Below are 144,179 nucleotides of genomic sequence, written 5' to 3'. Positions count from 1 at the left end.
GATGGAGATAACAAAGGCTTGGGTTTAAATGGTAGCTGTGGAAATGGATCTGCTCTCAGCTTCTTAACTGTGTCCTATGTCCTTTTACACATTTTCTGTGAGAACTGGTTTGATTGAGAGTCTTTACAATCCTTTTAAAGGTCTCTCTGGTGTTTTTTACAATGAGCTGAATGCTTTGGGATAATCTCTCTGATTTATCTAAGCTTAGTAAAATGTTCAATAAAAGTGGACTATTTGAATTCAGTGAAAGAGCACAGTCTGCTGCTAGGGTTTTGGAATGCTTTCTGATTTCTACATATAAACGGATAACAAATTAAACATTCAAGGGAAAGAATATGCTCTACACATTTCATTCCTTTGTAAAACAATGAAGTTTGAGGTTTGGCCAGAAGGCTCTGTTTGCAATCTCCTATGTTTCAATTCCACATTTCTTCTCCTTGCTTTGGATTATATATATGTGACAAGTCAGACTGTACTTAGGTGAGTATTTCCTAACGGATTATAATGTTTACTTGTGCATGGTGGAGAGCAGAAGGCACTAATCAAGAAATCACAAGAATGGTGTGCTAAAACAGACTTTTATCTTTCCTTAGGTCATATTGACGTAGGTTAAATTATTTATCCTCAGGGCCTCAGTGCCCTCAAAAATGGAGATTCGAATTTTTATACTCATTTCCTTTTCCTACAGAAGCATTTAATAATATCAAGGAAACAAGTAAAAACTAAATCAATTATTTAAATACTTCATAAATGATAAATCAGAGCATTATTACCTGTATGTTATTTATGTCTAAAAATATATGGTGCCTGGTATGAAGTTATGTTTAAAGTTTGAAGATTAATGGATTATAGGCAGGCTAATATGTAAATAAATAATCATATAACCATGTGGTATTTTGGCTCACCAAATATTATTTCCAATCCCCTGCTCTATGTTCATTTCTTCTATTGAAGTCAGACAAATAAAAGTACATTTTCTGGATTCCTTTGTAGCTAGATATTTTGCATGTAATCTGGGATGTTTTCAGTAGACAAACACATATGAGAAATACCTGAGGTGAGCACTGTGAGATGGCAGGTACAATTACTATGGTAGTCAGAGTTCTACAGTAGAAAAGAACATTATTATCCTCTGTGTCATGCATATGATAACATTAAGTAGATCAATAATAGATAAAGAGATGTATGTGTTTATGTGATTCTGTTAAGTAGTTGGCTCACACAACATTGGATGCTAGAAAGTATGACCTATGTCCAGAGATTCAGGACTCAGTGTACTAGGAGGAGCAGTGGGGAGTTTATCTGTTTGCTTTGTTAGTTGGCTGATATCTATTAGAAGAAGACTGTCTTGAATGAGTATTAGATAACAAAACCTTCTTGAAGAAAAATTCAGGAAGGCATAAAATGACTTAGGGATATTTGGATATTGGAGAGAACTCATTGCATCCTACTTATTTACTTTTCAATGCAATACTCTGGACATCCCAAATGATTCAGATATCTAAGGCACCCAGAAAGCACCAACATCTTTGAAAAGTAGTATAGCAGCTGTTCTTTGTAGCCTGGGATGAAGGTGGGAGATGTTCCCAATCAAGTGAAAAGCTTTCTGTTTCATAGATGAAGAAGCTAAGTATCAGTGTTCCAATACCAAATAAGATAGCATGGTGAAAATCATAGGCAGAAAGGAAAGAATAATGATCAGAATATTTTAGATCTCCAAGATCTTTGTTGATATTGATATCCAAATTATCATGGTGTCTTTGGTACCAAAATAAATCGAAGGGCTCCTAAGGTCCCTCCTGATTTTTTAAGTAGGTCTTTCAAAACAGAGATTTAAACAAAGGTAAAATTTAAGTCTAGCAAACAGAAGCCTAAATTGAACTGCAAAATGATCAATTTTATTACCTCCTCCATTGTCTGACACAAATAAGTTTAGAGACTCACCATTAATTTAAAATAAAATACAAAGCTAAGTCTGTTGTTTGAAACATCACAAGTATATTAAATAATATTTCTTTCTAGCCTTCCTCAAAAGAACCTATGACCATTTACCAATGTAATTATACAGTGGAAAGGGGATATAATCAGATTGGCTTCGGATTATTGGACAATGGGTTCATTATTTGGGTACTGTTAAAACTATTTTTCCCTTAGTCTGAGAAAGCTAATGACTGTAAGGTAATAAAGTTGAGGACTGATTTAAAAGATACAGGAATTTTGACCTATTCCTCTCAATTCAAGTCACCTGCTTGCCTATATAGAAGATAGATTGTTCTTAGAGAATCATGGTAGTGTACAGTAGAACTAATGCTTTTAATATCATGTGTTATATCACTTAGCGAAACAAATAAGCACCATAATGGTATCATTGCACTTGATATACAGTTATCAATTTAGCTAACTTTCTATTTCATTAAGTTGAGAACACTAGTTGGAAATTATTTATTTTGACTGGACAAATATTATACCCTCAGCATTTAACTTACAGATGAATCATTTATCCACCTCTGGGCCATAATGCATCTGCAGAGGACCTTATCATTTCAACATCTCCCAGAATATTATACCAGTCTTTTTAACTGATGACACATGTGAATAGGATCTGGGGAACAAGTAATAGCAGATATGTAGATGCTTTAATAAGAAACAGACAAGTTAGAGGGTAGGAGATAAACTACAGAAATTCACAGTCCCATAAAAATAGCAAATTTTCGAAGGATATATTAGTCTTCAGCTCATTGGCATGTTGCTTTCAAAGTAACAACATTCTGCATTAAGCTCCATATAAAATTAGAAAAAATAATTTGCATTTTGAAGACAATATATGTAACATTTGGTATATATGTGTTCTCAAACTATTATTGGATAATTAGGCTTTCAGCTTTTAACTGGACTCTAAAAGAAAAGGAATTTAGTGTATTAAAACTGCAGTAGCAGTTCTGTACTTAACCCATATGAACCATCAGATTTAGTGATGTGTGACCAACTGAGATGCTAAAAGGAACCCATGAAAAACACCAATAAGAGAATTTTAGTACCAGCCCCTCTCAGTTTTGAAGCACAGCTCTATCCAATTGTAAATACACTTTTGAAGCATAGCTCTTACCTCTCTTAGGTACTCTAAAGCCATTCATGAGATACAAGTTTATCATGTATCCTCAGCTTCCCAACATAATCTGAGCTATTTAATTCATGGAAAATGTAATTTGGGGAAAACTGGAAATGGCATAGCTGAGAACAAAGTCAATAATATATTGAAGTTATGAGAAAGGCAAATGAGCAAGTGGTCACTTGTTCCATATGCTCATTCCTGTGCATTTTCACCTCTTCTTCTCCTACTCTTATAACTTCAGGGAGTTCTCTGTGTTAAACGATTGGAGATGACACACTTGAAACCTATCTGTGGATACCTCTAGTTTGATGTTCTGGCATCAACCAGGAATAGAATACTCCAGAAATACAATCTGGCTGGGCCCAAACAACAGTGCAGTGAATAACTCCTCAAAGTAGGCAAAACTTTGAGGGCTGAGATTTTTTTTTCTACTTTGATTAGAAGGAGAGATGAGTAGGAAATGAGCAGGGTGTGACTCATTTAAACTTATGAGCTATAGCTAGTTTTGGGCCAGGTGATCAAGGATTTGGATGGATAAGTTTAGAAGATTAATGACAAGGTTTGAGGGAATATTATGTAAATGGGTCCCACACACAAAATATCTGTGTCCCATGTGAGTGATCAGCAGATGGTTCTGTCTGCAGAGGAATCCCTCAACTCTCAATAATAATCAGAAAGATTTCTTTTTTCTTTTTCTTTTGTTGAGTCAGGCAGTCTCTTCATGTATTCATTCCAGCTCTTATTTTATGTGATCCTAAGATGACCAGGGAAATGTATACAAATAGGCTTATGAACACAAAGCTCCCAACCTGCCCAAACTAGAGATATACACAGAATTCCTGATACAGTACCACAATTTGGAGAGGGCAATCAAGAATGTGGAAAAATGTTAAGTGTATTAGACCTGGGGAAGCAGGAGGAGGTCAGTGTATTGTTTGCTGTGACCAAAATACCTGACAAGACCAACTTAGAGGCAGAAGAGTTTATTTTGTGCTCACAGTTTCAAATGTTCAGTTCATGGTCAGCCATCTCCATTGTTTTGAGTCTGAGGTGAGGCCAAACACATGGCGGAAGGGCAGCTGCAGAAAATAGTTGCTCACCTCATGGTAGTCAGGAAGCAATGAAAAAGAGAGAGTGAACAACAAGATTTAGAGAGAAAATACATAATCTCCAAGGCATGCCTTCAGTGACTCACTTTATCCAACTGTGCTCTACCTGCCTACAGTTACCACCCAGGAGTCCATACAGACTAGAATGGATTGATTAAGTTGTAGCTCTCATATCCATTTCACCTCTGAATATTCCTGCATTAACAGGAGATTTGGGGGGACTACTCATAACAGTTATTTTGAACTTTTTTATTTCAAAAGGGTAGTGGCTTACCCTCATTGTAAGTGATTCTTATTCTAGATGTGGATTTTTCCTTTCCTCCTATTTCTTCCAGGAATATTATTCATAAATAAAAAATTTCTTATTTTCTGTCACCAAAAACAAAACATGGCCTCTGACCAAGGAATTTATTTTGCTACAGAAATAATTCATATTTAAGACTAAGTAACAAGCCATATGGGATATAAAGCATTAAAGAGTATTGGTCCTTGCCTACAGAGTGTGCGAAAGGTTCTTAAATAGCATACAAGGTATATTGACATTTTCCTAGAGCCAGATTGCATGGGTCTGGGAGCCAGGAGGTGGAAGAGAGAGTGCCACTTTTTGTTTGCTTCCCATTCTTGGGACTTTTTACAAAGCTGGTTTAGAAGTCTTAGAGGTCAGGGAATCAATATTTCCAACGATGGATGTGTTGTTGCCATTGAAGAAGAATTTGCGACAAACAACTTTTCTTGCTTTTCTACCTCTTGTTGGTTGGACCAACCAACTAAATACTTGACTCAGTTAACAAGTGATGTGTGCTGCTATAGAATAAGGATAGGGAGAAGCATGCTTGCAACACTGTCAGTGGTAAAGTGTAATTAAGTACTATGTCTATCCCATATGGACAGGACTGCACAGTAGGAAGTCTTTCATTTTCTTACCAAAGAGCTATCACCAATTAAGCTGCTGCCTGAGAGTAAATGGAATATGAAGTGAATACAGTACTAGATGGAGGAAGGTATAAGTGCAAACCATAGCCTAATGAATAATTCAGAAATGAGAGCTATAATAGCCACCCATAATGTCTTCTCTCAGTTATGTATACTTAGGTATAAGGTTCATTTAAATCTAATTTAATACATAGGTTAGATGTCATCAGCCCCAAATCATGATTGAACTGTGTACAGAAACAAACAACAACAAAACAACAACAACAAAACAAAACAAAAACATTTCTGAGTATTTTTGTGGTTGTCTGTTAGAACATGGATCTCTTCAGAAGTCAGCACACTTCATTTGTGTGATGAATTGTTAAAATCAGGATCACATAGTAGGTGCTAGAGTTATTCTTTTGCTTTTGAATTTGGGAATATGGAAATGTTTAGAAGAAGAGTAATCTGGGATTTGGTTTTTGGTCAATAGTGCAGATAGACAGTCAGTTTTCTATTAGAAAAATTCCAGGAAAGCAGCTAAGTTTAGTTAATGGAATTTTGTTCTTGTTATGTGGCCTCTAATTTTATTTTTATCAATGTTCTGGAAATTCTCTGAGTTATCTAATTCTCTGTGGCAGATTTCATTTTGTTAATGTAAATTCTGAGGACTTAGCAGGATGACTGATCATTCATTCACTGGTGCACAGGACAGATATTTATTGCCTATAGTGAGGTTGTTGAATAGAAAATTTCCTCTTTCCCCCCAAAATGGAGAGTAATACTTACATTTGGGGAACTCTTTGACAAACAGTTCTGTATTTTTGAAATCAGGAAGAAGCTTTCCTAAGAATTCTGCTCTTCACACAATTATTCTTCTATTCTCTTCTTGAACTTGTCTGTCTCTATCTACTTCAACCAGAATACCTAAGGGAATTATAAACATTAGAAGGCAGTGTAGGGGTGCTGAGTTATTGAACTGAGTAAGAGTTACTAGTTTGAAGTGTAGAGAGGGCTATTTTTTTTTTCTCCTAGCAAAACCAGTAAAGAATGTGTAGGATAATGATGTGTCAGGATTACATGTTGTACACAAATGTGAGATTGGGATTTCAGACCCTATTTGACATGTAGCAGATGAGATGAAAATACTCTGAACCTATATAAACATTACCACACCACAGGAACCAATTAGTTGAGAAGAAAGGTGGTTGTAGAGAGGGAAGTTTATTATGTTGAAATAGCTAATTGGAAAATGGCCAGACTGTCATCCTAAATGGGCCACCTTAGCTGACAACTGCAAGCAAAAAGCTTACATAGAAAACTTAAGGAAGTTTATTTTTAGTGAGAGAATGCTGTGAATGCTAGAGTGATCATTGATCCTGCAGTGGTGTATTTCTTTGATGCACGTTCTGATGTCCTCTGAAGGTCACCAAATATTCTGGATTCTATAAATCTAAAGAAAAATTACTGATTAGAGGTTTCATGAGCAAACTTTTTTCTTGTTCCTTTCTCCTGGAATGGGTGACTCTAGTAGTTAATATCTTCATCATTTGGGTGCAGCATTTCTTTAGAATTTAGAATGCTTGTGAAGGGAAAGAGAACAAAAAGCAAATATGGAAAGAGCCAGTTGACCCATTTATGCAATTTCATAAACATTGAAAGAAGAACCAGCAAGAAAACTGACGAGGAGAAAGGGAGGGCAGAAGAGAGCAGAGACCTGTTCTCCATTTTTACCCCATCATTTTGGCATAACAGGGCCATATGCTTCCCTGTGAAAAGTCTTGGGCTAGGCCAGTGCCCCATTCAAGTGACTTAGTACCTAGGACAGAGGAAAGGACATGAGAAGTTAAGTCAGAAGGGAAAATTTCACTTATCAGATCCTGCTAAAAGACACAGGAGGAACCAGCAAATGACTCTAATCCACTCTTATGTTAACTAAATAAATAGAGGTATAGCATTTTTTCCCCCATTCTTCTGACCAAATCTACATCACCATAGAACTCCATCTAATCGATTTGGATTCAGTTTATTGTGTTTTGTAGGGCAGGACAGTGGGTGCATTCTCCTTCCTTTTTTCCTCTTTTCTGTCTTTTCTTCCTTCTTCCCTTTCTATTCCCACCCCTCTCTCTTGCATATTTCAATCTTTCTGTTTGCATTTTATTCTCCAACTTATCTCAAAACCAGAATTGGCAGTGGCTAATAGTTACTGTTTTTCTCTTTGTGTATTCCAGCATTTCTAATACTAGATTCTTTACATGGAAGGAAAAGAAAATTATAAAACAACAGATAATACTCTGTACCTCCCTGAAGTTCCCTTTACCAAAATCTGGTTAGCAACAGAGAGAGGCGTGCAGATGGCTGCTAAACCGCATGTGAGTTTAAGGAACTGAATAAGAATACAAGGAATTTTTAATTACCGAACATAACCAGGAAAGTGTGACATGTGTCTGAGATGTTATGAAGAGACAAGAAAAGAAGATGTGACATGCAGTTATCAAAATTCAGTTTAAAAAGCAATTTGTGTTTATAATCCCTTCAAATTCTTACTGTTCAACAATCTAGTTACATTTGGCAAATAGTGGGAAAACATATTAGTAGAATGGACAATGTGATTTTTTTAGGTGCAAAAGAATGATTTTTCTGGGTGAGGCCAAGAAGAGCCTCTCAGGAAACAGTGAATCTAAGTGTTGAAGGAAAACTGGAAAAATGCACAGAAAAGAAGAATATGGTCCAGGGTCCCCATCAGATGGTATAGAAAATGCAGTAGGACTGAAATTTTGTGGTTTAATTAAAAGACATAAGACAAAGGAGGGAGGAATGAAGACGGAATTGTCTAAGCCTTCTGGTCTGATAAATACCATGATCAGTTGCCTATTTGTGAGAGATGACTCTGGCGGCAGGATAAAAATTATCTTAACAAGGAACACACAAGAGAAGAACAGATCATTTAGGAGTAAACAGTGGTAGAGTTTAAAAAGAGTTGTTAAAACATGGAAGAAGGGCAGTTACACAAGATTTTCGGTAAGAGATGCATTAGGATTTGAAGACAAATAGATTGCATTTAAAGAGGGGTGTTCATGATAATGAGGATTAAGTTTATGGTGCTTGGGTGTTTTGTAGGACAGTACAGTGGGTGCATTCTCCTTCCTTTTACTCCCTTTTCTGTCTTTTCTTCCTCCTTCCCTTTGAACTCCCGCCCCCCTCTCTTGCATATTTCAATCTTTCTGTTTGCATTTTATTCTCCAACTTATCTCAAAACCAGAATTGGAAGTGGCTAATAGTTACTGTTTTTCTCTTTGTGGTGTTCTCACATTTCTAATGCTAGATTCTTATCTTCTCATGGTTTTGGAACTCTGTTAAATTGTCCTGGGGGGAACTGTGTTTATTATCTTGATTTTGTTCTACACTCATAAACAATAACATTCTCATAGGCATGTTGATGAAATTGTGATTAATTAATCATATTGAGCAGTAGCCAATAATCAGTTTATGTGCTTTCCAATACTTGACATTAGAATATCTCATTTCCAACTACCCTATTAAAAGCCGTGTATAACAAAAATTTATATTCATGGATGATGTTAGATATAATCAAATATTTTAATTCATGATATGCACAGAAAAAAAAAACAAGTAAAAACAGAAATCATACTAGGAGCAGTTATTTGATAAACAAAAACTTGATTTATTTTGTGCTTTAAAATCATCGATGAAAAAACAAAAACAGACCAATGCAAACAATAACAGCAACAAGCCCACAAACCCAAATAGGACAATCTTGGTCAGTTCTTGCTTAAGTTTATCTAAAATGTGATTTAGTCTTCTCCTCTGCTAATATTAAAAGTAAAATTAGATTTGATGTAGCCTAATGTCATGTGAAAGAGAGAGATGCTAATAATCTAACTTATTTGACAGATGCATCATATTTAAAATAGAAGAAAAACATCAACTTGTTTATTTTACATCAAGTGAAGGTCAGTAGAAATTTTTCTATGTAATATAATATATCATCATGGAATGTCATCTTGAGAAGGTCAATTTAAATAGGAAAGAAAAAGTTTGAGCCTAGATCAAAACCACAAGCAAGCCTCCAAACACAAAACTGTAAGTTACGCTCAGATGCAGGAATCCTTCATTTGGTTCGTTAGGTAAATTCTGGGACATGGCATCTCTAGGCTATTTTTTTTTTAGGCGGGGGTAATGTGCCTGCGTCTGCATAAAAGCAATGCCAGTTTCCCACCAAGAGAAAAGCCCAATTAAAGAGACAATCCATGTTCTCTTATGTGCTCCTGGAACATGAAACCTTTACTTAGCATAACCTTACCACTCATAACCACAAAAGGACTAGACTTGCTTAGAGAAATACTGGAAAATTTCCAGGGAACTTTTAGGTAGTTGGTCCTCCTATGGGACAAGAAGCAGAGGAAGTAAAAATGGTTCCCTGATGTTCTTGCAAAGTCTTAAGAATATGGCATAATGGGAATTTGCCTACTTGTATCTTCTTATTAAGCTTCATAGAATGATCTGGATTCTTCCAATGTCCAAATAATGCCATAATATAAATTGAGTACCAGAAGAAACAGATATTTTCTTCTCTAGGCAATGTAATCCAATGCTTAAACCAATTAACATCCTCAGAGCAGAAAGCTGAATAAAGCACCCTTTACAATGTGCTTTCAATGTAAAACACTAAGAAAAATTTATGCAACATAATTTACACTTGTTATGTAGCATAATTTAAGGAAACCATTCAGTGTTAATATGAAGCATTAAAATTCTGTGGTGTCAATAAAATGTTACAAGCAAAATCTTTTATTAATACCTTTTTCTAAAGCAGGTGTTGTAAAGAAATAGAGGTGTTAAAAATAAAAAATAAAATAGTGCACTGCACAGGCGTTTTATGAAATAAATGTGTTTTGTTTATAAAAGATTTTTCATCTTTCAAGATTTTAATAGTCACAGTGGGGTACGAAGTGATAGCTCTTTCATGCAAATATCTTCTTGTAATTTAGAGATTTTTTTTCCAAAAATATTTAAATAGCAGTGCAGGGAATGCAGGGATGTAGCTCAGTGGTAGAGTAGTTGCCTAGCATATACAAGGTCCTGGGATTGACCCCCAGCATTGCAAATAAATATGTCTTTTGATATTATCCTTAAAGATTTGAGTAATTTCAGCTAAATGTCTCCAGTTGGTTTGCAGAGTTATTCACAAAGCAAATATCCCTAAATATTTATAAAGATATCTTTCAAGAACTATTCACTGAGCAGCTATTAAGAGAAGGCTCTAGAGAGACAAAGGTAAAGAAAATCTTTGTAATGGAGATACTCATTCAATTCAAGCCTTGTGATACAGACTTTTAGCAAATCCTGGTCTCATAGTCCCAATTGTGTACAACAATGTACCAGACATTTTCATCAGGATATCTTATGTTAATTCACATTCCAATTTCTAAAAGAAAACTACTCACTTCCTTCAGCTCTGCCCCAAATAACAAACCCTGCTCCCAATGTACATAATTTTAAAGAAAAATCTAACTTAAACCTTGAAAACTTTACTCTTGTTTGATTTCTATTCTTCTTCTTTATCCCTTTATCTAGTTGTTTGATTTATTTTCCTATCCTTTTTTGTTTAATCATTCAAAAGTCCTGACATTTGTTTATAAATTATTCATTTGTATTTCTACATTTTTATTCCCAGAGAAGCAATTTTGTAAACAGAAGTCTGTTTCAATCTCTGTTAAACCACTTCCTAGACTTGTCTTTAAGAAAGTTATGTAATATTTCTTTAAGCCCAAGTTTGCTCAGCCAATTATTGTGAGGATTAAGAAGACAACACATATATAATGAAGAACAGAAAAACCATCAAGTGTAGGGACATGACGCATACTGGCTTTTATGATTCTTTCCCATTCCTGCACATTTGCATATGAGCATTTTATTGTTCTTCCTGTAGGATTTTTTTTTTTTTTAAATCATGCCACCTTTCTGCTCCAAATGGTGTCATGATTTCCCCTTTCTTTTAGGATAAAGAATCTTTCAAATCTGACCTTTCTCTGTGATTTATTTTTACTAGGACTCCTCACTCCATCTGGGTCAATTTCTCTATTGTGTTTCTATGAATACACTAGGCATATTTCTGTGTTTTGCTGGATCATAGCTTCCTTCTTGACCTCTGTTGCTTCAACATTTGAGTGATGGAGCTAAAGCATGAGATATGTGACCGTGTGTGTGTGTGTGTGTGTGTGTGTGTGTGTAATTCATAATTGCATATCCTTTTAAAATGATAATGTTCATTCATCTGAATAAGCATATTCAGTTTTTCTAGTACCATTTTAAAAATATTTTTAGTTGTTGATGGAGCCCTTTGTTTGTTTATTAATTTATATGTGGTGCTGAGAATTAAACCCTGTGCCTCACACATGCTAGGCAAGCGCTCTACCACTGAGCCATAACCTCAGTCCTTCCCAGTACCATTTATTGAAAAGAGGATTCTTTGTCCAATATTTGTTCTTGGTGCTTTTGTTGAAAATAATTTGGCTTCACAGTTAATTTCTGGGCTCATTTCCCTTTCCATTGGTCTGTGTGTCTGTTTTTATGTAAGCACCAGGCTGTTTAGAATACTATAACTTTGTATTGTAGTTGAAGTCAGGAACTGTTTGTTCTTTTTGTACAGGATTGCTTTAACTACAGGGATATTTTTACTGTATTCGAAAAACAACTCAAACTAGAACAAAGATCTAAATATTTGAAACTATGAGCTACTAGAAGAAAACACAGGAGAACTATTTTAAGACATTGGCATAGGCCAAGATATTCTGGATGCCTAAAAACAAAGCCACAAGTAACAAAAGCAAAAACAAACAAATGGCATTATATCAAACCAAGAAACTTTTGCACTCCCAAAGCAAAAATCAACAGAAAGGTCATTATGACCTGATACCCAAATCAGCTATGTCATGAAGATATACTGTTTTCTTTGTGTGCTGTCATGTAGTATAATGGTTTTTGTTGTTGTTCTTTGCTCTTTTGATATTCTGTGAGGTTATTTTTATTTTGTCTTCTTTCATTCTTTCTTTTTTAACCAAGTGGATGTGCAGTTGATCAAAGACTATTTTGAAAAAAAAAAAACTGTCATTTGATATTTTTTTTTGTTCTTTGTAAAAAATCCATTGACCATCATTTTGAGTTGTTTTGGTGAAATCTCTATTCTGTCCTGTGTCTGTGTTTATTCTTTCATCAACACTACAGTGTCTTAAGTAATATATATTTATAGTGTATTTTAAAATGGGACACTGGGTGTTCTCCAAACTTGTGGAGTTTCTTCTAAGTTTTCGTCTGTTCAGTTCCTTGATCTTTGTATATATAATGTAAAATCAGCCCTTTTGTGTATCTTCAAAAGGCTAGCGTTTTGATTGGAGTTTACAAAATTTGTGTGTTGATTTTAGAAAAAAGTCTGTCATTATTATTATATTAGGTTTTCCAGTCTTTAAATAGTTTATCTTTCTCCATTTATTTACCTAGGTTTTAATTTACTAATTATTCATTTATTTATTTTAGCATTGTGGATTGACCCCAGGGGTACTTTACTACTGAGCTACAATCCCAGCCTCTTCCCACCCTGTATTTTTTTTTAACAGGGTCTCACTAAGTTGTCCAGGTTGGCCTCCAGGCTGAGATGCTTATGCCTGAGCCTCCTGAGTCTGTGAGATTATATGTGTTTGCCAACACATAAGCTTTTGTTTGCCCTTTCTCAGATTTATTCTGCCAGTTTTTTTCTTTGCAGTAAACAGATCCTAAACAAAGATATTTAGAATTCTCTGGGAATATTTAAGTTTTTAAAAGTTATAAATGATATGGCATTTTTGAAACTTTCTTTCCTTTTGTTTGATGTTAGTGTATAGAATTATACTGAATTTGTATGTTGATCATTTATTTCACCAAACTGATTTACTTCTAGAAAACTTTTGAAAAATGTTTTGCAATTTTCTGTAAAAGCAACTCTGTCACCAGAGAACAATTTTCTTTGTTTTTCCAGTGTGAATGTCAGTCTTTTCCTTGTCTTATTGTGCTAGTTATGACTTTCAGAACTCGATTGAATCACTGTGGTGAGTATTTAATTGCATACTTCCCAATCTTACGCCTATTCAGCTTTCACTGTGAAGTCCCATATGATTGTAGGGTTTTGTAGATGTTCTTTCTCAGATTGAGGGTCTTCTTCTATTTCTATTTTTCTAGCTTGTTGTTTCTTTTTAAATCCAAGATAGGTATGGAATTTTGTCAATTATATTCCTGCATGTATTGATTTATTATGAAGTTTTTCTTGTTTGCTCTGTTAATATGGTAAGTTACATATTCCAAGTGATGAACCAGTTTATCGTCACTGGAATAAAACCAGCTTACTCCTGACAAAAATTTTCTTTTTATATAGTGATGGATTTAATTTTCTAATATTTTGTTGAACACTTTTTTCTCTATAGACTCATATTTTCTTGTAACTTATTTTTCTGGCTTGCTATCAGGGTAATATTGACCTTACCAAATGAATCCGAAAATTTCAGTTTTGTTTTCTGGAAAAAGCTTTTGTGGGACTGATGATTTTACCTTTGATTGTTTGGCACAAATTGCCAATTACATAACCTGAGCCTAGACTTATTTTTTAGGAAGATGTTCAAGTATGGATTTAAAACAAAACAAAACAAAACTATTTTGCCTTCCTAGTTAGGTTATCTGCTTCTAGCCTGAGCTTTGATAGTTTGTGTCTCTTAATGAACTGGTACATTTTGTCTAAGTTGCTGAATTTATACGGATGAAGTTGTCCATATTATCCATTTATTATCCTTTGGATGTTCATTAGATATGTAATGTATTATACTTTCTTTCTTTAATTTTTAAAGATAAATTATACTTTCTTTAGATTTTACTTGTGGTCAATCTGAAATTTTTTACCAATAGAGATAATTTTACTAATTTTTCAAAGAGACAACTTTTGGTTTAATTATTTCTGTTATCTTTCTTTCTGAAATTTATTGATTTCTACTTTTATTTTTCCTTTCCTTTTGTTTGTTGAGGTTAATTTGCTTTTCTTTTTCTTTCCTTTTGTTAAAGAATCAAATGAAATGTAATGCTGAAGTTTTTTTTCCTAATCATCACAAAGCTTTGTTATAAATATGAAGTCATATTAATTTTACAAATAAATGAGCTTCATTGTGATGATTTTCTCTTCCTTGTATAATATCTTGATTTGGGACTCTGTTTCATTTCTGATATGTGCACATAAGGGTACACATTTTCCTGTAGGTTCATCTTCAGCCATCTCTCTTTGTAATTTATTTTTCATATCCTTTACCTTTTGATATGTTGTATTTAATATTTGTAATAAATTATTTAGTCATGTGGGATTTAATTTGCAAACATTTAGGGAATGATTCCCCCTTTACTTTTGTTATGTTGTTGATTTCTAGTTTAATTTTTTAGTAAAAAACATGATTTGAGAATTTGTATTTATGTTTAACTTAATAAATCTTGCTCTGTTACTCACAAATGTAGTCCAATTTGGAGAATGTATCCCTTGTCCTTGAGAGTAATATGACTGTTCTATTGGATGCACTGCTCTATATGATATGATTCAAATATTTTATATCCTTATATCTTTCTACTTCTTTTTTTCAGTTAATGAGAGAAGTATGCTAAAGCCTCTTAGTTCAGCCTGTCTTCTTTTTTATAAATTTTGATCTGATTTGTTTTACATATTCAGAGACTCTTCTATTTGGTGCATACATACTTAGAATTGTTATGTTTTCTTGAAATATTATACCTGTTATCCTCATGTAATATCTTTATTCCCAGTGATTTGATTGTGATCTGAATTTTGTTTGTCTTCTGCTTTAAAAAAAAAAACAGTTTTTGCATTTATTTTTTGCATATATCTGTTTCCACCTTTTTAAAAATTTATTCATGTATTTGCTTTTGTTGCTTCAGATTGAACTAGGTTTCACACATCTTTTATTTTAAACCTTTGTTTATCATTCTGTTTACTATGGGTTTCTTATAGAGTATGTTGTTGTTGGATTTATTTTTTTAATAGGATATAAAACATCTCTCTTTTATTTAGTATGTTTAGACCATTTACATTTAAGGCTTATGTCTAACATTTTATTACTAGTCCTGTTTGTACTTTTGTTGGTTTTCATTTACTGCCTTCTTTTGAATTATATGAATACTTTTAGAATTTAAGTAATTTACTGATATTTTGATTATACTTCTTGCTCTGTGTGTGTACATGTTTGTACTCTCTAGATATTATCAAGCATAATTTGGGGAGCCTATCACAGGCACAGAAAATATGAATATATTATTTATCAGAATTTTGTATCTGATATAACTAAACAATTATTTGATGACCACTTCTTCCTTATGGTAGTTAAGTATGCATGAATTTGAAACACATTACATATGTCCACTTATATTTTACACAAAGCCTACGTTTAAGTTTTATTGATGATATTTATAAGTATTATTTATTATTTATTTATTTATTTATTTATTTTTTAAAGAGAGAGAGTGAGAGAGGAGAGAGAGAGAGAGAGAGAGAGAGAGAGAGAGAGAGAGAGAGTTTTTTTTTAATATTTATTTTTTAGTTCTCGGCGGACACAACATCTTTGTTGGTATGCGGTGCTGAGGATGGAACCCGGGCCGCACGCATGCCAGGCGAGCGCGCTACCGCTTGAGCCACATCCCTAGCCCAGTATTATTTATTTTTAAAGGTACTTTGGAATGTATATTTTCAACAACTTTAAAATTAATTGACTTGAATCTTTATGCAAGTAATTTTTTACATTTAGTTTATAACTTTAAAAAATCCTAAAATCTCATTAAATCATGCAGCTAAACAATTTTGTATCACCTGTTTATTCCATACTTTGAAATGTGATCTCTATTTGGTGAGCACGTTTTTAAGATTTTATTTGTAAGATTTTGATTAAATTATGGAGGAATACGCATATTGAGTTTATTCCTTACAAAACCCCATTCTAGAAACAGAAAAGCACCTCAGAAAAATGAAAAGAAATAAATTTTAGAAACAAACTTTGGTCAAAACTCAAAACCATGTTATAGTTCACAGGCTTATTTATTTATTGTTAATACATAAATTAGGGAGTCTAGGTGCTTTCGTTTCAAGAGAAGTAACATTATTAGTGATCAATGGGTAGAAAAAATGAATATCCAAACTAAATATTAATTACTAAACCTAGTGATGCTGCAACACCAGGACAGTATAGTAGTACTAGATCAAAAGTTGACATATATTATAGCAGGAATACATATAGCATAAATATCCAACAATGATTATCCTATTAACTCTATATACAAAGTAGCACTATGGTAACATAATAACAACAGTTAAGTATATAGAATTTTGATATTTCCTGTTAACTTTTTTAAAAAGGTAAAATAATGTGTTATAAAAATGTGAACATGATTAAATACAAAAAAAAGCAAATTAGATTTCCAAAAGATATTTAAAAAGAGATTTTACTCTTTCTAAAACCCTTTAGTACATTCCAATAATCCATTCTCATCTGTGTAAGAATTCATCTATTAATATGTGTTGAAAATAAATAATGATTTACATTAGTTAATGATACATCAATAAGCAATAAGGTCTTATTATAGGAAGAAATCTTTAAGTTTTTTCAGAAAATTGTTTATGCTTTAAAATGTTTTCATATGCATTCGAACTAGTAGTTTAACTGATGGAGTTTATTGTTCTTTAATGCATTGCTGAGAATAAGCCTGTAATATCTAAAAAGAAATTGGTTCTTTCCATCAATCTGTTTAGTTTAGGTATATCTGTGATTTTACTTTCAAGATCATGTCAGATCTTGATTGGAATGACCACTTGTATTACTGAGAACAGAACATTATGGCTCCACATGAAACACCCAAGAAAACAATAATCTGAATAACAAAATTGCCATTGTAAGCTGAATATCTTTTCCTTTTTAACAGCTTTATTGTGAAGTCTCCTGTTTAATGGCACACCGACAGGGACTTAAGAGTACACTTCCTTCTCCTGTTGCTCTTTGTTCTGTGTGAATTGTCCTTTTTTCCCTGATTCACTGTTAACAGCTCAGAACCAAGAAGAATTAGCTCCTTGGGAATGCTGTTCTTCTTCCTTCCACTGTAAAACAAGAAGGACATCTACTGCTGACAGAGTGATTTTAGTTGAATTCAGGACTCACTTGAGGATCCTGGGTATAGAGAAAAACGGGGACTGAGATTTTGTTATACCTTGGTATTTGAAGAGGCATGTTGCCATGGGCCTGAGCTGCCCCGCTTATTCTTGTTGGGTCTACCAAGTCTGCAAAATCCTCTCCATGACTACCCAGATCTGAGCATTTCTCAGGGTTAGGTTTGTAGTGCACATCCCTGCAGGATGGGATTCCTATATTTAGGCCCGAGCAAGCTTCCTTCTATTCACTATGAATGAAATCGACAAGATCCATAATCAGTGATTATTTCCAACAATGCCTCTGTGGGAATCCATTATGGGTCTGGCTGCGGATTGAACGGTGATTCCCAAAATTCATGTTGAAATCCTTGTACCTGATGTGACTATATCTGGATACAGGGTGTTTAGAGTTTAATTAAAGGTACATTAGGTGACAAAGGTGAGGTCCTCGTCAAAAGAGGAAGAAAGAGATATTTCTCTCCATCTTCCACCATGTGAGGGCGCAGGGAGAAGGAGATCATCTGCAAGACAGGAAGAGAGTCCTCACTAGCTACTGACCCTGCTGGTACATTAATCTTTGATTTCTCAGACTTTAAAACTGTGCTAACATAATTTTCTGCTACTGATGCCACTGCAGCTTGTTGGATTTTGTTATGGCAGCCTGATTGGGCTAATACAGGCCCTTTGTTTGATCCTCTGCCTTGAAGCCAGAAAAGATACAGGGAATTTATACACTTGCTGTTTAAAAAAAGATTTTGTGGTACCGGGGATTTAATGCAAGGGAGCTTTACCACTAGCTTTACCACCCTAGTTTTCAAAAATTTTGATTGTATTATTGTCTTTTGAGACAGAGTCTTGCTAAATTGCTAAGACTAACCTTGAACTTGAGATCTTCCTGCCTCAGCCTCCCAAGTTGCTGGTATTATAGGCACATAATACTGTGCCTTTTGTCTCTTGCCCCCAAATCTCATGTCTTGTTCCAGTATGCTTAAAACAGGCTATTTAGCTTACAAGTAGGGTAAGATATTGGATCCTGCACATTGCTTGATACTAGTTGTTAGAGTTTGGATGTAAGGCAGCCCCCCAAAAGCTCCTGTTAAGACAGAACATTAAGGGATGAAATGAGTGGATCATGAGAGCAGCTATCTAGTCAGTTCATCTTTGTTTGAATGGACTGAGTGGTAACTGTAGGCAGATAGGCTGTGGCTGGAGGAATTGGGTCACTGAGGACCTGTCCTGAGGATTCATCTTCCCTGTGGCCTCTTTCCCTCTTCTCTTTCTGCTTCTTTTTTTTTTCCAGTTTTTTTTTTTTTTTTTTTTTTTTTTTTTTTTTTTTTTTTTAGCTACACATGACATTACTCTTTCTGCTTCTTGGCTGCCATGAATAGAGCAGTGCTCCTCTACCCTACCCTTCCACCATGATGTTTTACCTTACACTGGGTCCAGAGCAATGAAGTCTGCCAACCAGGTACGAAACCTCAGGAATTATGAGCCAAAATAAGCTATCCCTCCTCTAAGTTGTTCTTGTCAGGTAATTGTGGTCACAGAGATAAACGTAGTAGGGTATCCACTCTCAGAGTAAAATGACCAGCAGCTAGTCAATACTAGGAATAATGCTGATGATAATGATGATGGCAATGATCATGATGATACTGGTGGTACCTCTTGCAGCCCCTGTTGCTATGACCATGACCTTGTTCATGTAGTAGGCAACTTGTTGAGCACTTCTTATGTATTATTACAACTGATCTTTACTACATTCCTGTGAACTAAAAGAAATAAAGGGTATTAATTGATCTTATTTGTATTTTATGAATTTATTCTAAATGCCATATACACAATGGGGTCATTGTAAATTCCTACAAACCCTTGCTTGTTATAAAAAGCTCAGATATTCAATATCAAAGTTATTTGTCACAGTTTTCATTGTAAAGTTAGTAAGTACTGGAATAGTCCATGCAAGGTACAATGGAAACTCCAACTTGTGCTATGCTTATGATAAATACTATAGTTCATCTCTATTAATGGTTTTTCTTTATCTACTAAATGTTTTTCAGATGCATATCTTGTAGAAATACCAAGGAATTTAACTCATTATTATTCTGCTCTATTTTATGGTTGAGGTTTCATAATTTATTGCTCCTTCTTGAATCACTTGGATTAATTCCACACAAACCAAATGAACTTAAGAACTTAACATTGATATCAAAGCTCAAATTGGTATTCTTTAGCACTATTAAAAAGGATATCTATATGAGATTGTACATGTTTCTGTTGAATGGAATTTAAATTCTCAACAATCTTTATTATGAAGACCCACACTCTGTCAATAACTGTGATAAAAATCATTAAAATATATCATTATATTATTATATTAATGTATTTTCAGCCCTTTAAAAATGTTCTCATAAGGATTTATTCATTTCCCATTGTAGTTAGAATGGGTTATTGGACTAGACTAGGTTTATGTAGAAAATGCGTTTAATTTCTGGTCTCTCTCCAGGAATCACAGCAATAGCCAAACTCTGGCTCTTTCCTCTAGAATGGCTATATTTTCCCCTGTTGTCACATTGTTCTCATGGAGGCTTTAAAAAATGGATGAATCTCTGGCTGTTGGTTCACCAGACTTCATTTAAAGGGTAATGCTAATCTCCATTTATAAATGACTCTTTTCTTTTCTATGACCAGGAGAAGGCAGTGACAGATACTTACAGAGTCACCTGCTCAGGAGTTTTTGACTACACCTTGAAAATTCTATCCTGTAGTTTTCTAGAAGCCTCTCTTCTCTGTTCCCACATTTTCTTCTTATTTCAGTACTGCATAGTTTATTACTCAAGTGTAAGGCTCTTTGAATCAACCACCTGCTCCTTATGACTCGTACAACAAATTTTGCAAAGAACATTCCGTCTCTGCACTGTTTTGTTTTCTTCTGAATCACTTTTTAGGGAGATGTATTTGCAGTACTGTAAGAAATCTGTAGAAAATTTAGCAGAGCACAGAGAGTAGAACAAACTATTCATTCTGTTATTGTTCTGAAACATGTCACCAAATACTGACTAATAAATACCAAGAAAGCAAACCTAAAATTTTAAATGAAAAAAATAGTGTTTTCTTGAAAGCTGAGCCAAAATCTGGAAAAAAAATATTTACTGATTACTTTTTATATTTTTATGTATGTTATGTGGATTAAAATGCCACAATATTTCTATTGAAAATTACTATGAAAAATTGTTTGAAAAATATTTGAAGCTAATGTTGTCAAAAGACTGTGGCTTTACTTATATCTTGTCTTTACTTATGTTTTAAGCTGACTCAGGACACTCATCATATTTTCTTATGGTCTGCTGCTTGATAGGGTTCAAGTCACTTTGAGTATTTATTAGTTATTGATTCATCATGATCTGATAACGAATTCCAATTCAGCTCCTTTCTTTTGCACTTCTTTTCATTATTCTCTTTGGTGGAAGTCTAACTAACAACCAGATTTGAAGTCTTTATTCATAAGAGGCCAATCTCTAATCTCTGATCATTTGCATTAGATCAATAGGACATGGCCCCAGGATGTCAACTTCACTATTTCCCTAATTTAGATTCAAGACAAGAGAATAGTAATAATATGTCCTAGCTAATAGATTTATTGGGAAAATGAATTAGTTGATAAATACCTATAGAGACAATTTAAATAGTCTGATTATTTTCCATATAAATGCACACATCAAAAAGGAAATGTGAGCATTCCTACAAACCCTTGCTTGTTATAAAAAGCTCAGATATTCAATATCAAAGTTATTTGTCACAGTTTTCTTTAATGAATAATTCAACATTTAATCCATTAATATTAACCTTTTCATTTTAAATATAGACTGATGTCAAACCCATGCGCATATGTGTGTGTGTGTGTGTGTGTGTGTGTGTGTGTGTGTTTAAATGTCTTTGTATGTTTATTTGGAATATGAGGGGACTATTCATAAATCTAATCTTTTATGATTTTACATATTTTAAAAAATTCTACAGGCAAAATTCTTCAAGTTTAAGATCAGAAAAAGTTAATAGTTATTATAAAACATAAAACTTGGAAAACTTTTGTTGTATTTCTCTAGTATATATAAAATTTACATGTGAAAATCTTTAGCTATTATCTGAATAATTAGAGATTGTTGAATTTATGTGTAATAAAGGATTTTAATAAATAATCCTTTCAGGAATTTGTGAATACGTTTCATTGATTGGGGAATCAATATGCTATTTCTAATGAATCTGGCATGTTAATGAATGATGGTTTGATCCAAATATCACATGCAGAGCAGTGAAGCATTTATATTCCAGCAGGCAGGATCATTTAAACCCTGATTAGTTAACAGACTGTATTCATGAGAAAGGCATATTGATTTCAATGGCTTTATTGATTTTAGGTCTGTTGAACCTAGGCACCTTGCAAATTTATGGGCTAGCTTTATTGACTGTTTTGATGTAATATATAGTTGTTTTTAGAAAGTGCTATAAAATTTTTCTGGCATCTGACCTTTCTATATAGGATTATTAACCTGCAAATTTTTATTATTTTCAAATGCCTTTCATAGAGGAATAGCTAGATCATTAAATTTAGCCTCCACTATGTACAAAAGAAAAGACTAAAGGTTAGGTACATAGATACATTCAAATGTTTCAAAAATTATCTAAAAGAATTAGTTTTTTTTTTTTGCAATACAACTTTATATATGAGACTTGATTAAAATAAATTTATTTGAGCTTGTTTTTCCACACTGCTATCTTATGCCCAGTGGCATCAGATAAATTTTTATTTGACAAAAGCCAATTAAACGTTACAATAACATGGATCTGATTACTGTTTTTCTTTCACAGCATTTCTTAATTATTAATGTCTGATATAATCATTTCCAATTTCTCAAATCAAATTTTTTTGAGTTTTCTGCAGAGATTTGTTTCTGAATCTTTTGATAATACAAATTCAATTTAAATTTCCTACATAGTTGAACAAAAAAGAAACTATTCTATGTGTATTTTATACTATACTGTGATTAACATAAAATCTTCAGAAAATGGAAAAAATGTTTCACTTACAAAATCATATCATTACCATTATATAATTAATGCAGATTATTTAAATTTCCTTTTTAGTTTTCACATTATTCTTTTTTGCCTAAGATGTATGAATAAAATTGAAATAAGTTTTTAGTGACCTTGGGTATATTTATATGTGTTCAAATTCAAACCTATGACTTCTTACCAAAATCTTAGATCTACTTCCACTCATAACATGACTCATTGGTTATCTCAGCAATATTTTATGTATCATTCAAATAAGCTTCTTTCATGTCTTTGGTATCTTTCAGTAAAATTAACTGCCTTCCTTTCTGTGCTCTTGAGCAAGTGTTAAATTGTTAAATTGGGTAGTACTGTGATTTGCTGATAGATTTCCTTTTCTAGATTGACATTGATCCATGAATCAATTCAATCATGAAATAAAGATAGAACAAACAAACAAACAAACAAACATCTATTGACAGTCTCGAATATGCTGTGGGCTTCCTAGATGATTAGCTTAGTAGCTGACGGGTTCACTGTTGGATTTTACTGCTTTGATTAAAATTATTTGTTAGTTACCAGTTGTTTGTCTTTGATCAATGATTTAACTTTTCTATCCTTTGTTTCACTTAAAACTGAAGTGGTTAACTCCCAGATTCTAGTAACCACATTTAGGATTGCTTTTATGGTTACACGAATTACCTTATCTGAATCAGTAGAATAGTATTGAGGTCTGGGGTTGTAGCTCAGTGGTAAAGCACTTCCCTAGCACATATGAAGCACTAGCTTCTATCATCAGCACCATATAAAAATAAATAAATAAAATAAAGGAAAAATATTTTAAAAACTAAAAATATTTCAAAAAAGAAAAGCATTTATCACAGTAAACCTTGGTAAATATTAGCTATATTATTTTTATCAGAATTTATAGTGTCATTTTGATATTTAGCTATTATATAGCTTATTATTTTAAAAATTATTTTTTATTTCTCATATGTGGTCAAAGAATAATACAAAAAAGGAATGCAATGAAAAAAGAGGCTCACTCTTACTTCATATCTATAGTACTACGCCTCCAGAGATGATATGAGTTTATAGTTTCATCGGCATAGTTCTATTCCTGTTCATGTATATATTTCCTCTTTTCTTTCTAATGCAGATTACATAATACTAACAGAGAATGGCTTATCTCTTATTCTTATTTTACTTACCATATCTTGACAGTTTTATTTTACAAATGTAGGATATACTCATTTTATTATGTGTTTAAGTAAATGTAACCAGTCTCTTAATTCATGGATTCATAAGATAATTTTATAAATGTATTTTTATTTTTTATTGATTTTTAAAAAAAAACAAATGACAGCGGAATGCATTACAATTCTTATTACACATATATAGCACAATTTTTCATATCTCTGGTTGTATAAAAAGTATGTTGACACCAATTCATGTCTTCATACATGTACTTTGGATAATGACATCTGTCACATTCCACCATCCTTGCTAATCCCCTGTCCCCTCCCTACCCTTCCCACCCCTCTGCCCCATCTAGAATTCATCTGTTCCTCCCATGCTCCTGCTCCTTACCCCACTATGAATCAGCCTCCTTATATCAGAGAAAACATTTGACATTTGGTTTTTTGGGATTGGCTAACTTCACTTAGATGTTTTTAAGTCATTTGGGTATAGATCGAGGAGAGGGATAGCTGGGTCAAATGGTGGTTTCATTCCCAGATTTCCAAAGAATCTCCATACTGCTTTCCATAATAGCTGTACCAATTTGCAGTCCCACCAGCAATGTATAAGTGTACCTTTTTCCCCCACATCCTTGCCAACACTTATTGTTGTTTATCTTCATAATAGCTGCCATTCTGACTGAAGTGAGATGATATCTTAGAGTAGTTTTGATTTGCATTTCTCTAATTGCTAGAGATGATGGACATTTTTTCTTATATTTGTTGATTGATTGTATATCCTCTTCTGAGAAGTGTCTGTTCAGGTCCTTGGACCATTTGTTGATTTGGTTATTTGATTTTTTTTTGTGCTTATCTTTTTGAGTTCTTTATATACCTTAGAGATTAATGCTTTATCTGATGTGTGAGGGGTAAAAATTTTCTCCCAGAATGTAGACTCTCTGTTCACCTCAAAGATTGTTTATTTTGCTGAGAAGAAACTTTATAAAAGTATTTTAAAGTAATTAATAAAATGTTTTAGTCTAATGTATAGAAAGCATAATGAAGTAACAACTTATTTTTAGTTTTACATTCAGAGGTTTACTTTTATATGTTAATTTCATAAGAAGCCATCCTTTTAGACTTACTGTGGTTTCTATTGCTTTTAAAAGCTAATTTGAAAGTATTTTTCAGATATTGAAATAGTCCTTTTCATGTCACTGTAACAAAATTATTTTAAATTTCTCATATGTGGTCAAAGAATAATACCAAAAGGAATGCAAGGAAAAAAGAGGCTCATTCTCATCTCATGTTCATAGTACTAAATCTCCAGAGATGATATGTGTTTACAGTTTTATGTGCATAGTCTCACGTGTATGTGGAATAGGCTAATTGTGAAGTAACAAGATTTATTTTGGCTTATAGTTCTAGAGGTTCAGGTCCAAGATTGGGCTACCCCATTGGTTTGGTCCTCTAGTAAGGGTGGTGCATTAGAGTAGAAGCCTGTGTTGCAGTCTGTATGTACATCTTGAGCCAGAAAGTAGAAGGGAGGGCAGGAGGGAGAGAGAGCAAGAGAGCGAGAGAGAAAAAGATATGGGATTGACTTTTAGTCCTTTGAGGATCATCCCTAGTGATCTAAGGCCATACCACTGTTAGGCCTCACCTCATAAAGGTCCATAGTTCTGGGGCCAAACATTTACAGATGGACCTTTGGGGACACGCATTTAATTAATAGCAGAGACATAAGCATATGATCTTTAAAAATTAAAACATTGCTCCCGCCCAATTTTCCACTTATTTGTAATTCTATTCTCCAGCTAAATTGTCTAACATTTTTATTATGATGTGAAACTGCTGTAACTCTAAAGTCTTCTTTGTATAGTTTCTGATTTTAATGCCATTTGCTCACCTAAATAATCTGCAAACTTTTGTATATAACAACTCAGATTTCTAAATCTGTAGATGTGGGATACAACAAAGTAATTTGTATTTCTACCAAGTTGCCAGGTGCCTCTAATGCTGCTGGTTTAGGATTCACTGTACCTGAGAACTATCTTGTATTATCATGCTATTAAGTATGATCTTAACTTTATTTTGAAATATACATGTACTCTTGATAACGTTAAAAGTTGCTTATTCCTTTTTATTCAGAGGTTTGTTTGGACTGGATGTGGGAGTTTTTCAAATGTCTTTTGGTAACTCGAATTACTAGAAATTATATTTTATTTCCTCTTCACTTCTAATATAATGAATTTCAATAATAGATGTTCCAATACTGATACACCTTAGCAGGCAACCAACTTGATAAAGGTATTGTACTTTTCATTATGTTACTACCACATTATAATTAACATGTGATTTAGGAATATTCTTTAAGTTTCATCTAGTTTTTATTCTTTTTTGCATTGGATATCAGTGATAAATTCATCCAGAAATATATTTTGATAGATTTTCTTATATATATTATCTGAAAATAAAAATTACTATGGCAAAATGATTGTTGGTTTCTTGATGTTTTGGTATATTCACTGAAAATTTCTTCTGGGCCTGGCATTATTTTTGTGGAGTTCTTGAAAGTTTCGCTCAATTTTGTCTATTATTTCTTATTTTTTTTAGGCAAATATTGATAATTTAATTTTTCCAGAAAAAAATAAGGAAATTTAGTACCATACCTCTAAATAAAATGTGGAGCAAAGAGATATGAAAAAAAATTTAAAAATATACTGAACTAAACTAGAATGAAAATAATATCAAAATTAGTACAATGCAAGAAAAGCAGTCAGGAGAATAAAATTATAATATTGAACCCATGCATTAGGTAAGAGGAAACATTTAAAATCAATATCTATGCATTTGCCTTAGAAAACTGGAGAAAGAAGAACAATATATGTCTAAAGCAAGCAGAGTAAAGCAATAATAAATATTAGAGTAAAAGTCAATAAAATTTAAAACAGAATATTAATAGAGAAAATCAACAAAACCCAATCCTGGTTCTTTGAAAGGTTAAAATTGATAAACCTCTACCTGGATTAACTAAGAATAAAAGAGAGGAAATTAGTGTTGTCAGATATGAGAAAGGGGCCATAAATCCTGACACCATGAACAATGAAAGGATGATAAAGGAATCTCATAAGCAACTCTTAAGAATTTGATAATCTAAATGAAATGGGAAAATTCTTTCATATGCACAAATGCTAAAATTTATATAAGGAGAAAAGACTATCTGAGTAATCCCATAGCAAAGAAATGGAATCATCAAGTAATAGCTTTTCAGAAAAGAAAACTTCAGCTCCAGTTGGTTTGACTGGTGAATTCTTCACAAACTTAGAGTATCATTTCTTCCTTTAAATTTGGAAAGAATTCACCAGTCAAACCAACTGAATGATACTCATTCTTTTGGTTTCTTCCAAAAACTAGAAGCAGAGGGAATCCTTCCTAATTCATTCTGTAAAACAGGCATTACCTTAGTACTAAATAAAAGTATAGACCAATATCTCTCATAAATACTTGTGTAAAAATACACAACAAAATAGTAGCAAATCAAATACAGTATGCTATAAAGACATTTTTACACCACAACCAAATGAGGTATATTGCAGATATGTCAGTTTGTTACAACCTTTAAAAATAAGATGACATACACTATCCTATTATAAGGGAAAGAAGAAAAATCAGAATTTGTGTGATGCAGGTAAAGCTGTCCATAGGATAAAATTATTAAATCCATCATAATTGAAATTCAAATAATATAAGCTATTCTATCAATAGGCAAAAACAGAGTAATATTAATAGAGGCTGAAAGGCATTGGTAATATCCAAGGTAATTCATGATAAAAGTTGTCTGCAAACTAGAAATAGACTGGAACTTCCTCATGTTTATAATGAACGTCTACAAAACCCATAAGGTTAATATCATATGCAATGTTGGTAATTTTGTGCAGCATAGAGAGCAAAGCTTTTCTAGCTATCCTTTATTCTTACTCTATTCAGAATGATAGTGGAAGTGCTGTCTCATGCAAGGAGATATATTAAATTCATATAACCTGGAAATGATTAAATAAAACTTCCTTTTTTATACCCAAAATGTCTGTGTGTATAGAAAATACAAAAGAATCAACAAAAAATTCTTAAGTCAAAGCCAGAAAAATATGTACAAGATTGACATAAGAAAAACTACAAACGATGAAAAATCAGACTATCTAAATAAATAAATATTTCATGTTCCTAAGTAGAGAGATTCAATACTGTTAAACCATTGATTCTTTCCCTAAACATCTATAGAGTCAACAAATTCTTAATCAATATCTCAGCAGTTATTTTGTGGGTACTGAGAAACTCATTTTAAGTTTATATGAAAAGACAATGACCCACAATAGCCAACAATATAATGAAGAAGAATTAAATCAGAAGACAGACATTACAATATTTCAAGACTTATAATAAAGGTATATTTATGAAGATAGTCTGCTACTTTTAAAAATATTGACAAATAAATTACTAACACAGAATAGATGGTCCAGAAACAGACCCAGAAAAAAAATACACAATTGATCTTTGATGATAAAGAAAACAGAGTTCAATGGAGAAAATAGTCCTTCCAAGAAAAGATGCTAGAGAAACACAAACTAGGAGAAAATATCTGCAAAAGACACATCTGGTAAAGAATCCAAAATACACAAAGAACTCTTAAAACAATAATAAGAAAACAAACAATGAAATTGTAAAATGGGCAAAAAAAATCTGGATACCTTGTTAAAGAAGATACACAGGTATCAAATAAACATATGAAAACATGCTCAACCTCATATATATACACGAGATTTCTAATTCAAAGAACAGAAAGATACAATTACATACCTGTTAGAATGGTTATAAGGTGTAGAACTGACATCATCTCCTGGCAAAGTTGCAGAGGGACAGGAATGCTCATTCAATGCTGATAGGATGCAAATAGAACAATCACTTTGGAAGAGAGGAAGTTTGTTGCAAAGTTGTGCAGTCTTACTGTACTAACCAGTAATCAAACTCATAGCCTTTTTTCTCACACAAACATATGGATACAGATGTTTATAGCAGCTTTGTTCATAAATTGTCCAAATCTGATACAAAACATAGCGAATGGATAAATAAACCATGGTTACAACATGATAATGTAATATTATATAATGATAAAGGGAAATTAGATATCAAGCCATGATAAGACACGGAGGAAATTTAAATGAAATAGCTAAGTAAAATAAGCAAATCAGAAATGTTGCTAACTATAAAATTGAAATTATTTAACATTCTGGGGAAAGCAGAACTGTAGAGACATTTTTAAATGTGGTTGCTCAAGGTTTGGGGGAAGAATTGAAGGATGGATATGAAGAATATAGAGATTTTTAGGCTGATAAATGTATCCTGTATGATTTTGTAACTGTGGATATATGGTACAGATTTGTCAAAAATCAGAAAACTGTACAGTACAAAGAGTGAAACCTCATGTGGCCTGTAGACTTCCATTTATTTTTAAAATTGCATGGAATTAAATTCCCATATGAACAAAATAGAATAGGTAATTTATGTAAAAGTTTATGTGTATTCGTATGTATATTAAAAGTTATGAAAATATGGGTCACCAAAACTTTGTAATAAAGAGACTTGGAATTAATAATTGCCCTTTCCTTATACTCTTCTATGTGGCTTTTTAAAAATTATATTTGATTTTTGTTATTATAAAGATAAACTTATTAAACTCTCAAGAGTGTTGATTTAAGGGTCTCTAATAAAATTTTCTAGGTATACAGTCTAATTTAAGTGACAGTTTAATCCTGGACACCTAACAGAGGATTTGTTATACACTAATTTAAAATGTATGTTGTGCCTGCATTATTTTTGGAGATAAATTTTGTTCTATTAGTAGATAAATTTGTTCCTAAGGTCATGACTTAAAAGGTAATCAAAAGGTACACTTCCATAACATTTTCTCACTTTGAATGTTATGTTGTTTCTGTGAATAGTTTTCACTTCACTTTCATGTAGTAGTTTAGGTGAGGTTAGTAGGATAGCATTTCACTTCTTAATCATTATTTAGTGGTGTATGTAATCTGTTTAGGTGACAAACTGTTCTAGTATTTTCTTAATTTCTTTTAGAATGTGAAATATTTCTGTATAATTCTTATGACCTATCACCAGAAAGTGACTTGTTCTAAGACAGTCAATACTACCTATTTGCTTTATGCCTCTGTGCTTAAAAATTAATAGCTTTGTGCTATTTTTACCTCACTAAACATCTTTTGTTTCTATCACCTTTATGATAAAATACAGATAAGTAATCATTGATTTTAGTGTTACTTAATTTCTAACAATAGTAAAATCAAACAGTCTCATCCGCAGGTGTATTTGCTTTTCACATTTGCATCAAATCTGAGGGAAGAATAAAAGTAAGTCTTGCAAAATTTCCACAGCACGTTATTTATACTCTTTTGGGTGACATTTGTCCTATCTCAGTTCCAGTCAACTACCTTATAATACATTTAGATAGCTTCATCATTGTATTCTTATATTATTTAGTATAATTGTTTGATTACATGCAGATAATTTTAGGTCTGGTGTTTAGGATAAAACCAAATATTAATTTTGAAAACTAAAATACATGTTTTAATTATTTAATGTGCTTTATATAATTCTTAATTCATATAACAATTAACTGTTTTCAAATAGGGTATTTCCACTTTTTGGCTGATAAATATTTAGTAAGTAGCTATCTTACAGGAAAATAAAAGAGGTCCTTTGGGTAACATTGATGATTTCATGGTAAGCATATTCTCATCCTGCTATTATGTAAGTTATAGGTTTCTTTTTTTTCTCAAAAACATGAGTTGGAACATAATCTCCATATATTATTTCGTATTTTGGCCCATAAAAAATTGCATGGGTGTTATATTCTTAGAAAATAATTTAAATTTATATACCAAGATTGATCCTTTGCAATCAAAATAATGAATTAGAATTTTTCCCCTATATTTTATTATTATACCTCAATTGTTCTTCTTTTTCTGAAACATAAGCAAAAATGATTATTTTAGCTTCCCACATTTTCAGAATGTTATCCTTTTGCAAGTTTATTTCAGATTAGAAACATTTGTTCAACTAAGAATTTTCAGATCCAGGCCTAATTTTTCCAGGTGCCATAAGGCAGAATGAAGCTCATGTTTTGGAATGGAGGAGACAGTAGTTAGACACTGAATTCATAAATAGAATCTTTAAGGAGTAAGTTAAGAAAATTCCTGGTTTTGCTGGGGGAGATGAGTGCTTCTCTTGGCATTGCCTATTTTATACAAATTTTGGCTGAGAACATTACTGTAATCACTCAAGCACTTTCTGTCTGACTTTTGTTTTCTATTTCAAAATTTCTATTTCTTAAAGCAATGATGTTGAGGCATCCATTTAATATAAATCTACATGTTTGAGAACTCAGAAACCAAAAATAATTTGGAGAGTGTTCCACTGGTTTCAAGTCACTTATATTTATTTCTGCATCTGGGTTCACACTATCATTCCCTCTGCTCTGTTTGGCAATTCTACTGCATGACAGAGATCTGCTTGAGTATGACACTAAACTTAGATGGCAGCAATTATCAAATAGCCATGTGGAATCTGGGCAAATTCTGTATTTCTAAATATAGTGTTTTACCAAACACACTTACTAACATTTATATGACCTCTTGTGATAACAGAAAGTTACAGCATAACAATGATATAAACATAGGAAAAATGTGTCCCCAGGGAGGTATGATCTCAATCTATAAGACTGTAAACTATATTTTCTGAGGTGATCAGGACAACAAAAATTCATTCACCATAGTTACCAGGGAAGAACAGCAAAATGGTCAGTTCAAAAGTAAGAAGCAATTGTCATGTTAAATGTCAGCACTGAAAATGGCAGATCTTTCAGATATTGGAAAGGTATTTTTTGGAAGATCAAGTATCCACTATTTTTAATTCAATTTGAAGGACACAGCCACTCTTTTTCTTTCTTCAATCTCAAGAAGATTCTAGCTCTGTGTCCTCCCTAGGGAATTAAAATAAAAGAAAGCCTTGATTTTCCCTTGAACCCATGTTCTTACAACAATGTTAGAATAACATAGCAGCTGCTCTCTCAAATCAGGCAAATCCCAGGAGAATTGGTTGTACTTGGTGATTGTAGCTACCTCAGCTGCTCTGGGGCTAGAGTTGCTTTCCCCTCTTCCTGTGTCCACAAATATTTTTAAATGATGTGCTGGGAGAAGACACAGCAAGGATCTACAGCTGTGCTGGTAACCTCATCCCTTTGCGGTTTAGGATTAACAAATATCCTCTGAGCTCCCTCCCATAAAGGAACGACACTTCTTTGCCACACATGATATTTCCTTTCATTTTTGTAACAGCTCTGGATTTTCCTAGGAGGGAAGTGGGACTTAACTTTGTTAAGTTTGGGAGATAAATAATACACGGGTAGTTTAGTCTCTTTCTCCCTTCATCAGCTCAAATAACAACTTTGGTGCTGCTCATGCCTTAATTTTAATATTTCATACACAAAGGGATTAGGAAGGAGCTTTCAACTTTTTCTGTGAAGAGATTTCAGTGGGGAAAAAGATCATCCAATTATGACATTTATTATTGGGAAGGCCACTGTTACAACATGTGCCTTTTCTATGTCCTATAACCTAGCTTTCACTGGCAATTGGCATGATATTTTGACTTATATCAACTTTAATTCTTTTTATTGCTTTAACAAACAGTTCAGAACTCAGATTGAAAATACACAGTTTGTTATTTTGGGAGCTAAGTATTCCTTGGAATGAAAGGAAAATTTTTGGAAAGTTGAACAAAGTATTCTTATGCCCCCACCAAGTACATAGCACCATCCCAGATGGATATTATCCAACTATATCATAAACTGTTGAAGATATAAATGATCCTTTTACCTCAACTTTATTTGATTCTTTTAAAAAGTAATTTCCAAGACCATTAGGGCCCAGAAATATTTGAAGGAATAATTTGGCATCACAATGTATATCTTACAAACACTAAAACTAAATCTAACAATTAGGGATAAAGAATAGAAAAATAAGGTAATTTTCTAAGTGATTGTTGGTAGGTGTGTGTGTTTAAGAGTACGCAAAAGAGCATGCATAGTGTCTGCCATCACTATATTCCTTCTCTCTACCACTCAGACATTGAAGGACTGTGTTTGGACTCTGGATAATGCTACCTGGACCCTTGGACCATCCCTCTCTACCTGTTGCTCTTTGTGTATCCTGGATGTCTGATAATGCAATGCTAATCTTTTATAAGGTTACCATGTGAATATCCCTTGATACTTTCTAAATTAGGGATTCTGAACTTCTTTCAGAAGAATGAAAAATCTTCCTTAAAGAAAACAAAGACAGACAGACAGACAGACACACACACACACACACACACACACACACAAACACACATAAACATGCACAAAGCAAAAAGACATTTTACATGCAATTTCAGGGAGTTCACGATCCTTAAGAAATCCATGGGCTTAATCCCCAAATTAATAATCAGGCACCTAGAAATTCAGTAATATGTATCTTGGATTAGTATCTATTTGGTTTAAGTGTGACAATTCAAGCCACACAAACTCTTAAAGTAATCTAGAAGACTAATAGAGAACTAATTGATATAATATTTTCTCCTGGACCTCTTTCATTTGACCCTCCCATGTTACTGCAACTTGCCTTCTGGAACAGCTGTTCCATGGAAAACATCTTCTTTGTATCTCTATGTGATATATGGGAAATACCTTTAAATATATGCAGGTGCATGTTTCACGTTGAGAGGTAAGATAAACAAAAGAATGTGTTTACTATGTAAGGAGATTTTCTAAAAAATATTCGTATGATTATCTCACTAGGGAAAGGAGGCAGAGAGGCATAATTAAAGTGTTTATGTTTAGCAATAGTTTATACTTGTGGTATTCTGTATATAATCACAAATTATTTTGTATAACTTACTGACTTTTCCCTATAAAAGTATCTTAATTTCCATGTTTTAGCTAGGGATTTTTCCATCAATATTGCATGAAACCCCTGCTTTTCTCAGCAGATCTAAGGAGAAACAAAATTTCTTCTTCAGATATGAAAGTTTTAGTCCTTTAACATAGTGATGACCATTATGGAAGAAGTCACAGGATAATAGGGTTTCAGTGGAATCAAATTATGTTTCAAGAAGGATCATTAATGATACACCTAACCCTTGAAATAATGAGGAAGGTTCTGGTAGTGGCACATTCTCTATCTTTCTTTCCTCCCACCTCTTTCCTCTATTTAAAGCACTTGTTAAGGTCAAGTCTTTATTTCAGCTACATAAGAATGACACAGATGACTTTGTTTCATTGTGTTGTAATTTACATGTAGTAAAATTTAACCTTTTAGTGTCTATTTCTGCAATTTTTGACAAATCAAAAAATAGAATATTCCCATTACTCCCAAACAGTCTCCTCTGCTTCTTTGTAGTCAAATTCTCTTTCTTCTGTACACCACACCACTGATTTTTCTGTTTCTATAATTTAGTCTTCACAAGTATGTCATTAATATGAAGTCAATATAGCCTTGTTATTCTCACTTCTTTCACTTATCATAATTTATTTGGAATTCTTCCATGTTGTTGGGTGCCTCAGAAGTTTGTTTCTTTTTTATAATTCAGCTACAGTCCATTGTATGGATATATTATGTACAGATCATTTTATATTTTCCACTTTGAAAGGCATTTTTTGTATTGCTTCCAGTTTGGGCAATTATAAACAAAGCCAATACAATATTTATTTTCATAAATGTTTTTATACAAATAGATTTTCTATGCATTTATTCATTCATTCATTTTTGTAAGTTTATTTCTCACTTACCTGAACAGTTAAGAATAGTAATGCTGGCTCATATGGTGACTGTTTATTTTATTTTATAAAACAAACAAACAAACAAACAAAAAACCCCACAAACATTTTTCCAAAGCAGCTATGCCCTTTTATAGTTACACCAATAATATCTGAGTGCCTCATGACCTTTTGATATTGTCAGTTTTATTTTAAGTCATTCTTACAGGTGTGCCATGGTATGTTATTGCTATTGTTTAAAATATTATATTAGTTGTCAATGGACCTTTATTTTGCCTATTTATAGGCTGGGCTGAGAGTCGAATCCAGTGCCTCACACATGCTAGGCAAGAACTCTACCACTGAGCTGCAACCTCAGCTGTTATTGCTATATTTTAAAACTAGTTCCATATTCCCAAATATCTCCAAGTAATGCAGAAAGTTATTAGGAATACTTAATTCTTTCCACCTTCTCATATTATACTGTCTTTATCAGGGAGAGAATAAGGTTATTGATACTTCCTCAAGATCATCAACCCTTCTCCAATAGACAATTCCTAAGTTCCTACTATATGTTAGGCCTAGTGCACATAACCCATTATCCAATATTTCAATTTTACATATCTCTTGAGTTTTGTTCATCCTTTGTATTTCACATTCTCACCTCCTTTGAGGTTCTGTTTAATTAAAATTTGATTTACCATTGTTTACATCCTTATCTGATTTCTTGGTAAGCTCTATAACTAGATTATGTGTGTTTGGTTGGCTGCTCTGTTGCTTAGCACAGTTCCCAGCCTGTGATACTGTTCAATGTGTCCATTGAATGAACAAATTAATACTCCAAAATGTTTGTTTATGTAAAATGTTTAAATCTTTGGTTCTCTTTTTAGATATTTAAGGCTTATAGTACATTTTTTCTCATTTTTTAGCTTGAATTATTTGTATTTTAACTTAATTTTTATTTCCTGATGTTATATGTACCTTATTTATTATTTAAAGAGTTCTTTATTGATTTTTAAGGTGTGTGCTGTATTTTTCCAAATAGCACCAAATGCATTTTGAAGAACTTCCTTTTGTCTCTTCTTTCAGTCTTTAAACATGATCTTATATAATATCAGATCCAATGCCTATTTCTTTGAGATCTTCTAGGTTTCACCAATAACCTTTTTTCAAAGCTTTGTTATTTTCTGGCTATAAAGAGAACATTTCATAGATGATCCACTACACATAAATTTTGATGCAGTTTACGAAAAGCTTATAGAGATCATTAATGCTAAGGATATAGTTATGAAATTTTGTAATATCTCTTTAAAATTGTATTGCTTTCCATGAAACATTTCACAAAAGTTATTTTCATAGCCCTTTTAAAGTAGGGTTCGCAAGCAGTAAGACAGGAAAACAGAGGTAATTATCAAATTAACTATAGCTTTAGACAAATTTTATTCTCAAGTTTTTGTGAGACACTAGGACCCTAGTGTGAGTGCCGCTCTGTGGCATTCTTTGTCATACCATTATATGGTAGCTGAAGATAGGATGTCTTTTTAATTTTATGGTTAATAATCTGGGGACCCTGAAATTAAATAACTTGCTCAAGACTGCTAATGAAAAGAATATACTTTGCAAAAAAAATCCATGTGTTCTCTATTCAGAAACAATGCTTTTCCCACTATTCAAATTTTCTTTCTCTTATTATTGTACATTAACTTAAAAAATCCAAATACACACATACTTGCTATTCATTTTGAGAACTTATTTTCTTACAATGGTGTTACCATTGTTTTTCCATCCTCTTCTATTTTGCAGGAAATTCCAATAGCTGAATATTTACTTAATAATTAACATTGATAATATCACTTCAACAGGGATCAATTTCTTTGCACTTATTGTATTTCTTTTGGGACAAGAATATGCTTTATTTTGTAATGTCCTTAATCTTTTATCCATGTTTCAACCTCATGGTTGTCAAAAATATTTCATGTATTTACTACTTATCTAAAGTCTCTTGAAATACCTTCTACTTTTATTGCTACCAAATTGATATTGCCTTTAATTTCTAAATAAAATAATTCTGTCAGACTAAATGTTTTCAAGTTCGTGGCCTTTCTGCTTTCATAATTTTCTATCCACACTGCTCTTATTTTCTCCATGTCAGAGGTGTGGTCATACTGTTTAAAACCAATCACCTGGTGGATTTCCTGATGCCTTGTCAATCTTCCTTCAATCAATGATTTTATCCTTGTCCTGTATTTTCATCTTCCTTTTGGTCTAAAATTATGCTGATGTATCTCAATGATAATAACAAGAAAAAAATAAAACAAATCTAGCTGAAAGTATCCCTTTCTTCTCTTTTTTTCTTATATCTACTTCCTTTTCTCTACTTTAATCTCTAGTCTAGTTTTCAGACTTGATGACATATTATGCCACATGGATATTTAAAAATAAATAATTAATCACGTCTTCTTTCCTCTCCTATATATCCTTTATCATGGCATTTTTTTTAAATAATGAGCTCTAGTGATTTATTTATATAAAATCTGGCAGTAACTACAACTCAACTTAGAAATGTTTTGTAATAATGATTTCATTGAATTATGTTGTAATTTTGAAAAATGGGAGACATTTATTTACAATAACCATTTTTATAAGACCTAACATTCTGAGAATTATAAATTTAGGGCCAAATAACTTTTTTTTACTATGTTTAGGATATGTGATGATGAATCTCCTCTGGGTTGGTGCTTCATGTAAATTCCATGAGGATCCAGCTTGTTTGGGGGGCTTATTTCATAGAACAAAATGCCAGATGCATTTCTACCAAGAATCAGTTCCACCTATGACTTTGGCCTGAGGGTCCATAAGAGTAATAATATGCCTAACATTCTAGTATCAGGAATGAAGTGTCATGAAATTAAAGTTAGCTTTGTGTGTACCAAACTTAATAGATTTAATTAAATATGAGATTTACAGAAAGTGCACAGAAAAGGTGGTATATAAAAACAGTTTGTCAGACTTTCAGCTCAATTTGGCCTTGGAAATCTGTTATTTTAATCAACTGATTATTTTATCCACACCCAAACCAGGTTCTCTGGTCACAATTTAACTTTGTTTTACTTTTGTGATTATTGGCGTTACACTTAGACTGATCAAATGAGATCAATCCCAATTTTGTAAGATATATCATGTCTCTGAATCTCTGTGCAATGTGTATTTGAATAGGATTTTATTAAACCAGACCAACGTGATATATACCTATTGTGATATGACAAAATAAGAAGGACAATGTGGTATAGTTTTTCACTGTTTCTAGTTTGATATACAATCAACTGTTTTCTCAGCTTTGAAAGTTCACCAGACCCAGACATCCACAGATAAGAAAAGTAATGACATTTATCATTTGGTACCTAAGATCACATCTCATTTGGGAAGCATGTTAGAATTAAAGTATAATCCTCCTTAGAAGGAAAAGATAGATTATGTTGAAAGGCTTGAGAATAAGACTCACTTATTCTCTCAAAAGTCATGTTCCTCTGGGTAAGGGGGCATAAAATGTTCATTGTATTCTGGCCCCAAACAAGAAAGGCAAGCCCACCACTTTTGCTCATTCACTTATGCTGTATCTAAGTATCTGTACTAAATTTATGTGTGTATCTTCATATTTGTAACTACATAACTATGCAGATAGAGTTTTACAGATTACAAAAATAGTTTCACTTTAAGTCAAATAAATACTTTTATGTCTAAGTATTTAAGTTTACTTAATTTAAATCAATTGCACTCACACTAGGTCACTTTTGCTTCCAGTTTGATAAGGTATTCCAGATGGTACACCTCTCAAGTCTTATAAAATTTATTTGTTCTTCCAGACTGGTGAAATTTACCAGCTATTATCTAGAATTGTGGTTGTAGCAGGACTGTTTGTACCTTGGAGTGTTACAATTATGTTTGAATTACCATAAATGGATTTGTCTCTTTTTCTCCTTTGGGGAATATGTTCCCATGAGGCAAAAAGGCAACATGGATTAGTACATTCAGATTTTTGTCTAAGGAGTTTACATATAAGGCTTCCAAAAAGATTATGAAAGTTGAAATTTTAGTTGGACTTATTCATTCATGATACAGTATAGTAGGCAGAAAAGTTAATATGAGCTTTTTATTTGTTTGTTTTTACTGTCAAGAAAATATTTGAAGAGCATTAAAGGACTATCATAGGGAGAAATTTTCCTATCTGAGAAAAATCTTTGGGGATATTTTATGTAGAAGTGATATATCAGGACCTTCTAACCTGCATTATATAGGTTACAGATTGGGTATTTAAAGAAATGTAAGAGTAAAGTTAAGAATCAGAGGAGAGCTGGGAATATCTACTAATGAGGTGGAGTAGGGGGAGACCTCATTTGGTATTACTCATAATAAAGAATTTCTTTCTTGCTCACTTCCTTTTGCTATATTTGAATCTACATGTATAACTTCAGACCATAATGTAGATATATAGTTTCCAGATCATACAAAATAGCATCGTTTATTATAGGTGAAATCAATTGAACTCACCTGGAATAACTTTTTCTTTCTTTTTCTCCAATGGAATATTCTAGACAAATGCCAATAAAATATGCCTTTGTCATAATTATTTTTTCCATGAACATTGGTATAATTTACCAGTTAATAACCAGAATGACTCAAATTATTTTTTTTCAAATATTTTTTTTTGTTTTTCCAATGAGAAAATAAATTCCCTGAGAAGACATGCTGTTTTCTTATGTCTTTCTTGATCTGCCTCTGCATTAGCACCTTGATTTTGACATCACATGCATTCTTGAGGTATCAGTTGAACAGTTGAGCTTAGATGGCTGTTGGATTCAAGTGTTAAGCTGTGTCACATAATGTTCACCACTTTCTTCTCAACACAATTTCCTTCTTTTTTGATGATCTATGTCCATTGTCACTGGACTGGAGCCTCACTTAAACAAGCCAAGTCCCGTGTAAAATTGATAAATAAAGCTAAATTGTTAAAATCACAGGCATTTGCATTTGAGTGGAAAGATCTATTAGGACCTTTACGATCTAGGAACATTTCTAGTAGTGCTATTTCAGACCATATGACATGCCCAAGGAGGACTTATTTTAGATTAGGTGATATATCTTATTCATTGTTAAATATATCCAACTGCTTAACTAATTCTTATAATAAATGGGGTTCACTGTCTTTTCTTTTTCCCCCATTTCTTCTAAAACCTTTATTGTCAATTCTAGGGGGAAATGCTTTTTCTTTTTGTTTTCAGTATTTCATAATTTTAGGTAATGGATTTTAATGTTTCAGGAATAGTTCAAGAGACCTGTAGGACCTCTGATAATTATAATTTGGAAGTAAATTTAATTCTGCTAATCCTATAAATCACAACTTAACAAAATAAATTATGAAACTACAGGGTTTCTCTTTATAATCTAATGTCATTTCTGTATGTTTGTTGTAGCACTGGTCTCCTAAGATTTCATATCTCTTTGATCTTATTAGCATAAATGCTTTTATAAATTGTCATTGCAGTGTAAAAATATTTCATAAAAAGTTCAGTCCATAATTTCTGAATAGCAGAATCATTTTGAATTTTAGTTTTAATTTCATTGATTTTTCTATTTCCATATATTTTATAATGGTATGAGATCATTAACATTTATTATTCCTACTAAATAATTTAAATAATTAGATTTGTTATAACTATTTAATTTAATGATATACTTAATATTCTATACTTGATTAAAATGATCTGCCTCCTTAAACTACTAGAGAAAATTATAGTGATTTTTATGAAATTATTTCCTAAAATTTTATTATATTTGCAGGTCATAGGATATGCTACTTCAGCAAAAATAACTTAACAATTATTGACACCAAGAATATTTTTTTGCCTGATGATTTTTAATTAATCTAAATTAATAAATCATATTGTTAAATTTACCTACATTTATTTTCCTTTGCCAACTTTGTTAATACAAAAAAAGGACTTTATCTAAAAGAAATTTTACTTTACCTAAAAGTGAAAAGCAATACAAACATTAAAAATGGAAAACCTGAGTCTCAGAACCTTGTTTTTGATTTACTAATTGTATGAACTTGAGAATTACACTTCATTTCTATACTACATTTCTTTAACCTGTCTATAGCATTCAAGGGGTTGGTATAAAACTAAATGGGGTAGTGAATTATGGGTTTGTTTGTTTGTTTGTGTGTGTGTGTGAATGATATATGGGCTTTTCTAAATCCCACAGTTGTATATGCAAGGCTAGTATTTCCCTAATGTGTGATGACTGCTGTTGGTTTTGAGAGTATTTATAGAAAGCAATCTTGCAATGGAAGTTGGTGTTTCTATGATGGTCACTGTGTGCAGAAGTATTGATAAGGTTCCCTCAAACAAACAACTTTTAGAATAGAGCTTGGCACACATGGAGACAGAAGAAGTGTACTGTTTATTTCATTCATCTCAAAACTGATATTGAGAGACTGTCTGGTGGGTTTTTCTGAGGCACAATTTCAGTAATACCTGGACCTAACTTTGGAGGCCCCATGTGGTGGGGAGTGAGGATGGTTCCTGCTTGATTAGAAGAGGAAGGTCCAGCATATCTAGATTTAAAAACGTGTTTCTCAATGAGGTTAGGATTCTTACTAGTAAAACTATATTCATTATTCCATTGAATTGTTGGTGTTCAACAGTGTCCCAGAAAAATATTTTTTGCTGTTTTCTTCTGAAAGGGGAGTATCTGTCCACTAAATTGGAGGAGCATAGAGGAAAAAGAAATGTTCTACTTGATTAAGAAAAGCAGAGAGAGAGAAGGTCTGGGAAGGCAGGAGAGTGGAGAGGTGGATGAATGGCTCAGTGGGACTGGGTGACAGATAGAGAGACCTGCTATTTGTTGGAGCAAGGGAGAAGGCTTCAGGGGGATACAGATGAAGTGGAGAAATGGGGAACTAGATTGATTATTAATAGTTACCCATTCTCCTTCTCTCCATAGATCATCAGTGAGGTATCTCTTTCATGCATTAAGTTTTCATGTTCACAAACATGAGAAACGTTCAGTGAAATATCCCTTTGTAATTATATAATGGCATTGATTTGTGGTAAACTTGAAAGCTTTTCTCTGATTGATTATTCATGGGAAAAAATTAAGAAAAAAAATTAGTCTGAGAAAGGTGATGCCTTTTGACTCTGACTATAGAAAAAGAAATTATATCTTGTAAGATGGAATTAATAAAATTTAAGAGCTTGAGGGTAAATATTTATTATATAGCATCCAATAAGAGAAAGCGATTGAAGTGGAGTGTGGAATGGAGATTTATTTGATCTACCTTTGGAGGTAAAATTTTAACCACTTATATTATAGGAATGCAAAGTTACAGAAATATCAAGCTATAAAGCTGAGAAAACCTCCAAGAGAAATGACAAATATCTTTTGTTTGACGAACATGTGCAGACGTCACTTAAAGCTCTGTTTCAACTGAGCTACATCAGTTTAAGCTTTGTTTTGGTTTTGATAGATATGGTAGCATTAATTTTGTTTTACCAAATTAAGTTTAAAATGTGCACAGAATTTTCTTGTGAGTCAGTGTGAACAGCATCATATTTTGGATTCTAATTTATCTGAACTGCTGATTTGAAAATTTCAGGAATACTGATTTGGTGATTTTGAAAGGTAAAATTCAATGAAATTCTTTTCTTTTTTTCTTTTTTCTTCTCTTTTAGTTCAGTAATTCTTTTCCCTTTTCTCTTGTAGTTGCTTTGCATTGAATCATTTTTCAAAGCTTATATATTTGCTTAATTGAAGGTTATCTTGTAATTAAATGATATATACAAGTACTCAATGCTGTCGACTGTTTCTCCTTAGAAGAATAGCATTTATTATGCATTTAGTGTTTTTTTTTTTGCAAGATCATATACGTCATCAATATGGAAGATGGATTAAGTGCTTGAATTCTTTGCGTCTCACTCATATTTTGTCTCCATTGATTACCATTAGTCTATATATGTTAGTGATTATGTGCTTAATGTAAATTACAGCTACAAGGAAATACATTCCTGGATTCAGTGTTATTTGTGAATAAAAGCATTTGTATTATGAGAGAAGCACTTTTTTTAAAATTATAAGCACCAAGTGGTTCAAATCCTTGATAATTATCTGAATTTAGTTTTTTATTGCTTAAACACACACACAAACAATTTAAAATATGAAATTTGGAGTAAATTTGGAAATTGTTTTGTGTAAGTGGGTTTTTAATGATCATAGCTAGCATTTGATGAATGTCTGATTTGCTAATTTTTCAGTATATATTATTCATAGAAGTTTAATAAACCTAGTTGTAGAGGTATTATTATTATCTATCAATGATAAGGAAACTGCTGCTCAAAGATATTTATTTCATAACTTTAAAAATCTACCTAAGACACTTGACCACTAAATGATCAACATTCATTTGGATCCAGGAAACCAACTCATGACCCAATATTCCTTCTACAGTGTTGTGGAAGTCTTTTCTTCAACTGTTAAGCTGTCCAAAAACTTTTTAATAATAATTAGGCCATTAAAAATCAAATGTACTCAATATCCAATTACATGTGCTAAGAGATAGAACCATCATTATACATCAATGCAAGAACAACAGAGAAGGTAAAATATTTTGACTCTGGAACATAAAATTACTTGTTTTAATCTTTGGATTTAGAATCATTTTCTGTTTTTAACCAGTGAGTTAAAATAACTTAAACCCTCATATTCAATTAGCTCTCCTAGGTGACTATAAATAAGCTTGAAGTATGTTGAGAAATGAGAATGTCAGACAGTGGTTAAAAAATTCACTGATTGATATCCATAGGGCACATTTACAAAATCATATCTTGGGTTGCTTTTATTGACCATAATGAACAGGCAATTGAATATTTTCCAATTTTGAAATATTGTTTAGAAAAATCAAATCTCTCAGGAAAGAAATCTTTGGTATTTAAAATTAGAATAGATTTCAGAGAAGTTTAAAATGATGATTATATTGATTTATAAAGTACTGGTCAATTTGCAAACGCAGAAAATCTGACTTCATAAAAGGAAAACAATCTTGTCTTTATCCAGAGGGGAAAAAATGAATCAAAATGTCAAAATTATTTGTATGTATAAAGAAAATTTATATTAAGGGAAAAAGGATGTTTAATCAGACTCTTCATTTATCTCCCTATAGACCTCGCTTTCTTCTTATTGCATATGCAGAAAGTAGCTTTCAGGTTAATATATCTGTTTATCAGCTTCCTAAAAATGAAGAAGCAATGTGCCCTAAAGAAAAGTTCAGAGTATGATGATCACTTCATAGGCCATCTCTGTAATAAGAGAATTTGACTTCTGGTTTTACCTCTCCATCTTACAAGGGTCACTGACAATTTTCTACAAGTCTATCACCTTCTGAATGTTAATTGGAAATACATTGGTATTTGGAGTGAGAGTACCAGAAACTGTGTCATGCTGATTTCAGTGTGGGCAGCAATCACCTGGCTTCTCTTTGCTCCTTTCTGTCTCAAAGATGTGATTCATTTTTCTGTCTTTATTTTTGACACTCAAACTATAATTTATTTGCCTTATGGAAACTCATAGATATATATATATATATTTTTAAGTTTGTTCTATTGCTTATATATAACACTAGAATTAAATGGAATATAACTTCTCATTTTTCAGGTTGTACATGATATGGAATTACACAAGTCATGTAGTCATATAAGTACATAGGGTAATAATGTCTGATTCATTCTACTCATTCCCTTCCCTTTACTCCCTTCTGCCTAATCCAAAGTACCTCTATTCTTCCCTAGCTACTGCACTCTCCATTGTGAATAAGCATCTGCATATCAGAGAAAACATTTGGCCTTTGGTTTTTTAGGATTGGCTATTTCCCTTAAGTGATATTCTCCAACTCTATCCATTTACCAGCAAATGCCATTATTTCATTCTTCTTTAAGGCAGAGTAATATTCCATTGTGTATATATGTATATATTGCAATTTCTTTATCCATTCATCAGTTGAAGGGCATCTAGGTGGGTTCCATAGTTTGGCTATTACAAATTGAGTTGCTATAAACACTGATGTGGCTGTGTCACTATAGTGTGCTGATTTTAAGTTTTAGTATAAACTGAGGAGTGCAATAGCTAGGTTAAATGGTAGTTCCATTCCAAGTTTTCTAGAAAATCTCCATATTGCTTTGCATAGTATGAGCCTAAGGTTCTTGCTTAGCATCTGGATAGCCATCTTAAGTGATAGCCTCAATTTTAAAAAAAAAATTTTCCTTTCTCACCCAAGAGTATTTCTGATAAAAGCTCACCACTCCCTTGTACCAACCTCACCCTTAACCACCCTCATTAAGCCATAGGCTCTAATCCGTGAGACTGCCCCATAGAAGTCCTGAACCCCAAACCTGTTTTCCCTCTCTCTGTCTATGGAGAGATGTGCCTTAATTTGTCAGTTCTGACAAATAAACTCTCCTGTGTATCTCTGCCTGGTCTCTGTCTTCTTTCATTTCTTCCTCACCTGTCCCCTCACCTCTCTTTCTTTTCAATGAGTGTAGCCTTTTCCCCACATCCTCACCAACATTTATTGGTGCTTGTATTCTTGATAATTGCCATTTCTGACTGGAGTGACATGAAATCTTAGAATAATTTTGACTCATATTGTTCTGATTGCTAGAGATTTTGAATATTTTTTCATCTATTTGTTGATTGATTGTATTTTTTATGTGAAGCCTCTGTTCATTTCCTTGGCCTATTTATTTATTTTTATTTTTTTAATTGATTTTATTTTTTTAAGTACATGACAGTGGAATGCATTACAATTCTTATTACACATACAGAGCACAATTTTTCATATCTCTGTTTGTATATAAAGTATGTTCACACCAATTCATGTCTTCATACCTGTTCTTTGGATAATGGTGTCTATCACATTCCACCATCATTGCTAACCCCCTGCCCTCTCCCTTTCCCTTCTACCCATCTACCCTATCTAGAGTTCTTCTATTTCTCCCATGTTCCCCCTCCCTACCCCATTATGGGTTAGTCGCCTTATATCAGAGAAAATATTTGGCATTTGATTTTTTTGCAGGATTGGCTAACTTCACTTAGCATTATATTCCTCAACACCATCCATTTACCTGCAAATGCCATGATTTTATTCTCTTTTATTGCTGAGTAAATTCCTTTGTGTATATATGCTACATTTTAAAAATCCATTTATCTATTGAGGAGCATCTAGGTTGGTTCCACAGTTTAGCTATTATGAATTGTGCTACTATAAACATTGATGTGGCTGTGTCCCTGTAGTATGCTGTTTTTAAGTCCTTTGGGTATAGACCGAGGAGAGGGATAGCTGGGTCAAATGGTGGTTCCATCCCCAGTTTTCCAAGGAATCTCCATACTGCTTTCCATATTGGCTGCACCAATTTGCAGTCCCACCAGCAATGTGTGAGTGTGCCTTTTTCCCCACATCCTCACCAACATTTATTGTTGTTTATCTTCATAATAGCTGTCATTCTTACTGGAGTGATATGATATCTTAGAGTAGTTTTGATCTGCATTTATCTAATTGCTAGAGATGATGAACATTTTTCATATATTTGTTAATTAATTGTATATCCTCTTCTGAGAAGTGTCTGTTCATGTCCTTGGCCCATTTATTCATTGGGTTATTTATTTTTTTATTTTTATTTTTTGGTATTGAGCTTTTTGACTTCTCTATATATCCTGGAGATTAATGCTCTATCTGAGGTGCATGTGGTAAAGATTTTCTCCCATTCTGTAGGCTGTCTTTGAAGCTGTGATTCTGGAATGATGTGTTCTAATAGTTGTGAAGCAAAGTCTAAGTAATTCATTATTAGTAAAAAGATTCAAAGTTTTGTAAATGATTTGATTTTTACAAATTAAGATTGGGTACAAGGTTACTAATATAGCATCATTCTTGATTGCGTTTCAAGAAGCCATTTCTTAGTTGGAGAGAAATCTGTTGAATTACAACATACTTAATGATTGAGGAGTTAAATATAAGTCTTGCCTGTTGCCCTTTTGATTCACTTGGTAAGCCATGAAATAACTTTGGAAATAGTTGGGACTAAACAATACAGAACCATTTTTTTTTTGGTACCAGACATTGAACCCAGGAGCATTCAACCACTGAGCCACATCCCCTGCCCTATTTTGTATTTTGTTTAGAGACAGGGTCTCACTGTGTTGTTTCACACCTGGTTTGCTGAGGCTGGCTTTGAACTCGTGATCCTCCTGTGCCGCTGAGATTACAGGCATGCTCTACTGCCCCTGACAGTACCATTCCTTCTTGAATACTGCTTTCCTTCATATCATGTTTATAAAAAACTTTGTTGTAGTCAGAAAAAATAAATTCAGGGAGAAGTCTACCTGTAACTTGAAAATAACATGCCTTCTGAATAAATGTGGCAGAGACTTTGAGGTGACCTGTGGTGCTCATGCTCATTTTGCCTATAGTAGCAGCGTTTCTTCTCTGATTGGTCAGTTTATTTCTGTTCATATTTTGACCACCTCACAGATTTTTTAGTATTTCCTTATAATGGTGTAGATAACATACTACGGGAGTATGGGAATAAGTAGAAATATATTTCTACTCCTTATTACACTTTCATTGATTTATCTCTTTAAAGCCTCCTTACATTTTTGTTCCTTTCTTTTGCCACCAACTTTAATTTATGTAGCAAAACAGCCATTTTTAAATGGTTTCATCTCTTCTTTGAAATGTAAATTCCTTAAGGACAGAGACTTTTACTATAGAATTTGCCTCAAAATGCCATATATGTAACTTTGCACATAGTAAGCATTCTTTAGCATCCACTGAGTGAAAGATGCTATTCATATTAATTTAAATATTAATAATCATTGTTGAATCTTGAGATGATCTACTTAGCTCAGTGTTTCAAGTTAAAATAAATAATCAGAATCTTCATAAAACATATTTGGTTTGCTTATTTTAATAATCTGACAGAATATTTCTTTACATAGTCTGAGAAATGGTTTATATGAAACATAAACTTGAAATAATGGGTACTAACCTTTATTTTGACATTCAGTACATTGAAATATGTATTAAACAATTTAAAATGCTCACAAGAGATATAATGGTAACATTAAATAATTAAATTTGGGGGCACATTGATTTTATATGATTTGGAATTCAGGAATACTTAGAAAATCTTCTTCAGCCAATATCTTTAAGGGTTTCACTTTCAGATTTTTTAATTGGATTGATATCTGACCCAACATGTTTTTATTCACTTGTAAAAGTTGATTGAAGAAAAGAAAATTAGACTATAAAAGTCATTTGGATTTTAATCCCTATTTTGTAATTAACTGGCTGTGATTTGGGCTATTATTTAACATTTTAGAATGCATGTTTCCAACTGGGATGGATAGTAGACTGACATAGTTCATAGTTATATTGTGAATATTGTTAAGTGAGGTAGAAGATATTCTCTGACACCAGCTCTAGTTTTCTCATAAATATGATAGAATAAAAATTAGAGTAAGTTGCATAAAATGAAAATGCACATATGGTAATAATCTTGGTTTTAATATTAAATGGAAGTTTTACAATTATTAAGATGTTTTATTCTTAAAAATATTGAGAAATTGGTATTTAAAACTGATAATAAAACACCCACATACAACATTTATTTAAAAAATTTTTTCCAAGCCAGTGTGTGTGTTGCATACCCATAATCCTAGCTACACAGGAGTCTAAGGAGGGATGATCATGAATTTGAACTCAGGCTAGGCAACATAATGACCCTATCTAAAAGGAAGAGAAAAAAATTTTTTTGCTAATTCATTTTAATTAAAATGGACTTTACCATTGGATTAGCAAAAAAAAAAAAATCTTAACTGTGATATAAAAGATGTGAACCATAAAAAAAGAATTACTAAACTTAAACACGTCTGCTCTTCTGTTAATATAAAAGAGACATTACAGAATGGGAAAAATATTTTAAACTCTCAAACTTATAAAAGGACCTGTGTCAGCATATAGAAAGGAATTTCAAACTATAGTGGAATACAACTTGGCAATAAACTTTACACAAGTTGTGCTACAATGTTGATGAATTTCAATAGTTTGAGTGGATAAAGCTACACAAAAGATTAACTACTGGATGACTCAACTTATATAGAATTTTAGGAAATCTAAAATAATATATGATAACAGAAAATGGACATGTGTTTGTCTAAGGGTGAATGGAGAATAGTGAGAGGAAAGAGGTATCAAAAGTGTGAGAAAATATTGAAGACTGAAGAATATGCTCATTTTGAGGTGATGGTTTCATAAATGTGCACATATATCAAGACTTATCAAATTTAAAATCATTGGTTTGGATGAGGAATTTTGGAAAAGAACCCCCAAAAGCATAGGAAACAAAGACAATAATAGACAAATGGGATTCCATCAAACTAAAAAGCTTTGCACACCAAAAGGAAACAATAAGCAAAGTAAAAATCTAACGCACAGAGTGGGAAATAATATTTGCAAACTATTCATATAACAAATGTTTGACACCCAGAACATATTAAGAACTCCAAAATTGCAGTAGTAATAATAATAACAAAAGCAACAACAATAACAAATATTTAAAATATTGGCAATAGAGCTAAATAGACACTTCTCAAAAAAGACACACAAATGTCCAACAGTTATATGGAAAAAGTGCTCAACATCACTCATCTAAACCACAGTGAGATATCACCTCACCGGAGTAAGAATGGCTCAGATGAAAATGACTGATGATAGCAAATGTTGACAAGGGTGTAGAGAAGAAAACCCTTGTATATTGTTGGGTGGAATATAAATTAAAGCAACCTCTATGGAGATTCCTCAAAAGATTAAAATTAGAACACCATATGTTTAGCGATCCCACCACTGGGTATACATCCAAAGAAAATGAAATCAGTAAATTGAAGAGACATCTGCCTTCCCAAGTTCTTTGTATCACTATTCATGATAGCCAATAAATGGAAACAACCTAAATGTCTATCAGCTGAAGAAGTAATAAAGAAAATATAGTATATAGTATGTTTACTTAATGTAATATGCTTCAGCCTCATAAAGGAATGAAATTCTCTTTTGTGAGGATGTGGATGAAACTGGGTATCATTGGTCCAAGTGAAATAAGCCAGGCACAAGAGATAGCTTGTGCCTGATCTCACTGATATATATATATATATATAGAATTTTTAAATGTTGATCTCATATTGAGTTTAGAATGGTGGTTACCAGAGCCTGAGGAGAGTAGGGGGAAGAAAAGTTGGGGAAAATGTTGATCAAGGGGTATTAAGTTGCAGTTAGATGGAAGAAAGGAGCTCTGGTGACTATAGATAACAGCAATGTGCTACACATTTCAAAAAATCTAGTTGAAAGGATTCTGAAAATTTTCACCACAAGAGAAATGATAAATGTTTGAGGACATGGATATGTTTAATCTGATTTAATCAATATACAACATGGCACTCTATTAATATGGAAAGTTGTAATGTTTTATATATCAGTTTAAAATGAATTAAAATCTCAAAAAATTAAATTTAATATATCTAAAAGTACAGTTTTATATATCAACAGTGAAGCTGTTAAAATGTTTTACAAAATAAATTTTAAAACATGATAAAAATGTTTAAATTTTCTTAGATACTTTATCATGTTTGATTGCTTTTTGTGCATTGTTGAACTAAAAATAATATAAAAAAAAATAGTCCCTCATTTCCGTTACACAGCAGTGTAACATGTCTATTTTTGGCAGAATAGTAACTGAGGAATGTTCTCATGCTGCAAAACAAATAGATTCTGGATAACACTTTAATTTATAAATAACCTAGGAACAATATTTTGCACTCAATATAGGCCCAACCAAACAAGTGAACACACAAATAGATAAACAGGCAAAAGAAAGTAGAGCTACGAGCCGTATGTTACTTTGAGAACATGAGGAATTGAAGACCAAGCTTTAGAACCCAAGCAAAGTTGGTAAGCAGACCCTAAAACCTTCAAATAGACCTGTGAACCTATGACTCCTAAATTATGCTTAGGTCTTTACAAGGACTACCCCCATAGTGAAAGGATGAACTAGGGAAAAAATATTCACAAAATAGTACATATTACTGCCTGCAAATGCCATGATTTTATTCTCTTTTAATGTTGAGTAAAATTCCATTGTGTATATATGCCACATTTTTTTTATCCATTCATCTACTGAAAGGCATTTAGGTTGGCTCCACAGTTTATCTATTGTGAATTATAATGCTATAACCATTGATGCGACTGTGTCCCTGTAGTATGCTGTTTTTAAGTCCTTTGGATATAGTACAAGGAGAGGGATAGCTAGGTCAAATGGTGGTTCCATTCCCAGATTTCCAAAGAATCTCCATACTGCTTTCCATATTGGCTGCACCAATTTGCAGTCCCACCAGCAATGTATGAGTGTACCTTTTTCCCCTCTCCAACACTTATTGTTTTTTGTCTTCATAATAGCTGCTATTCTGACTAGAGTAAGATAATATCTTAGAGTAGCTTTGATTTGCATTTCTCTAATTGCTAGAGATGATGAGCATTTTTTTTCATATATTGGTTGATTGATTATATATCCTCTAACGCTAAGTGAAGTTAGCCAATCCCAAAAAAACAAAAAAAACAAAAAACCAATGCTGAGTGTTTTCTCTGATATAAGGAGGCTGACTCATAGTGGGGTAGTTGGGGGGAACATGGGAGGATTAGATGAATTCTAGATAGGGAAGATTATAAATTCTAGGGAGGGAAAGGGAGGGGGCTGGGGATTATCAAGGGCTGTGGAATGTGATGGGCATCATTATCCAAAGTACATGTATGAAGAATTGAATTAGATGTCAACATACTTTATATATAAACAGAGATATGAAAAATTGTGGTATATTTGTGTAATAAGATTTCTAATGAAAAATAAAACAAAGTACATGTATAAATGCATGAATTGGCGTGAACATACTCTATATACAAAGATATGAAAAATCATACTCTATATGTGTAATAAGAATTGTAATGCATTCCACTGTCATGTATTTAAAAAAAATGAAATAAATAAAACTAAAAAAAAACAATAGTACATGTTACTAAGAAATTTGTTGTGCTTTCCAAGTTTGCTACTTAGGAAAGTATTCATAATATTCTTTACAGATAGTTCATAGTCATTAGCCTACTCTCAAACAGGTCTTGTGTTCAAATTCACACTAACCATTTAGTCAGCAAAGCCTCAAACCAATATAGAGAGGTGCTAGGCTGGGGACACAATTTGAGCAGAGGCAGCACAAGCCTTTTCTGGTTCAAAACACTTTGCACTTGGGCTTTCAGGTTTCCATAAGTTGTTTTCTACAAAATGTTTGCTCCCAATTTAGAAAAATAATTACCAAGTATGAAGGAAATCAGCTATTGTAGTTGAGCATTATCAGGCTTCAGTTTCTTATATTAACATTATCAGGTAAATAAAATCTTATGTTTCAAATGTATAAAATATATAATGTAGAATAAAAAAATTAGGATACTACAGAACTATCCAAAATGCTATGCAGATATTTTTTAAAATTCAATGCATATTTTATATGTATGTCAAAATATAAAATTGTTAATTAAAAAACTCAATTGTTTCAGTGAACAGTAGATTAAACACACTTGATGAAATCATGAATTGAAAGATAAAACTGGATATATTCCAAAAAAAAAAAAAATGAAGGCAAAAAGAGAACGGTATGGAAAATGTGAAAAGAAGTAAATCATATTTGAAAAGTTTGCTATTTATCTACTCAGAATTCCAGAAAAAAATTAAAAATAATAAGGAAGTACCAATATTCAAAGTGATAATTGCTTAAGATATTATGTAATAAATATAGACCAAATATTAAAAGCACTTTGCATACCAAATATACAAAAGTAAAATAAATTTGTATTTTAACATGTGGCAGTAAAAATGTTCAAAAACTATAACAAGACAAGAACGGCATATATATGTGTGTGTGTGTTTAAATAAAATTTTAGTGACAGCTGATTTTTCAACAGCCATGAGGCAAAGTAGCTATGTACAAGTTGCAATGTTTCAAGAAAAAAAGAGAGGAAAAAAAAACAGACTAGCTTTGTAAACTCATAACCTAACTTTCATAAACCAGGACAAAATAGAATTATTTTAAGATAAGCATAAACTAAGCAATTTGACCACAAAGATACTGTTGATATAAAGCTCATAAGAGATGTACTTCATTAAGAAAGACAATGACCATAAAATAGAAAACAAGTTGGCAAATACTTCCTATATGAATACTGTATGTATGTAAGTAATGGTGACACCCATAAAGCAAGGGAAAGATTAAGCTGTCAGGTAGCAATAGCTTTTCATTATGGGTGTCAGTCAGCATTTGGGAGTTAGGCTCTTTTCTCTCTGTGAACCATGCAGAGACCTTAGTGTACTTCAACTGGTTAGATGGATTTTAAGAACTGAATTTGTATCTGTTTGATGCTGAACAAGTTAAATTTTTGATACCTCTTAGTATTCTGTAAAGTAGGAAATATAATAGAATGTAACACAGGGTTTTTATAAGGATTAAATGAATTAATGTATATGAAGGTCTAGAATAATGCCTAACACATAAAACTATGGAAGTATATCTATTATTTCTGATGTTGGTTTGTTTTCAATGTTATGCATTTCAAAATAAAGGTTAGATAGGAAAATGTTTATGATAATGATGATGATGATGATGGGGATTGAACCCAGGGCCTTGTGCATGTGAGGCAAGCACTTGACCAAATGAGCTATATACCCAGCCTCCCCCCATTACTTTTATAAGGATACTTTGATACCAGAACAAACCCTAAAAACTGATAAAAGTAAAAATTATATGCCAGTCAGATACACAAAGTTAAAAAATATTAAACAATAAAAGTATAATGTAGTTTGTCATACAAAATCAACCAATATACAAAGTATATAATTTATATCTTGACCAAGGAGTACTTGTTCATTAATACAAGGATGGTTTAGCATTGTTAATACAAGTTATCTATTTGTGTAGATTAAAAATAAAAAGGCATATGATTATCTCAATTGACTAAAAAATATAATCTAAAATAGTTCAACACTTCATGTGAAAAGACTTAGAAAAACAGAAAAATACAGAAATTCCCTTAAACAAATGAAGGTTATTAATTAAAAATATGAGATAAGTCATCATAGACGTATCCTTGAAAAGCAATGTCACAAACCAAATCAGGGTATCTAGTATCTGATTCTAATCTGTCACTACATAACAGAAAAAAATAACACACAAAGAAATAATGAAAGAGTTATAGTCCTCAGTGCCACAATGAATCTCTATAAGGAGAACATCATATGTAATGTGAATGGTGCCTCCTGAATATACCATAACACAGCCTGATTTACAGATAAGAAAAATGAGGTGAAATTGCCATCACTCACAGAGAAATGATTATCTGTGTAACAATCCCAGCTATTCACACAGACCATTAGAACTAATAATTGACTTTAGTCAAATCAATATACAAACATGAATAATACTAGTACCAGAAAAACAATAATAGGAATAAAAAATAATGACAATAACACATCCCATTACTCAAAATTATATGCTTCTTCAGAATATTGTTACCTAAAAATATGAAAAGTCATTTGGAAAGAGAAAATTGTAAAGCTGGATTGAACAATATTTATTAAATGAAAAGATAGGCATATTTAGAGATGGGAATCTCAAGATCCTATGGAAGTAACTACTCCTTAAGTAAACGTATATATTCAATGCAATTATTTTAAGACTTTGCAACAGTTCATTTTCTAAGCAGAGAATAAGAATTTGATCTTAAAATTCATGTAAAAGAACCAATAAATCATAGCAGTGAACATGATTTTTAAGACTAGAAATTAGCAATGCCAGATAGCAAAAGTTATAATAAAGATATAATAGTAATAGTACAAGAATGTCCACACATACATACAGAAGTATATACATATATAAATGAAGGTATATTATTATTATTATTATTATTATTAATATTATTGTGCTGGGGATTGAACCCAGGGCCTTGTGCATGTGAGGCAAGCACACTACAACATACACATGTGTGTACAGGTCAGACACTATTATACATGCAAGCATATATGAATACAAACATATCCATGTTATGTAGATGTCAATGTATGTATCTCTATATGTATATGTGTAAATATGTTTGTTTTATCATATATATATACACACATGTATCTATCTATGCAGATATAAGTATGTACAACTAGAGAAAGATTGAAAACGAAGAAAATTGTGAGATGAAAGGTAATAAAGAAGTTATGAAAACCAACAAAAAATTCTATGTAAACTTAATACATAATTTAAATTTAAATTGTAAAATAATTAGTATTAAGAATAAGGGGATAACTCTAACTTGAATACAGAAAGATTTAAAGAGCCAGAAAATGATTAATCTTTAAAGTTAAAGAGTCATATACTTTACTGCTTTTTAAAATTTAATAATATAAGAGCTACCACAAAATTAAGCTACAAATAAGCTACAAATTGAAGATACTAGTAAATTGTGTCATTCCAAGAATTTGGAATAATATATATTTATGAAGATTCCCCTTAGTCAAAGAATGACAAGCAACAATCTAATAATAACAAGTAAGTATATAAATAAATTTATTAAACAGATGCAAGTATAAGGAATAATGTCTAAAAACATTCTCATTAATAATTGGGGATGTGTGCATTTTGGTAATTTTAAAACTTCTACAATTTTGTGACTTTTTTGGAGGATCCTTTCATCCAGAGCTGGATCTCTGTCTCCTCTTAAATCTGAGTGGGCTTATGATGACTTCAGCCAGTCAAAAGTTTTGATAGAACCTATGGTTTGCTACTCTGGACTTAGGTCATAAAAGGCCATGACCATTCACACTCAGTCCTGTGATGACTTTCTAGCAGGTCTGACTCCCCTGAGATCACTGCACTGTGAAGAAGCATGTGGAGGCATTTAGGTCTTGAAGTCTCAGTTGCTTGTTATCATCAGTTGTTTAGAACTTCCTACATAATGTCATGGGTGTTACAGTTGTGGAGTGATCTGAATTAAGGATTCACGTGAACAGTGAATATAAAATGGTTATTCTTTTATGCAATTAAGTTTCAGGCTAGTTTGTTATGTAGCAAAATAGTAATAGTAATAGTAATTATAGTAATAGGAACATGCTTTGAAACAATAGTATTTCATATCCCGTGTATTGTTAAAGAATAAATACTGGTATTCCCTGTTTTGCACTTGTATCTAAGGAGAGATGGAGAAAATTATATTCAAGAGTAGATTTTTAATAGTGAAAATCTGAAAGCAGTTTACAAGAAATGTGTAGATAAAATTTGCTTTATTAATACAGTAAGTATATGTCTGGTATGCAGTAGATACTTTTAATTTATTGATTAAATCTATGGATCAATATAATAATACATTAAATTTAATAAATGGTCCTTAATTGTCAACCTAGATTATGCTTTAAAAGCAGAAGCTACATAATATGTTAGCATAATTCCATCTACAGAATTTTTAAAATACCTTATTTATTTGTGTGTGTGTGTGTATATATATATATATATATATATATATATATATATATATAGAGAGAGAGAGAGAGAGAGAGAGAGAGAGAGAGAGAGAGTGTATAGGTATGATAAAATACAAAAGCATATGTGGGAAATAATCCATACCAAATAGAAATAACTGTAGAAATAACTATAGAAATGAGGGTGTCAAACAGTTAAATTAATTAATACAGAAATCCTAAACCACATACAGTAAAACATTGAATGGGTGGTCTGGTGGTGAGGTATATATGAATAATGTCTCTTCACTTTTGTTTATATTTTTGAAACTTAATATACTTTTCAATGCCTTCACAGTACTCTTTAAATTACAAATAAATTTAGTAAAATTAGTGCTATGTTAGAGATATATAGAGAGCCACTCCATATTGTAGGGTATATCCTTGGAAAAGGGTGCCAGGTATGCAAAGAAATAGCAATTTGATGCCTGGGGCCTTCAGGCCATGGAGTCTACATGACAACCACTGGAACATTTCATCAAATGAATATCTTGGTCACTCTGGCATTTTAGAAGAATCACTCTGGAAGCACAGTTTATAAGCTAATATGCAATGTGAAACATTAGGTGCAATCACAGATATGCTATTGGACCAACACAGTCAATGGTGATGGAAAGGAAGAGATATAATTAAAGAGGTATTTGTGAGGCAGTGTTGAGACAATCTGGTGACCCAATAGATGTGACAAGGTAAGAGGGGAGGGCTTATAAATCTTTAGATCCAAGTGAATACAGGTTGTCTTCATTGGCATGTGATGCAAGAAAAATACCATGTTTTGAGAACTCAATGGTGAGCCTGTTGTTTGAATATCAATGTGGTTCATATTTGGGGCTTTAAGAAGGCTATATGTGGTTTTTAGAATGTTCCAAGGAAACCATGCAGAATAGGGTCAATACATGGGAGGGAGCATTTGAGAATGTCATTGTCCAGGACAAAAAACAATGATGATTTAAATGTGCTCCTGATTTCCTTGAGACATTTTAAATAGGAATCTTCACAATTTAATTCCAGCCAATTTTTATTGAGGATCTACTTGATGTCACATTCAACCCTTTAAATTGCGGCAAAGGCTGGGACTGAATCCCTGAAATTCTGTTTTCAATATATGTCAAATTCTCTGTAGCATCAGTAATGTACCACACTCTTTTCTTATTTCTGGCATATCACACGCTTCATTTGCCTCCTGTGAATACCTTGTTATTCTCATTCTCTGGCCTCTCTCTTCCTTACATCAGGTCTCAATGTACATGTCTCCTCCAACAGGGAAGACTCCCTGACTCGTTACCCTCCCTCCTCAGGTTGGAGACATTCCTCAAAACAGACTGTATCTTTGTCACTGGCATAACCTTCTGCTCAATCTGGTGCCTGACAATAGGTATTTGGTAAGTGGTTGTTAAATATTAAATGTTGTTTAAGACATAGGTCACGCACACCAGGGGCATATCATCAAATGTTAGTATAGCACAGTTTGCTTGGATAGCCTTTGATGCTTTATGGAATGTCCATGTATCTCTTTCCAGTTGATTATAAATAACTCAAAGTTCAGGACTATAGAATTTCCTTTTCTGGCCTTGCCATCTTTCCTACCACAGTGTTCAGATAATGTGTACAGCATTCATTTGAACGATATTTTAGGCTACTAATGAGATCAGTTGTTTTGCAATCTATGTCCATATTAACTTTTCTACAGCAAACCTAATGATTTGTTTATTTAACTGAGGGCTGATTTCCCCATTAGGGCCTATTAGCACCTCAAAATTGGCTTTGTAAACCTGGTAAAACCTGATGATTAGCAGCAATTACTAATTTGTTAGATCCTTTACGTCAAATTTAAATAGAGGAGCGGAACACTTCAAGGTAATGGCTTTATCTGGTTATGATTTTGGAAAAAGGGCAAATTTGCCAAGATAATTTCTCAAATTCCTATGGCTGAGAGTTGATTCTTATATTCATCATTTCCTTAGATTTTGAATTATTTTTGCTGCATTTTCCTAAAACAAAAAAAGACTGGCATTTATCTGAGCAGTGCAAATTAAAACCTGTAAAGAATTAGTTCTAAATTTGTGTTTTACTATTAGAGATAGAGATGGGCTGGGTGGGTGATTTTCTTTCATTCTCACTTTTTTTTTTTTAAATGTAGTCCTCTGTGCTTGAGAAAGAGATGGAGGGAAATGAGAGTGAGAAACAGAACAGTTGACTGATGACCTTTTAAATGGATCAAAACAACAATCTATTTATATCCACGGGGAAATGCTCATCCCTTTGAAGGCTTCTCACAGCCTCTTTATCCTATGTGGCCTTTTTAGGTGTTCTGTTTTAATCCTGATCTAAATAAAGAAAGTAAATGCTGCACAAGATCAAATTTACAGTCTAGCTAAATGAGCAATCCATTAGGTTGGAAACTCGGTAGAAGCTGCTTTGCTGTGGCCATTGATTTCTGTTTCCTGGCATCAACCTGGCCTGGTATCCATTGAGCACAGGCTCCTGTCAGTATATCCTTTCCTCACCTATCAGCCCCTCCTGGAGAGCCCCAGGAGGCCTCTGTAACATATCTCTTTGTAGAATCATCACTTTGATGGTGAAAACTTCAATGTGACTCCAACAGGGTCCTGAAGATTCTTGTGTGTTCACCATTTTCATCACTGATAGAATTCTTGTTGTTTTAGAACCTAAAACCAATGCAAAACAGGACCAGTGTAAGTAAACAGTGCTGAGATTTCATTACACCACTATCTCAGACATTTAAAATGTATGCTAAGAAAGTTTGGGTCAAGTAAACAAAAGATAAGCAGCTTTCTTTTTAAAAATTCACTCACAAGATCCATCTTAGTTTCTGCCATTGTCAGAAAGTAGAATTTTTTTTTTTTTTATTTAAGTGGAGTCATTGAAAAGAAAAGCACATAGGGCACAGGCTGTCAGGGAAGTTTTATCTCACCAGGTTGCTCGGTTTTGGAAACTCAGACACCTAATGGAGCTGAGGGAAAAATCTTTCTTTAGGTCGGTAAGGAAATATCAGATGGATTCCTTAAGTTGTGGATTTCTTTCAAATTTTTGCCCACAATGAACTGAAAGAGAATCTCAAGCTTTTAATAGGCCCTAAAGAAACAGAAAATAATAAAAGCAGAGTTGGGAGCATGGTGGTCAGATGCCTTATCTTTCAACTGAAGACATTCCAGAAAATGAAGAGAGGTTCTGGGAAATTAAGCCAGTGCAAAAGCATAGAGGACTAATGCCTGGAAAACTGGGACCTGTGGTCACTCTAATTACAAGGAGAGGACAATTAAAAATGAAATGCTAACAGGATCTATTAGCCTGAAGGACTGGAGTTTAGTTTGGCATACAGTGATATTTATTTGACAAATCTGATGAATAAATATGAAGCCAGCCTCCTATATTAATGTGGAAGGTGAATAATTTGATTGGAGTTATTAAGACCATTAAAACTGATTGCTTTAAGATTTGTTGTTATTCTGTTAGATTAAAAGATAAATCAATGTCAGCTTGTTCCCTGGCCCTCCCAACTAAATCAATCAATGACTAACTTAGTGTGTGCCTTCTGTTTCCAGTCATTTTGGTTTCATTTTTACAGGCCGATTTTTGCCCTTGAAGGTACTGTTAGTTGAATGCATGTAGAATGTGAGCCGATGTCACTTCTTCCATTATAGTGGCTGAAACTTTTTATTCAAAAAGGTACAGTTACTTTGCTTGGTGGAATTGAGACCTTGCACATCTTGAAGCCACTTAGAAGAAATGTGCACATGATTTATAGAATAAGCAAACAAAGAATGACCTTTCCGGAACTGATTAACAGTGCTATTCCTCAGAATGGCAGTTTACTATGCATTCATTCTTACTGAATGACGTTATAAATGTATATAAGGTACAATACAAAATAAAAACATGAAAATATAATGGGATCAAAATAAAATTTGAATCAGACTCTTAGTTCTAGTAGTGTAGGCAGGAAAAAGCAAATTATTTTCCCTGAGCCTTTCTTTATTTCCTAGAAAAAAAATTATGGGAAATTTAAGAAGGTCATGGAAAACACTATTTCATTTTTATTTTTAATATTAAAATATATTTATTCTTTAATTATAAATATTTCCTTACATAATAAAGTGATACCTGCCTTAAAATGGAGTAGAATTCAATTAACTTAAAGACAATGGAAACTAAATAGGACAGATAGACTTAGATGGAGAGAAATATTTAATTTATTATTATTTTTCTGACAAACTCTGTTTTTCCTTTGGTGACCCAGAACATTATGTGACCAAAAGAGGTGAATGATATAAAACCATTTGGAAATCAATTCTAACTTGTCAGGTTGACCACTTTTGTAGCAACAGGAAGCACTTAAAAAGAGCATAAAATTTCAGTTTTTTTTTTAAATTTCTATATTGTAATGTGAGATTCTTTTAAGTCAGGAAAGGTATTTAGAGTGGTTGGATTATCACACTTTAAAAATGTACATGCAGATTCACATTGTGGTAATAAATACCTTTCATGGGAATGATAAACATCTTTTCACATCTCTATCACTTGGTTCTCTGTTGAGTAACAGAGCTGGGGAGTGCTTTCTAAAAGCAATGTAAATATATAAAACTGAAATGTTAATATTATCCTCGAATCAATGAAGTGTCATTGTAGTCATATTACTTCGCTTGTTTCTTTTTGGTTAAAAAGCAGAATCATATGAGGTTCCTCTTTTGGAGGAAATTCTTCAGAAATCCATGCTAAATATGTTCTTCCGTACCTCTTCCCCCAAACAATATTTAATTTACCACAGCTTCATGCTCATGATGACATTTAATAAGTATTTCTGGTCTATAGTTGCACACAGAGTATTTTAAAGTCAACTTGATAATCTTCCAGCACTGTTCACCATCCAGTTTATTTTAGTATAAAGTTAAGTTTTTGAATTTTATTTAAGCAGTTCTTTTTTCCATGAATCTCAGTAAGTGTAAGTAAATATAAGGAAATGCTATCAATGTGGGGAGAACTATTGCTACAAAAAAAATTGAGAAGTAGTCAAATCTCTTTTGTGCTCTCCCCACACTTCCTTTGGCCACTCCTCTCAGTGGTCAAGGAAGCCACTGTTTCCTCATTGCCCAGGCTCCTTCCTATGAAGGCCAGGAACAAAGGAAGTGCATATTATACTTTTGTACTTTAAACAAAACCATGGAATTGGCAATTTTGAGACAATGGATACTATTTTACGGTGCATATGGATGGTCCCCAAATGAAAACATGACTGTCTTTTAAGATAACAAACCTATTCAGACAAATAGACAAGCTGACCTTTGAAGAATCCTCAGTTAATATGATCATCTTTTATTTAAAACCCTTCACAATGATCATCTAAAGTAAGAAAGCAAAGGTCAAACCAAGGCTATATTTTAAATGTTCATTTTTAACCTAAAGCTATTAAAGCATAATGAAATTTAGAAATGACCCATTTTTTTCAATATTCACATTTGAGAACAATTTATGTTTGAAAATATGGATTGTCAATATGATTTTTCCCTGGATGAGTGTGGAGAAAGCTGCTGTGGATTTTTGCAAAGTATCAGAGCTTGGGCATGGAAGAGAATGTCAGAGCTGCTGCAGCAGATAGAAAGATATTTCTGTTTCCTTGCTGATCTACTATGTTGCTGCTGATCTACATTCTCTGTTTCCAGTGTCCTTAAATGACATGAACCATGCAGGGGTCTCTATCTCATCTGGTGCATGGCTCAGCTGGCTTTCTTGGGAGCTCAAAAAGACAGAATGTATTGTCATGTCGGAGATACAATTGGGAGATAATGTATTTCTCATAAAGGGAAGGAAAAAAAAATAAAATGTGTTGAGCATCATTCCATTTTTCCATGGCATGAAGGCATCTTGGTACTGGAGAAAAACTATGAGAAGTAGAACCGAAGGTAGAAGAATAGTAAAGGACTAGTAAACCTTTTACATTCACACTGTTCCAAAATATTTTGAATAACTAAATGAAGCAAGTTTCCTTAAGAAGGTAGCTTCAAACAAGATAGGGGTAAAAATCTTTTTTTATGTCAGACAACACGTCAGAGGAAAACAATCAATCCTCTGTCCTTGATAACAATAACAGACTGACTTTAAACAGTCCTAGAGCTCAGATAAGAATGTGCAAGGTTTATTCCTATAAGCATAGAGAGGATTCCTCCTTATTCATCTGTCAGACTCTTTGATATTTTTCTGATGTTTCCCTGGTGAACATTTTTCCTTTTAGGAGTTTTTATTCTGAGAACAAACTTCTTTTCTTTTAAGTGAAATGACTGTAATAAAGTGTGCAGAATTAATCACTTAGAAGATTGATATTCTCAGGATTAATGTCCTTTCTGTAGCCATGTGGTATGATTAAAAGAAAGAGAAAGAAAGGAGGAAAAGAACAGAACAGAAAAAAGACAAAGAAATACTCCCATGCTTCTCTTCTCTACTGACAGTACACTGACCTTTACCAGAGGGTACTTCCCAGGATAATTACAGGGTTCTTTGAACCTGAATCATTATGTTTTCTATTCTACTTTAAAATATCTTGTTTCCCCCACTCTTTCCTAGAAAAAAAGATGCAAATAATTTGACAGTACATTCCCTAGAAGAATTCGGAGGTGGTATTAATAAAGTTCTTTTGCAGACCAGGATAGGTTAATAGGTTGGTCAGATGTTTTTATCACTGTGAACAAAATACCTGACAAGAACAACTTAGATGAGGAAGTTTATTTCGACCTCAAGATTTCAGAGTTTCAGTCTACAATCTTTATAGCTTTGGGCTGAAGATGAGGCAGAACACCATGGCCAAAGTAAGTGGTGGAATAAAGCTGCTTAGCTCATGGCAGCCAGGAAAAAGAGAGCAAGAGTGAGGAGCCAGTGACAAAATATCCCCAAGAGCTCATGTTCCAGCCATGCCCCACTGTTATCCAGCCTACCTACTGTTATCATTCAAAGGATTAATGCATTAAGTGGATTAATGTGCTGATTAGGTTACAGGTACCCTATTCTAACTGTTTCACTTCCAAATATTCCTGCATTAACTAACACATGAGCTTTTGCAGGGGACACCTCATGTACAAACCATAATAGCTAGGTTACACCAACATAATAGACTACCTCCACATCATATTGGTTTAACAGGACAAAATGTACTTTTTCCTAAGCTTATATGTTCCGACAAGAGCCAACTGAGGGAGTTTGCTATACACAGTCATGGATTCAGGCTGGCAAAGATTCTACTATCTCCAAGCTGAACTCTACAGAATAGGTGTCTTTGTCTCTACAGACAGAAGAGAAAACTGGAAGATATTGCTTTGGCTATTGAATACTTGACTTAGTAGTGGCATATATCATTACTACCCAAAGCCATTGAAAATTATTTGTATAAGTAAGAGGACTGGGAAGTATAATCCTGAAGTACCAAGAAGGAGAAGAAATATGAATATGGTTTTGTTCTAGAATATTCAGTGGTCTATTCTGAAGACATAAAGTTGATTAAAATGAGATTATGTCACGTCATTGAGGAAATACAAATAGGAAAAGTAGACTATTGCTAGATTTTAGTGGATTCTGTTGGGTTAAAGGACTTGAATCTTATCAGCCATGATACCCATTTGTTTTTGAGCCTCAGAATTGTTTGGGTACCATTGTAATATCTTGAGGATTAAAGCACTGTCGTTTAAAGTGGAAATAAGGGTAAGGATGAAAGAAATGAATTGGTGATAGACATTCAATAGAACTTCCGCCAGGATATCAATAGTTATGACTACCTTTTCTGACAGTTTTGTAGCCATCACTGATATGGTTTAAGTGTTTTATTCATTTTCCCTTATAATTTTCCTCTTTCCAAATTTGACCTTGATTCTCCCACTCTGCCTTTATCCTCACAGTCAAAATTTTAAAAAGCAATTTGTGATTTTTATAAGAAATTACATTTATTAAACATGAAATGTTTAATAAAGACAATGAAAGTATAACAGCAGTTGGATTGGAAATTCTCTGAACAGTGAAGGAGAATCTAGAGAACATGATTTCGAGTTCAAATTATTGAAGGAAAATTTGGGGTTAGCATTTGAAAGGGTGGATTAGTTGTTATGGTTTGGATATGAGGTGTCCTCTTAAAGCTTGTGTGAGATGAGCAGAAATGTTCAATGGTAAAATGAAAGGATTATGACGTAAACTAATCACAGGATCAATTCATTTCATGGATTAACAACTCCACTGCATTAATAGTTGGTAGCTGTAAGCAGATAGGGCATGGTTGGAAGAAGTATAACACTAGGAGTTTGCCTTGGGGATTATATTACCCCTTGCACTCAACCTCTTTCTGCTTCCAGGCTGCCATGCCCTGAGCTGCTTTCCTCTGACATGGCCTTCTGACATGATGCTCTGCCTATACTTTGGGCTCAGAACAATGGAGTGGGAAGACCTTGGACTAAACCTCTGAAACTGTGAACCAAAGAGAGACCCACAGATGAAAAGTGTGAGCTTGTCCTCCTCTAAGTTGTTCTTATTGGATATATTGGTCACAGTGATGCAAAACTGACTAATACAGTAGTCTACATGAAATTATTTGAATAACAGCACACTTCCCTTAGTTAACTCTATGTTTTTTGTATAGTATTAATCTATTCTTCATGATATTACAGTTGTCTTTCTAAAACACAACTGTTCTCCTTTTTTTCTATTATAAAAAATCCTTTGATCATCATTATGTTGAATGGCATTTCCCAAAATGTGCAAATAATGTTACTTCACAAAGATGTTTGATGGTCAAATACATGGGCAAATATTAAGTCATATGAAGAGAAATAATATGTTTTCTAGAATTTGTTAGGTAGAACTTGTTACGTAGAACTTGACACAGGTAACACTATTTTGAAACATATCCTCTATCTTGAAACAAGAGTCACCTTGAGGTCCCTGATTCAGCTTGGCCTAAACCCTAGGCAATGCTCCATTATCATGAAAAGAAAATCCAAGTAATATTCCACCATCATGCAAAGAAATCCCAAGAAAGGTAATAAAGGTAATTGTTATCTGGGACTGAAATCCTGAAAAACATCTGGTTACTTATAATGGTGACACCACAAGGATCCTTGACAATCGCTAGTGATAGACTAACTACAAACATTCCTCCCTCCCTCTTTCCCCTGTTTCTACCCCAGGCTGTAAGGAGAAGATGGGTCGCAGTCTCCATTGGATCCCCCTCCTCAGGTTCATCCTGAATAAACCTGTGTTACTGTTGAGCCACCTCTCCTCTCTCTTTATTTCTTCTTTTGCTTCATTCCTTACAGAATTTATTATTAGTAAATGTCTAAGATGAGGAATACTAAACAATGTTTTTCAAAGCTGCTTGGCCATAGAACTATTGTTTTTCATTGTAGATGTTCTTTAGTGTTAAATGGCTGTAAGGACAGAGAAAACGAATCAAGGTATATACCACTCATTAAATGTAGCACCTATGGTCACCAAAATATGTGTGTGTGTTAGGAAGTGGGGTGCTCCCTTCACAAAATAAGTTGATTCTTACTGTAGATATCAGATGGTATTCTCTAATTCAATTCAACTGTGATATTACCTGTAAATCATGCCAAGTCCCACAAGTCAAGTGCTCTATCTCACAAGACATTTCAGATACCAGTTGTAAGTGGTAGGTTATGACTAACCAACTATGAATAACAAATTTCTATGACCCCCCTTCTTGGGCTTAAATAATATGATAAAAGAGTGCATAAAACTTGAGGAATCACTTATGGAAGAGAGCACAGGGTGAGGTCTGGTGGAAGAGGAGCCAAGCTTCCATGCTCTTTCCAATGCACTGTCTTCCAGGAAGCTTCCCAAATCTTGCCCTTTGGGTTTTTACAGAAACTTCATTACATATACAAGACTGATAAAGTCATTGATATTAGTGATCAACTTAATTTCAACCTTCCTACATCCTGAGAAGTGGGAGGGTGAGGATGAAAAGTGCTAACCTTCTCATCATATCTTGGTGTTTCTTATGACCTGCTGCCATTCTTCCAGAGGTTATCTAGGTGCCACCAACCACCAGCTATCCATCAGCACATGAAGAACATGCTTTCTCCAAGGGTTTCATGAGCCTTAGGTCAGAAAATGGGCATGAAGACCAAGTATATCTTATAATATTACAGTGACATAATGCAGACAAATTAGAAGCATTGTTTGTAGAGTTTTGAAGTTGAATTCTTCTGTGATTTTTAGTGAAATCGAGACTAAATAGTTTTTAATTCCTCCAAGAAAGATTCTAGTATGTAAAGTGAGAACTCTGGTTTGTCAATGGTAGGGGGAAAAGAAAGATATTTAAAGTGATAGAAAGGGGATTTGACATATAGAGTTAACAAAACTCTCTGGCCAATCATATCGAAAGGTCAGATTTTAAATGTTTCTTACACAATTTAAAACTTTCATATTTGCAAAATGTTTCATATTTTATAATGCATTTCCACACGGCTTTTATTTGAGCTTAACAGTAATGAACTTTTCAAGGACTCTAGGAGATAAATATTTCACTGAAATAGACTGCCTGATGTGAAAACCAAATCAACAATGATCCTCCCATTAGGGGATAACCGCATTAACATTTTGCTCTATTTGCTTCTATACATACTATAATACATTATGTTTTTCAAAGAAGGAGTCAAACTGTACATTGAGTTGTGTACTGCATTGCTTTCCATTCAAATGCTTATTTTATGCATTTTCTCCACAAAGTTAGAATTAGAATTCTATTATATCAATATAATAACTTGGGAGCAACTAATATTTGTACAATATTTTTTATTCTCATACAATTTTCCTGTATGTATTCAAGTGTGTTTAGGCTTCTCAGTATAGGTTAATGGGTTTCTTGAAACTAAGTATTGTGCACCACTCTTGAAGATCCTATTCTTCATGTTCAATACTATAATTTATGATTTAATAATTCTTATTTCCTTCTCAGAATTCCACCTGCTCTTTCCCTTATTCAACTTTTCATAGAAGCATTTATTTGAAAATATGTGAGGAGTTGGTAGAATCTCTTCATTCCAATGAGGAAATTCCTCAGCTTTTTGTGAGCTCATTTGTCTCAACTGATGGAATTTAAATCTGTGGTTATTGAACATGGTTACGACTATTTCTGTTCCTTTAGTTGTATTTTGTTATTAGGAAATCTCTCCTTTCTAGTGCCTTCCACATGGAAGAGTGAAGAATAATTCTAACTTATAATCATCAAATCGTTTATGTAGTCACTTTCTCAGGCCATTTGGGAGATTATCTGAGGTGATAGCAGTACAAAGTTAATGATGTATTACAAACTGTATTGCAATGTTATGTAGAACAGATAATTTTGAATCCCTAGATTTATGTTTCAAATGATGTCTTCTCTATTTGGAAAGTCTTATGCTCACATTAACTCATCACTAAAAACAAGTTTGTACATGAAAATAATGAATCATTCCTTTAAAAATTCTAGGTACTTATAAAGAATTTTAGTCTTGCAAGCTTTAATATCATGATGTTGAAATAGGAGAAACAGGAGTGTACAGTAGAAGGAAAAATAAAAGGTAATAAAAGTAGAAATGACAAATTTAAACTTTCAGCAAATAAAATTGAAGCCAAGTTTTGTTAAACTTATCAAACAACCTTTATCAGATTCTGTCTTCCAGACATAGAAAAGCATACAAGCATTCTCCCTAGTGGAACTTACGAGAATCCTGGGGTAAACCTTTCAGTTTGATTTTAAATTCTTGGATATTAGTGTATTTTCAATGTTTATTCTCCCTTTTCCCCTCCATACACTGATAAATCAGTGGTGAGCACCATTTTTTCCCTAAGTCTTCCTTTGACATAAATTCTGTACTTTCTATGTATTCCATTTCTTTGTGCATATTTAAAGGGCATGGAAATTGATATATATTTTGAAAATAACTTGGGTTTTGTTTTACTTTTGTGAAGAAGAATGGCTATCTGTAGTAAATTCCAGAAAAAAAAAAAAAACGACTCAAGTGACTTTTAAAAATCTTCATATATTAAAATTCATTAATATTTATTTTATTCTAATTTTTACTGAATTCATAAATTATAACTTAATTGGAGCCATAATAAATGAATTATGGAAGCCAAGATATTAAATAATGTAAACCCCATCTGATATGAGAACAATTGTCTCTGAACAACAACAAAAAAAGTCTAAACCTATAGATAGAAATATTCCCTTCATTTAATAATCTCTCAAACTTACTTACAGTTTCAAGTTAGGGTACTTTTTAGAATACATTTAAGTTAAAATGTTTCAAGAGTTTGAAGTGGGAGCCGCCAGCCATCCATGCTTCTCTATGGGAAAAAGTGACAAAGGCTTTTGTACTTGCCATTTTGAAGATTGACAATGCACTATGTAGGATAGCTGCCACCAGAGTGAGGCCACTGCAGAGAGAGATGGGAGAGTAATGAAGTTCTTCTTTCTTTGTAGCTAAAGTTCTTGTATATCTTATGTGATCTTCACAAATATCCAGCTGTCGATTTCATTTTATTATTGTGAAATGTAGATGGATTTATATTACTCCATCTGCATTAACTTCTCAGACTTTTTTGTGACCCTTAAAGGGAGTGAAACGATGAGTGCATGGCATGGAGTCATATGGAGTAAAATTGTTTCATTTAAGTGGCCATTCATTTCATTCATTCAGTAAGCATTTATGGACAAATCTTAGGTGTTGGGTACACTAAGCAAGATCCTAAAAAAATGAAAAAGTGTCTCCTTTAAGAAGGTCGCAATCTGTGGTATAAGTAGAGCCTACATGAATAATTGAAGTTTCAGGGAAAGTCAAAGCAGCTGTACAAAGTCCTCTCAGATTTCAGAGGAAGGTAAAAAATACTCCTTCTTTGAAAATACAAGGCTCCAAAAGGTGAAATTTGAACTCATACTGAAAGTGAGTATAGACTTGCTATGTAAAAGAGAAAGGAGAGACATTTCAGGCTGGATATACAGTACCAAGCAAGCTATTTCCTATCTCTGGTTTACCCAGCAGCTGGCATGTGAAGTGTAGTGTATGGTAGTAAAGTGGCTAAAGTTTAGTGTCTGTGTTTCAGGGAGGAAGGAAAAGAATGAGCTGTTAGCTTTGGGTATATTTTTGGTGAAGTCAAAGAATATTGATTTTATTCTGTACATAATAAGGAGATATAGAAAGTGACTTGATCAATTTTTTGAAAATGATCAGTTTTAGGAAAATAACTTAGGGACAGTGTTGCAGATGGGTTTGAGTAGAAAGAAACAACAGCATCAACGTCAGTTTTGAAGTCAGTTGCAAACTCCAAGGTGAGACATAATGAGAACTTCAGTTAAATCCTGGGTGGGAAGGAGGTGACAGAAGAAGGTAATGATAAAATAGGGTTATTCATTTAGTAGCTAAGAAGAACATTTCTTGTTGAAGGATGACAAATTGGATACAGATTTTTTTTTCTTTAGACTGTGATTTGAGACAATATTCCAAAAAATAGATTGGTCATTGAATAAAAGTGATGATAAAGAGAAGAAAAATGAGAAGGAATATAATCAAAATACCAGGACATTAGAAGATGTGTGTGTTTGCTTCTTTTCAGAAGGACACTGGTTTGTCTATGGAATGGTCAAAGCTGAGTTTCAGCTGTGTTGTAACAAACAGGCTGATGTGAGCTTTAGACACAGGTAAAATATGTCACTTTTTGGACTATCCTTCTGAGATGGATTCAAGAAGCCACCAAGTAAAATGGGTTTATACTTTAAATTACAGTGGACAAATTTCCCATTTAACATCAGAGAAATATTTTCAAGAGTAAAAAGTCTTGTTTATGCTTTACCACTGAATTTTCCTTTAGGCAGAAAGGTCTGCAGAAGCTGACTTCTACCTTTCTTGGATCTGGGTAGCTCTGGGTGCTTAAGCACAAAAACAAAATAATAAAATATATATAGCATCAAATTGTTTACTACCAGTGGGATCTGCTAACATTTCCATTGTCTCACTGAGTTTTTGCAGAGAGGCTGAGCCAGGAAAGCATCCCAGTCAAGTGCATTTGACTGTTGAAATGGAGGCAGATAATTGCAAAGCTAATGTGTGACAAGCCTGGCCGTGACATAATTAAATGTTTTTCATTATTTTCTTATTGTCAAGTTATTTGAGTATTATCAATACAAGCACATGTCTACATGAACCCTATGGAGAAAAATCCAGAACTTTTTAATTCAGGAAACTACTTGAATTCTGATACTATTTGCCAAGGGAAGATATAAAAATAAATTTATTTTTAAATCCTAGGGAAACCATTTAAACATGTGGATATCAAACTCCTATTTTTATCAGTATCCTATTCCTATTCACCCATTTTATTCCAGCTCTTCATCTGGGTTGTAAGATTTTGCTAGCAAAATGCTATTCCTGTTACAGAATTAGTACAGATGCACTAAATTCCTGTAACTGCATGTTTAACCCAGATGATTATCTAATTTTCCTCACCCTACACTGAGTTCTTCCAGCTCCATGTTTTCTTTAGATCTCTAAACATGCAGCAGGAACTCAATGTGTATTTAGTGGGGTTTGTTGTTGTTGTTTTGACACTTTTAGTTACATAAATTTGAGTTGAGTTATGTGGCACATTTCTGTAATCTCAGCAACTTGGGAGGCTAAGGAAAGAGGATGGCAAGTACAAGGCGAGCCTTGGCAACTTAGAAAGACCCTGACTCAAAATAAAAATAAAAAGGGCTGATAATGTCGAACAGTGGTAAAGTGCCTCAGACTTCAATCCCATTTCCTAAAACCAAACAAACAAATGTGTCTGAGTATTTTGTATTACATAGCATTGAGGAATGTATAGTATAGCACTTTATTTTTCACCCATATAGTAAAACACTTAATAGCTGACAATTTTGGTTTATGAGATTCTACAGTGAAGCTTTCTCTCAGCCACCTATAATGGAGCCCGGCACATAGAGCTCTCTTAATGTTACTTCTTGCATCATTTTGTACCTTTTAAAATTTTCTCAATGACTCAAATCCTTGGCCTTTGAAATGTGTTTTGTTAACTGGAAAGATGTAAACAGCTTATTTAACTTGACCTTCAAATGTTCCTTCCATTCTCAGTCTTTCCTGTGGACATAGCACAGCCTGTCAGTATCTGCTATAGCTGGGAATTGGCATCTACCTTCCCCCAGCTCTTCTCTCTCATGATGCCAGTCATGCTTCGTCAATACTGACAAGCAATTATTAGTCTTTGTTTCTTTTACACTGTATATTGGCAAAACAATCATTGAAAAGAATTGTAGAGGTAGACACTATTATCTCTGCACTATTGCAGTAACACAGCTTTTTAGGCTTGCTGAGAATATCCATTAGTTTTGTTCTCTTATCTTAAAATGATTCCTTCTTTGCTTTGTATTGCTTCAGGAGTTGCATATTTCACCAACTTCTGCCACATTAAGAATAGATACCTTTATTTCTTCACCAGCTGAGGTCTTTTTCCTACTTGCCTTTGTACTGTGCTTAAAGGCATCCTTGGTACATTTCAATTCTAGTTGTATTAGCTGTAATTTGGTTACCTTTAAAAAGACTATTTGATTCCTATGAGCTTTTTTTCATCATCTTTATTGGTCTGGCCTCAGTTTATTAAGGCAGATCATCCTGAGTTGCATCCACATAGACCACTCGTGTACACAGGTAAACAAGAACTTTCCTCAAAATAGAGCTAAGGAACTCCGAAATTTTTTATTGTATCAGGCCTAGGAAGTAGTGCAAAATTCGCTGAGTAAAATTATTCTTTCAAATTTTGTCATAGTCTCTCATGATCTGCATTTCTTAATGTTATTACCTACGGAAATAAGCAAGGACTACCCCCCAAATAATTACAAAAGCTAGTTATTCAGAGTTTGCTAGTGCAAGGGAGCAGCCATAGTCTCTTGTGTTTGACAGAGACTCAAAGACACACAGGGGATAGAAGAGCTTTATAGTGACAAAATAAAAAAGGCTATAGCAGTCCCCCAAAGTCAAAGGTCAAATGTTTTCTCTGATATGTGGAAGCTACTCCAAAATTAGGTGGTGGTTGGGGATAAAAAAATATAGAAGAAAGATTGATAGAGGAAAGGAAGGGGATTAAAGGGGAGAAAGGAGGGTTGGGAAAGGGATAGAACAGTGGAATGAATCTGACCTAACTTTCCTGTGTTCATATATTAATATACCACAGTGAATCTCATCATCATATCCACAATACACTAATTTTAAAAAAACACTATAAGTACATAGCAGAAAGATTAGTAGAGTAGAGGGAACAGGCGAGGGAGGAGGAGAGGGAATGGGGAAATACTGAGAAATAAATTAGAGCAAATTATGTTCATGCTTTCATAATTTTGTCAAAATGAATCCTAATGTTATATAGGATTCAATAAAAAGAAAAAAATAAGATAGGCTTCAGTTACCTAACTGTAGGTAGTTGGCATGGGGAAGCTACCGGTAGGCTACCTAGAAGCAGGACATTCTATATGATTAGTTAAGGCATATATTTGCCTTTTTCTAGTTGTTCTTGGGTTGGGTGTGGGGCAAAAAGTGAGAAAGCTGAAAGTTTTTGATCAAGTTCTTGGGAATCTTGTGATTTCAGTCTTTAAAGTTGTTATATCATTATAGTTGCACATAAATAGAAATGAGAAAAAAAAAATCTTTAGAACAACACTTAACTCCCTGGGTGCAGTGGAACGCTCCTATAATACCAGCAGCAACAGGGAAGGACAAGGCAGGAAGATCACAAGTTCAAAGTCAGCCTCAGCAATTCTTATCTCAAAATTAAAAAAAAAAAAACTTATAAGGATTGGGATATTACTCAATGGTAAAATGCCTCTGGGTTCAATCCCTAGTCCCCCACCCCCCTCAAAAGATAACTAGTTAAAAGTTATCAAGACAGTGTAAAATTTTCGGAAGTGATAAATCTGAGTGCTTGCCAGAAAGGTTATTTTGTATAAAATATGCACAGTGATGAAGGAGCAAGAACATCTCCTTGGATGGTGAGATGCTGTGCAGACAGAAGCTGGGGCAAGAGTTTAGTTCCATCATAGGATACCATTTATTTTGAGAAGGAAGGTGGCCCAAGTTTCAGAGGTCCCCTGTGAGAAATGAGAATGGTGATTACCGGGATGTAAAGCTGCTCGTTATATGGTATTTTGGATTCCTCTTTTGTCCTGCTTACATTTCCTGCCTTCAAGTTGGTGTAAAGAAAAATTCAAAGTTGGTATGTAAAACATTTTCAGCTTCTTTAATCTTAGCTTAGAAGTGGCTCTTGATTAATGTGTTTCTAAGGAATGATTGAATCTCATGGCTCTTCTGACTTTCCTATTTCACCCCACTCTCTCAGATAACTGATTACATTGCAGTATTACAAAATAACCAAAAATAGCAAAACATTTTTTAAGAAATTGAAAGGATAACCATTATATGAATCTGTATGAGTCTATGCTCTATTGCTTTACAGAACACCCGAGACTGGTTAATTTATACAGAACAGAGCTTTATTTGGTTCATGGTTCTGGAGGCTAGAAAGTTTGGGAGCACAATAACAACTGCCAGGAAACTTGTGCTTCATCTCATGGTGGAAAAGTGGGAGGGCAAACAGGCATAGGAGAGGGGACGAGAGACAAGGGCAGCCTCACTGTATAACAGCCTGCCTTTATGGTAAGAAACCCAGTCCCCAGAGAGTGAGACCTCACTCGCTATCATAAGAAGTAACACATTCCTGAAAGAAAGGCCTAGTCCATCTCAACACCCAGTCACCTCTCAAAGACCCTACCTTCCATCTCCTCTAGAACAGCAGCCATATCTCCACATAGGTTTTGAAGGGGACAAGCTGCATTGACACTATAGCAGAACCATTTTGAATGGTACCTGGTAGATGGGTTGGTGAAGAAAGTTGTCAGATGCAATTGATTAATATTTCATAGGGGTGAAAATTATATTATGTAAAAATTCTCTTTGCAGGAAAAATATTCTCAAAAGGGAATTAATTTTAGTATGTATTTCTGTATGTTATGTAAAACTGTAATTGAAGTTTTGTCGTAGCCATAAATTCATTTTGCAGTTGTGGATATTAAAAATATCATTGTACATGTTTAATTATATATATCTTTCCCAATGGCAAATTTATATTAACTATATTGATAGGTAAGTAATAAATATTAAGGATGAATAGATGAGGATAAGTTGTGAACTCTTTCTATAATGTTAGGAAGATAAGCTTTTAGTTACTTATGCTATTCCAAATTTCAAATAAAATATGAGCAACTTGCTCAGAGTTACTAATTGTCCTTCTTTCCACTGTGTTTTATCACAAAAGGAGGTAGAAAGAAAAGACATCCTATTATTTTGATGGAAACATTTTGCAGGTGAAAAATAAAGATTTCAAACTTAAGGGTTTTTAGTGCCAAAAGAGTCCTTGAGTGAATACTCCAAGGATGTGAAACCCATTGTGCTCAGTTGAAGGATCTAACATTCGTGGTGTTTTTGTACTTGGATTGGATTATTGATGAAATGGAGAAACTAAATGGGGAGGAATGAAAGAAGGATAGAAGTAGGGTGGGAAAGATGCCCATAAAATGAACAAAAGAACTGAAAAAGGTCTGCTTCTAAAAAGCCCACAGCCACAGAATGAGCCAGATTCATGGGGTGATATTTAATCTGGGCCCTTTCTCTTTGTTCTTGCTCCTTTCTGGTTCAGTCATTTTGATAAAATCTTTTTCAATTCTTTTACCTTCCATGGATTCACAACAAAAGATGGCAGCTAGGCATCAACAATGGGCATACTCATTGTTCCTAGTAAGTGGGAATAATTCTCACCTTGAGCACATGGAGTATTCCTTTGAATCACAACCTCTCAAAAGTTCCCAGGGATTATTTGTACATGTTTATGCTTCTAAAAAGTGAGAGAGCTTATCTATATGTTCAACCTTGCTCTTACTTTATGTTATGTATGGTAACTGAGAGTTTGAAATCAGACTACCCTGGGCAGACAAGTAAAAAATGAAAATTAAACAAACAAACAAAATAAGCAAGTGAAGCAAACAAACAATAAAACCGTAAATGAATTATCTAGACGAAGACTTCAGCGTGGCTCTCTTCACCACTCACAAGTTAATTTTCTTGGCTACACTGCCTTCTTTTTCTACTATTGTACAAGCTCAAATTAAAATATTTATTTTGACACCAAAACTTGGTTTCCTGAGTTTCTTGACTAAGTACCGACTGTAAAGCACTTTGGCCAATACTATCCGACAGGATCCTTATGGAGCACCCTTCTCTACTCCTTATTTGGTTTTCTTATCTGTAATAAAATTCTACATCCTCAAAGAGGAAATTAGTTTCCTTCACAGTGTCTTCTAGCTCCCTGCCTTCATTCACTAAATTGGTCAGTTTCATTTATTGGCTGCCTTCCTGTGTTGGTCTCTATATAGATACTGGAAGATCTCAATGAACAAAACAAAAATACCAACTTTCAATTCAGCATGGGGGTGTGGAGGAAACAGGTAAAAAGACATACATTTTAGAAAATAAATTATAGAAAATAAGAGAATGTGAAGCATGCAATGAAGTAAGTGCATGGAAAACCTGGTGAGGTGAGGCCAGTTGCTGCCCTCAACAGTTCGGCTCACACAGTCCTCCCAGAGAATGCAATCCTGCAGTAAAGGCAGGAGAAAGGCAGGGATGCAAGATCAATGAGAAAAGCATCCCAAACAGAGGAAAGAGTGTAAACCCTAAGCTGGGAGCATGACTGCCATGGCAGAGGAGCAACAAGAAGCCAGATGGGATGATAAAGGGATCAGAACAGAAAAGTTCTCCGGGAACCACATGGATGCTTCTCCTGACTGGTGCTTTTGCTCTGAATGATATTTGAACTACTAGAGGATTTTGAATAGAGGAAATCGTAATCTAACTGTGGTTTAAAAATGGCTTCTGTCTGCTATTTGAGAATCCACCCTAGGGAGGCAAGGGGAATGCAGGAGAGCTGTGAGGAGGATACCATGACTCCAGAGGACACGAGCAAGGACCAGGGTATGAGGGTTCAATGCGGTGAACGGGGGTAAGACCCTGGATCTTTTCTGGAGTGAAGTCCAAAGGATTTCCTGAAGTGATCGAGAATGAATAGAACCAGACAATACCAACTGTACCTCCTTTTCAGTATTTCACCACGACTGAGCTAGAGTGCTTGCAAGAATCCTCTCCTTCCAGGAATGCTAAAGAGCTTGCTACGTGGGTGGGCTCTCTGCTTTCACTCCTACACAGCTACATTTTATTTTTACCACAGCAGCATTAGTTATCTTTTTAAAACTTAGGTCATTAAAAATCTCTATTGAATTCACATTATACTTAGAAATATATTATGCCATTAACATGTATTTGAAGTATAAAAAAAGGAAAAAGTGGTCAGACTATTCACCCATCTCTTTGACCTTTTACACAGTCTTTCTCCTTGTTACTGTGCTTCAGCCACCACTTGCTTTATTGTTATTTCTAAAACAACCCCAACTTTTATGTTCCTTAGGATTAATGCTACTCTTTTCCATGAAAAATTCTCCCCCAAGAGTTTTCTGTGATTCACTGTTTCCCTGATTGTCATTTCCTTAAATGTCACTTCCTCTGAGGGGTCCTTTTTTGAATCTGTGACATCAACTCCCTCAAACTCATGTTCCCCTTTTCTTTGGCCTCGAGCTTTTCTGGAACCCAACAGACCATGAGTAGAAGTGGTGCATATTGTTTTCTATTAATCCTCCCACATAGAGTCCTTCACAGTCTTTTCACTTTCCAGTTGGCTGGAAGGCAAACAGTCTAGTGATGAGTTTGCAAGATACACTGATGCCCAAAGTCAAAGAGAAGATATTGAAGATAGCCAGAGAACAAATTCACATATTATAAATAAAGGAACAACAATAAAACTGAAAGTTAACCTCCTAAGAGAAACAATGGAAACCAAGAAGAGTACAGTGATATCCTCACTAGGAATAAATGTTTTCAAACTTTCAACAAGTTTTTCAGAGAATAGGAAAAAAGTGAGAAGTTTCCATCTTATATTATGAACTTGGTGTGTCCTCAATTACAAAGTATGTCATGTAATCCATAATAAAGAAGTAGTAAAGATCAGTCTGTCCATGACCACAGATACAAAAATACAAAACACTACATTAGCAAATTGAACCAAGAAATGTGGATAAAGGATGACAGATTAAAATAAAACAACAACTTGGGTTTATTTGAGGAATGTAAGTTATTTTAATGTTTTAATATACTTAAAAATAATTACTGCATTAACAGAACAGAGAAGGAAAATTATTCTTATCATCCTAATAGTTGTAGAAAAAATATTTGCTAAATTTCAACACCTATAAAATCAGCCAGACACAATTGTGCACACCTGTAATCCCAGAAGCTCTGGAGGCTGAGGCAGGAGTGTAGCAAGTTCAAAAGCCAGCCTCCAATTTAGCAAGGCTCTAGGCAAAATAAGAAATAAACAAAAATGTGTGGGGATGTAGTTCAATGACAAAGCACCCTGGGTTCAATTCCTAGTACCAAAACAAACGAACAAACAAAAAATCATATAGCAAAGAGTAAAATTAATCTGATGATATGTACTTGCAGAATACATACAGATCATATAATTAATGATAAATTTTGAATGCATTATCTGAAATCAGTATGAAAAAAAACTACCATCATTATATTCCTTCAAAATTATACTGGTGGTTATAGTCAGTGCAAAACAAACAAGCAAACAAATAAAAACGAAATAAAAATTTTAAAAATTAAAAAGATAACAAATGCTCAATAGTAAGTTATTAGTGTGTAGTTAAAAAATTCAAAAGAATCTCTCTCTCTCTCTCTCTCTCTCTCTCTCTATATATATATATATATATATATATATATGCTATTTGAATAAGTAAATGAATATAGCAGAGCTTCTAAATTTCAGATAATTATAAAAATAATTTTGAGTTTTTGTGTACCAGTAAAACATAACTAGAAAATTAAACAATACCAACCTCTCAATTAATGTAAAAATAATCCTTTATCTAAGATAAATCTAAGAAAAGATAGGTAAAATTCAACACAAAGCACTGTTATTTTACAAAAAAAAAAAAAACCCGAATAAATGGAAGTTTTCAGTATGGTTATTGACTAGGGAAGAGTCAAAATTTTTTAGAGTCCATCTGTCTCAAGTTGATCTACATACATAGTACCACTAAAAATTTCTACTTTTTTGTATGATCAATACAAAGAAAGAACTATTTCTTAAATGTACATATTTACTCAAAGTAGCAAGGAAAGCCAAGATACTTTTGAAGAATAAATATGAAACATCAATTTGTTGTTGAAAGGCAAGACAGTAGTTAAATTTGGGGAGGACGGTTGGGATATTAATTGGAGGCAACAGACATGGATACCATACTTCTGTGCAGTTCCTCTATTTCTCCACAATAGTCACTGTTAACTGAGCGCAGTTGCTGTTAATTCACTGGCTCCCTATTTACAATTTGTTTACTAATCTGCATGCATGTTATGTTTTGATTTTTAAATTTCTATAAGAAATATTACAAATGGATCTTATATGTGTTCCTCTATTTAATCCTGATTTGGAAAAGGAATTGCAGAAGCATTTTGATTACTATTGGAGGACATGAATATGAAGTTTTACATGCAATAACATTAAGGAAATACCATAAATTTTATGTCACAATTTTATTGTTTTTGGATTGAAAATGTCTTCATTTTTTACTGCAACATTTCTAAAGCTATTTAGGGTGAGAACCACATGGTATCTATAATTTCTTTCTGAATGCTTTGGTAAAGCAATTTCTGACAAAAAAAATGGCAAAATATTAACTGCTATTGAAATTAATTTATGTTTTTATTATAGTATTCATTATATAGTTTTGAATGCTTGAAAACTTTTATAACAATCATAACAATTAAGGAAGATTCTGGACTAGATTATTTCCTGTATAATACTTACCCCATTTGGGTGATTATAATTGTTTATTGAATGTCTGAGTGAAAGAGATGAAAGCCAAATCAATTTTACTAAGCAACAAATAAGGTTAAGAATTATTACAACCAAACATTTTCTTTTTTAATTTTAGAGATATGAGAGACCTTTTTTCAGGAATAAGCCAGAGTATTGTATAATTTTTTAAATTATAATTTTTAATACCCATTTTCTGTATAAATTAATGTGTTTCAGCATGTTACTTCCATATATGCATTTATCTTTCTTTGTTCATATCCACCCTCCCTATTGCCATCTTTCCCCCCTAACTCTTCACCCTCCCACTGTTCCTTTTATCCTTTTTGAAAATCCCTATTCTATATTCAGATATTATATCATATTATATTATATAGTTTCCAGATAGGAAAACTAAACATATTGAAAACTTTTTAACCAACATGTCAATGCAAAAGTCATAATACCTTCAACTAAATTTATACTTAACTAAAGTGCTTATATTGTCACTATTTATTTTGTGAATTTTATTTTGTTAAGTATTTTTCATAGGAGAATTTTTTTTCTTGGAGTGAGGGGTTTATTCACCACTTAGGCATAAGTTATCAGACTTTAACTGCACATATGAACCTTATAAATGATAGAGTCCCACATAAGCTATTCCTGGGTTAATGTCAATATTTTTTAAACCTGATAATAAATATATATATTTACTTTGCTTTATTTGTTCCTTTGCTGTTTATATGCAGGAGAATGAATGCTGGTGTAGGATGGAGCAGGAGAAGCATCAATTAATTATTGGTTTCTGATTACTTAGAATAATCATGTCCACAGGAAAGGGGAGCTTTCAGGACTTTAGATATATTGAGGAGATCCCAGTTGTATGGAAAAGAAAATCCTCTAATTGCTCCTGTTCTGACTAACAAGATGTCATCTTACTGAGTTATAAATTCCATTTCAATACTTTTCAAAACTTCTATTTTTTTAGAAATAAATTAAAGCTAGGAGAGAATTTTTTGTGTGTGTGACAAGGTCTTCCCTGAGGCCAACTTTGATGTAATTTTTATAAAATCTCAGTACATACGAGAAAGAAAGATAGCTTTGTGTGTTTGGTGAAAATCTACTAAAGCTTGCAGATCTTACTGGAAAAGCTGCCTCAAAACCTGTAATTATGACTCCCAGTAGTGTTTAGGGACCTTTTGAATTAACATGAACCTCTTTCTCCAGAAAGGATGTGCCCATTATAATACTGTGTTCTGCAGGCTACTCTTGTATGCAGCTAAGAAGTTTTATACAATATTTACATTAGGCCTCATTCTTATAATTACACCTTTCCTTGAAGCTACTAGAAGTATTGAGAAAATGATATTTTTCATTTGGAATTCGTCTTCCAGCTAAGCCTGGAGTTTTTCCACAGAATAGTTTGTGTTCTTTTCCCCTCCATGAGCAATAGTGTAGATTTAAGAATTTAAAGACTGAGAAATCTTAAATGCTATATCAAATAAGCAGAATTCTCAATTGAGGAACTCTTAATTGTTTGTGCTAATGGTGGTTTGCATAACCCAGATAAATTGAAGCCAGGAAAAACTTGAAACTTTATTTGAATTTAGCTCTCAATTTTTCATCTTTTTTTCCCTCAGGCTAAGTCTCAAGAGTTTAAAATGAGCAGTGGAATTCGGATGATTTGATATCCTCTGTCATTCTTTCTTTCATCATCCACTTTTTGAGTTGAGAGTAACAATAAAATGATGGTAACACAGAATAGGTGAAACAGGGTGTGATTGCTTTGTATAATGCATAATTCAGTACTGGATAACGAATGGATCTGTATTTAACTTGTATTAGCATAAAACAAATTTTGTATCTTTTATATTGTTGCATTATCCATGGATCAATAACACAGATGTGCATATTTGCATGGGTGTGAGTGAGATCTGCTTTCAATATTTTGTCTGGTCAAAATATTGAAAAAAAAAGCAGTACACAAAGTGGGCTATGAACATTCTGTACTTGGCTCCAAAAGCCTTATTCAAACAATGCATTGATATTTCAGTCGCATAATAGGTACCAGGAATCATTATCAGTTATTATGCATCAGGATGATGGGTTGTTCTAATGCCTCAATCATAGCCTTCCAAACAAATATTTATATTGTACTACTTACATTACCAGGTAATAGGTGGTGTACTAAATTGATTTTTTCAGACTTAATGGTGAAGTATTCTTGCAAAGATGAACCAAGAAAATTATCCCGAAATAGCTGATTTATAGTAAGTTATTAAAGGCTATTGAAGCCGTTACTGTAAAGTCCTATGAATAAATTTATGTTTTTCAGGACTCTTCACACATATCTGAAGTCATTCTCAACTTTCTGGACAAAAGTGTTTACTTTTAGATTGATAAGTAGGTTTAGTCATTTTTATCTCTGGGCCATTTTCTGGTGCCACACATAAAACCATGTACAGGCAACTGGAGATAAGTTAGTGAACAATACAGATAAGATCCAAGCTGACGTGGAGTAGCTGTATTTATAGAGCACTGAACATGGGCCTGACATTGATCTCAAGTCGTTCTCATAGCAACTGTATGAGGCAGCTATTGATATTCAACTGATATTACAGATGATGGAACTAAGGCAGCAGATGGTCCCAAATTCCCCCCTTAGAGTGAAAAGTGATAGAACCTGGATCCAAACCCTGACAAGGTAGGTACAGACTGTAGTTTTACTCTGCCATGCTATCTTGCAGTGAGGCCACAATGGAACTTATAGTACATATGTATGATGACAATGACAATAAATAAGGAAATAAGCTATGGAGGTAAAGTAGATGATTTAAGATAAAAAATCCTAATTCTGATCCTTTAGACTATGTCTGAACTTTCAGAAAAATAGAACTTGGAAAAGCAACAACCATTTGGGAAACATTTTTAAAAACTTTAAGTATCATACAGTATAGGAAGACAAACCAGGTAACCTTAGGATATTGACTCTGCTTTGATGAGCTATTTCTCTATTTCAGATCCTTAAAGAGGCAGAATTTTGCTGCCTGGTGATGAGTACATTTTTTTTTCTTCCTCTAATTCACTTTGTATTTTATTGGCCAATTTCTCAGGAGGTATAAACTGTGAATAAAGATAGTTTCATCTCCCCTTACTTTGAAAGATATCCATATTACATATGCTTTCACTTTCACCTCATTCCAGACCTCCCATGCCAAGGAGATGATTGGGTCACAAATGTCTTGGATAAGTAAGCTTTGGGAAATAGCCACGAGAGATATTTTATAACATCTCTGTACTAGAAATGATAGGCTAAGTAGCACTTCAGTGACATATAATTTCAAAATTTCAGTGTCTTAAAAAAATAGAAAGTTGTACTTTGTGGAGTTCTTTAGAGACTCATGCTGATAGAGACTTGGCTGTTTTACAAATATACAACATATTCCAACTATATCAAAGGAGCTTACTGGGTCACCTCAACAAGGGAGAAAATATCAAACTTTTTAGGTATATATCACTCACATCTATATGCCACTGGACAAATCTAGGAATATGGCCTCATCTGAATTCTAAAGGGCTACAAAAACTGGGATGTAAATTTTGTTAAGAACAATATTTATTTCTCCTGATATACTACATTCAACTCCTCTGGTCACACAATATTCCTTTGCTCTTTCTACCCTTATGACATACTAAACACTTTCCAAATGAATCCAGTCGATTGTAGCTGACATTCTGAGTTCAGACTCTAGGATCCCCAGATGACCTGCACTGTTTTCCATACGCAGTTTGGAATTGGCATCTTTAGGTCTAGAAAAACAATGAGTTCCCCCAAAAAAAGATTTCCCATCCATTCAAGAGAATACTACATAGTGGTAATACAAAGACAAGATCTACAATAAGTATTACTATGTGGGAAGAAGAAGGATGGGGGCTGCAATATAGTTTCTGGAACATTATTATGTCTCAAATCCCAGTAGATAGATATTGTGTGTGTGTGTGTGTGTGTGTGTGTGTGTGTGTGTGTGTGATGTTGTGGGAAATGTCCCTTAAATGAAATCAAATTTTTCTCCTTTGCTACTAGTCCCCTCTTCTTCATAGTTTCTGATTCTATTGCAGCATATTGTTTCTGTTCATTTATCCTCTTTGGCTACATCTAAAATGAACATTAGGAGGAAATAAGCTAATTGGAAAACAAAAAACTTTTTCAACACACTTCATGTTGTATGAGGATTCTGTTTGGGGTGCTTATAGACTTGTTTAGTCCAGACTTATGTATTATTTGACAGGTCCATTTTCTAAAAAATATAATAGGTTTGTTATATTTATGATTCTAGTCCATTCTGCATCCTAGTAATACCTTCCAGTACTTTCCCAGCCATAATTCTCAGATCAATTCTATTCTGCTTTCTGCCTTTGTATCTGTCTCTCCTGATATAAAGAGTTACCTTGAGAGTGTCAGGTTTTCTCTTAATCATATTTTGCCCTGAGCTAAAAATTTCAAAAACAGGCAAAACTAATCTATAGTATTAAAAGTCAGGACAGTGGTTACCTTAGTGGATAGGGACACAGAAATTATGAGGGGAATTTCTCAAGTGTAGGAAACATTTTATTTTCTGATGTGGTTATACAAGTGTATTCACTTTGTAAAAATTAATCATGCTAAGTATGATAATTTAATTTAAAACATTACTTGAAAAAATACTAATTAGAATTTATCTTCCATTACTAATATACTACCTAATTCAGACCTATTCTCTAAGAACAATAGGAGGAGGGGACAAAAACATTCAAATTAACACAAAATTAGGTAACAAGACAATGAAGAATTACTGGTCAATATCCTAGAAACGAAAACAACCAGAGTTGAGTGTAAATTTTCGCTAGATTTCTATTAAAGACATCTACTGTATTTTAAGCAGACATCAGAAGATGAGAAGTTGAATAGAACTGAGCTAGGCAAGGAAGATAAAAATTGAAAAATTAGCAGAATTAGAGGCAGTGCTATCTTTGTGATAAAGGTCTTCATGTTAGAAATAAAGAAGATGTGGAAATTATCCAGTCCTCTTAACTAGTGAAAGTCAGTTTTGAAACCTTTCATACCCTGAGATACTAGTGTAATTTATGATATAATTCTTGGTACCTGTCATAGGCTGCATGTTTGTGTCTCCCAAAACACGTCCTAATCCTTAATACGATTGGTATTTGTAGGTGGGGACTTTGTGATGTGATTTGGTTATAAGGGTAGAGCCTTCACAAATAGAATTGTGTGAGTGCCCTATGAAAACCCCATAAATCTCTCTCCCCAATGCCACACTTCTCCTGGACTGATTGTGAAGAATTCAAAAGTATGCCACACTTCTCCTGGACTATTTGGAAGAATTCAAAAGTATGTGGCGCCTCATATTATCTACAAGTTTTCATAGACAATGTCTTTTACTCTAAATATATAAAAGGAGAGAAAATCTTATTCCTCAAAATAAATAGAAACAGTAGACTATAAAAACAAATCTATGGAGGATCCAAATATTTATCAGACATAGGTTGAAACGGAGTATGGAAATGTCAAATGCTGAAAAGATATGGAGCAATGAGATCTCAGACACGTTTTCATCTCACTGGGAGGTGTTTAAAATTGGAACAACCACTTTGAAAAAAAAACTTGGCATTATTTTATAAAATAGAACACCATTACTTCCTTAACTCAATGATTTAATTACTTATAACAATACTCAAGAGAAATTCAGTCAGGAGGCAATCTAGGATTTGTGGGCTCTGAAGCTTATGTAATATTATGCAAACTAATGAGCAACAGTAATATAAAATTATAAATTCAAATTATGTATAGTTCTTTGGAAACAACTTCAAATGAGACATCTGAAGGTTAATTTTCATGAATTTTACAGTAAACTTGCCTGAAGCATGTTGAAAGGCATTAGCAGACAAACAATAACCCAAACAGAAGAAGAAGTAAAAAAAAGTACTGTGTAATATGAGCAATATGGTTAAAGTAACAGGAAAAAAACAAGAAGCCAATGAATTCTGACTTTTAAGCATTAAAACAAAATATGTTTACATATAATGAAAATACCACAAACTGCACATATTTTCAGTGTATAGTATGAATTTTGACGTATGTATATATGTGTGAAACCATCATCACAATCAAGATGACAATATGTCCATCATCCCCCAAAGACTCCCATACTACTTTTTAGTCTCTTTCTCACACTTGCCCTTTCCATCCCTTCTCCAAGAAAAGAGTGATTGTCATTATTTCACTGTAGATTGGTTTGCATTTTCTTGAGTTTTATATAAATGGAATTATGGAGTATGCATGATATTTTTATCTGACTTCTTCCACTCAAAGTATTGTTTAACGATATTAATAGTATTTTCTAATCATAATTACAATTTCCAAGAACAAAAATCATGGGTCCACTTAAGGATAACCAAAAATATTGCTGCAATCTGTTAAAGTTGATACATTTTCCCAGGAGGCAGCGGTGGCTAAGATATAGAACAGAGATTTTGTTCTTTCCTAGCAAAGAAAAGCAAAAAATATTAAAGAGGCTTGATTCAATGAACCAATTTAAGTAATCATAGGCTTCTTGTGGATACATGGATAGGAGAACGCTGAGAAATACTTCATTTCTGGTCCTATTTGCCTTGACAATTGCTTGAGGTAAATCTACCAGTGGCATGTAAACATATATTTTTATGAGAATTTCCACAGCAAGGTATGCCTGTGGGATTTAAAATTCAAGTTCTGCCATGTAATATATGTACATGGAGAAATTACTAAGCTTCTCAGTTCCTCAGTTTACCTGCTATCAATAATAATAGTAATAATAATAACAATGTCTGCTGTCTTTTAGTTATGGTTTGATTGCATCCACAAAGGTTCATGTTTTTAATTTCCAATGTGACAGTATTATAATGAGGAACCTTAGTAGGAGGGGCATCGTTAGTGTGAATTAATTAGGTAATTGTGAGTTATATCCTTGATGCAGCTTTCAGAGGACCCAAGTTAGTTCCTTTGAGAGCAAGACTGGTTCCTGAATCATTCCTGGCCTTCCTTCTTCCTATATGACCTCTCCCTCTTGGATGTTCTCTTTCCATGATGCCATCCATGGCATCATGAAGTAGCCAAGGGGGCTGTCACCAGTGGATGAACCTGTGGCACTGCCTAATCTTGGGCATTCAGCCACATAACTGGGAGCTAAATATCTTTTCCTCATAAGATATCTAACTTTGGATATTTTGTAATGGCAACAAGAAAAATGGACTAAGGCAGTACCTATCATATTGGATTATTGTGAGGACTGAGTATATGTGTGAAAAGATTGTAAGAGTGGCCAGCACACTGGAAGCTCTCAGTAAAGGTTAGCTATTCCTGTGACTGGAAGAACACCCCCCCCCACACACACACATTTTAACAATGGATTCCTTTGGTTAGTGGCTATTAGAAATTTTTATTTTGATCTGTGATCTCTTCTACATTTCCTAGATCTCTCACATAAAATGAGATCATCCTGATAGTTTGACTAATCTAGTTAAATATTTCTGAGAACCAATAAAAATATTTCTGAGGGTAGAGAGTGTGTGAATCCCTCAAATAATGGACCATGCCCTCCACTGTAAAGGCTGGAAAGTACTGCATCTATCATATCGTATTCCTTCATGATGTAAAGTGGGAAGTCTCAAGAACTCACACCTCCACAATCAGGGAAAATTTACCTCCTATTAGTGTAAATTAGAAAATGCTTCTGGCAAGTGGCCAATACAGTCCATCAATCAGAAAAGTGAGGTTGGGTGCTTATTTATTAAACAATTCAAGTATCAGTTGCAAACTACCGTCCTCTCAGAGTTTCAGTAATCCACACTTTCTCTTTCATGTTTAATATTTGGAGCTGCTGCTGTTGCTCCTGCTACTGCTGCTCTGCACCACTTCAGTTGATTTGAAACAGAAGCAGCAGGCCTGTATGATGTAAGGCCACTTAATGATTAATTAGTGTCTCTCTTATGCAGCACATGGAGGATGTTCTTGCTAGAGTCATGATTAACTTCAGTGTCGCAGATGTTGGAGCATTACCTCGTAGCAGCGCTGTGTTGTCAGTTGATATGTTTAGATATCTTTATGCTTGGTGATTTAATTGCATCACCAGAAAGTGTTTGCTTCCTATTATCCTTAAAACAACATCATCATGGAAATCCCATAGATGCTTATGGAAAAAATAGATGTAAACACATTCAATATAAATGTAGCAGTGTGCTGGTGCTATTTATATTCATGTATATGTATATATTCATGCATCTTTCAAGGTTTTTCTAGAAATCCATTTGTGTAATTTATTTGAAAAAAATGCAAGACATATACACATATAATATATCTCAGGATTTGTTTATTGTGGGACTGTATTCTAAATGTATAGATGAATTAAAAACTCAAGAGCAGGGTTAAAATTTACAACCAAAGGAGCTGAGAATAGCTAAAAACCAGACTGGTTATAAATATGAATGATAAAGACCTCCCTTCATTCTCTTCTTATTATTTCTTTGGGTATGGTCTCAAACATTTGGGTTGCTGTAGATACAAATTCTAATAATCCACGTGATATTGAAAAGCTGACATTGTAAAAATATATTACAAGGCATGTGGCTTAAGGGAATAGGACAATCAGAGGTTAGATCATATGTATAGACTTTAAAAAACATATGACTCTTTATTTTCCATCTAGCTTTATTCACTACATTTCCCAAGTTTTAATACTTGCTTAGAACAGCGTTCCTAAATTTGGTGGTATGTGTGTGTGTGTGTGATTTTTTTTTTTTTGCATTTTAGTCAAAGTGCAATGACAACTTTTGTTTTTAATGTGCTATATACTTTCCCCTTACATGTTGTAAAAGGGAGGAAAAGACATTTTATAATAGCAATAATTCCATATTTATTGATGATGTTACTAAAAATCACTGTCATTGAGATGTGCAATGGAAATGAAGCAATGGAAGAAACTTGTTAAATTAGAGTCAATTTCTGTTAATCAGGACTCAGATTTATACAAATTCCCAGGGGCCTGAGGAGAAAATGAGAAAATACAAATAAAATGCCTTTGTAAACCAAACAATGTTACATAAATTGAAGGTGGTTATCATTAATATTATCATCTTTACAATTTGTTTTCCTCTGGATTATTTTGATTTCACTTCATAAAATATAACTCTTACAAATGTATAAATTTATATGTATAAATTTCTATCGGCCTTTTTCAGCATGTCATACAAAAAGAATCATAGAGTATTTACTTTTCTGGAACTGGCTTCTCTCACTTAGAATGGTGTATTTGAGATTCATCCAAGTTATTTTATGCATCACCTGTTTATTCTTTCTTAGGTTATTGAGTAGCATTTCATTGTTTGAATGCATCACAGTTCATTCATATGCCAGTCAAAAGATATTTGGGTTGTTTCCAGCTTGGATGATTACAAAGCCACTGTAAAAAAAAAATTGCACATTTTGTTTAAGTATATTTGTGTAATGCCTAAGAATTCTATTATTGAGTTGTATGATAAGCTCATCTAACTTTTTAAGAAACTACTAGCATATATTCCAAAATGACTGACACTTTGCATTCCTACCATCAGTGTATGAGAGTTGCAGCTTTCCAGGTTTTTTTATCATTGATATTACAACTGTAATAAAACTTAATATTTTCATCTACTTATAGTTATACTCTGGATGTAAGAATATCTGATTCACTTAAAATATTTTTCTCAGTGTATGCATTGTCTATTAATTCTCCTACTAATCTGTTTCAAATAACAGAATTTCTTAAAAAGATCAATTACTCTTGTATAGATTATACTTTGTGGGTTGTATTTCAGTCATTTTTGCCTGAATCTCATGGTCATAAAGATTTGCTGCTTTTGTTTTCTCCTATAAATTCTATAGTTTTAGGTTTGTCATTGTAGTTTTTTATAGGTTCAAGGTAAAGTTTGAGTTAAATTTTGTATGAGGTATGAGGAATGGAAGCAATACATTTACTTATATATTGGTTTTCAATAGTTTCATCATTCCACAAAAAAATCTGTTTTCAATGTGGAATCATATTTGTACTTTAGTCAAAAGTCAACTGACTGAATATTTGTATAATCTTGTAGAATTTGTGCTCTGTGATTTTGCTAGTGACAGACTCTCTCGTTGCTATAGTTTACAGTAACTTTTGAAATCAGATTCAACATCCTCAATTTTTTTTTCTTTTTCACAGCCATTTTGGCTATTCTGGTTTCTTTGCCTTTCAACAGTAAATTTTTATCTTACTGGTTTCTAGTTATCTAGCTGGACTCTATTAAATTATTTTGAATATATAGATCATTTTTTCACAAATAATATCAAAATAGTATTGAGTTTTCTAATCTCTAATTATAGTGCACTTTTTTTTTTATTTTTTAGTTCTCGGCGGACACAACATCTTTGTTGGTATGTGGTGCTGAGGATCGAACCCGGGCCGCACGCATGCCAGGCGAGCGCGCTACCGCTTGAGCCACATCCCCAGACCCTATAGTGCACCTTGATGTAGTTTTTTTTTCATGATTCTCATGCTAGAATTTGCTGAGCTCTTTCAGTTATAGGATTATATTTTTTATTTTTAAAAAATCAACTCCATCTCATGGGATCGGGCCCCAAATTCCTTAATAGGACACCTATGGCACCAGAATTAAAATCAAGAATCAACAAATGGGACATATTCAAACTAAAAAGTTTTTTGTCAGCAAGAGAAATAATAAGTGAGGTAAATAGGGAGCCTTCATCCTGGGAACAAATTTTTACCCCTCACACTTCAGATAGAGCTCTAATCTCTAGAGTATACAAAGAACTCAAAAAATCAAACAACAAGAAAATAAATAACCCAATAAACAAATTGGCCAAGGATCTGAACAGAAACTTCTCAGAGGAGGATATACAATCAATCAAAAAATACACGAAAAAATGCTCACCATCACTAGCAGTCAGAGAAATGCAAATCAAAACCACCCTAAGATACCATCTCACTCCAGTAAGAATGGCAGCCATTATGAAGTCAAACAATAACAAGTGCTGGCGAGGATGTGGGGAAAAGGGTACACTCGTACATTGCTGGTGGGACTGCAAATTGGAGCAGCCAATTTGGAAAGCAGTATGGACATTGCGTGGAAAGCTGGGAATGGAACCACCATTTGACCCAGCTATTCCCCTTCTCAGACTATACCCAAAAGACCTAAAAAGAGCATGCTACAGAGACACAGCTACATAAATGTTCATAGCAGCACAATTCACAATAGTTAGACTGTGGAACCAACCTAGATGCCCTTCAATAGATGAATGGATAAAAAAAAATGTGGCATTTATACACCATGGAATATTACTCAGCACTAAAAAAAAACAAAATCATGGCATTTGCAGGGAAATGGATGGCATTAGAGCAGATTATGCTAAGTGAAGTTAGCCAATCCCTAAAAAACAACTGCTGATTGTCTTCTTTGATATAAGGGGCGTGACTCAAAACAGAGTAGGGAGGAAGAGCATGAGAAGAAGGTTACCACTAAAAAGGGACGAGAGGTGGGAGAGAATGGGAGGGAGAAGGGGAATTGCATGGAAGATGGAAGAAGACCCTCATTGTTATACAAAATTACATATAAGATGGTGTGAGGGGGGAGGAAAAAAAGAGAGAGAGAAATGTGTCATAGTAAATTGGGTAGAGAGAGGTGATGGGAGGGGAGGGGAAGTGAGGGTGGATAGGAAGGGTAGCAGAATAAAACAGACACTAGCATGGCTGTATGTATAAACGTGGCTGTACAACCAATGTGATCCTGCAATCTGTACACGTGGAAACATAAGAATTCATACCCCATTTGAATCAAATATAGGATATGTCAAGATCATTGTATTGTCTTGAGCAACTAATAAAAAAAATCAACTTTGGGCTTTTTGCTATCATTTCTTCAAATATATTTTTCTCTCTCTTCTCTCTCTCCTCTTTCACTAACTCCAATTACATGAGGCGGCTGAAAGAGCTCACTGATTTTGTGGGTTGTTTTTTTCTCATCTTTTTCATATTGTTTCCTTTGGGATAATTCGTGTTGCTATGTCTTTTTCTCTAGATGGTCTGTTCCATTCTGAATCTTATCCAGTGTTTTTTGCTTGTTTGTTTTAACCTCAAGCTTTTTATTTTTATATCTAGGATTTTTATCTGGATTTTATTTAACTTTGCAAAGTGATCTACTCATGCTCACATTTGTATTGAAATGGATAAAGATCTGAAATAATCAAATGCATAGATGCAGAAGATATGGTCTGTGAGAGTCCTGAACATAGATGTTCAAAGCTTCCCCCTACATAATTTACCCTCCTGAATCAAAGTTAGATATTAATATTGGATTTTATATGTTCACCAACCCCGAAGCTCCCCTGAGGTTTGGTGTCCAGACTTTTAATTGCAGTTTCATTACATACACATGATTGATTAAATCATTGGCTTTGTGATTGGTCTAAATCTCCTTTATCCCTAAACAATAAGCAGAATACATCAAAATCTCCAATCTTTAATTTTGTGGTTGGTCTTTCTGGTGACCAACAACATCCTAAAGTTTTCTAGAAGCCCATCAGGAGTTCCCCAATTTGCAGTGAACTCATGCAGTCTCAGAACTTATGAATAACCACGACACTCCTAACACTGTGGAAGTGGAAAAGTTTTAAAAACCCCTTCCAGGAACCAGAGTCAAATACCAGTGAATTCTTTATTATAAAGCACTAGCCATCATCAGCATTACAATGAACTTGTTCTGTTTAAATATTAAAATTATGAAAGATTTAACAAAACCGGTTTCTAACAATTTTTCACTGAGATTTATTATCACATTTGGGTACAAAGCAATAAACTTTAAACTCTGAAAACAAATTTCAAAGGAATAAAGTCACATAGCTAACCCCAAACAGAAAGGCTTCATTTCCAAGTTTTATTAATTCTTGTAAAGTATGTTCCAAGAGTGACTAGAAAGAATTCGCAAGGAGAGAAGGACACATGGAGTACAAAAGAACACATAGCATAATATCAATCTCATAGCAGTAACCTACTTTAAAAAGTAAATATATGGGGATGTTGAGTACTGTTAACTATTTTAAAAGGTCCCAAAGTAAATGAGTAAACCACTGAAAACTTGTGGTAACGTGTTGTTAAAAAATAATTAATTGAGGCCAGGTGTAGGGAAACACATTTGTAATCCCAGATACTGGGGAAGCTGAAACAGGAAACCCAACTCAATGTAAATCATGGCATCCTAGACAAATGAAACTTAAGCTGCGTCAATTAGAAACTGCCAAGTAACCTCTTACCAGGAACTTCACCAATTAGAAATTGTCAATTAACCTCTACAGGAAAGTTTTAAGGCTATTATTCCACCTTAATCAGTTATATTCTTATTCTTGCTCCCATGAACTTTGTGAAACTTTTCCCTTGCATTCCTTCATCGGAGCCCCAGCCACTCCTGTCCTGGTGCTGCCCAATGAATCAATGTCTGCTCAAATGAACTCCTTACATTTCAATGTGCTTAAGTTTGTCTTTAAACAGTGTTAACTTCTCTGTGTAGAAGCTACCTGGGTTTTTTTTTTTTTTAGAATGATAATCCTATAAATGTTTCTTTGAAAGTGGTTTTTGTTAAAATCAAGACTGATACTTTCTACACAATTTAAGCTGAACTTCAGTCTTTCATATTTATCATTCTTCATTTAGAAATTCAGCCTCTGCAAATACTATTTTAGGGGTTTTACCAATTATGATAGCTTAAGATATATCTTTGCTAATAAATGCCCATAGGAAGCTTTTGAAAAAAAAATTCAGCTCTAACAATATAAAATCTAAGGCTCATCTATGAGAGAATTTCCAAGGTGGTCCTCTTTTTTTCTTGACCTGCAAATGCTTATTGAGCATATATTTTGTTTTCAAAAGACTATACTAAAGTTTTTCTGCAAGAAAAGTGTTGTAGGACTGATCACACAGGCACACCAAAGATAGAGGCATAGGCATATTTATTGTCAGGCCCTCAGATGGGCGGCTCTGGGCAGAGAGAGAGAGAGCGGAGGGAGGAAGGGAGAAGAAAAAGGAGAGGGAGGAAGAGCAGCAGCAACTCCCCCTTTAACCTTACCACTTGTAGGCCAGGATCATAATGGACCCTTAGGGGAGGGTTTAGCCCTTGCTACTGGCATAGCAAGCATCGCCTGATTTTGTTTCTTAAGAACAGAGAACAACAACATTTTTTTTTTCTCTTAAGGAGAGAACAAAGACCATCAAGTCTCTAATCTCCTGAGAATAAGAATAGTATTCATAAAGTTGGGGTGGGGTAAGGAAGATGGTTGTAGTTATGCCATCACTTTCTGTGATCAGGCAATGTGTTTTATTTTTCTCTACATTCATAGGAGTATTTGCAGAATTCTTGACCTTCTAGTCCTTCCAAATAACAATATATTCCCAAGACAGTCTTTTCTGAGCGGGGTTCGATATGGTTGTATTAATGTGATTTCCTAGGACCTGCACTCTCAGAAACAAAAATGTGTGTCTCTAATTTTCAACAAGTCACACTCAGTGTACACTTGAGTAAATAAAATTAATTATGCAAATAAACACACATGGGAAACTGAACAGTGAAAACTGTTTTAATTTAGTGGATTTGTGAATCTACTACCAATATTCAAAAGAATATTCTTTCATATTTTTTAATAGATATGTAATATCTAATGATCAAAAAGCATATCTGGATTATATTTCATGAATTTCAATTATTATGATTTTACTCCTATACATAAAACATAAAAGTAGTTCTTAAAATAAGGTCATGTTAACTTGCCTTATAGTTAATGTTCTGTAATACTGTAAATGGTACAGTAACAACTCATGCTTAAAAATAGGAATACTTTCAGATGCTTCATCTGAAAGAATATTTCTGTCACTGGCAAAAGGTTCTCTTTATTTGACTGGACATAAAGATTGTCATTGTTGCTCTTTAATATAATATTATAGCCCTCAGAAAACAAAATAATCTCTATGAAATTTATTAGTTATTTTTTATTCGATCTGTGCAAGCTAAAATAAAACCTAAAAAAAGTAAAGTAAACATGCATAAACACATTTTCATGCATGCAGGCATGCATGTGGACACCTATGTACTGATACACAAAACAAAAAAGTATGGAAATCATGGTTTAGGTGTGAGGATTTCCCCCAAACTCTCATTAATGCAGGAATATTCACAGGTAAATCTATTTTATTATGGCAGCTGTAATCTAATCAGTTCTTCATAGTCTGAATGGACTTCCTACTGGAAGAAGTAGGACACTTGGGAGTGTGCCCTGCAAGAGTGCATCTTCCCCATGCCCCTTTCCCCCATCCTTCTCTGCCTGCTCTAAGCAATTTTCCTTTTCTGGACCCTTCCCCCATGATGCACTGCCTCACCTTGGGCCCAGAGCAATGGAGTTGGCCATCTGTGGATTGAGACCTCTGAAACCATTAGCCCCCAATTTTTCCTCTTGTAAGTTGTTCTTTTTTGAGAATTTTGATCACAGCATTGAAAACCCTAAATAAAACAGGAAGGAAGGTAGTTTTTATTCCCTTCCAGGCTGAAGTCATAAATGAATGCTCTGGGAATTGTTTGTCTCTCTTGAGCCAAATTTCTATTTTTAAACTTCTCCTTTTCGTAGGTCATATGGTGTGTGTGAACTCTAAGAATATTCTGACTTATTGCCTCTCTGATAATTCAGCTGGAGCCATTTCTATTTTTAGTAAACAGCTCTGTCACGTATTTGAGATTCTACTATGCTTTAGGAGAGTGCTTTGTTTCACAGTGAAATGATCTTAGCTACATGAAACATGATTTTAAGGTAGTGGGTTTGTCTTTCATACCATCAACACCTCCATTATGAAATAATGGTCATTTCTAAAATTCTTTTTAATGTTGTTTAAAAAGTATATTCATATTATCATAACAGTTTATACATACAATTCATATCATAGCACAATATAATGGTATTTAAAGTCTACTACAGTAATTTTATGAGTAGATTAAGGATGAGTGTAAGAAAAGAAAAGAAGTTTTAGCAAATGAATCAGATCAATTTTTTTAAATAATTCCAAAGTTTTTTAGGCTTTTAAAATTGCCTAAAAATATCATCTACGTACACATTTTGTTTTTCAAACATCACTGTTCCTGTAAAGGGAGCTGAACTATTACTAACAAGTCATATATTGGGAGAGGTTAGCTTTGGATAAATGTGATCCTTGAAGCTTCTGAACATCAAGTGTGTTTTGTTCATCATGGAAAGAAGCTGAATACTTCAGTGAGAATGGAGCCTGGTTGGAGATGAAAGAAGAAATCATGATACCTTGCAGGTGTTTCACTGTTATCTTGTTTCTAATCCATGACACATCCATACATGATTCCAACATGAAGAAAACTTACCACTCCGAACTGTGATAAAGTGAAAATAACACATGACTCCATGTGGAAGGAAAACCAGAGAGTCTGTCACTAACCAAGTCCCATAAAGATGCCTGTGGTATGCATGCATTTGATTTATACACGTTTTATTTAATGCATTCATATGGATCTATTCAGTACACCAGAAAGCAACAGAATGGCAAATTACCATATATCTTCGACCTGAGTCCATTTCATATATGTGTACCCATAGATAGAAACATTTATTTCAATATTTTATAAGACAATTTGGAAGACAAAAAAAAAAACCCGTTTGTTTTCTGACCAGTCATTTGAAGATTAATAGATCTTAAATGTTTATTACTCACCATTATTCTAGAGGAATTAAGGTGATAGTTTTGTCTATTCTGCCATGGTTTTCATAGATTCATTATGCAGCTTAGAAAAGAACAGAGTGTATTTGCATATTTTGTTAAGAGACACAATAGAAATGGAAAGCAATTCTGTGGCATAAATTATTTTTCTCCTCAATATAAACATTAATCATTGACTCAAAAATTATAATAAGCCCATTGGTCACTTTTGTTTTTCCATATTAAGACTCTTACAAATATTTTTGTACATTAAACAAATTAACTGAGTATTATTCCATTTGACCATGTATCTAGAGACTTCCAACTTCTTCAACAAACTAATTTATGTTTTGACTTGAAGTTTATCAGTTTAATGACTTCATTCCCTTTATTAAAAATGACATATTTATTTATATTTAAAGTTCATGATGTGAGCTTAATCAATATTTTTGAGATGTAGAGGAGAATCTTATTTCAATTGCTAGAACATTTTCTTCTTCCAACATACTCAGACTTTTTAGGTCAGAATTTTTTTTCCTAGCTTTGAAGATGTAGCATGAAAGTCCTCAATGTGCATTATGAACAGAATTTGGAGACTTTATTTGTAAGGAGCCTGCTTTTGTGACTGAGTTGTTTGAGATGGTAAAGATGTAGACTGAACATGAGTAGTATGGGTGGGGGGGGGCTTGATTTAGCATAATAATGCCTTTGAACCAAGAATTAAGGGAACATAGTATTGAAAATGTGGACTGAGAGGTGAGTCTTTTTAAAACTTAATTAATTAATTAATTTTAATTAGGTATATATGACAGCAGAATGCATTTTGATTCACTGCACGCAATTGCAGCAAAACTTTTCATTTATCTGGTTGTACATGATGTAGTGTCGCACTGTATGTGCAGTCATACATGTACCTAGGTAATGATGTCAATCTCATTCCACCATCTTTCCTGCCCCCATTCCCCCTCACCTCCCAACCCTCCCCTTTGGAGGTGAGTCTTTTCATATGAAAGTTCTCAATCTTGTTTTTTTGCTGTCACACATGGATATGTATTAACCCACACCACAACCCTCTGCAGGCTTGCCTACAAATGCAACCTCTTTCACTTGGCATTTACGAGATTATGTAAAGGTATAAAAGGAGATTATGTAAATTTATAAAAGGTTATAAATTACAGCTAATAGTTCAGCTATGTCCCTGTCTTGTGATTTATTTATTCTGTTTTAAATTTTTGGTAGGAAGCTGCAAGAGACTGTGTGAAATTCAATGGGATTTTTGCTTTTTTGTTTGTTTTGGTGTGACCAGGGATTTAATCTAGGGACTCACACATGTTAGTCAATTGTCCTAGTACACAGTGACATCCCTATCTTTCAACAAAACAGTTCTTATAGATTTAAAATTTTCCCATATCATTTACAAAAGAAAATGAAACAGATGCCATATATATATATATATATATATATATATATATATATATTTTTTTTTTAAACACTGAACAGTATAAAACTTATTCTTCATTTTTCCCACTTGAAATCACATAGCTCTTATTCGTAAGTCTGGCTTTTATACATTTGTATAGCAAGAAAGAGGAAATTTCATGTTACTGTTAGAATATCAGTACTTTGAAAATGTAGATTTTTAAAAAATAATATGAATAAATTTATACCAAATATTCATTGATCAATGATTGACCTGATTGTATAATTCCAGGTATTGAATCATTAAAGAAAACTGCTCAGAGCATCATTCTCATTCTTGCAAAATGTAGAGGTGGGTGTTCTTACTGCTTATTTCTTTTTTATGTATCATTTTCTTTTCCATTAACATATTATTTATATCAACAGCTGTATAAAATGAAAGTAAGAGCAGAATGAAAACTCATAACAGTTTAATAATTGTTATTCTGAGCAATATATACAATAGGGTATGGCATGAATAACATTTGTTTCTATCTTTGTAATTATATCCTGTTATCATACACTAAAGTACATATAAATTGTAAGAATAATATTATTTGCCAAAAACTCTTTTAATTTTAATATGTTAAAAGACGTGTGTGTGTGTATGTGTGATTAGCCAGTTATATATAGAATCCTTAGGAACTATTTCTTTAGTAAGAGCTTTAAAATTTACTCTTTCCAATTTCTAATGGATAACTTTTATTGTTTTGCCGGAGATCAAGGGCATCTGAGTAGTGCTACCAGATCAAAGCCATTATCTTACTGCACAAATTCTGAAAAAAACCTCCTCCTTCAAACCAACTAAACCAAACATTTACATCTCCCAAATCCTTAAAATTCCTTGAGAAAATATATAATCTATCAGACCATGAGAAGAAGAGGAGGAAGAAGAGGAGATGAAGGTGAATAAAGAGGAGGAAATAATGCTGATTTTTTTCCTCTACGTGATTTAGACTGGGGGATAGTGCAATTTTATTGAAGACCTAAAGATGGGAGATGTTCTTAGAAAAACTATCTCAATTTCAGAAGAAAGAGGGATAAAAATTAGCAAAGAGAATGAAAGAGAAAGTTAATACCTGGGTATCTGGTGAAAAAGTTTCTGCCAATAAGATATATAAGAATGAAAATGGATAGGGGAAACTAAATTACATGCAGAAGGATTAAAGTAAAAATGTTCTCTATTCTCATGAGATAAAATCAAGGATAAGATTCAGTTGGCTGGAGAGACATAAAAGAAATAAAATCCTAACTTGTGATACAAATGGAAACTAGTACAAATTCTAACATAGAAAAATCTCATAAAAACTAAGTAAAAGAATAAGGAATTAATTTCTAGAACATACATAGAGAAATTAAAAGTGGTATTAATTTTATGATAGGTAAAATTATATTAAGTCTTAATTTTTGATAGAAGTAATACAATGATAAAAGTAATGCCACTTGCTATACATTATTACAATGTTTTTAAACTATGTTTTCAAATCTTCTTCATGTATTTCTACTATTCCTATCATGTAGTTCAACCAACCACATTAAAGCTTTTATGAAAAATCATATTTTCCCATTTTCTTATATTTGAAGACTTAGATGTTAAAGTATCATTAAAACAACAGTGAAAATAGTAATTATTATCACAATCTTTGTTATCCAAAGAAATTATATATAAATGTACTTATGCAAGCAGACTATTTGATATTTTCTATACTTGTATGAATATTTACCTTACCTTTCAACACAAATCTGTCCCTTCCTCCCCAAAACCTACATCATCATCTTCATCAGTATATGTTAATGTATTCTTTAATTTTCATGTAACCATGGATATAAATATAATTTCACATACAAATATTTTTCTTTAATTTCTAAAATTACAATAACATTTTTGGAAACATACTTTTATACATGTCATTATTTCTTACTCAAAAATACTAAAAAGGCTAGGTCATCTGATATAGTTCTAATTAATATGCAAGCTGCCCTTTATATAACTTTAGGTTCCACATCCATGGATTCAACCAATAGCAGATAGAAAATATTAGAAAAAGATGTTGTGTCTGAACTGAACATGTACACATATTTTTCATGTTGTTATTCTCTAAATCAGGGCAATTAACAACTTTTAGCATAGAATTTTCATAATAGATATAATATGTAATCTAGAAATGACAAAATATATGGAGGAATGATTCTAAGTTATCTCTCCATACTAGGCCATTTTAGATAAGAGACTCGATATCTGCTGCTATTGGTATCCTTGGGAAGTTTGGTTTGCATAGTGAGATAATCAGCAATCATCATTAGGCAACTTTCAAAAAAATTTTTTTTCAATTATTTTGCAGGCAGAAGTCATGAAATTGTAGCATGATTTCAGAAAGTATTTGATATTTTCTATACTTGTCTGAATATTTACGCCTTCCCTTTCAATTATCTGATATATTTGCTGATCAACTTGGATATTTTTGTCTAATGATTTGTTTGAGATGGTATAAAGTTGTAGCTTTAAAATTTAATTTATATGACTTTACAATCTTATTTAAAATATTCCAGGCCACTTCAATATTCTTAGGCAGTGCTGAATTTCATGAGTTAATGATATATTGGCTTAAGAAGAATTTCCTGTTTTCTTTTTGGTGTGCTTTGCTGTTTTTGCAGTATGCCTCTAATTTTATGAGAAAGCTGCATGGGAAAAAAAAATATGTGGCAGTGTGAGGCTGTGCACCAAAATATCTTTCCAATAAGCTATCTGTCTCATAAATAATTAAATTATTTTTCAAGAAGCAAACATTTAAGAGGAGCGGCAAGCAAAGGTTTGTTTGAATAAATAAATAAATATCAATGCTTTTAGTCATAGAGCCAGCAACACCCTTCTGTTACTGCTCAGAGTTCACTGCATTTCCAATTTATTTCCTGGCTAATCAAAATCAGAAAATTAACCCAATTGTGAGGTTTAAGTTTTCGTATGGTAGTTATAATGTGACATCAGTCTTGAACTGCATCACCTTCTCCTGCCCTGTGTCTCCAGAGATCATATTCCAACATGGAGTCTTAAACCCTCATAATCCAGATACAGCCGGCTTCGTGGTCCTGAATTACTCTTTCCTACCCTTCTTTGCTTAAAAATTTCTGCTCCCTTTCCTTCCGATCCCTCCTACAGTGCTAGGTTCTCTATGACATCTTCAAGTCTTCTACCCTAAACTTCAGCTCATTCCTCTCTTCCACACTTTCTTGCCTTGCACATTCTTTTCTCTACCTTGTATAAGTAATCACCTTTAGGTGTATACCCAGTGAAAATTTTTTTTTTTTTTTTTTTTTTTTTTTTTAGTTTTCGAAGTAAAACGCATGCAGTCTATTTTTCTTCTCTGTAAGTGAACTTTATACAGAACCAGAGACACATACAATAGGAAATAAAAACAGATAAATCTTAGTACTCTTCCACACACCCTTCCCCCTGCAAATAGTGGGATAAAAAATAGGAATCTTTCCAGCCAAAAAGGAGAGTTGAGACTTCATTCAGTTCCTTACCTTCTATGCACAGCAGGGGGACAATGCTATCTGAGGAGCAGCAGGATGATCTCTTCCTATAGCATTGACTCTGGAGAAAGATGGGATCCTTTCATTAAGCCACAGAAACATGGACACTTCTAATAGTGGGATACACAATAGCAGCAAGGTAGGCCAAGGCAGAGACCTGCAGTTTTAGACTGCCCTAGAAAAAGGCCTTAAATAACTTTCTGTCACTCCACAGGCAGGGAGAGGTAAGGCCATCTGCTTCCTTTAGTGGTGGCTAGACCAGTACTCAGAAATTTATATTTTGAGACTCTCCGAGTAAAAAGTATCAATTCTTTTAGAATTCGCACTTAAGGCCAAACATTTATATTTTACACCATTAGGAAAGAATTCTACATGCAAACTATAATATTACAAATGAGTTTCATGAGCTGCTCCAAATTCATTTACTTTAGGAGACATTCTAGTGATTTAAAATCATAAAAATTATTAAGTGACATTTTCTTGGATTTATGAGGGTCTCAGAGGAGGTGAATACTCCAAGGGACCTCAAAGCAAAACCCCTTCTTGTATTATATTTTAAAACTACTTATTTGGTTGTACATTTCCTCTTCTAAACCAGGAGCTCCTTGAGGTCACTGGAATGGAATGAAAAACACATGGACCTTGGTATGATTTGACCATGTGTTTAAGTACTGGCTGTGCGACCTGGAGCAAGTTATTTAGCATTTTGAGCTTTGTTTTTGTTTAATCTGTAAAGCCTTCTGGAAATTATTCTTCATGAGCCTGCCGCAAATGGGACATATGGTACCTACTTGTGAAATGAATTAATGAAATAATAAATTTATTAGTGATGCTTTGTAGGAAAATATTTTCAAAGCTATTTATGGTATCTGCATGATGCTGAGTAGAAATAGGATATGTTTAAATGTAATGTGCTTTATAGTCTTGTTCAATATTAGGGCTAAAAGTTTAAAAACAATTCCAGGGCATTTTATCTCAACAGTGATAAGAAGAGGGCATTCCAGAGCCATCTGGTTCTATACATACTAAGTTGTCTCACAGGGAGCTCCTGTGGGGTTTGGAATTTTTTTAACAAACAATATTCTAAAATTATTTCTATTTAGTTATGTTTTAGTGCAATATTATTAATTATTTCCCTCTAGTCTCTAGATCCAAGTTTATAAAGAATTTTTCGGTCACATGACTTTATTTGTCACCAGAGGTAGCATGACTCCTTAGGGCAACTGGGGTCTGATATCAGGTCTTTGATCAACATGCTCCCCCACGAACCTTTATGGCTTGGAACATGCCAGGGTTAGAAAGATGGGGCAAGGTTAGAAGGAATTAAATTGGAATGAGAGACAAAATGAAGAGAATTCATTACTTTTAGGAGCAAATTTTGACTCATTTGAAATGAATGTCTGTGATTATTCAATATTTGTTGGAGTCAATGAGTCACAGGACAGAGAAATGAAGATACACAGGGTAACTGCATATTTTATAGTTAGCTGGTGTCTGTAAGGGTGGTAAATTAAAAAAAAAAAAAAAAAGAACTAACTTCAAGCCTTGAAGACATGTTTGCTGACAGAAGCTTGTGGAAAGAGACTGACTTAAAAGGAGCTACTTGTTTGGAGCAAGGAAAAGTAGCTATAAAGACAAATATTGTCAGAGTGCAAGGCCTGTGGTTAAGTTCAGATGAATGAACACATCACTTCTGCAATCATAGGAAGAGAGAAGACTAAGCAGTTTTGTTGGAGAAGTAGGAAAAAAAAATATATGTGGAAGATTTATGAAATAGAGTGAGCACTTTTAATGAAATTTCTACTACAAAGCTGGGCCTAACTTTTAAGTCTAGAAAAATAGAAATTGTCCCCTTCTACCAGTTCTCCTCTGCTGCATCAGCGGACCTGGTGAAGCATTTTGATAATCAAGAACTTAGTACTTCCCCTGAATTCCATCAAATAGGCTAGCTGCAAAAAGTCATAAAGATTTTCATGTGGATTGCACTTTTATACGAATAGTATTATATTTTGTTACTGGTTCTGATATATTGTAGCATAAATTTTCTTATAGTATCTTGAGAAAGGTCTATATGTTCTCAGACCAGAGAAAAGAACACAAGCTCATGCACACACAGACTCACAACCAAAGTCTGGCAGGATATTCTCCCAAATGCCTATTTTAAAACTTCTTTCAATTTCAAATTTGAACCGTACACATTTTGATATATGTAAAACTGCAAAAGCCATTAACTGAAAGACATTTTTTTCTAAATGTTTTTATCAGAACTTACATAAGAAGATCTGTCTCATTATTAAACATAAAACTTCACTATTTCTTTACATATAGTGATAAATGATATATTACTGGGGAAAAGTGTCATTTTTTTACATTACAAAATTGGATGAAATTTGAACTTTTATTCCTAAAAATAAGATGATTAGATTGCAGTAATTGTCTCATAAATTTTAGATCACATCCTCAAATGGCAAATCTATCATTGTCTGCTACATATCACCCAATTCCTTTTGTGAAATAATTAGGAAGCTGGAATGCTATTTTTTTTCCATTATGTCATTTTGCATGGCATGAAAAATGTGAAAAGCACTGAATATAGTACCTTATATTGGAAAGAGGCTAAAATTGAAATGAGGAGAAACATGTTCTATTCAGGATTAAACAAACTAATGCAAGACCAAAGGCAAAATCATTTAATATCTAAATGCTTTTATCAATTACAAAATAAAGTGACTGACCTAAATGATCCATTCTAGATCTAAAATCAGCTCAGCCTTTATCATTTAGGCAAATACCCAGGCATCATCCTCAGGATCCTGAGAGTCATTCTAATGCTTAGTACCGTGAACTGCCAGTGTGATACTCCCTTTAGTAATTGTCTCTGGTATAGTTTTTTGGTTTCCACAGTTAATGGATATAAACTTTCATCCCTTGCCTTCACTTCTGCAGTGCTTTCTAATCTGCTTCTCTCAGGTTTCGGAAGTGCTGCTGATCTCCAACACCAGTTTTGGAATGCAGTGGTGTGGTCTCTGTAAAACAAAAGGCTAATGAAGACATTATCTCATTTAAAACAATTTAATAGATCCGTCTAAATCTTGAACCGGCTTTTCAAAGCACTCCATCATTAATTTCTCTTTGCCTCTTTTTCTAGGATCAATTCCCACCATGACTTTGGCCCAAGTCTTGATCACCTTGACCTCCTTTCCTCTGAATGCACTACTTTACAGTTTTCTGAAGATATCAGGGAGAGTATATCTTGACATTTTTGTTCAAGTTGTTTTTACTCCTTTGGCTGCCATGCTTCCTTTGGTGAATCTGCCTGGACAATCTCCCTTTAAAGTTATCTTATGCACCATTATAATCAATAAGGCATTCTTGCTCTGTATTGCCTCTTGTAACAATAATCGACTATTCTCTTGTGCTCACTGCTTTGTGTTTATAGCACAGCACCTATTTCATCTTATTGTCATGTATGTAATTATGTGGACCTATATATAAATCCATCATATATTTCTATAATTATTCTCAATATCTTGAAAATTAGAGCTAGTTGTGTTTGCCACTTATATCAAAACTTATGAAAATTATGTTTATAGAATGTAGACTATTCTTCACACACAATTTTTGAAGGGTCTATACATTTATTAATATTTTATCAACTATAATTTTATTCATATGTATTTATATAGAAAGAAAGAGGAAATAATTATGTAACTTTATTCTCAAAATCTGAAAAATATGAAAACATGGATTAAAATGTATATGAAGATGTCTGTCCAATGATTGGAAGATTAGTGAAGTTAGCTCAATTTTCCTAGACTGTTTTATGTTGCTATTAAAAAAATACCTGAGGCATGGTAATGTGTAAAGGGGTTTATTTAGCTCACAGTTTGGGAGGCTGAAAGGCCAAGATCTAGTCAGCTTCATCAGTTGGGCTTCTGATGAGGTGTCATGGAAAATGGCATCACAATGGAAGATGTAGCAGAGAGCACTGCTACACCACAAATAGCACATGGAGAAGAGAGTACTTGGCAAGACAGGAAGTCAGAGGGATTCAGAGGCCAGTATTAGTCTTTTTATAATAACTCCTGTAAAATCTAAATGAGGTCCTTTGATAAATACACAAATCCCTTTCAAGGGCAGTGCCCCAAATTACCTAATGAACTCTTACTTGGCCCCACCTCTCATAGGTTCTCGTACTTCTCAAATGGCCGCCCTGAGGACCAAGCTTCTCATACATGAACCTTGGGGGACACCCTCAAACCATAGTTCAACTATAGCATTAAAGATCTGGTCTTATAAAATGTGAGATAAACTTAGGGTCATTGAATCACAGGCTAACAAAAAATGTGATTTTCACTCTGAGAACTGTTTAAAATTTCTGTATAAGATGTTAATTTAACAAGAAATCTAAAGTCTTCCTGGCTTCCACAGTGTACTTTTTAAAAACTGAACTTATAATGATTTTATAATAAAATTAACTTCTCATATGTTCTTACCTAAGATCTTAGATTTAAATTTTTTTTATCTTTTGATAAATATTTATTTCTTTCTGTTAAACATATTTTTGTTTGTTCTGTGGAACTATATTTTATCAATGTAAATAGAGGATTCACACTGAGATGTGTCATGACTACACATCACAATTTGAATATGGAAAACAATGAATTAGTATAAAATACTTCATCAATAAAATTTAATTAGCTCATAGTTTGAAATAATAGTATTTTTTATTTTTTTTTCTGTTAGTACTTATTGGCCAACAACTCTCTTACTCAATACATTAAGAATCTGATAATCAAGCATAAACATACATACACACATATATAAATGAAATGATGTTCCAAAGGTTTATATTCTAAGAGAAAAATGAAGAAAAATCTATTCCAATGTTGTAATTTGTTAGAATACAAAAGAAGATGCAGTGATCTTTTCGTGGTGATATTTTTGTAGGACGTTTAAGACTTACAATTCACCTGGCAACAAAGGGAAGGCACTTGTAGGACAGACAATAATTGATACAAAGAACCAGATGTAAGAGAATACTATCTTCAGCTGGTCCAAGGCACAGATTTTATATCTAGGACTGATAGATTATTGAGCCAAAAGGGATAGTTATAAGTGAGTTTATGGAGAATCTTCCTGTGATAATAAGTGTAGACCATATGCAGTTTAAAGAAAAATGAGTTATTGAAAGCATTAATAAGGAAGAGACATGTCAAGTATGCCTTTAAAAAGGGTTACCTTGTAAAATGCTTACCAATGTTGCATTGTATGGAAACTGATAAATGAGGAAAAATTATGGGACTACTGCAGTACTTCAAGTGAGTTTGATGCAGGCTCACATTAAGCCACTGGAGACAGGAAAGGAGATAAGATGAACACCTGAGAGACTGAGAGGTAAAAATAAGTCAGTGATTCCTTAGATGAGGGAGATTAAAAAAATAAGACAATACAGTGGCTTTGGGCTAGGGAGATGTTGTGTATGTTAGTGTTTATAAGGGAACAATGGACCCACAATCTATATTTTAATTTTTGTCCATTCTGATCACCCAATCATCATAAGAAGGCTACTCCATCTATATCCTACACTCACATTTTAAGCAAGAAGAAGAATGAGAGCCAAATGACAAAATCTGAAAGAGAGTCTTTCATACATTCCTGAACCTTCAGTTCATCATTTTGGAAGACCTCCTGGACTTCAATAGGCACATGTGATCATAAAGATAGAGTTTTTTGTTTGTTTGTTTCTGTTTCAGCTCTATCCAAGGGCTATAGTATATCTCCAGGTAGAACAGGACACCAGCGTTTCTTATTTTCATTCTTCCCCATGCAAGAGATAATTCCAGATAAGCATTTGCGATCCCTTCATCCAAATACTCTCACAGGTAGGGAAAAGGCTCTCCTTCAGGGTGGCTCAGTAAGACTAGTGGCCCCCATCACTCTTGCTCCACTTCATGTGTAGAACTTACATTCAGTGCAGGGAAAGGAGGGCTCAGAATTTTAGGGACTGCTGCCCCAGCCCAAGTCCTTCTCTTTCCCACAGAAGATATCTACTATCTTCACTAGAGTTCTAAAGGAGTGACTTGGGGATTCTGATCAGGGATTGCAGCAGAACACCAGAACACAGAACTACAAAACTTTCCAAAGTAACTGACAAGCTGGAACAAAGTGTGAGGAAGTTAAGCTTGATGATAGTCCTGAAAATGAGGGCGACTTTGGCAACGAACAATGAAGACTCGGCCAAGGAGCCCCATGAAAACATAGGCTGACTTGTAGGTCAGATAGTTTAACAGGAAAAACAGGGTGAAAAAAACAGCTAAGCAAAATTATCCTGGAGTCATAACAAACCTCAAAAACTGGCATAAAAATAATTTGCAAAAGGGGCAAATTTAATTGAATCTGACTGTTGAGCAATACATGTCCTAAGGCATTATCAAAAACAATAAGGCAATGCACTGGCAGTTAGTAGAGGCTAACAAGTAGGTGTCATAAAAAGGAAGCAGCAGCATCAACAGCACACAGATGAACACAGGAGAGAACCAGACAAGGAGAGCCCTGCTAGCATCACCCTCATTCCAGGACAGCTGTGTGCATGCCCTCAGCTATGCCTGCTGAGGAAAGGCTCAAGAAGTTTCCCACTTTGGATGTATGAAACAACTTTTTTAATGAAATAAATAAATTTTATAAAAATAGTTCAGCTAAATCACTGAAATAAGACAGAAGCCAGCAATAACACCCTGGAGAAAGTGTGACCCATAAAATAGAAGCAAAAGAAACTGTCAAGCAGGGCAACAAAAACTGTTAAGTAGGGCCTATATGACAGACATACTGGTATAGACTTCAAGGAAATAAATACACGTATATTCAAAGAAAATAAGAAAAGTGTTTTTAAGAAAATAAGAGAGTTATGTGACAATACATCATCAAATCAAGATGTGAATAAAAATCCAAAAATTGTTAAAAAAAAGAAGCAGGAAAATACAGTAAAATAAATGAAACTTTTATGAGAAGGCACAAGAGTATTACTGAAGTAGAAGAAGAAAGAATAAGAAAACTGGAAGTTAAACTGATAGAGATTATATAACATGAAGAAGAAAGAGAAGAAAGAATGAGAGGAATAAAAGAGACTCAGAAAAACATGGGACACTATTAAATTTAAAGAGGAGTTAGGGAAGGAATAAAATCATGGAAGTCTTCCCAGATTTGAAGAAAACATTAATCATATATCCAAGAATCTCAGTGAACTCCAGATCAGATAAGTGCATCTAGAAAACAAAAAAACACAAATAATTGGATATGTTCATGGAACCCCAGTAAGATAGACAACTGAGTTCTGATCAGAATCAGTGGATGCCAAAAGACATGCAATAATATATTTACATGCTAAAAGAAGATGTTAACTAAGAATCTTATGTGCAATAAAATGATACTCCAAAAAGAAAGCTAACGTAAGGTATTCCCAGATACATGAAAGAAAAAGGGGGAATATTTATTCACAATGGATCATTTCTTACACAAGTTCTAAGTTATTTATGATGAAATTAAATATTTCTAGAGTATATTTCAAAGTCACATTAAAACCAAACCAAGTAGAGTACTGGTTAAAGGAATTATATATTATAAAACCTGGTAAGTGCCTATTTCATTGTAACTTCACGGCTTTAAAAGAATTTTATAAAACAATGTGTGCAAATATATCCTGTAGCTTAAACACATAGAAATATAATATATCTAAGTAAGTTTTTAAAGGAATGTGTGGGTGCAATCTTGCATTGAATTAAGAAAATTATACACACCAGATGGTAATTCGAATCTACAGGGATAAATAAAGAGAATCAGAAATGGTAAATTAGAAGGTTGATATCCCACACTCAATAAATGTATGCTTGCTATCCTGCCTTCTTTTAGCTACTATAAGAATATAACATTCTTGTAACAATGAATTGAGAGATTTGTAATGTAAAGATACATATAATATTAATAACAAATATAGAAAGAACAAAATCACATAGGAGTAAATTTTTCTATATCTTACTAGAAATAAGATAGCATAAATCTGAAATAAATTCTGAAAAGTTAAGACATATATGGCAATTCCTAGAAAAACCAGTGGGGAAGTAACTTAAATGTTGAGTGAAAAATCATCAAATAATAAAATGCTAAATTAGAAATATATAGTTAATACAAAAAAAGGAGAGGAATAAAGTAACAAGAGACAAGATAAAGGAAAAAGTAAAATGAGAGAAAAAATAAGCTGAATCAATAACATTGTATAAATAGCATCCATCAGAAAGCTGGAGTGACTATGATATTATCAGAAAAAGTCGACCTTAAAACAAGAATATAGGGTTTGGCGTGTTATCTCAGTGGTTGGGCATTGCCTAGTATGTATGAGACCCTGGGTTCAACCCTCTGCACCACAAGACAAAAAATATACAAATATTAGTGGAGGATATTTTGTTATGAAAAATGTGGTCAGTTTCATCAAGAAGGTATATGAGTCCTAAATAAATATGCAGCTAAAAAAGGAGCCTTAAAATATATGGAACAAAACTTAACAGGATTAAAAGAGACAATGTATAAATAATAGCGGAAAAATTCAATACTTCACTTACTATAATGAATAGAACAAGTAGGTAGAAGATGAATGAGATATAGAATATTTGAGCAAAATTATAAAGCTATATAACCTAATAGAAGTCAGTGGGGCACTCTGTTGAATAGCTGAAATACAAATGGAAAATTTTTCCTGATATATCACTATCTAGGCTATTATTAAAATAGTCTTAATAAATATAAAAGGCAAGATAGAGTACATGTATGCTCTCTTACTACAGTCAAATTAAATTAAAAACAGTAACATAAATAAATGTGGGGAATTCACAAATATGTAAAAAATTGAGCAATAGCTTCTGAATAATAAGTGGCGCAACAAGACTCAATGGGGAGAGGCTGGAGTTGTAGCTTAGCTGTAGAGTGTTTGCCTCGTACCTGTGAGTCACTGGGTTCAACTCTCAATACCACATGTGAATAAGTAAATAAACTAAAGGTCCTTCAACAACTAAAAAGTATTAAAAAAAGAAGTGTGTCACATTAGATTGGGTGGAGAGAAGTGATGGGAGGGGAGGGGAGGGGAGGGGAGGAGAAGGGGGGATAGGAAGGACAGCAGAATAAAATGGACACTAGTATTGCTGTATGTATACACGTGACTGCATGACCAATGAGATTCTGCAACCTGTACACTCAGAAAAATGAGAAATTATACCCCATATTATCCAAATGAATGATATGTCAAGATCATTGTACTGTCATGTGTAACTAATTAAAAAAAATAATGAAGTTAAGCCTCACCTAGCTACCTGCTGGATACCTAAACCAGAAAACTTGGCAAATCATGGTAAAAACTGTTCCATTCAGGATTATTAGCTCCCTATAACTGTGGCCCTCTCTGCTGTATGTTGTTTACATGAAGTTTCTCTAATCTTTTAAAAGAAAAACCAAGAATTTAGGTTTTTGCCTATGTGGGTGTAAGTAAAGGAATAAACAAGACCATAGAATTGTTTGTATTTGCTCTTGATTATAAATAAATAAATAAATAAAATAGAAACAGAAAAAAAATCAATGGAAAAAGTAGAAAACAATTTGAAATGAAAGAAACTAAAAACACAACCTAGCATACTCTAAGGAATGCTTCAGTATTCTTAGAGGGAAATGTGTCACTGCAAAAAACCTATATTCAAAAAAGAATCATTTCAAATCAATTATCTAACTTCTACCTTAAGAGAGAAAAAGAACAAACAAATATAAAGCAAGCAAAAGAAAGTAATAAAGATCAAAGTGGATATAAATTTAGAGAGTAGAAAAGCAATAGTAAAAAACCAACAAGAGAAAAAGTTGGCTTAACATCTGAAATTGGTTAATCGATATACCATATTAAGACAATTAAGGGCAAAAACAGGATTGTCTCAATATTTGGGGGATAGCATTCCATAATATCCAACCTGATTTCATGACAAGAACCCTCAATGAACTGGAAATTGCAGGGAATTTCATCAACCTGATAAGAGGCATCTACAAAAACCCAGAGCAAATATAATTTGCAGTGGTGAAAGTCTGAATGCTTACAAGCAGAACAAGGCATCAGTTACCCTCTCCACAACCCTATTTATTTATATTTATTGAAGTTAGACCAGGAAAATTAAGATAAAAAATGAAATAAAATACATACACATAACGAAAGAAAATAATAAAACTCTATTTGCAGATACTTTTTACATAGAATATTTTTTTTTTAAAGAGAGAGTGAGAGAGGGGAGAGAGAGAGAGAGAGAGAATTTTTTTAATATTTATTTTTTAGTTCTCGGCGGACACAACATCTTTGTTGGTATGTGGTGCTGAGGATCGAACCTGGGTCGCACGCATGCCAGGCGAGCGCGCTACCGCTTGAGCCACCTCCCCAGCTTACATAGAATATTAACAAATTGGATTTTAAACAATTGCACTAATAAATGAGTGCAGTAAGATTGAAGAGTACAAGATAAATATAGATACTTTTTCCATATATTAGCAATTGAAGAGTCTAAAAGAAAGACAACAATTCAATAAAAACAGCATAAAATAATTATTAGGAATATTTTATTTTAAAATAAGAATAATTTTGTATTCTCAAAGCTACAAAACATTATTAAAAGAAATAAAACTAGACCTAAATAAAAGTAAAGACTTCCTACTTCATGGATTAGAAGACACAATAATGTTTCAATTGCAGTGCTCTCTAAATTGATCTACAGATTCAATGTAATCTCATCCTGTCAACGCTCCAGGTGGCTTTTGCTGAAATTGGCCCCAAAATTCATATGAGCATTCAAAGGACTCATTATAACTAAACTCATACTGGAAAGAACACAATTGGAGGACTTACATTTTATGATCTCAGTACTTATTATGAAATGATAAATCTGCAGTAATCAAGGCAGTATGTCCATTACATAAGGGTAGACATAGATTGATAGGAATACAATTGAGTGTCAAGAAATAAATCATTATTTTTACAGTCAATTAATTTATAACAAGCTCTTCTAAGATAATTCAGCTGGAGATGTGGTGTTCACAGATGGATGTCTATATATAAAAAATGAAATTGGATCTTTTCCTCATGCTATATACAAAAAAAAAACTTAAAATGGAACAAATTTTTAATGTAAGAACTAAAATTACAGAAAAATATTGGTGCAAAACTTTGTGACCAACGATTAAGAAAAGCCTTCTTAGATAGACACATTAAGTGAAATAAATAAATATATAAGTTTGATGCAGCAAAACTAAATATGTTTTTGCTTTAAAGTAAACCTTCAACAAAGTGAAAATATAATCCACAGGATGGGAGAAAATATTTGCAATTTATACATTTGCTAAGGGCCATATATCAAGAACACAAAAAATAACTCTCACAGTTCCATAGTAAAACTGAAATGACTCAATTAAAAAATTGGCAAAAGACATTGTTTTAGGGGATCTCAAGACCACCCTCTGTTTCCATAGTTTACTAGAAGGACTCACAAAACTAAGAAGAGCTGTTATACTCATGGTTATGAATAATTATAGCAAAAGAATACAGATTAAAATCAGCAAAATTTAAAAGAAAAGAGAGACTTCAGAGTAACAGACATGAGATTCTAATTGTCCTATTACAGACAATACTTAATATTTCCAGCAATGATGTGTGACAGCAGCACAAAACATTGTCAACTAGAAAAGCTCAGTCAATTCTAAGAACCCAGGATTTTATTGGGTTGTCAGTGACATAAAATCTACACCTGATTGACCTTAGTTATTCAGTGTCCAGAGTCTGCAGAGGACAAACTGTTTTCAGTTGGTCCAAAGTGCTCATTGAATATCACATTGTAAGCATAAGTTACATGGAACACAAAAACATGGACAAGAGTGGAAATAACCACAATGTCTATTAACTGATGGATAGGTAAAGAAAACAGTGTATTCTTACAGTGGGGTATTATCTACAGGGAAAATAATAATGCTACAATATAGATACCCTGAAAACATTATGATAAACAAAACAAACCTATAACAAAATGCACTACACACACACACACACACACACACACACACACATGATTTCATTTATATAAAATATCCAGAAAATAAATTGCATATACAAACAAAGTTATGCTTGTCAATGATGTAGAAGGTTGAGGAGATAATGAGAATAGTTTTTTTTAAATGTATATTTAAAAGTAATCTACAGCTGATATAAAAGCTTCTAATTTCATTATATGATAAATACTTAAATTGTGAGGCATGTGAATTATATCTCTATTTTATATTATGATTCTTATTTTTATTCACATAGATATATAGAAGAAATGTCTCTTGAAAAAGCCTAGAAATATGTCAGTAAAAATTACTAGTTGCTTTAGTTAGCATATAAATATTGATGTGTTACCAAGTCCACACCATCATACAACCAGTTTATAACAATGGGAAATCTTTTCTATACTTTAGTTTAGATAATTCTTGGAACTGAGTCATCTTGGGAAAAAGTAGAGGAGATTGGCATCTTGTATATCTACTGCTAACATTTTATGACAGTTTATGCTTCTTAAAGTTGATACGGAATCACATCAGGTAGCTCTTTATAAATTTTCACTTAAACTTCAGTGGTTATTTGCATATGCTGAATAATAATAAATTCCACAGCAAGCCATTTTCTTGGGGTGATATTTTTCTAACATTCCCTGCCAAACGCAACTCCTGCTGCCCACTATTAACATTTCTATGTTTCAAAGTTGCATTATTTTTACTGCTCCAGTTAGGACTCTGATGAATATCTGTGCCTATTGTTCATGTTTGTCTTACAGGGATTCCTTCTCTCAACTCATTAATGTCAAAGAGCAGCACATTCTTCAAGGTGCATGATTGATTAATTAAATATCTGCCATATTGGGCTGAAAAAGGATGAGTTCCCACCCTCTGCAGGGTCAAAAAATGTTGTGTTTAGATTTTGAACTGTTAGAAGTATCAACCCCTCACATTTCATTTTCTTTCCACCTGGAATGTTGCTTTATTTGTACTTTTCTGTGGAATTTATGTTAATTTGCTTGGGTTATGAATATTTTAATATATTCCTCTGTGATGGAAGTGACACTGTCCTTCTCTGTATTTCCAAAAACTAAATTTGCATTAGGAAGTAGGGAGGGTAGCAGATGGAGAGTCTTATTGACCTATGATTGAGAGGTCTTACATACATTTCTCAAATGCAGTTGTGTGTTAACATCCTCTGCTATACCAATACTCAGGAACAAAACATATTTTAATATAAGAGAAGACAATCTGTAGAAGGAGAAGACTGTGGGAGCATAAGGGTACTGGGGTGGGCCAGATGGGCACCAAGAAAATAAACAGAATCCAGTGGACTGGTACCACATTTAAAAGCAATCTCATAAGAAACAAATTCAAAGTCTGATTACCCTATTTGAACTCATGAGGTTTTTAGAGTTCTGTTCATTTCCAAACATGGGCTGCTGCCACCTTTAGGGATTAAAATATTCATCACAGTGAGAACATAGAGCAGCTTTGAACAGAATCAGCCACTTGTGGTTAGCAGAGAGGATGCTGAGGTCCTGACCTTGTTTGCTTTGGGTACCATATTCACCTTTCCAAAAATCAGAAACAGGCAAATTTTCAATTAGATGTATGTCTCAGAAATTAATTGATATCTACCTCCTGGGAACAAATATCATTTCCAGTATTTTTCCAGTTATTCAGTGTTTCAGAGAAATCTATAATGGACTAAAGTTCTATTAAGCCTAGTACTTTTTCTTGCTCACAGAGGTGCTAAAATTCACATTGGAGAACTACAGGATGATGGAAGTCTTTAAAACTAGTTGTTAAAAAAAAACATGCAGCTGTGGTACTTACAGCACTACATTGCTCTTCTGAAACATGGAAAAAAGAGAAACTGTTTAAAGTCATGTGACAGGTGATTATTTTGGTTAATGTAAAATGTTCATCTGACAAGCTTATTGAGTTTGATTTGTGGGCATAAGTCCACAACAAATCTATACTTTATCTGATATCCCTTCCCCCATCCAAATTGACATCAACAAATGTGCCATCCAAAAAACCAAAAAAGCAAAACAAAACAAAACAAAACAAAACAAAACAAAAAAAAAAAACACCTGGAGAATTAAAGTGATTTAACCAGTATGATTTATGTTAATGGTACAGAAGAGAATATTTTTTGGTTCTCAGAAACATAACAGGCAATTGATGTGCCATATTGCAGTATGGTTTTAGCTATCAACATGTCAAGATTTAGTTTTGCTGTTAACATTTTACGATTTAGAAGGCTGAGAGAATATGTGCAGTATAGCAACAACACGGGCTTCATTCCCTCAGCTATATTTATTGAGCTTTCATTTTTCCCCCTTTTATAGAAGAAATTGAAAAAGAAAAAGAGTAGGAGAGACAGACAGGCATCCACTCTATATATTTCATTTTCTTTATTATGTCAAGTAATGAGAAATAAAGAGATAGAAAACTGAGTTCTTAATAGCTTAGGCTCAGACCAAAGAGGATTCAAGACAGATGAATCTGCAGTATATTTTTATTGGTTTATTATCTCCAACAGATAACTTAACCATATCAAAGAATGTACCACTTGATCCCAGACCTTCATCAATTACAAGAGTCCTGAGGTTAAGGATATATTGTGCTTGGCTACTGGTTTGGGAATACCTGATAATGTTACCATACATAAAAGCAACATACCCAGTGAGAGGCAGGGGTAAGTTACCAGAAGGCTCTATATTAAACTCCAAGTTTAATCCCATCAAACCATGCCTTCAAATGAAATGACAAAACTGCAAGTCTGGGGAACATAAAACTATGTTGATGCACAAAGAGTGTATTAGTGTTAAATGTTAACATATTTCATGATCAGAAGTTAATCTGTAACATCAAGGACAAGGCCACCTTTGGCTTGTCACTGTTTTCTGGCTCTATGCAGATAACTGACATCAACATTGGTGCTCTTGAGATAACAATCAATATCCATATTTATATAACCATCAAATCTCAAGTCCAACACAAAGGTTGAAATTTGTGAGATACACAGTACATGCACACATATTTATTTCATGATCAAATAAAATGCTTTAGACTCTGCAAACATTCTTAAATGTTATTCCACAATGAGCCACAGACAGCGATTTAAAAGTAATTCTATTTTATATCTGTTTTTGGAAGGAAGTATTTTGCTAGTCCAATGGACTGAACTATTCATCACAAAAAGAGAACATTACGTTTTGATTTAATCTTTATTTAAAGAACTCAACAAAAACAGAATAAAATGCCATGGTTCATGTAGAAAGATAATTTTCAATGTGTATGTGTGTATATAAAGTTGCTATTAACTTCATTCTCATATGTGAAATTAATATCTTTCCTGTCATAAAAATAACTTGGTCTTTTTGGTTATTTCCATCTTATTCTTTTTTCAGGGAATATGTTGTGGAATATTTAAATTAAGGTAAATGTTGGCCATTTCAAGTTCCATCATATTATTCTTGGAAATGGCTTAACACTAAGCATGAACATATGTCTCTGTGGAAGGGGGAGTGTTCGCGGGCAGGCGCACTTATTAGAGGAACATTACAAGATAAAAAAAGGCAGTAAAGGAGAGACTGGGCAGACCTCTTTACTCTGCTACTGTTTTACATCTGTAATATAATATATATACATATATCTGTATATATATACTCACAAACACAAATAAAAAATATATATCATATGTATAATTACATATATTTGATTATTTTTAGAGAAGTTTTAGATTCACAGTAAAATTCATGGGAAATTATGAAGATTTCCCATATACTCTCACCACAAAACATACACATTCTTCCCCATTTTTAATATCTCCTACTAGAGTTGTACATTTGTTACAATTGAGGAATGTACATTAACACCATAGTCACCCAGAGTCCACAGCTACATGCAGGTTCACTCTTGTGCTTGTACTTCATGTGGGTTTGGACAATTATAAAATGACCTGCACCATCATTATACTATAACACAGAAAATGTTAACTTCCTTAGGATCATATATTTTTAAACATGAATAGGATATTTTCTCCTGCATAGGGAACAGAATAAACAGGACGAAATGTCAGCCTTAATTTGGCAAGTCATTCAGTCAAGACTATTACCAGATTTTAGATATGGATTGCTCCAAAAAAAGTAAATTTTGCATAACAGTTTTAATTTTTAAAATATGTCATTCTAAGCATTGCCATTCTCCACTATTAAGTGAAAATTCCAAGCAGTTTTTAAAATCAAAAGACAAATCATCCTTTTCAATTGCGAGGAATTGATTCATAGCATGTCACTCCAAACCAAGCCATTCACGGGCTGCTTTATAAATTAAGGTACAGCTCTTCTTTTAGCCTCTTGGATAGTACTGTATTCTTTCCAAGATATTTGGAATATTTCTTTAGCATTAGAATAGCAAAATTTGCTTTCTTGTTCCAAATATCATTTTGATTTTCATTGTTCTTTAGTTAATGAACTTCAGTAGCTTTGAAAGGTCTTTTCATTCTTGCATAAATGTGAAAAGTGGTATATACCAATTAACATAAAAATATTCTCTTTCAAAATCTTGGTAAGAATGGATTGGGTACATCAACAAAACAAAACAAAACAAAAACCATTGATATTGTATTTCAGTATTTGGTTCTTAATTAAGAATGATACCAAATGATATAAAAACCTCTAAGTAATGACTCCTCTCTTCAAGAATACAGTCAGCTATAAGAGAAGTGTGGCAATTAAATGTATACCTGAACAGATCCGATCTATCTGTAGAGTGCTCATCCTACAGTACATAAAACAGGTCATTGTTAAATTATTTGAAATGGTAAGCCATTAGAAAGCCAATGCAGTGTAAGAAAATATTATTCCAATGTAAAACAAAATTCTTCAAAGTGGATATAATGAAAGGCCTAGCAATAGCCATTTCATAAAATGAATTCTATCAAACAGCATAGCAGCCCATAAAATGAAATTATGTTCTCTCTGTATATGTCAGCACCAATGATATCTAATCAATAACTCTGCTGCTGTCAAGCTCAGGTAGAATTTGTCTGGAGAAAAAACACATTTCATAGTCTATCTCTGTGATTCCATATAGAAATGTTCATTTATTTTAACCAAAACATCTTTCCAGAAAAGTAAAAGAGAGACAGTTATACTTTTAGATGATTTATATTTTTGGTGACTTGAAATGTTTCTAATATAACTTGGAATAGGTTGAACAGAGAATTGGAACATTTGCATTTATTTCTCAACAACATTTTGTTTGACAAATGTTTATTTACCCTGTTTGTTGAATTTACATAATAAGAAAAGGAAAAAAAGAACAGGAAGGAGAATTTCCATGACATATAATGCTCATATAGTTAATTAGAATTATCAATCTGGTGTTTTCTGAAATTTGAAAGCACCAAATTTTTAGAAAGGTGTTGTCTTTTATTAGAACCAAATATCACAAATATGTCAATAATAGACATTTTGTTACTTGTTTAGAGTAATAATACAATTGTTTAGAGCAACAATACAATGTGTTACTTGTTTATAGTTTTACCATCAACAATGCTTTTATATAATTATGATTTTAGCACTTACTCAGTGCTTGTAAGATATGCGTTGTTACTCCTGTGAGCATGTTATGATATCAACATTTTAAGGTTCTAAGAATCTTGTTCAAGATCTTTTAAAATAAGATGTGGAACCAAAATTTATCTATAAGTCTATTTCATTCCAAAGCTCAGATCAGTAGTGCATTTCATAAATATCATTTTATTAATTTTAATGAGAACGCTCTGCTGCCCAGCAAACACGTGTCATAGTTCTTGGTGCTATACAATTGTTGACTGCACTCCATTGAACCTAGCCTCTCACTCATCATTGAGATTCAGTTTCCCTACTTGTTTTTTTAAAAAAATTCTCCAGTAAATGGCTTCCAACACTTTGCCTGTCATAATATTTTACTTTCTCTTCTCTCCCTTAGAAGCCCATATTTTTCCTGGGCATGAATCATTTTTGTTCCTAACTCCATAACAGGGAACATAAGAAATAAATATAGATGAGACTCAAAAGTCATACTATTTTCCAATAACAGTACCTTTTACTGTGATTATTTGACGCTTTGGGGATACATCCAAACAATTCAAGATGTGAAGATACTACACTTGAGTAGTGTCTCTCAAATTTTCTGTCTAATCCTTCCCCTCTTACTACTTTAGTTCTACCAAATTTGTCAGTTCTTTTGTACTGCTGAAACACTGCAGGGAGAGTCTGCCACTGTTCTCATTTAAATGTCCAATAAATCATACAAATTGATTACAGACTACCATTGGAAATTATCACCATTTGGTTACAAAGGATCAAAAGTTCTGACCCATTCTCAGAAAATTCCAAAACATGTCATCTGGCTACTGTTATCACCGCCTTCCCTCTTTCTCTTGACTGCTGTTCCTCTCCAGTTTTCTCCCCAAAGACGTCATATCTCTTTGTACTTTGCAAAGTGAATCTTCCTTTTCCAGAAAAGGCCAGAGGATCAGGCATTGCAGCTACAGAAGAAACCTAAGTAAAAGTGATTTTACTTTTACTTGAGTGGCTCAGCATGTGCAGATAACTAGCACAGGTGAGTGGTATAAGTTTATAAAACAGGAGGGTTACTCTTGTATTGACATTCTCATACTTTTTTTTTTATAAATTAAATATTCCTTCCTTAGTATCATTGAATGTGTTCCATACAGTTGTATTTATGTGTTTAGCTACTAGAAAGGTACCACTGGGGTAAATTGGTTTTATATTTACCTTTGAAAAACTTGAAGCAAGCACCATGCTTGCCTACCATAGTAGGCACTTACGCATTTGAAATGATTCAATAATTTATGAGCCAGTTTCAAGATTTCAGAGCACTGACATTTTTAGAAAAAGCCCTTAATTTTATATCACAAAAAAGATACGTTATTTCAGTGCCAGTCATATGCTATAAATGTTCACTTTGGATTTTGTGATCTTATGCACTGGAAATAGAAAGTAGAATTTCAATAACTATTAACTTTTAAAAAGGTAAATTAATCAGAGGCATCTCTTGACTAAATGGGGAAATTAGAGAAGGAATCAAACATATTAGTCAAAAAGGAGGGAAGACTACAACCTGAGGCCAATTTTATTTTTTTTATTGGAGTGAGAACAGAGGAAAACATTTTAATACTAAATGGGCTTTTCCCTCCCTAGAATTCATCTGCTTTTAATTTTTCTCATTTATGTAAAGCTTTAACTGTGGTTACTGGTCAATTGAAAAACACACAGGATATTAAATTGCAAACAAGATTGTTAAAACAAACAAACAAAAAAACTCACAAAAAGCATTAGTTACACGAGTGCCTCATGGGGAAATCTGGTTTCATATTAATCAAGCATAATTATGAGTCAAGCATAATTAGATAACCAAAATTAAGAAATAGGAAGGGATTGGGAATGTACAGTGAGGTATATCCTTATAATTATGATAGATTATATTGCAAAACAATTTAACATCCAATTTTTAAAAATTTATTTCCAGCTGAAGAAAAGAAGTCACAGAATCAAAGCAGAAAAGGGTAAAGTCTCAGAGACACAAAATTCAATTGTTTTGTTAAATGAAAAATGTTCATTTGTTAGACAGTATTTAGTCATAATTGTGTAGAGTAATAATAATTTACTTTCTTGGATACTACCATTTTATGTAAATACATCAAATTATTCACTTCATAGTATTATGCACTTCCCCCCACCCAAGTGCCCAATTTTGAAAGTTACCATTGGATTTATATTAATTATTTTACCACACTGAATATTCCATGTAAGTAGGGGAAATTTCTATTTTTTCTTATTATCCGTGTAAATATACTCTAGTATAGTAAGTGACTATATAACAACAACAACAAAAAAATGTTTACAGTTGCTAAATAAATGAAGTATATACATTAAAAAACTGAATTAATCCATACCATTTTAATCTCATAAATGTCTAGAATGTTTATTTGTATTGTAAAGTTAAATAATATAAAAGCAAAAAATTGAAGTGTTGTTTTATTCCTGGTTGCTGTTTACCCAAAAGAAGATTCAAAGACTCAAGGTCAAGAGTCTTATTGGTAATCACATGGAATTTTTCCCTTGAATGCAACAATGTTTCAACATATGCAAATTAATATTAATAGAATAAAGGACAAAAAACAAAAACCATATGATCATTTCAATAGATATAGAAAATCATTTGTCAAAATTCAGTATCTTTTCATTATAAAAACTCTCAACAGAGAAAAAAATGTATCTCAATAAAAAATAAGTCATAAATGATAAGACCACAGCAAACAACACAGTTATCAGTGAACATTTAAAAGCTTTTCTTTATATCAGGTTAAACAAGGATGCTCACTTTCCCCACCCCTTCAAAATAAACTTGAAAATGCAAATAAGTCTATAGCAAGAAACAACCTCATCAAGAAAAAGGCAAAGCATCTGACAGATATTTCTCAAGAGAACACATAAATGACCAAGAAATTCACACACACACACACACACACACACACACACACACACACACACTGTTCAACCTGACCATTAATCATCAGGGAAATGCTTATTAAAATCAAAATGAGATATCATCTCAATCTTGTAAGGGTAGCTATGACCAAAAAGATGAAAGACAACAAGAATTGGCAAGGATAAAAATGAATCCTGGTAAAAATATTGGTGGAAATGTAAATTAGTACAGCCATCAGTATAATATGAAGTTTCCTCAAAAAAAACTTAAAATAGAAATACCATATGATTCAATAGTCCCACTTCTGGGCATATATATATATATATATATATATATATATATATATACAATAATTTAAAAAAAAAGTTGTTGAAGATGCATTCTTAATATATAGAGGTAAATAGAGAAATGGAAAAATGGGTAAAGAAAATGTAGTCTCTCTCTCTCTCTCTCTCTCTCTCTCTCTCTCTCTCTATATATATATATATATATATAGTAATATATATATTACTACTCAGTCTTAAAACAGGAATTTATGTTATTTGCAACAACCTGGATAAACTCAGAGGATATCATGATAAAATAAATCAGCCAAACAGAAAGAAAAATGCTACATGATTTCACTTACAAGTTGAATTTTAAAAAGTCAAATTGGTAGTATTTGAGAGTAGATTTGTGGTTGCCAGAGTCCAGGTCCTTACACATGCCAGGAGCGTGCTCTACCACTGAGCAATTTATACTGTCCCCAAATTTAATTTCCACTCCAAAGCTAATTTCCACTCCATCTTGACTCATCTTTGTTACATTCCTTAGAAGATTTTTAACTGGTGAAAATCTGTTTCTTTTGCTAGTTATTTTAATACTACTAAAATAATTAATGTGTTCATATTATAATATTTTAATTTCTCAAGTTACCTAAACTTCTAATTTCCATACTTAAGAACACAACATTCTCTTCTCTAAACCCAGTTATCTAATGTGGATGTTCAATCTCTTTCCAGAATGCTTGCTGTTAACAACACTCTTCTACACAATATATACTTATCAGTGACACACTGTAGCCCCAGGAGTTGGGCATTATTGTTATCCTATTGAGACAACTGAAGCACAGAGTTAATGATCTGCAATATGTCCATAGTCAACAAGTTGTGAGATTAACAATATTCATTACTAGGATGTGGTATTACTCAGCTTTTCATCACTTTGACAAAATACCTGAAAAAACCAATTTAAAGGAATAAGATTTGTTTTGGCTCATGGTTTTGGTTGTTTCAATCCATGGACACTTGGTCCCAATATTATGGTCTTCTAGTAAGGCAGAACATCATGGTGAAAGTACAAGGTGGTTGAAAGCTGCTCAGTTCATGGTGGCCAGGTCTAATCTTGAGATCTCTGATCCATTTTGAGTTAAGTTTTGTACAAGGTGTTAGAAAAGTGTAAAATTTCATCATTTTGCATGTGGACATTCAATTTCCCACCACCATGTATTCTAAAGTCTATTGTTTCCTGATTCAGTGGTCTTGGCAACTGTGTAAAAAAAATCATTTGACCATGTATATAAGGATTTATTTTATTCTATTTCATTCATCTGTATGTCTTTGTGTATGCCAGTACTACAGCAATTGTAGTTCTGGTGGGGAAATAGATTCCCAGGGCTGCCTATTCCTGAGGAGCACAGTAGTATTTTCTCTCTTCTTATTTAGTTCGTCTTCATTGTTTAGCCATTTCCTTTAAAAATTCTCAGTCCAGAGGAGTTTTTCTTTAATTCCTTCCCACTGACTTCTGTCCTTCCTCCCTTGTGGACCCTAAGCTTTCTAGTCCTGTTCTATTATTGATATTCTAGAACCCCACTACATTTTTTTTTTAGGTTTAGATTTTAAGTTTCTTGTGCCATGCTTTATTTTGTCTAATTCTCACATTTGCCGAAGCAAATGGTGATTATGAATAAAACCACTATAGTCAACAATACGTGGACAAAATTATGTTTTTGAACTTTTTTTTAATTAAAAAATTTTAAACTGAAACACAAAACCACAATGTTGTATCTACTTATGGGGTACTATGGGGTGTTTCAATATGTGTATAATTTATATAATGTTTAATTCAGAAAAAATCTCTCTCCTCAAGCATTTATCATTTCTTTATGATGAAAACTTTCAAAATCCTTTCTTCCACTTTTTCAGCTATAGAGCATGCCATTATTATCTGTGATCACCCCGAGTGCAATAACACATCAGAACATTTTACTCCTGTCTAAATCTTAGTCCCCATTGACCAACATGTTTCTCTTCTCTCCCTTTCCCCTACTCTCCCCAGCCTCTGCTCATCATCTTTATAGTCTTAAACTCTATGAGATCAATTTATATCCCATGTATCAGTTAGATCATGTGATACTTGTCTTTCTGGCTTATTTCACTTGAACTCATGATCTCTTGCTCAATATATGTTGTTACAAAGGACAAGATTTCATTCTTTTTATGGATGTATACCCAGTAGTGAAACCATTGGCTCATATGATACTTTTATCTTAAATTTCTTGAGAAATCTCAATACCATTTTCCATAAGGGCTATAATAATTTATTTCCCATACTCAGTTTGCAAGATTCCGTATTATCTATATCTGTGCTAGCATTTGTTATCTTTAGTCTTTTTCAAGTAGCCAGTCTTGTGTGATGATATCTCTCTGTGGTTTTCCTTTACAGTTCCTTGATAATTAGTGATGTTGAGTATTTTCTTCAGATACCCGTTAACCATTTGTATGTCTTCTTTGGAGAAAATGTCTACTTAGGTCTATTGCCCAAATTTTCAGTGATGTTATTTGCTTAATTATTTTTTGCTACTGTTTTTTAGTTACTTATGTCTTCTGAACACTAACCTCTTGTTAAATTTAGTTTGCAAATATTGCCTCCTATTTTTTTTTTTTTTTACCTATAGGTTGTTTCTTCACTTTAGTTTTCCCTTTTTTATGCAGAAGCTTTTTAGTTTGATAAGTACTATCTGTTTGCTTGTGTTTCCTGTCATCTTAGGGTCTTATCTAAAAATCCTTAAAATTTCCAATTTCCTGAAGCATGTCCCATAATTTTTCTGATGGTAGTTACATAGTTTCAGATCTTAAGTCTTTAATCATTTTTAGTTGATATTTGTAACTGGTGAGAGAAAGGTGTTTACTTTCATTCTTCCAGATGCAAATGTCAATTTACTAATCACAATTTATTGAAAGGCCTGTCCCTTCTTCAATGTATTTTTTTAGTAACTTTGCTAAAAATCAATTGGCTAGAGTTATATGGCTTTAATTTTAGGATGTCTATTCTGTTCCATTGGTCTATGTTTCTACAGTTTTGGAGTATATTTTAATGTCAGTTAATGTAATGTCTCCCACTTTGTTCCTTTCACTGAAGGTGACTTGGGCTACTTAGAATTTTTTTCAAGGTTCCACAAAAATTTTACAATTGTTCCTTCTAGTTCTATGAAAAATGTCATTGTTATTTTTTATAAAGGTTGAATTTTCTCTGTAGGTTGCTATGGGTACAGCAAACATTTTAACAATATTCATTCTTCCAATTCATGAACATGGGATGTCTTTCCATTTTGTATGTGTGTTTGTATGTGTCTGTGTCCTCTTCAATTTATTTCATCTCTGCTTTATAGTTTTTATCATATAGTCAGTTGCTTTTGTTAAATTTATTCTTAAGTATTTCTTGGTAAGTATTGCAAATGGAACTACTATCTTGATTTCAATTTTAGATAACTTTCTATAGACTGTAGATTTTGTTTTGGTTCCTGAAATTTTGCTGAATTTGTTTATTCCTGCTAATAGTTTGTTCTTGTTGTTGTTTTGTGTGTTTGTTTAATGGGCTTATTTGGGTTTCCTATATATAAGATTATGGCATTTGCAAACAGTGACAGTTTGTTTTGGTCTTTTCCAAGATGAATGTACTTTAGCTCTTTCTCTTGTATAATTTTTCAGGATAAGCCTTCCAGTCCTATATTGAATAAAAGATGTAAAATTGAGCATCCTTTTGACACAAGCCTTTAACACAATTGAAAAAATACCTTGAGGTGCTACTGCTACATTGTATGGTAAGACAATATTTAGTGTAGTGGAAATCTGCAAAATTTGCATCCAAAGTGAGATGCCTTTTTTTATTCTTACCAACTTTAAATCTGAGTTCTTTTTGCTTTATGACATCAATATCAGTTGATATGTGACAGTTTGATAGATTTTAACCATTCTAATATGCATATAGTGCTATCTCATTTAATATGAAATTCCCAAGTGAAATGTGATATTGAGCACTTGTTCCAGTGTTTCCTACTTGTAACTCCTATTTGAAAATGTGTCAGTTCAGATCTTTTATCAACTTTTCAAGTATGAGCTTGAGAAGAAATTGAACGTGTAAATTATTTTTTAGTGATTTTTGTACAGGCCCAGTTATTCTCTTTAAATTTGACAAGGTGTTACTGGGTGGATTTGTTTGTTTGTTTCTTGGTTTTCACTTCACTCCTTTTACTATAGACACTCAATAGATTCCTTAGTATATGAATGCATGTTCTTAAAAAAAAAACACAGTATTTTATTATTTTTATTTATAAAATATTCCCCGATACTATTCCATTATCTCTAGTTTGCTGAAAATAATATTAATTGGGTTTTTGTACTTTTGTATTAATTGTACATTTTATCAAAGCTCTCATACTTTCAATATTTTTTTATCTGTTTTCAAAGGAGTTTTCTTAAATTTATCTTTGTGCTGTATTTTTCTAGAAATCATCTTGTCCCACAGTATTGCTTTTTACATAATTTTGTTCTTGTTTTGTAAATTCAATACATTCTTGAATATATATATATATATATATATATATATATATATATCTTTTAAAATACCTTATTTATTTCAGAGTAATTTTTTAAAAAATCTGTTTTTAACCTTGTTTCAGGGATTCCTGAAATGCTTAATGATTTTGCTTCTCTGTCTTAGAAGAAATTAGGAAAAAGCTGATGAAATTCTTTGTACATGGTTAGAAATTTTTTAATGGCAGATTTAGTATTATATTAATCAGAAATTCAGGCGCTATTTATTATAAAGAAATCCTAAACTTCCGAGTATGAGGAAATTTCACTGGGATGTTCTTCACTATTTTAGCAGTTGTTTAAGGGAATTTACATGATCAGAATTTCAATTATTTCCTGGTCTTAGAACTTGTTTCACTGTAATACTCAAGTATAATTGGAATTTGCTAATTTTGAGCCTCTCTGAGCTCCAAAAGGTAGAGCCTTGAAAATGTAGAAAACTTTATACTGCTCATTTTTCTTCAGTAATTGCTAAATGTATCTGAACTTTTATCTATACTCATAAGTGTTTTTACATCCATATATATTTGTTATGGTATAGTTATGAGGTGTCCTCTAAAAATATCATGTGTGAAACAATGCAAGAAAATTTAGAGGTGAAATGATTGGGTTATGATAGTCATAATCAGAGCATTAATCCCCAGACAGTGATTAACTGGATGGGAACTGTAAGCAGGTCTGGTATAGCTGTAGGATGTGGGTCCCTGGTTGGGGGGTACCTTTCAGGTAAATATTTTGTCCTTGTTGATCCAAGCTTTCTCTACTTCCTGGGGGCATGTTCCCAACTGCTTTCTCCTGGCACATACTTCTGCCATGATGTTCTGAGAACTCTAAAAGCATGAACCCTCAAAGAAACTTTTCCACTTCTTGTTCTTGTCAGGTATTTTGGTCACAGCATAAACATTAGGAGTGTCAGAATTTACTAAAAGATTTTAAAACAATGCAGCCTAATAAATTTATTTTTTCCTGTGAAAATTTTTTAAAATAATGCATCAAAAGGAGATCAAACTAGTTGCCAGAAAAAGTAGAATTTTGTGTTAGAATTTTGTGTTAAATCAGAGTTTATTCATTCCTTGAAAGCTATTCTCCTGTCTTGCATATTCAATGCTAGATTACCCTATGACTCACTGAGATGTCACTAAACCCTACTTAAAATATTTATTATTATGAGCTAAAGAAGTAAGGAAGAGTGACATTTCTACTACTTAAAGAGGAACAGTCAGAGCTTTATCAGAAAGCTACATTGCTTCCCGGGAAGTATGAAGAGTTTGTAAATTGAAAAGAGAATATCTAAGTGTAGAAGAAGAATCTAGCAGAAGACACAATGGATTTATTGAAGAAATTTTCCCATGAGAACTTCTCGTGGCTGATTATGGCTATATAAATATTGCAATGACCTTACTCCTCCATCACACACACATATTGCCATCACCCTGAGTGTCCTCAGACTTCAACTCCGTTGTGAAATTTGGTACCCTCCTTTTGAGCTATCAGTGATGAAAGTAAAGATATCTCTTAAACTTCTGATAAAGCAAATATCTAACATAAATTAAGAAAAAAATGTTGTCACTATTACCGGGTACTTTGAGACAAGGATTCCCCTTGACTTACCAGGAAGAACAAATGTTTATCTGAAAAACACTTTTGTATCTGTAAAATAGACACCTCTAATCTGATACTGTCTCTTCAGTGCTCAACTATATCTACTGTTCTGGCTGTGACAAATGTCCATTTCAACTCATCTTCTCTCCCCACCTATGAACATTTTTGTGCTGCATTTCAGTCTTTCCATACCAGTTGTTGGATTTTTAAAAATTATTTTTATAAAGAATTTCCCTGAGGAATTGACAGTTCATAGAGCTACTTCATCCAGTGTGTTGTGCATCTTGTCTGGGGATTTTCAGGCATCACACATCCTTCACAAATATGATGCATTGTTAATGATAACAAAGAAGACATTGTTGCACAGGAGCACTGAAGATATAGCTGCTCTGAAAATATTTTTCTAACCACCTGAAGGTTGGGGTGGGAGGATTTCTCAGCTTAAACTTGAAAAGCTTATCTCATATACTTATGTAGAAGGTTGGCCTTGAATAAATGGTTACAAATTAAACATTACTGATTTATGTTTCACTGCTTTGTGATAGCTGCCCTTTTACTATGTTTAAAATAACAACAACAGCAACAAAAATTAAGAGACACAGTGAGCTAATGACCATTAGTAGGAGCTCAATATCACTATAAATTAATAATAAGTGTCATATTTTGGATGACATTTTTGACCACCAGTGTGAACTTGTAGCCTAAAATACATAAGCACGACGTTGCAAGACATTCAAAAATCTTGAATTCAGAAGAGTTGATCTCATAAAATTTTTCTGTAATGTCATTTTTATCAGTGCATTATAATATCTCCTCTATCCCCCTAATCTTCTTGCTCTACTGTATTTATCTCCCTTGTATTATTAATATTGTCATTTAAAAAAGTACATTGTAGTTATATATGTGTGTGTATGTATATGTATATTTATGGGATTCCTTGGGTATATTCACCCATGTACATTGCATAATTTGGTAGATTTCATCTCTCAGGGCTTCCCCATACCCTCTCTTCCCCAACTCCCCTCAATCTCATTCGTCTTTACTTTCTTTCCCTATAACCTTTCATACAGAGTAACATTTGAGTTATATCCAGAGATGATGTAACACAGATGAACATAAGCTGTGAAGATAGAAATAAGAGATTACAATTTTTATGTTGAGTTCAAAATTCAACCTCTTATTTAGACCCTGACACTTAGGATTACAGATATGAGTTTGGAAGTAAATGTCAATTCACTAAAGTTAATAGAATATTTATGGGGAGCCACAAAGATGCATGCATTTTTGTACCAGCAATCCAAGAAGTTTGACTAGGCAATCCAGGTGAATTTCCAGGAGCTGCAAGCAGAACTGCTAGCACAGGTCTACAAAATGAACCAGAAGGTCAGTGGAATTGAGCTGTTATGGTCATGGCACTTTGTACTGCCCCTTAGAGAGATAACTGATATGGAACTATTATTTTACTTATATTTCTGTGTTGTACATATCACACAAATATGTCTTGTGACAAAGCTTATCTCATAATCATGCAAAGAGGAAAATTCTGGGGAAATGTAGTTGCCACTGAGATAAACTGAAACAGTACAAAACTACTCTAATTGGTAATAATGAAAGTTTACAAGATTGCACAACATGTGCATTGGCTTCCATTTTTACAGTTGCTACACTGAGCAATAGCTGAGTAATTAAAGTCTCACCACTAGAATTGTCATTATTAGAACCCTGGTGGTACTCTTAGATGGGAAGTCAACCATGGTGCTTTATTGCATAGCTTCCTGTGGATTCCTGCATCTTATGAACAAATAGTGATTCTTTTGATGGAATAACAATAAAAATATACATTTTATAGCTATAAAATGAATAATATACCTATATCTATAAAAACTGATAAGTCCTTCCTCCTCCCCAGCCCTCTACTGCATCTGTGTGTGCATGCATACACACACATACAAACACACAGCATGTAGCCTGAGGTAAAACCACAAATTATCTCAACATTAAAGAGAAAAATTGTTCTGGGTGAGTGTATTTAAGAAAAGTACTATGAATGTGCCCAAAGATGACACATGTTCAAATAAAAGGAAGGAAATTTGGTTTTGATCTAATGGTTTCATTGATTTTTCCTAAGCAGGATTGTAATTACCTACACAGGGGCTTAAAATAATACAGGCAGTAAATTTCAGGAGTTATCTTATTAAATGAATAGGTTATTTGTATTCTATATGGAAATTAGCTTGTGTGTTTTGACTTTATGCATAAGGCTTGCACCCCCTGGGTATCCTGGGAGGACCAGGCACAGCTGATTTCTTCATCTGCAAGGCAGAAGCCTGACAGCCACAGATGTGAGCTGCTCAGGCTTTAGGTGTGAAAGCAGTTTTGTGAAGCCAGAATCCAGGCAATTAAGCCAGTTTCCCTCCTGGTATACTGGGTAGTTAGCCAGGGCACCGTGAATGCTGCCCACAATGCTCCAGGCAGAGGGGTTGGTGAGATGCAACACCTGAAGCTTCTTGTTGGAAGAGAAGACTCAAAAACAAAATTTGAAGGAACTTGTCTTATGATCATTTTCCTTTAACTCTATATTGTATAGAAAGAGCCAGATACAATATAAAAAACCAGTTCAGTAGCATCATCAATCATGTGTAAATTCTTAGAGTTACCAAACACATTAATTATGTATTGCACATGGCAATATATGTTGGTCCTGCATTATATCACATTTTAATTCTTACAAAACAACCAAGTGAAATTGTATCACTATTGTTACTTAGAGATCAGGAAACTAAGACCCAGGGAAGAGCTGTAATTTACTGAAGGTTATATAGCCTCTAAGTGGACAAGCTAGGACTGAAACTTACTTTAATCCCAGGGTCCACTATAATGTTCTCTGAGCAGACAGAACATACATAAATTAGCAAAATAAGTAGCTAATTTTACTGGCATGCCAAGCCAAGCCTTCTTGGATTTGGCCATGGTTTGAGTATATTGCTTATAAAGCTAGTTCTGCCTTGTCTTTTTTATTTATTATTTTAAGAGATCCTAGTAATTATTAACCTGCCCTTGGCCACATTTTTGAGGGAAAAGTTATAATCATGAATTGTCCCTAGAACACAAAAGGCTAGTTTGTGTTCTGGATGAGGAGGAAGTAAATAAAAAAAAAAAAAAAAAACAGTATTGGGCAGTCACATTGCCGGGAATTTTGCAAGGTGCTTGTGTGATTCATCACTGAATTATTCCATTAATGATAAACAGTAGCATACTGGCTCCTTACAAAAGAGGACACCAAAGTCAAAGAGAAAGTAAGTGGTTCAGCTGGATTTGGAGCATGGTCCTATCTAATTCACTAGATGAAAGAGGAAGGCCCAGAATAGGGTAATTGCCACTGTTTGCCTTGCCTTGCAATTGGTGCTCTCAGATATTATAATTCTCTCTAGAACAATCCTAAAAAGTTAGTAAGTACTCAATATTTTTTTGGTTTTTCATATTCCAAACTTAAATGAGGACCTACAATATTTTTCTTTCTGTGTCTGCCTTATTTTACTTAGTATGATCATCCTCCAGCTTCAACCACATTGTGCCAAATGGTAAGGCAGGATCTCCTCTTTGATAGATATTTTATTCTATGTGCACATATGTGTGTATATGTGCATGTACATATATAAACTGCAATATTTGTAATATACATATGTAAACTGCTATATATGTGTGTGTGTATAATGGCAGCATGTGCATATGCATGTGTGTTTATGTGTATTTTCTTATCCTTTCATCATCTAACATAGACACTTAGTTTTTTTTTAAATTTTGTAGATAATATTAATGATACAGTAATGAATATGGGAGTGCAGCATATCATTTTAATGTAGTAATTTACTCTCCTTTGCATGTATAGGAAATCCCAAAAGAGGGTTTGCTGTGTTGTGTTCTATTTCTTAGCAGTTCTATTTGTATTTTTTTTTTTTTTAGTAATCACTATTCTGTTTTCCATAATGGCTGTACCAGTCAGTCTACATTTCCACCAATGATAGACAAGGAGTTCCCTTTCCTTGCATCTTTGTTAATTTTTTTTATCATTTGAATTTTCTATTGCACTCATTTTACAAATAAGGAAAAAGACACAGGATTAATTTAGGTTGCATAAAATCCAAAGCTAGTATTTGTCAGAGAAGGTAACTTAATATCTTACTTCAAGGCTATGTTCCTTCCATAAACAGAAACCTCAGATTTCTGAGTGTATACATAAAATATCTAAATAACACACAGAAAATAAATACTTTTTCAGCACAATAGAACAAAAACAATTCATATGACAGTAAAAGACTTCTGAGCCTTCCGATACCTGCAATTAAAGTAGGATGCAGTTTGTGAGTTTGGCCCACTGATCATCAAATAGCATTGAATTTTGAAAATTTTCATTCAGTTTTTTTCATACTATGCTTACAAACATAATCTTAGGTGAAACAGTCACGAGAAAAATTATTTGTAGTGAATAAGAAATGTATTCAAAATACATTAGAAAAAATGCAATGCAATATATATGTATATCTAATGTATTGTGAGCTGTATTACCCTAAATAGAAGGAAAAAAATCTCAACAAGAATCAAACCAAATATATATATATATATATATATATATATATATATATATATATATATATAAATAAACAAATGTAAATGGAATAATAACAAGCATACTTAAAAATGTCATCCATTCAAAAACTCTATACCCAGTAAGGTCAGTTATTGTACCCAGGAGTATGTCAGCCTGTTCTAACACTGTATTACTTCAAATTCTCCATAAGGAATAAAAGTTTGAATAACATCATTGATTTAATATATGCATACAATTGGTATAGCAAAGTCTAATTAATGGCCATAAAGTATTCAATTCAAGCATATGATAACTCTGGTGCTTTTATATTATTTCTCTCTAAAGAAGAATTATGTACTCTTACGTACTCCCAGTTCCAGGAAGTGGAGCTTAATTATCTGTACACATGATCCTCTCCCACCTCCAGCTTTGAAAGTGGGAGAGATTCACTGACACCTCATTTCCAAAGAACAAAGTAATGATAAGGAAAAAGAGTAACTGTACAGAGGAGAAACCTATGAAAAACTTTGTTAACCAACTACATGAATCAGTGATGCCAGATGAGCATCATGTGCCCCTTAAATGAGGAGCAGAGAAGATCACATTACCTCTATAATATTCATTCCAAAACACATAGCCCTGGTTTAAGAACAAGGAAAATGTCAAACTTTGATTGCAGGGCATTGTAGAGGATAACTGGCCAGTTTTTAAGACTGTCAAGGTTGTGAGCCAAGAGAAATAAAAGAAACTGTCACTGGCCAGAAGAGACCAAGGAGAGTACAACTAAGTGCTATGAGCATATGAAATTGGGTCCTCCAAACAGAATAAAAGGACAATAGAGAGAAACTGGTAAAATCAAACAAAAGCCATGCGTTTAATTAATAGCAACGTATCAATTTCAGATCTTTAGTCCTGAGAAATGCAACTTAGAACCATATTTAACAGAGATGGTTGAAACAACATGTTTATTTTACTGTAATTTCCTGTCTTCATTTCATAGTAAAAGATGGTAAACTTGTCTTTATTTTTTCATGCATATCTCTGTGACTTCACATAAAGTGCATGTATATTGTCAAATAGTTTTATATTTCATGCTTTTAAAATTCCATATAGATGGAAACATATTGTAACACCTTTATTGTACAGCACTGAAAAATTTATCTCTTTACATGCAAAGTTTGAGTCCATTTGTTTCCCTGCTTATAGTAGTCTAGCAAAACATTATATATTGTACTTGCTTGTTAATGGATATTTGGAAAGTGTCCATTTTTCTATTATTGTTAATGATAATGCTTGTGAACATTACTGTACAAATTTCCCTAGTTAAGAGAGTTTCCCTAGAAAAAGGGTCAGAATTTTTTTTCCTTAAGGGACTAGATGCTAAATATTGTAAGTTTTCTTGGCTAAGAAGCAACATTAGGATATTATGTAGTATGTGAATAATTTGAAAATGTAAACCTTTAAAAATATAAAAATTATTTTTCTCTCAAAGGCCATGACCAGATTATGCCCAAGGGCCATAGTTAACGTCCTCTCTATGTATGCTATATTGTGAACATATAACTGGTAGATCATAGAGTTTGTACATATTCAACTACACAAAACATTGCTCCAAATCTCCAAAGTGGATGAACAATTTGTTATCCCATCCACATTAGATATAATTTCAGGTTGTCCTATGTTTGGTGATAAGAATTTTGCCAATTCCATGAGTAGAGGAAATTATCATTGTTTAATTTTCATTTCCCTCATTGCTATCATGGTCAATTATATAATTATTTATCATTAGCATTTTCTTCCATAGAATTGTCTAGTTATGTCTTCTGTTCATTGTTAAAACAGCATATTTATCTTTTTCTTATTTATATGGAGTGCTTTATTTCATATACTAATGATATTTTAATTATGAGTAGGTGAGACTTTTCCTCATTTGTATCTTCTTTATATATTTTATGGTAATCTTTTTGCACAATATTTTAAATTTTTATATAACTTAATTTAATAAACCTTTCTATTTCAATGTCATAAATTATTTCTTATATTTTATCCTACATTTTTAAAGATTTACTTTTCACATTTATACAGTTCATCTGTCCTTGGTTGCTTTATATGTGTGGTATTAAGAAGAAATACAACTATATTTCAGTGTTTTGCAACTATAACTACCTTTTGTGACCATTTATTGAATAATACAGTATTTCATTAAAGTGTGATATATCCCATGTTCCATAAATGATGAGATGCTTCATTCTTCTTAGTTTGTCCTACAGTTATTTTGTTTGTGTCTAGATTCTATAATGTCATAATTACATGGACTTCATAATAACTCTTGATATTATTAAGGCAAGTCTCTTGCTATGATTTTTTTCTAAAATTGTCTTGTCTATTTTTTTCCCTTTACTATATCATCATACACATTTAGGAATCAGGTTGCCATATCACAATAAAATCCCTGTCAGGGTTTTTACTGGAATGAATTTGAATGCATAATTTATTTTGGATAGAAATGACTTATTTATTATATTAATTCATCTTGTCCATAACCATGAATTCTGTAGTCTATACTTTGTTAAAAGGTTTGTTTTTTTTTTTCAGAATGTGATCAGTCTTAGTGAATATTCTAAGTGATTTGAAAAAGAGTGTGTTTTCTAATGTTTATACATGGTATTTTCATAAATGTTAATTAAATCCAATTGGCAATAATAGTGAGACTAACTGTATTGTTAATGATCTAACAATCATTGATGGTGAGTGTTGAGATTTCCAACTAAACTGCCATTTTGCCTATTTTTAATTTGAAAAGTATCTATTATTGCTTCATATTTTTAGACACAGAGGTGAAAACACATTTTGGATTCCTTTAGAAATATATGTAAATACCTGTGCAGTGGCACACACATGTAAATCCAGCGGCTTGGGAGGCTGAGGCAGGAGGATCACAGATTCAAAGTCAGCCTCAGTATTGGCCAGGCTCTGAGTGACTTAATGAGACTCTTTCTCAAAATAAAATATTAAAAAAGGGCTGGGGATGTGACATGGTGGTTAAAGTACCCTTGGTTCAACCCCTGGTACAAAAAAAAAAAAAGGAATGCATATACATATTGCCAGTATTTTATACCCAACTCTTTTATCATGATCTTTTAATTAAGTCAAATTAAAATAGCTATTTTGATTTGTGTTAGAATGATATACCTTTCTCCATCCTTCTAATTTTAAATTATCAAAGTGTTCACATTTAAAATTTGTATAAACAATTTGCAACATGAATTTAGCTTGTTTTTCCTCCTTTGAGAATCTCTCTTTAAAATTTGTATATTTATGTTATTTATCCTTAAATCAATTATTGATATATTTGATTTAATATCAGCTGTTTTAATGTTTTATATTTTTATTGTCAAAAGCTGCTTTTTCACCTGTTGTTGTTTTTTAAATATAATGTGATTTTTTAAAAAAAAAATCTTTATTTATTTATTTATTTGTATGTGGTGCTTAGGATCAAACCCAGTGCCTCATATGTTCTAGGAAAGCACTCTACCCTACCACTGAGCCCAAGCCCTAGCCCTGCTATGTTTTTTTAATTGAATAAATTTATAGTTTCTTATCACTTCCATTGTAGCATATTAAATTTAACCACTTTAAATTTTTTTTTAAATTATCCTAGAATTTGCTTATGTATCTTACTATTATACCATTTCAATAAGCTAACTCTACTTTTAAAAAAATCTTATTCTGCTTCATATGTACTCCATGTGTAGTACATTGAGTACATGTCATATCAGAGTATGCCTAATTACCTTTTCAAATCCCCTGACATTTTTGTTATTATTTTACTTATTTATATGCTATCATTACCCAATCTGCTGCCGTTGTTTATATTTATATTAGAGATCAATTAATAATAAGATAAATAGAAAAGTTTATTTCATGTATTTTCTTTTTTCTGAGGTTTGGTGTGTAGGTTTATGATCCTCTTGTTCATATCAATTTTTTTTTTTGCCTGAAGAATGTATTTTAACACCTCTTGTAGGTCAAGTCTGTTGATGATGGAATCTGTTTCAGTCTTTATTTTGTCTTCAATTCTGAAGGACAATTGTTTAGGGCAAAGGACTCTGTGCTGGTGATTTGTTTCTCACTTCTGTTAAATTTTCAGCAGCTCAATTTTTTGGCTACATTTTCTTTTCTGATCTGACAGCAATGTAATTTCTATTCTTGCTTCTTTATGGATAGAGTGTTTTCTAGCTCTTAATTCTTTTAAGATATTATCTTTATCATTGGTGTATTGCAGTTTCAAATGTGCTATGCCATGGTGTAGTTTTGATTGTATTTGTTTCATTTGATGCTTTCTAAAATTAGCAGATGTGTGGTTTCCTTAATTTTGGACAGTTTTCAGCCATGATTTTTCATATAAAAATTTCATTTGCCTGTTATCTTACATCTTTTGTAATTTGTCTCAGTTCTTTGATGCTGTGATCTATTGTTTCCATTCTGTTTTCCTTTTTATATTTTATATTTCTAAATATTTATATTTAAAATCACTGATTCTTCAGTCTTCTCATGAGCCCATCAAAAGGAATCTTTCTATCAAAAGTCCTTTATTCTGTTTTATTTTCATGCTTTTCTTAGAGTTATCTCTTACCATTTCTTTTTGCATGTTGTCTACTTTTTGTGACAAATTTCCTAACATTAATCATAGATATTTTAAATTATGTGTCTAAAAATTCTAATATGTATGACATATCAGAGTCGGTAGTTCTGAAGTTTGGTTTGACTGTTCAGACTGCACTTGTTCTTACTGTTTGACATATCATGTATTTATTTATGAAATTGGACATGTTTTATTGAGTATGGGAAATGAAGTACGTATGTCTGTGATGTGAGGATTTGTGTTGATCTACATAGTGGTTGGGTTTTGTTCAATGTTTGCTATAACTACATGGCAAACTGTATAAGTGTATATAGCAGAGTCTTCCAACTCTTCTAGTGTCCTTGTTTTTGTCTCCTCTCTTGACTTTGAATTTCCCTTAGTGCTTCTCAGAGAGAATTTGTGTCTTGCACTTCTGTAATCCGCAGTTTTAACCAAGATCTTTGTTGTAATTATAGTAAGGTGAGGGAAAGTTTTGTATGATCTATTAATTAACCTCTATTTTCTGTGCTTTTGTGTCCTTTCACAAGTGTTTCTTTTTGTTGGTGTTTTTTCTTTTAGTTGAGATGGAAATGATGTGTGTGTGTAATCTCTTACATGTTTCTTCCAATTTACGGCTGTAGCAGTTTCTGGTTCAGGCAAGTAAAAATCTTATATGTGACTGTGGATTCATTGGTTTTTACAGGTGTGGTGGGTGACAATTTGCCTAGCAATTTCAGTTTTTTAATGGGCCTAATAAAACAAAATTGTTCAGCTCTGTTTTTATTTATTTATTTATTTATTTATTTATTTATTTTTGTAAAATCAAGAGTTACGATTTCTGAGGTCTTCAAATGCCATAGCTAAAACTGAAAGTTCTCATTTATATTTCAATTCTGACTGCTCTCGTGGGGCATTGCTTCCAATAACTCCTCAATTGTAAAGGAGTGAGGCAATTGTAGGAACTTCTTAGCTGACTAATTACATTCCTCCCCCTAAATTTAGATCTTTTCCAAAGAAAATGCATGATCTTCAGAAATGGAGAGCTGTGGTGGTAAATTTTGGTTGACAATTTGCATTGAAAGACACATAGAAATTGGCAAAGCACAGTTCTTGGTATGACTGTGTGTTCCCAGAGACAGCTGTCTTGTCCATTGAAAAATTAGTAGAGAACACTTGCACTGAATTGGGGAGGCACTGCCCTTTAGGTTAGATGCCTAGATGCAGAAGGGGAAGACCGTCCATACATTCACTCTTTTTTGAGTTTTTTTGCTGTTGCCATCCCCTGTGACATCATACTCCACATTTTTCAGCCTTTGGGCGTAGACTTAAATCAGCAACTGTGCTGGAGGTTTGCAGGTGCTCAGTCTCAGATTGCTGCTTCCTGATGATTGCCTCCTATTCTGAGGTTTCTAGTTTCTTGAGATGTGCAACTTCTCAAATTACTGCTTCTCTAGCCTACAGCCAGCCATCATGGCCTATACCAACCTTCAATTGTGGAAGTCATTATAATAAATCTCCTCTTAAAAAAAAAAATATATATATATATATATATATATATATATATATATATATATATATATATATATTTCTTCTATGGATTCTGTCCCTCTGTCCCCCTGGAGATTCCTGACTAATATAGGAACTTCTTGAGCAGTTTTCCATCAGGGAGCCCGAGGAAATTGTGAAAGAGAGGCCAGGTCATGGCTGAGTTACATTTCATTTCTTGGTCTTGGATCGTCTTCAGACTGGAACAGTTCCTCAGTCTTTTCTTGTCTTTTATGATCTTGAGTGTTTAAAAACTATAGTCTACCAATTTAGTTACACAACTCTCAATTTGCATTTGTTTGCTATTGTATCCTTTCCAGTGTATACTATCAGTTGATTCCTGATATTGTTTGTTTCTATTATTGGTGATATTATTGCTTTCTTGGTTAAAATTTTATCTGCAAATTTTCTCCAGTCCAAATTGTGTGTGTGTGTGTGTGTGTGTGTGTGTGTGTGAACATAGTAAGTACCTGAAACGTCTCAGCTTCTCCTCTCACCTAATCTTCAAAGTCACAACATCATTGCCTGGTCATGACTTTTTCAGGCCTATATGTGACTTCTTTGACTAAGTTGCTCTTCTGCTAGAAATACTGGTTTACAGCAGCATCTCAGACTAGCTCCAGCCTTGTTGATGCTATAAGAACAGGACAGAAAGCATGTACCCACCTTCACAGGCTATGGATGGGAAGTCTCCAGTATCTTGACTTTTGTGGCATGTTTTACCTAGATACTCTTTTCAGAATTGTCATTTTTAATGCTTTTGTTTCATTTTGTTTTTAAAAGCAGGAGCATCAGGGGCATTCAGATAGGGATAAAATAACAAAGACTCACATAAAAGGTAAAGGTGGCACGTGTGGCTGTGGCTTTAGAAGGAGCATCATGTGTTGTGATGTGATGTGATGTGAGAAGCAAGTCACTATCACATTTCAGCCATTTGATGAGCAACATCTGGTATGTGACCCCTAACATTCTTGACAGGGTCAGGGCTCAGGGCTCAGGGCTGAGTTCAGAGGGCTTTCCCCCTGTAAGACCTATGTGATGGGGAGCTGAAATTTCTGAAGGAGCTTGGGGATTCAGAGAGATAGTACACAGTACTGTGGTATTTGTGTTGGGGAACTGGAAATTCCATCCAAATTAGATACTTTCAGAATAGATTAGAACCAAATTCAAGCTTTCACAGTACTAACTGGTTGTGCTTAGCCATTGTCTGTGTAGCAGTGTGTGTGAGTGGACATCAGGGAGAAGCTTGGAGTAAAGAAAACAAAATTTTTGGAAACAATGTCTTAATCTCACCTCTGCCAGGCATAGAAGAGGTTCAGTTAAGGAGGAGCAGTTGGAGAATGCAACTATTCAACCTCTTAAGCTGAAGTCATTAGGTTCTATCTTCAGTGACCTCAAGTCAGAGCTCTGAATCCCAGAAAATGCAAGATTGCTTGAGTAGAGTGCTTGTAAGGCAGTCCTAAGAATGTCTCAGGAGATCAGCCAATTTATACACAATCAAATGGAAGGACCTATTATAATGCCATAGTCAGTAATGATGATACTGCCATGTCATACTGTATGTATGCCATAAAGCAGAAAGTCATCAGAAACATATCCTTTTCCGGAAAATTCAAAAGGGCATCTCTCCAACTATTGTTTATATTAATTTTTTATAAATTATGAACCTAGGATTGTGTCTTTTTGTTTTTTCTGACTAAAAGCTTAGAGCCAAGACTCAAGGTCCAACTCTGTAATATACTTGTCCATAGGGCTATAATTGTGGATGGAAAGCTTGTTCTGGATTTTATTAGTCTTATATTTATATTTTCCTATTTATTAGGTTCTCCATTCTTCTAACCATTTATGCTAGAAACTTTGTTTTGTGTTAAACACATTTCAGAAAAGAAAAAGTTGTCCTTAATTTGAGACTCTAAAAGCAAAATCTCAAATCCCACCCCTCATTTTGATTTTTAGATAATTTGTTGTTTGTGGAAGGAACATCAATCATAAGTTAATTCAATCAAAGGTTGCTATTTATGCTTATAAAGATAACCTGAAAGACTTGGTTTTACTAAAGACATGAGGTTAGAAATTTAATAAATATGCCCAATTGCAAATGTTCAATATCATAAAGATGCAGACAAATATTAAATAGATAGAAGCCCATGAGGTACACAATTATAATGTTTATTACCATATACTGTGGTTTAGGATAGAATATCCATGAAAATATCTTCATTGAATTTGAAGAATATGTTACCTTAAATAGGCATGTGCAGCAATGAAAATCTTGTGCTGTTAGATGGTACTATATATCGTCTGAGATAATGGTGACTGCACACATGCTAATTTAAAAAATATATAGATTTTGAAATGTGAAGAGTAGAAAGTGTGTGAATTACCAGATGATTTTATATAATACATGGTTATAAATAAATATATGATTATATATATGTAATATATAAAAAATGAAATCAGCTCAAAATATTATTTATTGACAATAACACTAGGAAAATAATGAAAGCTTTATATCCATATATTTAAGAATATATCTTTCATTCTTTGTATTCCAAGTATTTGTACTTTACATTAAATAATAGAAAAGACACTAAAACGAGTCACACATAACTTTCCTACATTCGTATAAAAATACACAACCAGTATAAATCCACCTCATGTACAACTACAAAAATGGGAAGTTATACTCCATGTTTGTATGATATGTCAAAATCCATTCTACTGTCATGTGTTTCTAAAAAAAAAGTTTAAAAAATTTAATGTGGAGTACAATAAAGAGAAACAAAATGTTAAAATATATTCGTGGAGAATATTACTGTACACATTTTTGTAATGAGTTTAATGTAATGCTTATGTAATATAATATAATGCTAAACCACAATTTATGCTAATCTTATGAGATTGATTCCATGGGTTCTACTAGGACAAAACTGAGACATTTAATTTAAAAGCCATATATGTCTCTTGAGTAAATAGGTGAGTTTTTAATTCACCACGCAAAATGGAGATGGCGTCAACATGTTTCCTATGGATTTTAAAGAGAATTTATTTTTAAATAATACAAATTGCTGAAGTACTTTATCACATACATAAAATGTCATATAAAATAATTTTTTGTCACTGACATAGGCGAGGTCATGATTGGCTTTGTCCCCCCTCCCCCGCCACATTCCCCCCCTCCTTTCTTCTGTTCTCTCCTTTCCTTCCATCTGCCCTTCCTTTTCTTTCTTTTTAACATCTACATTTCTGCTGCTGATATTGTTACTAGAAGCTCATTTCCAATGACTCAATAGTTACGTTTCTGTCTCATTTTGTTCTTTGCAGTGACTGCATCAGACCAGTGAAAGTGAAATGTTACAGTTGACAGTGTTTAATATTATTTGTTCCTACCACGGTTAACACTTCTATTATTATCGAAACGTTTAGATCAGCACTGTCAGTTCCAAAGGACCTGCTGACACACCAAGGAAAACTTTGATAAAAGAGTTCTGCTGTATTTTCTCTATATTCTTCATAGTTGTTTTCTGAAAATCCTTTCTTGTTCTTCAGGATATTTATTTTGAAAAAAAAAATCTTGGTGTGTTAAGAGCTCATCAATTCCTGCTTCTTATTTTCCACTTGAAGTTTTAATCCTCCGTTTCTAACCTCACAATTGGTTGCTGTGGAGGTGATTAAGATGTCACAAATATAGGATTATTGTAATTCTGGGCAGAGAATAAGCCAGAGATGATTTTCTAAAGAACAAAGATGTCATTTTCATGGAAATATATCAACCATTTCAAAGTGAGGAAAGGGAAAGACAGACATAAGTATGAGATCTAGTCGTAGCGAATATAAAAGAAATGGTTAAAGATCAAAATTTCACATGAAAAATTAATAGCTCTGAAAAAAATCTTTTTTTTTTTTTGAGTTCTGAGTTTCTTTGAATGTGTGTATGCAAGTCTGCAAGCTTAAGGATATCCTCCTAAAGACAAATACCTAATTGAATTCGATGTGTGACCTTGAACAAAGAAGATCATTTCTCATTTGTTTTGCAGAAACCAGGGGCATTTTATAAATGCAGTTTCAATCTTCCATTTCATATGAAAAAGATGGGTAATTTCAAAACACTAAAATTCTCCTGAAGTTATATATGTTCCATGGGTTACATATTAGAGGAGAGACTCTATATTGATCACTTTTTCTAAGTAATTTAAATCTGGGCAATTATTGAGTAGATTTCCAGTACCTTCTGAGAGCCTTCCCTTTTCATTAGAGAGAGTACAGAAAGGTATTTGTCAATGCAAGGCACAGAGTAGCATTTTAGTTAACAGGTTTCATGTTATAACAAAGCATGGATTCTGACCTCTGAAGAAAATGCCATCTTGAACAACTTTCAAATGGTCAGTTCAGGAGAACTTTTCTCCTCCTTCCCATGTCAGTCCATTTCATTGCTCCACTGATGAGCACACAGCTCCATCTGGGGGCAAGGCTCGAGGGAACATTCTCTCATAGTCTCTTGGTCTCTTGGCCACATGGTTGTCATCTTTGTGAATCAGTCATCAAGTTTTCTGTGTCAACAGCACTGAGCCGGTCACAGAAACTTTAATTGCTGAATATGGACAGTATCTCCAGCTAGTGCATTTCAAGGCATTCTTTAAGGTAATTGGAAACATCATCATGGCCAATCCCAAAGGGCACTCACTTTTCAGGATCCTGAGAACCTTAGACCTACGCTTCGCTGATGTTTTCCTGCTCAACTCTGGTGTCTGGGACATCTCTTTCCTGTGTGTGTGTGTGTGTGTGTGTGTGTGTGTGTGTGTATGTGTGTGTTCCTAAATCTTTTGTTTTCTTGCATGTACAGTGGTCTGTTTAAGCACTATTTTATTCTTTACCCTTGCTTATGAAATTATGTTTACATTTATATCTTCAAATACCTGCTCTCTTCTGAGAACTCCCAAATTTGTACATTAAGTCCATTCTCCTGAGACTTCACTTACTCCCTAATTGTTTCCTAATGAATTTTACTTGGGGGTCTGAAGGCCTGTCATCGATAATATGCCTGTTTTTGGTTTTCTTTTTTCTTTTTCTTTTTTTATTTGGTTGTCTCCTACATACTTATTATACATACTTATTCTTTCCTACCTTGGAATAAAAATACTATCCTCATTTTCTTTTTTACCCTGACATCAATAACTCTTCTCCCACAAATCAACAAATTCTGCTTAATTCTTGTGTTTGAAAAACTCTCAAAATCCCTTTGCAGTTTTTTGCCCTGACTGTAAGGAATCATAGTGATATTCTCAGGCTTGACATCCTGGCCATTGCAACAGGTTTCTAATAACCACTTTCCAATATTTCAGTCATTCTTTCAACTGTACAGGTCACTGTTACAAATA

General features: G+C 33.3%; 1 long non-coding RNA gene across 1 annotated transcript; it reads left to right on the top strand.

Moving 5' to 3' along the window:
* The first annotated feature begins 50,403 nt into the window (after positions 1–50,403).
* LOC144256594 (uncharacterized) lies at positions 50,404–105,623 on the top strand. The gene is made up of 3 exons (XR_013344163.1): positions 50,404–50,501; positions 97,693–97,752; positions 104,122–105,623. It is a non-coding gene; the product is annotated as an uncharacterized LOC144256594 (long non-coding RNA).
* The last annotated feature ends 38,556 nt before the right edge of the window (positions 105,624–144,179 follow it).

The sequence above is a fragment of the Urocitellus parryii genome, chromosome 8 (assembly GCF_045843805.1).
Source record: "Urocitellus parryii isolate mUroPar1 chromosome 8, mUroPar1.hap1, whole genome shotgun sequence".
Classification (NCBI taxonomy): Eukaryota; Metazoa; Chordata; class Mammalia; order Rodentia; family Sciuridae; genus Urocitellus; species Urocitellus parryii.
This window is presented reverse-complemented; position numbering and strand designations above follow the sequence as displayed.